The 144,179-nt window shown below is 36.0% G+C and overlaps 2 protein-coding genes across 2 annotated transcripts; both read left to right on the plus strand.

Moving 5' to 3' along the window:
* The first annotated feature begins 60,993 nt into the window (after positions 1 to 60,993).
* LOC145681734 (E3 SUMO-protein ligase ZBED1-like) lies at positions 60,994 to 62,100 on the plus strand. Its single transcript, XM_081753344.1, has one exon. It carries the CDS (start codon positions 60,994 to 60,996, stop codon positions 62,098 to 62,100), a length of 1,107 nt encoding a protein of 368 aa, XP_081609470.1.
* Positions 62,101 to 64,152: 2,052 nt separating this feature from the next.
* On the plus strand, positions 64,153 to 118,956 carry LOC145680263 (uncharacterized). The gene is made up of 2 exons (XM_081750609.1): positions 64,153 to 64,719; positions 117,145 to 118,956. Exons 1-2 carry the CDS (start codon positions 64,358 to 64,360, stop codon positions 118,562 to 118,564), a joined length of 1,782 nt encoding a protein of 593 aa, XP_081606735.1. The 5' UTR covers positions 64,153 to 64,357; the 3' UTR covers positions 118,565 to 118,956.
* The last annotated feature ends 25,223 nt before the right edge of the window (positions 118,957 to 144,179 follow it).

Raw genomic sequence — 144,179 nt, forward strand, 5'->3', positions numbered from 1 at the left:
TAGAAATATAATTTCTAAGATTTTTTAAAATGATACGTATGTTTCTTATTACCATTATTCACCGGATAATAACAGTTTTATTGTGATAGGATTTGTGTTATCTCTTTCTGTCTACTTAGCACTCAGTGCGTATCATTTAAAACTATTATACAGAGTGTTTCAAAATAACACCAAACGCGTTCGGGAGCTGATTCCTAACACCAAGATAAGACAAAAAGTAAAGACCACCCTGTGTGTGTGCTTCCTTTCAGTTATAGGCTGCTGAAAAGGCGAAAAAGTGAACTTTAAAGGTCTAGAGCTCCAAAACTATAGGACTTACGGTAGTCGGGTCAAGAGTTAACTTAGGATCTAATATGTGCACTATCCAAATATCCATGTTTCATAATCCTGCGGTACTTCCGAGACAATTTTTATAGAGGTAGTTTGTGAGTGTTTCAAATTATATGCCCGTAGCAAAATTCCTTGTATGAAATTCGTTGCGGAAGTGCCACAGGATTCTGAAACATGAAATTTTGGATAGAATACACACTAGTTCCTAAGTGAAGCCTTGACCCGATTACTGTAGATCCCATAGGTTTGGGGCTATGGACCTTTAAAGTTCATTTTTTCATGTTTTCGGTAGGCTATAGCTCCAAAGGGAAGCATTTGTGCATCTAAGTTAGTCTATACTTTTTGTCTTATCTTGGTGTTAGGAATCACTTTCCAAATGTTGTCGGTGTTGTTTTGAAACACCATGTGTGTATATATTATTCTGTAAAACGGCTTGTTTTTTAAAATAACTCTAGTGTTGAGCTGGCTAAGTCTGTCCAGCACATTCTGCACCTGCCTGTCTCTACTTTCTGTGACGTAACTCGCTACGACGGAGGGCTTCTCTTGAGACAATCGTGCCTTACCCCGATGAAAAGCAAACAATATTTTCGCAAACACAGCCACAACTAGGGGCAGAGAGGGCGTGACACAGAAGGTATACCGCTCGCTTTATAGCTGCAAATACTTAGAACTATGAGACGTCAGACCCATGGACAACTATAGTTCCTCTCTTGTTACAAGCTTTCAGTCAGGGAGACAACTTTAGTTGTCGCGCACCTATGAAGGTTAGTTCCTGCGACGGAAGAAAACAACAGCAACATAAAACTACTCCCTTGTGTTTACTTCTCATGGATATTTATCACTTTCATGCGTACAGGTCAGTTACTGCTTAGATTTAAATGACATGCTGTGTCAAGTATTATATATCCCCTATAAAGGTATAAGTACTGAGAAGAAAAAAACGTGTTGTTATTTTTGTTCTCCTTTTTCTATTAGCCACTAGAAGTGTGCATGGCGGTTTCAACACCCTTCTTGTAGTTTCCATAGGATTGACATCCTCTTTTTAGTTGAGCTTTTGGCAATGAATAACACCAGGAAAACTCATGGTTCTTATGATAATAGCGTATTTTCACTCGGAGGATTATGGAAATAATAAGTAACTACGATGGTCTTGAAACGGACGATGAAGGTAGTTTGTATGAAGATTATAGCACTAATTTATGTGACACGCATCTACCTCTATCTATTTCAAAATATTGTGTAGTATACAATATAGAGAACTCAAGATGGCTGCCATGATGTACACTAACGCTGTTTCTACACCAATGCCAAATTGTAACATTTTCTTTTCCTACGTCCATGCGTCTCTTTTTTACTGCCCTGTCCGATAATTTTTCTTTCTATTAGTTACATATGTCAAACACAGCACTCCCTGTTCCAAACAGATGATGTATCAGAAATGAGTTACATTCTCATTTGTGGGAATATTCAAGACTGGGTTGAAGTGTAAAATCATAACCTTTTACATTTAAAACAATATTGTGTGATTTGCAATATGGCGGAATTCACGAACTGCGTGGATTTAAATGACACACTATGTCAAGTGTTTGTTCCCTATAACGATATGAGTATTCAGAAGAAAAAAATCCACTCCAAATCAATGCCTCCACGTATGTCGTTAATATTGTTCTGTCTCAATGCTCTGTATACAGATCCACATATGTCTTCTCAGAGCAACATTAAACTAATATTTTCCACAGAATATTTTTCATTCTATACTTTGATCTAGGGGTGGAAATGGATTTTTAGAACTAAGGGGAAAGTCAATAATAGATAAAGTTAGATTCAGAATGTCAGAAGTGCAAGCGAAATTTAATGGAGAACGAATTAAGCGATAGAGATTTTTGCAGAACAATTAACAAAAACAAAACTAATATCATCATTCAAATTTACTATTTGTTAATAATAACTATAGATACTTTTCCTTTTTTGCAGAATCACTTCAACTTACTCAGGGGATATTATCCCCTCGTGCATGCCTAACTTCCACTCTTGCTTTGATCTCAGGCTTTTTACACGTTGAACCGTATTTATCGGGTAATTTTGACGCGGGGCCATTTTGACTCGTGCCTCTTTGTCGCGGATCACTTACGCCCAGACCTTTTTCACACTGGGCCGTTTGACCCGGGCCCTTTTGTGGTGGGGTTCTTTCGACCCAGGATGCTTTGACGCAGGGCTCTTTTAACTCGATCCATTTTGACGCTGGGCCGTTTTGACTCAGGCCTTTTTGTAGCGTGGCTATTTTGACCCGTGCCGTTTAGATGCGGGTCCTTTTGACCCGTTCTCTTTTGACGCAGTGACCTTTAACTCGAGCCATTTTGCCCCGGACCCCTTACACGCGGGGTCATTTTGACTTGGGCACTTTTGTCGCGGAGATCTTTTGACCCAGGTCTTTTTGACGCGGGTCATTTTGACGCAGGCTCTTTTCTGACGGGGCTGGCTTGAACCGTGCCCTTTTGAGTTGCATCATTTTGACAAGGCCTCTTTCAAACTAGAGACAATTTGTCGCGGGGCCTTTTGACTCGGCTCCTTTTCACGCGGGGCCGTTTTTACTCGGGTTCTTTTGTCGCGAGGCCCTTTTGAACTAGAGACTTTTTGACCTGCGCTCTTTTAACGCGGGGCCGTTTCTTCTCGGGCCCGTTAAACGTAGTAACTTTTTCAATCGGGTCTTTTTGTCGCGAGACCATTTTGAACCGGGAAATTAAGACGCGGGGCCGTTTTCACAGGACACTTTTGTTGCGGAGACTTTTTCACCCGGGCCCTTTGGCTAAGGCCTTTTTGTAGCGGAGCCCGTTTTGATACGAGTCCATTTGACTTAGGGCCCTTTTGAGGCAGAATCTTTTGGCCCGGGCTCTTTTGACTCACGCCCCTTTCAACTCAAGCTCATTAAACCCGGGCCCTTTAGAGGTGGGTCTGTTTTACTCGGGTCCTTGTGTCGCGAGACAATTTTGACGCGGGACCCTTTCACACAGATCCTTTTGACTCGGGCCCTTTTGTTGCGAAGATCTTTTGAACCAGGGCGTCTTAGACTCGGGCACTTTTGTCCGGGGGTTCTTTTATCCGAGCCCTAACGACCTAGGATTTTTTCACGTGGAGCCGTTTTTACTTAGGCCCGTTTGACGCAGGTCTATTTTGACTCGGGTCTTTTTGTCGTAGGATTCTTTCGACACGAGCTCTTTTGACGCGGGGCCGATTTGATCCGGGAACGTTTCTTGCGAAGACCTTTAAACCCGAGCCTTTTTGAATCGGGCATTTTTGTAGCAGGGCTTGTTTTTCCACAGTCCGTTTGGCATAGAGCCCTTTTGACTCGAACTCTCTTAACACGAGGTCCTTTTGACTCGGGTCTTTTTGTCGCGGGACCATTTTGACCTGGGCTCTTTTCACGCTGAGCCGATTTCACCCTGGACTTGTTGAGGAGGGATACTTTTAACCGGGGCTTTTTTTTACCGCAAGACCCTTTTAACTCGAGCGTTTTTGACGCGGGGTCGTTTTGGCTCGTTCCCTTTTGTCGCAGAGACCTTTCTACCCAGGCCTTTTTCACGCTGGGCCATTTTGACTCGGGCCCTTTTGAGGCGGTATAACCGCCACCAGGTTATAGAAATATTTTTGTGGACACTCTGTATATTTCGTTAAGACAGTGATTATTTTCGATTTGTACTTTATTCTGCGACGCATATAAGTTCTTTCTTCGGTGGGAATTGTTTCTTTCCCACACAATTGGACAAAGAAGTCTTTCATCGCTTTTTCATATATATATTTAAAACATTGCTTTTGATGAGAACATTTCAGTTAGTGACGAACCATTTCAGTGTGTCTCCCTGACTTATTATATGCACAGTATATATTCTATAGTTATTGGGAACTGAATTAAGTGCTTTCTCTAATCGCTTATGAAACATTGCAATAGATTAAGTTAGATCAGAACAGACCAGAACAGGTATTCAAGTGACCTAAGTGGCACCAATTGCGTTGTCTTGCAGCTCGTTATCTGTACTTTCTCACGCCAGAGTTATCGCCGTGTCTAGTGTATTGTAGGCAGTAAACTAAAATTAACATAAATTATTTTCCGTATTTTGTTTGCATCTGCATACAGGTGAGATAACTGAGTGATTTTTGGAATGAACTGCCAACACTTTTCAGTCGACCATTGCAGCCCGTACCTTGAGCTTTGGTGCTCAGGGAGTTTGACTCCGGTACTGTACGCAGCCACCACCCACGTTGCGTTGGGAATCAAGTATTAATTGGTGTTAAGGGGCACAAGCTATTAGCCGGCGAAGGACGTTTTCTTACGGCTAGCCCCAACCAGTAAAGTCCCAGGTTCACAGACCTAGTGCGCTAAAAAGCTATACACGCACCCTCCAACATCAGCATTCTACTTTGGAGAACTTCTTGTTTAATTTGCTGAAGATTCATCTTTACGCTTCAGGATTGTTTGGCGCAGCAACTGGATTCCTATGTGGAATTATCCCAACAAATTTTCTCCAGTGCTAGTCCCCCAAGTGCGTCAATGGTGTGAGAGAATCATTTGCCGTAAAATCTGAATTATAATCTCATATATATATATATAAAGGGCTACATTGCCTGAAAAGGGTAAAGTGTGATTTCAGTGATGAAAATTATTATGCATATTCTGTGTTCAGTGTTGTGTTCATTCCTCTTCGCTATTTTTTTGATATAATAGTGTTCTAATAAATAAGTATAGAGTTATTTAATCCAGTGTGTTTTCGTTGCTTGTATGAGTGATGTTTCTGTGCGTTATGGTCTGGATAACCGCCCAATCGTCCGTGAGGTTTTCGAGGCGAGACACCCGAACCTCTCGGCGCCTAATGCTCATCTCATCATTGAGACCGACGAGCGATTTGGAAACAATTTGTAACCCTTCTTGGAGAGGTCCTTCATCGTCCTGTCCAGGTAAGTTCAAGTATTTGGGAAATACTAATTGGTAGGACCACGAACCATGAACAGCGACCAGATTACACGAAGTGGTTACAAATAAATGTCCGCCCAAACAGAGACTACGAAAGGAAATGGTTACAAATAAATGGAAGCCCGAATAACAACTTGACACCCGGGCGATTACAAATAAATGACGCCCGAACTACCGACTCGAATCGAGACCGTTGGCGCTCGAATATAATTATAAGATCAATATTTTAAAATATCATTTCTTTTTCAGCTTAGAACCAGCAATCTTAAATAAAACTTTTCTTTCAGGTGATTCTAATAATATCGTGTTGTGATATATTTTATTCTAATTGCATGTTTTAAGCTTTATCTTGTTTAAGATGGCACACCAAGAAGTAGATATGGTTACTGAGATAAGTTTACTTTTAAAAGAGAATATTGAAGATTTAAAAAAGGAAAATAGAGAGAACCTTGCTAAATTAGAACAGGGAAATAAAAAGAATATTGGCAGTTTAGAGAAAGAGCTAAAAAGTAAGTTAGGCCAGAAGTTTGACGCTGTACAAAAAGAATGTCGCGAAAATAACCAAAGATTAGAACAAAGTATTAGGACTGTAGAGGCTGAAAGTAAACGTAGGAACGAAATCCTCCATCAAAAATACGATGGCATAACACTTAAGATTCATGACCAACTTCACGAAGTTAGTCATAGAACGAAACAGGCAATCGAACTCGCCACACAGACCAGCGTCGAAGTTATTCAACAAACTGAAGAAACATGTCAGCGTGTAGAACGAATAGAAACAAAAGTCGGTAAAATTCAGAACCACTTAGGAGGTTTGAATGAATACACACAATCCCTCCAGATTCAGTTGGAATCAGCCCGTGATGTGTGTCAGGCTAATAAGGAGCGCTGCGTTAGTTTACATATAGACAAAGTCGATAAATTAGATGAGATGCAGGACCGTATGGAGGAAATGTCCGAACGCATAGAAAGGCAAGGAAAAGACATTAAGATGGTATATGAAGAAGCGAAACTAATAGATTATAATATGAAGGTAAAAAATGAATCTAACGCAGAATGTCGCGCTGAAATACGGGCAATAGATAAGAACATAAAAGAAATTAGGCGTGATATGGTAGAGCTCGCTCAGAGAGTAGAAAGTACCGAAAATAGAGCGTCAGAATTCGAAATCCGAGTAGAAGCAGATACTCCTATACAAGTTAGAAATAGGCACTACAGTGATTCGGCTTATTCGGAGTGTAAGAACACCAGTAGTAGTGATAGTGCAAGTGATGATTCAGAAACCAAGGTTGTGTGTGACCGAAGGCGCAAGCGCGACAAAAATGTTACTTTCACAAATTGCCAGAGAAAAAATACGAATCTAAAGGACTATTTCATGCTTAAGGAAATTCAGTGTTTTCCTAAATTTCAGGGTGATCCTTCCAATGAATCAATTCACAATTATTTGCAAAAGCTAGAGCTTACAGCTCAATTAGCCAACCTTTCTGATAAAGCTCTGTTTAAACTCATTCCACATAAGTTGCAAGGAGTTTCGTTAAGTTGGTACAAAATCAGGAAAGACGACTTTACTAACTATAATCAAATCAAACAAGCAGTTATTGAAGCTTTCGCGGGAAAAGCTACAGTACAACACAGGCTATCAACCTGTAAGAGTACTAGGTTCGATCCCAAGGTACATAGTTTCGTACATGGTTTCGCGCTAGATCATTTTAATAAACTTCGTGAATTGACACCGCAATTGCCTGCATTTCTCATACTTACAAATTTAATACAGACTTTGCCTAATAGATTTAAAACTGAACTCTCTCTTCATTCATGTAACAATATCAGGGAGTTTTTGGCCGCAATTCAAAAATTAGAAACTTTACATGCTCAGCAAAGTCGTAGAGAGGAAAGATACAAGCAGGGTAATAATTATAATGGTAATCAAAATTCCAGTTTCCAAAGTAACCAACGAAATTTTTCGTATAATAAGAGTAATAATCAAAGGTACCAGGATCAGCGTGTAAATAATACGAGAATTGATAGGAATCAGAACCGAGGTCGTACGCGACATGACAATAGTATAAATAATAGGAACCGACCCTCGAGATTACGTGATCAAAGAAATAGTGAGGAACGAAACAGGGATCGCAACTCGCGCGATAATTCTAACACTAGACCTGAACGAAAGAACAATAATTCTAGGAATCGGCGAAACAATAGTACCAATAATGAAAGGAGGAATAATAATAGTAGAAATAACAATAGGCAAAATCATAACAATAAAAACAACTCAAACCGACGTAATGAATGGAATTCTGGCCACTCGGAAAACAATTAGAAGGCGGTACTCAGGACCGGGTACTGGCCAACACATACTATCCTACTGTAGGTCCAACTAAGCATTTTCTGCTATCGCATACTCACATTTGTAGTGTAAATAATCCTGATTTAGCTAGAAGTGACTATGAATCGGACACGGATTGTCTAGACCATTATATTAATGAGCAAGCCAACCCTATCTCTGCTAAACTTAAAGTTATAGTTTGTAATACTGAAGTTGAATGTCTGGCGGACACAGGCTCCGATACGTACCTCATGTCTTTAGCGCTTTGGAAACGCATTAGTGCAGATGTGACGTCACCCAAACTCACTCGTGCTGATGATGTACTTTTAGTGGATTTCAGTGGGTCAACCAGAAGAAAAGTAAGAGGTTACACATTAGTCACTATTCAAATTGATAACATTTCTGTTTATGTAAAAGTTTGTTACAGAATCCCTTGATCAAGATTTTATTTTCGGACTTGATGCACTTATTGCTTTGAGAAGCCTAATTAATCTTTCGGATAGTACGATTTCCATGGAATATAATAATTTGAAAACCATTATTAATCTTTTACCAGAAAATTTGGACACTCAGGAAATCTTCGAAGATGGGGAGAGAGATACGATAGATAACAATTTTTCTATTTTAGCTGCCACTTTTGTAAAACAATGTGCCACAGACGAACAGAGTAGAGATGCTCTTAACCGTACTTTTAATTTAAACAACCAACAGAAAAAGCAATTGTACTCTCTTTTGTCACAATATAGGGATATTTTTACATATTATCCAGGCCTCTGTAAAGACTTCGTTTACAAGATGGAGGTGAAAACTGACAAGCCACTCGTACGTAAACAATATCCCATCCCTCATAAGTATCTCCAAGATGTACGTGATGAGATTCATAAGTTATTAGAATTAGGATTAATTTGTCATTCGAATTCTGTTCACAGCAATCCTATCCTTGTAGTTCCCAAGAAAAACGGGAAACCAAGGGTATGTGTTGATCTTCGTTTGCCGAACCAGTTTGTGGAACTTCGCCAAACAAAATCTGAGGGCATACAGGACTTATTATTAAAAGTAAAATGTAACCTTTCCTTAGCTTTCTGGATCTTGTAAGTAGTTATAATGAAGCCTTGCTTACTCCTAAGTCCCAGGAATATACAGCATTTAATTTCGAAGGCCATCATTACCAATATCGAGTCACATGTTTTAGTTACAAAAATGGTAGCAGTGTTTTAAACAGTATGCTCCAAAACGTATTGGGACCAGAGTTACATGCTAAAATCTTACAATATATCGATGATTTGGCTTGCTTTACAGATAGATTCGAAGAACATCTTGCATTGCTGAGACAAATCTTCGAAAAGTTTAGAGAACACAACCTTACCCTTAACATTGAAAAATGTTCGTTTTGCACTAATTCAATATCTTTTCTAGGTTTCTTGATTACTCCCGAAGGCATCAAAAAAGATACAAAAACCATAGAAGTGGTTCGTAACTTACACAGACCCACCAATATTAAATCTTTGCAATCTGTGATTGGTCTCTTTAATTGGTCACGAAATTTTATGCCTCATTTCCCAGAAAAAATGCAACCTCTTTTTAAGCTTCTCAAAAAAGGAAAACGGTGGCAATGGCTTGAAGAACACGAACAATCTTTTCAAGAAATTAAAGACGATATTTGTAAAGATGTTCTCTTGTCTCACCCTGATTTGAATTTACCTTATTACTTAGAATCGGATTCATCCCACTTGGGAATCAGTGCAGTCCTATATCAGTACAGTGATGGACAGAAAAGGGTCATCCAGTTCGCTAGTCGGACTTTAACACCTGCTGAGTCCCGCTAGGTGCACAACCCCTAACGTTAGTTCTTCATTAGTGTACATGCTACAAGTAAAAGAAAACCTTCATGGCTCCAACTTCACGCTGGCCTCCACTTCAAGCACTAACTGAATAATTAGTCATCCGTTAGTGCATCGTCAGTGCTTGTGGAAGATACTAATCGTTTCGTTAGTGTTTCAATATTAGTATAGTTATGGGAATCACATTTCAGGAAACTTATGTAAAGAAATATATTAGTGATTTTTCATTGCGTCAAATTCCCGGTAAATTTAAAAGCACTTATGATCTGTTCTAGTGCAATCGTAAGTGCTTTTTAGTGTACCAACCCCTAATGTTAGTTCTTCATTAGTGTAGGTTGTACAAGTAAAGCACCTTTCGAGGGCTAGGGTGAACTTGGCCCCCATTTTAGGAACTAACTAAGAAATTAATGGCATTCGTAGTACATCGTTAGTGCTTCTAGAAAACTGATATTTTCGTTAGTGCTCACTATTAGTGGTGTTATGGCCAATTACATGTCACGAAACTTCCATATGAAATACATGGGTAATTTCTGATTGTGTCAAACTCCTGCCAAATTCGAGAGCACTAATACTCTGTTTTAGTGCGATCATTAGTACATCATTGGTGCGATTGTTGCATCTACACCTTACGTTAGTTGTTCATTAGTATAGGTGCTACAAGTAAAATATATTTGGAGGCTCAGTGTGAATTTAGCCCCCATTTAAGCACTAACGAATAAAGTATTCATTCGTTAGTGTATCGTTTGTGTTTTTGAAATCTGTGATAGTTTTGTTACTACTGCATTATTAGTGTAGTTATGGATAATTTCTGATTGGGACAAATTCCCTCCAAATTCAAGAGTGCTAATGATCTCTTTTTGTGCAATCGTTAGTGCATCGTTAGTGGTTCTTTGTACAGCAACTTCTAACGTTAGTGCTCATTAGTGTATGTAGGTGCTATAAGTAAAATCCCTTTGGGAATCAAGTTGACAGTCCCCCCATTTCAAGCACTAACGAAAAAATACTGCCGTTTTGTAATGCATCGTTAGTGCTTACTAATGCACCAACCACTAACGTAAGCGCTTATGACTGAGCTCTAGAGCCAAAACAATAGTAGGGATTAGTGGGGCCAAAACATTCTGCCCCCACTTCTAGCACTAACAAAAAGGTAGTGCCATTCGTTAGTGGATTGTTCCTGCTTTTTAGTGCACAAACTCCTAACGTTAGTGCTTCATTAGTAGAGGCTCTAAAGCCAAAACATGATATTATGTAATTACACTCTGGTCGCCACTTCAAACACTAACGAAAAAATTAGCGCCATTTGTTATTGCATCGTTGGTGCTTCTAGGAAACACTAATAGTTTCGCTAGTACTTCACTATTAGTGTAGATATGGCCAATTACATCTCACGAAACTCCCATAAGAAATACATTGGGAATTTTTCAGTGGCTCAAATTTTGGTCAAATTCAAAATCGCTGATGATCTCTTTTAGAGCAATTGTTATTGCTTCGTTAGTGCTTCTGAGAGCACCATCTCCCAGCATTAATGCTTCAAATGCAAAACACCTTAGCCCTTAAGAAAGCACTAACGATGAAACCTAGTGAAATCAATACTGCATCGCTAGTATTTCTACAGTGCTTCGCTATTACTGTAGATATGGCAAATTTTATCACACGAAGCTCTCATAAGAAATAAATGGGCAATTTTTCATTGTCTCAAGCTTCCACCAAATTCAAATGCACTAATAATCTCTTCTAGTAAAATCGTTAGTACTTCCTTAGTGCTTCTTGGAGCATTAACTCCCAACATTAATGGTTCAATAGTTTGAATGCCAGAAGGAAAAAAACTTTGGGAGGTCTAAATGCATGTTAGTTTCCCAAGAAAGCAATAACGATGAAACCCAGTGCATCGGTCGTGCTTGTAGAAAACATTAATAGTTTTGTTAGTGCTTCACTAGTAGCTAGTGTAGATATGGCAAATTATATCATGAAACTCCCACAAAAAATACATCGGGAATTTTTCATAGAGTCAAATTATCACCAAATTCAAAAGTAGGAATGATCTAGTGTAATCGTTTGTGTTTGCTAGTGCACCAATTCCGAACACTAGTGGTTCTTGTCCTGAATGCTTTTGTGCGGAGGGGATAGACCTAGCGTGTAGTTAGCTTCCCCCAAGTTTCACCTTTTAGCATCCATACAATTGGAGAACTAATATTAGGTGTTCTGCAATAAAACCTTCTAATGTAATAGTTACCATTACACTATATATGGTCATTAGTGCATTTAAATTTGGCGGGAATTTTTCAAAGTGGAAAATGCCACTTGTCTAAATTTAGATTCGCACGCAACTGAATTACTACCAAAACAGTTCATATGGTTAGTGCTTCGTTCACTAAACACTAACATAAGTGCTATGAGAGTTTAGGAGTTATTAATGAATACCTCTCGTGGGACTAAATTTAAATTTATTGAATTCTATAATAATTGTTCTACAAAGGTGGGATAAACATCAAAAGTTAGTGCATTGTTATTGCTTGCCGAAACATCAAGCACTAACGTTAGTGCTCTCATAGTTTAGTAGTTATAAGTGAATAACTCACACGGGGCCAATTTAGTTTTATCAAATTTTACAATAATCGTCCTATACAGGTGCAGTAAATGTGAAAGGTTAGTTCATCATTAGTACTCTAAAAGACACTAACCATTACCGTTACTGCTGTCGTAGTTTACGAGTTATTAATGAACTACTCGGGCGGCGCTAACTTTAAATCTTTCAATTTTTATACAATTTTACACTAATTGTCAGACAGAAACGAGACAAAACCAGAGGTTAGTGCTCCATAAACTAAGCACTAACGTTAGTGCTATCTCAATTTAGGAGTTATTAATGAATAACTCGCGCGAGGCTAAATTTCAATTTATCGAATTTTACAATAATTGTCAATCAAAAGGTAGTGTAATCGCTAAATATTAGTGTTTTGTTAGTGTTCTAAAACATAGTAAGCACTGACGATAATGATATCATAGTTTAGGAGTTATTAGTGAATAACTCGAACGAAACTAAATTAAAATTTATTGAAGTTTACACTAATTGTGTAAAAGTTGAAAAACCTGATTTTGTCCCCGCCGAGTTATTTATTAATAACTCCTAAACTGCGATGGCACTGATGTTAGTGATTAGTGTATTATGGAGCACCAACAGTGCACTAAGCTTTGGTGGTTATCCACCTTTGTGGAACAATTAGAGTAAAATTCGATAAATTTAAATTCAGTCCTGCCTGAAGTATTCATGAAAATACAACGATAGTGCTTATTGTTTTATAGAGCTCTAGCAATACACTAAGAGCTGGTATTAGTCCTACTTTTGTGGGACAATTAGTGTAAAATTGTGTAAGTGAAAAATCTAATGTGAATCTAAATTAGTGTAAAATGAATAGCCTCGCTTGAGTTCTTCTTTAACAACCACTAAAATGAGATAGTACAACGTTAGTCCCTAGTTTTTTTTCTTTTTTGACTGCTAAGTATGCGCTAAACTTCAGTTTTTGTCCTACCTTTGTGAAACAATTAGAGTAAAATTCGATAATTTTAAATTCTGTTATCCATTGATAACTCCTAAACTATGATAGTACTAACGTTAGTGCTTTGAGTTTTATGTAGTACTAACAATGCACTAATCTTTAGAGTTTGTCCTATCTTTCTGGGAGAAATTAGTGTAAAATTCAGTAAGTTTCAATACTGTACCGTCCGTGTAATTCAATAATAACTCCTAAATTATGACAACACTAACGTTAGTGCTTACTGTTGAATGGAGGTCCAACAATACACTGACTAATGGTGTTTATCTTGTTTCTATCTGACAATAAGTGTAAAATTCTACAAAAACTGAAAAATCTAAAGTTAGCCCCGCACGAATTATTCATCAGTAGCTCCCAAACTATGATAGATCTAAATTTACAGCTTAAATAGCACTACCGTTAGAAATTTTTGGAATACTAATGATGCACAAAAATTCGACCTTTATTCTACCTTTGCGATACAATTATTGTAAAATTCGATAAATTTAAATCTAGTTCTGAGTGAGTTATGTACTTATAGCTCCTAAATTATGCTAGCACTAACCTTAGGGCTTACTGTTTCATAGAGCTCTAACAATACACTAACCGCTGGTGTTAGTTCCACTTTTGTGGTACAATTACTATAAAATTAGGCGAAAGTTGAAAAATCTAAACTTAGAACTGCCTGAGTTATTCATTAATAACTTTTGTATCATGCTACTAAGGTAAGTGTTTAGTGCACTAATATGCACTAAAGAAGCTCCAAATATGTAAAAGATTTAGTAGCATTTGAGAACTGTGCGGGGCTAACTTTACGGACGTACCATTTTTCATTTTGTAAAATTAAGGCCAAATTCAAAAACACTAATGACCACGTAGACCATTCTACTGTAATGGTTACTACTTCTTTAATAGATATTATTGCAGAACTCCCGACATCAGTGCTTTAACACTATGGATGCTATTAAATGAAACTTAGGTGAAGGTAACTACACGCTAGCTCTTCTCTAGAAAAACATTCACGATGAGAAGCTCTAATGTTCGGACTTGGTGCACTAGCAACCACTAACGATGCACTAACGATTGCACTAGAAGAGATCGTTACTGCTTTTGAACTTGGCTAGAATTTGAGCAGTAGAAAAATTAACATGTTTTTCTTTTGGGAGTTTCGTGACATATAAATGGCTATATCTACAACAATAACGAAGTACTATAACGAAACTATTAGCGTTTTTAGAAGCACTAACGATGCACTAAGAAATTCCACTATCTTTTTCGTTAGTGCTTAAAGTGGGGCTTATAGGGTAATTACTCCCTATCATTGGTTTGGTTCTAGAGAATACACTAATGAAGCACTAACGTTATTGGTTGTTCCACTAAGAAGCACTAACGATACACCAAGGATTACAATAAAAGATATAATTAGTGCTTTTGAATTTGGCGGGAATTTGACGCAACGGGAAAATTCTCCGTGCATTTTATATGGGAGTTTTGGAACTTACAATTTGCTATATCTACACTAATAGTGAAGCATTCTCAAAACAATCTGTGTTTTCCAGAAGCACAAACAAATCAATGACGAAAGTAACTAATTTCTTCGTTAGTGCTTAAAGTAGGGATCAAGATCACACTGACCACAAAGGTTTTCCACTTGCTGGATCGACATTGATGAAGAACAAACGTTAGGGGATGGTGCAATAAGAAGCACTAACGATTGCACTAGAAGAAGTCATTAATGCTTATGAATTTGCCGGGAATTTCACGCAATGAAAAAGTCCCCATGTATTTCTTAAGGGAGTTTCGTGACATGTAATTGGCTATATCTACATGAATAGTAAAGCATTTACGGAACTATTAGTATTTTCTAAAAGAACTAACGATGCACAAACGAATGGCACGAATTTTTCATTAATGCATAGTGTGGAGAGATCAGCGAAGACAATGGCTTTGGCTCTAAAACCTACACTAATGAAACACTAACGTTAGTGATTAGTACAGTAAGAAGCACTGAGGATGCACTAACGAATGACACTAATTATCTCGTTACTCCTTAAAGTGGGACCCAGCGCCAATTTGAAACCCTAAAAGTATTTTACTTGTAGCGTGTACACTAATGAAGCACTAACGTTAGAGTTTGCTGCACTAAGTAGCACTAACGATGCAATAATGATTGACACTAATTTTATCGTTAATGCGTTAAGCGGAACTCAAAGTTCATGGACGTGTAATTTCAACACCACTAACAGACAAATTGAAAAACGACCAAGCACCAATAATCAAGCACAAACTGTTAGCATTAAATATAAAATTTAATCTCAATTAGGTAAGAAAAAAGCGGGGCCAACTTGACGCTAATTTATTCCTTATAACGGCGTTATTTGAACAGCACTAACTGTGAAATTTGGGCACTAACCAGCACTAACGTAACTCTAACGTTTGGCATTGGAAAATCCATTCTATCTCAATTAGGGAAAAAGGCCGGGTAAAACTTGACTCTAGTTAATTCGTTATAACGGCGTTATTTGAACAGCACTAACGGTGAAACTTGAGCACTAACCAGCACAAACGTAGCACTAACGTTTGGCATTAGAAAATCTATTTTGTCTCAATTAGCGAAAAAAGCGGGGCCAAATTGATGGCAATTAATTTCGTCATAACAGCGTTATTTGAACAGCACAGACGGTGAAATTTGGGCACTAACCATCACTAACGTAGCACTAACGTTTGACATTGGAAAATCCATTCTATCTCAATTTAGGAAATTAGCGGGGCCAACTTGACGCTAATTAATGCGTTATAACGGCGTTATTTGAACAGCACTAACGGTGAAATTTGGGCACTAACCAGCACTAACGTAGCGCTAACGTTTGGCATTAGAAAATCCATTCTATCTCAATTAGGGAAAAAGGCGGGGACAACTTGAAGCTAATTAATTCGTTATAACGCCGTTATTTGAACAGCACTAACACTCAAATTTGGGCACCGACCAGCACTAATGTAGCACTAACGTCTGACATTAGAAAATCAATTCTATCTGAATTAGGTAAAAAAGGCCGGGCCAACTTGACGCTAATTAATTTCATTATAACGGCGTTATTTGAAGAACACTAACGGCGAAATTTGAGCACTAACTAGCAATAACGTAGTATTACCGTTTGACGTTAGAAAATCCATTGTATCTCAATTACGGACAAAAGCGGGACGTCAAGTTCGCCCCGAACTTTAAATTATTCATAACTTTGTTCTTTTGATTGCACAAACGTTGAAATTTGGGCACTAACCAGCACTAACGTAGCATAAACGAATAGCATTATTTATTTTTGTACGTCCAAAAGTGGTGTGGCCAACTTGATACTAATTCTCTTCGTTGATCTATTGGCTAGCGCATGTGTCTTTGTTGTACGTGGTTCTGTGAGAGCCCAACAATTAATTTTACAATCTTTCACTTTTCATTAATCATCTGTCTCCTCTAGCATAAAGAGCATAATCATGGGACGTTGAACTAAAGAAAATTCATTTCATTTTTTCGATAAATGTGAACCCTTTGGGGGAAAAGGAAGTGAAGAAATTTTCCTTAATTTTTTAAAGGGCTACGGGATTGGATAGCTTGTCTTTCGAATTGCCTTGTAAATAATGATTACAATGCATTTTTCTTTTAGGATTATTATCGTAATCAAGTTTTTTGGTAAATGTGAAATAAAAGTATCGATAAAACAATGGCGTATGGGTAATCTAAGCATAAATATCATTGGTTCAATACACAATAAATTCACAACTTTTATTTATGAGTATAGAAATTTCCTTTGAACTCCCTCTGAATTTCTTTCAGACCCTAGGTCTCTTGTGACAAAGAATTAATTGTACTACCTGTTTTCATACACAATATAATTTTGAAACTTGGGAGCCCAGTGTTGTCTTTGTGTCTGTAATACATAATCGTTTGTCGATTGACTTCAGAAGAATTTTATTTCTTCGCCTTCATTTTTATTTGCGACGTGATACAATTTAATGGCATTAACACGGCCACCATAGAAACTGTCTCTTGGATTTAATGGTGTTTTATTAGTATAAGGATGTGTGCTTAAAGAAGAGGCCAATGCTGGATTGGATTTTAACACTTGACGAAATTCACATTCCCACATTTCATGTACTTTATATCCCATGGATCGTAACAATTTGATTTTACGCTGTGTTCTCTCGTAGCGATAGTTCATCGTTTCTTCGGAGTTCTCATAAATGGGCTGATCACGGCCTGTAGGGACACATAGAGGACAGGCATGAATCTGCACCCTTGAAATTCATACACGTGTTTCTCTTTACTGTCGGGATCTTGGTAGTAGCCGTCCAGATGAAAACCAGCAACATAAACTTCTTTTCCTCTTGCTGCATCTAGAATTGGATGTCCCTCTTTTTCTTCCATGTAGGCAAGCCACTGCAAAGCAATCCGTGGCTGATTATTTCTGCGACGTATCCTCGTGCAGGAAGAATGCTAATAGTATTGGGTTTTAAGAAATTTCGTCGAAATACTAAATTGCACGCACTCGGCAAAGTGATGTCCTCTAGGAAAGGATTGACGTGTGTTTCTTGTCCGAAAGTGGTCATGAAAGATAAACAAGCCATTCGAAGTACTTTGACGTAATGGACACAATAGTTCACCAATTCTTCTTGAAAAATAAACGTATCGTTCTGGTGTTCGTTGTACCATGTAATGAATTTCTCTCGTTCATCCACTTTCATTTCATCTGCACCATAATAATGGATGTCCGGTAATTTTCTCACGTACGCTTGATTTGCAGCAGTATTTAAAAAGTGTGAAAAATATCATTTGGTCGCTGGTAAATGAAATGAATTGGATAATTTACTTAAAGCCATTGACGTGAAATTTAAGGAGTCAATAAACGATAAGTGATTTACTTTCATGCTTAAAATATTTGCTCCGTTCAAGATCAAAGTAGGTTTCAATTCATGTTCTTCCACGAAAGATTTAAGAATAAAATGACCATCATATCCCTTAGAGTTACGTAACAAAAAAAAAAGCTTGATGTTTGGTCGTGGTTGACGTAAATACGCAAGAAAAGCATTGATCGGATCATCTTGAAAAATATGTTCCCGCAGTTCACAAACTTCACACGGATGATGTATATATTCATCTTGAACACAGTTGTAACATACTTGTTGGGCCACTAGTAAATTGGGCTTATGAATAAACGTGTCTTCATCAAACAAAGTATCCTGTGTGGCTTCGATATGATAGAAGACAATTATAGCCTTCTTGGCATGCAACACTAATGGAACTCCAGGCTTTAATTGAGTCGTATTAGGCTTCATGTAGCATTGGTGGGTAGACATAACGTGTTTACGACATACATTAAAAATAATATGTAAAATCATGTTCTCTTTCCCCTGTATGGAAAAACGAAAAATGCGTAAACATTTGGAACACTGTTTTATCATCTTGCATACTGGCTGGCCTTTATAGTATGGTACAGTCAGATGATTTGTATAACATGTTTCATCATAAAATCCATGATTGCATTCTGGACACTGCTTCTCCATATTGGTCTTACTGCATGGCGGTTTCTGCAAACACTTCTCACACATGGCCGAACAGTTCTTGACGTGTCTATTGCTGTTATTATGGTTTTTTGTAGCATGCTACACAATAATACACAGTAGAAAAACGGACGTTAATGACGTGATGATGTCATAATTAGAATTGATGCACATTAAATTGATTGGAATTTTGTCTTCGCCACCAGGTCCTTCATACTGAATATCCTCTCCAGAAAAGCTGGTGTAAACGGTAATTTATAATCGGTGAAGTAGCGTTGCAATTGTCGCAATTCTTTCACGGATCCCCCATGCTCTAAATTCACTGAAGATCGAGACAAAAGTTCATGTACCTCAGGGAAAACAACACACTTGCTCTGGTCCTGATATTGTCTGTACATTTTTTTATTTGTATCCTTATATTTCTTTAGGCCAATAGCAATCACAATCGCATAAGACAAACATTTCTTGTCGGTGTTTTTTACTCGTAGAATGTATTTCTTCCACTTTAATAACTCATCGTTTGATAAAAGATCTCGACGCACTAATCCAAAACCACGGAGCACATCCACATGATCAAAATATACAATGAACGGTTCGTTCATGAGAAAACTATCGTTACTTTGAAGGATGCGATCAAAGGAAGCCTATAAAGTCTCCAATGTCAAATTACTTGCACGCCTAAAAGATATATACAACGGCTTGTTCTTCTCATCATGAGATAAGATAGATAATCCAACCATCGATGATTCGTCGACATTTTCCAATAAATAATCCAACATATGTTGAAAGGAGGTCTCACCCCCTCAACAATATCGATGTCACTGATCGGAGCATTAATTTGAATGTCCAGCATTTGTCCTTCAAGGTTAAAACGCCGATAATATCTATTGATTTCTCGCAAGATAGTAAAGCCAGAAGTAGCCATATTCAAATAGGAAAAGGTAAGGTAAAACAAAAAGAAATAGGCAAACAAACAAATATCTAAAAACGAGAGAGAGAAAAAAGCACGAATTAAAAAATTAAATTCAGAGATCGCTAACATGTTTAACGGTATCAAAATGACTACACGACCAATCCTAAAAGAATTATCATATCTCAAATAGTCCTACTACTGAAACGTTTTATTGTCGTCATACTGGAAATCAAACCCGGGACCAACATCAACATGTAACTGACCTAAGTTTCTGTAGTGATAAAAAAAATGAATGAAATTGTTTTCTAACTGTGCTGAGAGAATCTTAGTAGTAAGCAATTTTTCCCTCACACTGAACTTTAAACGTATGACGAACATGAAACGAAAAGAAAATATTATGAGCTTGCTTTTTCGAACTAAGCGGTTAAACAAGGAAGACTCGAATTCGATTCTCGGCGGGAGATCAGATCCCACATTAAACTAAACGTCCACGTCTCACTGTTAATTTTTTTTTCGGGGAACAAGTTGGTGCGTAGTTTTTTTTTGAAAAACTAAAATTTTGTTTACGTTAATGGTAACTTTGAGAAAGTGAACTTCCTCATAGCTAAGTGGTTAGCGTTACACACCTCTGGACCGGGTTCAACACCCAGTATCCGCTCAGATTCAACATTAAGCTGTATTCCTAGCCCCACTACTGAAGGGACGCTAAACCAAAATCAACAAATCACATCACTTCTCCTGCTTAATTCTAAAGTGTGGGATTCCTTATTCGATCCCCGGTCAAGTAAGTGAGAGTACTCCCACTAATTCTTCCATAAACTAAATATTTCATGCTAAAATAAAACAGTGACAACAATGTTATCCTCATACGTAATATATTTCAAAAGTACTCCTTTGATATTAAGAAACGCGGTTGATAAACTCTTAATAACTTACCTCAAATTCAAGGAACGGAGTAAAGTCACGCTGACACAAGAGGTACACCTGCTCAATTTCAAGATCTTCGTGGAAATAGGACTTGAAAAATGAAATTATGAAGAACGAATGAAGAATAAAAATGAAGAATTTTATTTATGTCAGAAACTTGTTCAACTATAAAGTGACACCACTATCAGCCAATCAGAAACGAGGAAATTAATAAATGAAATCACGGAGAACCAATGAAAACAGAGCTTTCATCATGTATCATGAGCCCAAACATGATGTAGGAAACAATCTGATTCATTGTGACATTATTCACGTCTTCTCCTTACACATCAATAGTTACGACATCTAGTATCGTAATTTTGATCTTGACATCATACCGTTCACTCGTTAGTTTCTTACGACATTCAAATAAACACATCTAAAACGTGATTCATTTTTCTTAAACTTGATTGAAATATGTAACACTCATCGATATGTTACGAAACTGTCTTTGACATAAATGTAAAGTAGAGCCTTAAAAGTCCGTCAGCTGAGAAAAATGCTAATGTAGTAAAAGCACATTCTGCAATTTCACAATAACAAACTTCTATGCGTAACAACGAGCAGAAATGTGTAATGTAACTTAATCTGCTCGTCTTCTTTTCATACGCAACACTGCTCGTACAGAAAATTAAACTTCTCAATGGGGTATCGTGGCTCACCGCTTATTTCTTATGTGTGAGGTTTCTGCTTCAATCCGCAAGCAATTAAGTTTATAAGGTTTTCTCATTTCATCATTTCTCATCATCATCCTTTCGATTACCTTCGAGGGGAGGTTCAACTCAACATTTCCTGAAACTAGCATCAAGAATCAAACTCGGGACCATTACATTGTTTATAACGTAGTAATCAACAAACTAAAACTTCTCAATGGGGCACGGTCGCTTAGCGCTTGTCTCTAATGTGTGAGGTTCCTGCTTCAATCCTCAGTCAAGTAAGTTCATGTTTTCCCCTGTTTCGTCCTGTGATTTCTCATTACCATCGTTTTTCGCGGGGACGTTAAATTCAAAATTTCCTGAAACTAGCACCAAGAATCGAACTCGGGACGATTGCAGTCTATAACGTAGTAATCAACACATGTAAGGTATCCATGTTCACCCCTGAAGCGGAACGAAATAAATCACGAAGTACTTATCAAATTTAAGGGAATAATTTGAAATACGCCTCCATATAATCATATAACGTAATAAGGCTCCAAAATCAATACTCATCAAAGGGAACGATGACTCCCAAATTTAAAAAGTAAACCATTGTACTCTATTGTATAACGAAAATGTCTCGTGAAAGATAATATGATAAGTTTTAAAAAATTCCGAAATAGATATTTTTATACTCATCAAAGGGAACGTGGTCCTATACGCCCCCCAACTCCTGATGTAAATCAAGGCGATCTTATGTGTCCTCAGTGATACTATGCATTCCCTGCCCCCTGAGTAAGCATAAGCAAAATTTCAATAGGTAATGCAAACCCGGGCAAAATAATCTCTAACTCATTCACATTAACGCTATGGAGCATGGATTCCTAATTGGATAATCAAAAGTAAAGTAGGGTCACCCCGACGTCAAGCAAATACATATTAGCTCGAACCAAATATCTCTAATTCATTCGCACCAGTAAGGGACGTGTTGGCGCAGTGGTAGAATATTCACCTCTGCTGTATGGGATCCCTGGTTCAAACCCCGCGAAAGTAGTTTGTGGTGGGCAACATTATACTCGGGATACTCCATTTTTCTCCCATACTTTCATTCTACCAATTCATCCATTTCTCATCGTCACCGTCTCCTTTAGCCTAATCGGCATAATCGTGGGATGTAAAATTAAAGATTTGATTTGCACCAGTGTTAGTCCATCTCAGCAAAGGGATACAATCTCCAAATTTTATGCCATAAAAGGGAACGAAAATAAAAAGCATTCATAAACCTGTACTAATTCATAACGTAATAAACCATCAAGCATATGTTTTTAATAATTTAAATAATCATCATAACCTCTAATCCAAAAATCCCAATTCAATGACGTCATATCGGGCCAAGGTGCCTCTGACTCATTCGCATCAGCGAGCATGGCCCCTGAATAAGCATAAGCAAAATTTCAGTAGGTGACGCAATACTGGGCCAAAGCATCCCTGATTCATTCGCATTAACACTATGGTCCATGGTGGCCCCAAATTGGATAATTTCCACCTGAGTGATGGCCGTGGGGTCAGCACTGCGCAATATTAAACCAAATTATTTAAGAACTAGTTGGCCAATGAAACTAAAGTTTTGGTCTAAAATGACAGTCTTTATTGAGGCAATGAACCTGTTGCAAATATTAAATTAAAATACTCGTTGTTTTTTTCTATTCAACTAACAGATGGGGTGAATAGGAAGAAGCATTACTTTTTTTGTGTTACTTTTCTATTGCATTGCAACTGACATGAATTATCATCATTCCCTTACAGTAAGGCTTTGGCTGCGAGAGTTTCCTTTCTACCTGCCCAAAATGGAAATCGAACACATCTGGAACGTCGGGATAGCCACACACGAAATCGATATCTGAGATTTTTCGTAATGACGTTGAAGGAAACTTACGAGCAAATTATTTTTGAACTTTGGAAATGTTATCCCTTATTTGTTAAGATATCTCTTGATCATCAGTGTTATGTCATACTCTTGTAGGGAATAACCCTACTCTGCACACTCCACAATTTTATCAATAATCATTTCTCTGTATTTTCTTTTTTCTTTTTTCTTTTTTTTTACAGTATTCGATCTTGAGACTTCACGTTATATTGGTTTACATGTCTCTGTAAAACTGTTGTGGGTTTGTCATATTTTTTACTAACACATCTGTTACGTTAGTTTGTTAACGATAATGCCCTTTTAGCTTTTTCAGTTAGGTCATTTGGGTATTTGCGATATTTTTGGCACGGAGTTATGGTTTATAAACTCAAGACATTATGTACCTGTTCACCTGCCACTCTCAAAGATGCTGTTGTTAATTTATAAAAATATCTTAAAATCACATTATGAAATTTCAAAACTAGTGAAATTTCAAAACATGAAACATCGAAGTGCAGTCAAAAACAAATGCTTTGAAGCCCCACACGTGAAATTGCTTGGAGCGCCGCCACCTTTGGAGTGAACAAAGTTAAACTAAGTTAAGTAGTATCAATATTCTTCGAACAGTAGATCTCGCGATAAATTTCTAAAAGTTTTACTTAGGTTCGTCAGTTCTCATTTTTGGATAATTCATTTTCATGTTCTTGCTACATCCTTATCTCATTTCAGCCCCCCCTTCCGCCTTCCTCCGAAACAACAGTAATTCTCGAAGTATATTTGTTCATTTCCTGTCAAAGTATCGTTTCGATTCATCAGTTTCCACTTTTGATTACCCCTGTTTCATTTTCTGGCTACACCCTTAGCTATTTTACTGCCAACCCCTCCGAAAAAATATGCCGTATTCCGCGAAGTATGTTTGCTCGTTTTCTGTGAAATCCACACAGCACATAATGTATAATATACGTATATTAAACTTCTAATACACGTTAGAATGTTTATTATACGTTTAATATATTATATTATACGCCGTAATCCGAGAAGTACGTTTGCTCGTTTTCTGTGAAACCCACACAGCACATAATGTATAATATACGTATATTAAACGTCTAATACACGTTAGAATGTTTATTATACGTTTAATATACGTATATTATACGCCGTAATCCGCGAAGTACGTTTTCTCATTTTCTGTGAAACCTACACAGCACATAATGTATAATATACGTATAATACACGTTAGAATGTTTATTATACGTTTAATATACGTTGTGTGTTGCGTGGAAAGTTTTGTTTCGATTCGTCAGTTTTCATTTTTTGATCACCCCCTTTTCATTTTCTGGCTACACCGTATCCGATTTCATGCATCTTCGGAAACAAAGGTCGTAATCCACGATATATGTCTGTTCATTTGCTGTGACAGTTTCGTTTTGATTCCTCAGTCTTCAATTTTAGCTCACCCCCGTTTTTGTATTCTTGCGATTTTATTTCTTATCCGATTTTACCCTGCTCCCTCCGAAACAATAGGCCGTAATCCCCAAATAGGTTTGCTCATTTCCTGTGAAAGGTTTGTTTTGATTCGCCAGTTTTAAATTTTTTGGATCCCCCTTTTCCATTTTCTGGCTACACCCTTATCCGACCTTCCCCCCTTCACTATACACACCTGCGAAGTAACAAGTTGTAATGTCCGAAATATTTTTAGTAATTTCCTGTGGAAATTTCGTTTTGATTCGTTCGTTTTCATTTTTAAGCAACCCTCTTTTATACTTTCTAATATTGAAGAATCTGATAATATAACTGTATATCCACTTTCGTTAACGAGTGTACAACGCTTACGCCCGACGATTGAATAAAAACACAATGGGGATTTCCTAAGTTCTACCGACCCTCTACCGGACCTCAGAGAAAATCTACCAGCCCCATAGATTAGCATGGAGAGGGGCGGACTGGCAACCATAGGGCCCACCCTGTTAAACTGAAATGTGTGCTCACTGTATAAAAATGTAAAAAATGTACTTGGCATTCTTCATATGTATTACATATAAAAGTCCATCTTTGAACCCATAAATAGTATCCCATATATTCATACAAAAGCAAAACATTAATTACAAAAAATCTGAAGTAGGAACATTTTAATAGTAACTCATACAGTGTGTAATTAGCATTGTCATTTTTTATTGAAAACACATACAATACCGGAATTGGTGCTTTCAGTTATTTATATAGTGCTATTGGTTTTTATGTAATGAATTTAAACCATTTATTTAAACAAATGAGTGTCATGTTTTAGAAAACCCAAAATATACACATGTGCAATAAGTAAAAACTAATCTCAAGTCAACTTTGAAACATTAAATAATTAAAGCACTGACAGAAATAATGTAAGTGAAATAAATATGAGGAAATAAAGAGCGACATTATAGGTACATGGGACTAGAGTACTAGAGTACTAGACGGCAGAATAAGAAAAAGTAATTCAGTTTGTCCTTTATTCAAGCTGAATGCTAACAAGACGCTAACAACGCGAACAATACCTTGTCGCCGAAAGTTAAGAGGTCAGCGTCACGTGGTTTTTGAAAACAACTGAAAGTCGAACGCGCGCTGGCTTTTTACTTCAATCTAAAGAAAAGCGTCTCACAAGTGAAGCGTGGGTTGGCCGTACTACAGCTTGCGCTAAGCAGAAATAAGCTTTTGTGTATAAACCAAAGTGAAATAAAATCAATTAAAAGCGACATGCAAGCTTGCGGCAAGCAAACATGCTGTCTGAGTAATAATAATAATAGTAATAATAATAATAGGAGTTGTTTGTGGCAAGCCAATATCTTTCTCAATTCTTCTTCAAACGTAACGCTATATCTCCATTACAAACAAAATATTAGCAATTTATATCGAGAGAACGGAAAATTGTAGAGTGATGGGAGCAACGTTGGACAGTATGCACGCATAGTACTCAGAAATATAAGCGATTTCAATGCGAAATGAACGAAGAGTCATTGTCATTGGGAGTCATGGGGCCACGGCGGAGCCCTCTTTAGGCAAAATGTCGATAACTTATATAGAGAGAACAGGAGGCGATAGTGGAATGGGACCAACGTTGGACACCGTGGACCCATAAAGCGCATCGAAAAAATTAAGGGGGGTGGCGCCAGCCAGCTTTACTTATTTCCACATAATAATATAAAATTATATTGTCGAAATGCACACACGAGTTAGCTAGTAATATTTCATATTATTATTATTATTATTATTATTATTATTATTATTATTATTATTATTATTATTATTATTATTATTATTATTATCAACAGCGTCTTTTCATTACGTGTGCATGTTTGACATGAAACCAAAGAGAAGATCCATCATTCGTAGAAAGAATAGGAATAGCCAGTTACTGTGAAGGACGGCGAAAAATATGAAAGAAGTGACTACCTATAGTGAAAAGATATAATACTTTCTCTCGAATATATAAAAAATCAAGCCTAAATAGATTCGAACTCGCATGGACGGCGCGAAAAGCCAGTGCTTTTTCCATTTTTTAAACTGATTCACAGAACGTGTTTCAGAGACTTACTTATTGCTAATTTTACTTGCTTCACTCGTTTAACTTGCTTTTTCTAATAACTTACAAGGACAGGGACACGAACATAGAAACATCGAGGACAGATAAAAATCACAAATGCTCTCACGCCGGGAATCGAACCCCGGGACACCATACACCAAAGGCGCACGTGCTAGCCTCTAGACCAGCGGGGAGGGCACCGCTCACCCCCTGTGACGCTAGGGATTACGACCACTGTATTGCCAGCTATCACTTCTGTGGGTTGTATACTATTATCACATGCTCCTTCTTTGCTGGAAGAGTTAAACCTACATTCTATGTAATACATAAGGTATTTAGACCTACATGCTCTTCATATAATGTAATAAAAGGGTAATGCTGGGAATAAGAAAAAGAACATTTCTTTGACAAAACGGAAACTATTGGCATCAGAAATATTTATCTGCGAGGCATGCGCAGTAGTATAATTCAGAATAGTTACTGTTTAGTTCAGTAAACGAAGAAAGGGGTATAAAAAGCAAATATGTCGCGTCAAGGAGATCGACCAGAGTTGAGGGAGGCGGAAGCAGATATGTAGTAATACAACAACTTAGCTAAATTAATAATTCGTTCTGTATCCTGTAGTAAATCGTATCGCAACTTTACGGGAGATCAGAGAAAGACTTACTAACGTTATCATATAATATCATATAGTAAGCATTAGTAACACGATCATATAGACAGAAGTGGATGTAACTTTGAGTACTACAACTTGGATTTAACGAGAGCCGTTTAGATATTCAGCAGTTTGCAAGGTTGTATAAGACACAAAGTGATAATGCACATTACAATTCTTCATGTCTCAGCTTCCGGTAGCTAGATACGTGCAATTTCTGGTTAGATACTGAAACTCCTGTCGGATTTTAATACATGACGTATTGCAGGACACAAAATGCTTTGCATTACTTCTTTCTTTCTAGACAACTACTAGCTTAGTGTTCTGAAAGGTTGTGTATAAACTAGGGATGGCCAATTCCTTAATTTTCACTTTCCGGACTCTCGAAAGTAAAACCGGACAAATTCCGGAATTCGGAAAATTCCGATTTTGGAATAATTCCGGAATTCGGGAAAATCCGGAATTTTTTCGAAATCCAGAGGTTTTCACTATTCCGGAATTTTGTAAATTCCGGATTCTTTCCGAGTTCCGGAATTCTTCTGAATTCTGGAGTTTAACTGAATTCCATAATTTTCCGAAATCCGGAAAGTGAAAGTTCCGCTTTCGAAAAATAAATTTATTTTGTTTAATATGAATCGTGGCGGAAATAAGTCTTTCACCAGGTAATGGCGACTGCTTTGAAAGAAATGGAGAGTATGAGAATTCAATCTGTCATATCTGTAGTTTCATGTGGGGAAAAAAACAAACTTGTGAACCAATGACTTAAAAACAACTCTAATTATTAATGTAAACTTTTCCGACATCATAAGAGAAATACGAAAGACACTTTGAATCGAAGAAATATAACACACAAGTTTGCAAGCGGAGACAAACAAAACCTAACATAACCAGACTAAAGACGAATCGTTTACCGCGTAGCGATCGCGGTTCAGTGGTCAAGGTGCTTGTGCAAATCCACATCGTTTTTTTTACTTTAGGATTTTTGATGGCGATTGATCGGCGATGACAGTTTTATTATCTTCAGATATTTGAATACTCGGATGTTTCAATACTTGAAGCATCAAATCTTCAAGAATAATAATAGTAATAATAATAAAGTAATAATAATTATTTTTATCTCCTAGATGATTAAAAGCTAGCAGCTAAGTATCGCTCCGGTCATACCAATACAAGCAGAAACGTGACATTGGGAAATAATATTTTGGTTTGGTTTAATGTTGCCCACGACAAGAGGAATTTCTCATCTCGTTTCTAAAACAAACAAAATAACATGAAAAATAACATTTTACATTCGAGACGGGACAAGGCTATCTCAAAATTTTCGTCTCGATTTATAGATGAGAATCGAGATGAGACGAAAAGTATCGTAAACATTTCCCGTCTTGTCTGGATTCTCGAAATACTGTATGTCCATGAGATTCATTGCTCTGCAGACTGAATCTCATAGGCTATTTCGTTACATTGTATTTCAGAGCTCATTGAACTATAATCTATGTAGGTATTTTTGTAGCAAAGCTTTTATATTTACTTCTGCATATCCTAAAAATAGTTTATTATATGCCTTACTGTTGCGTGATATTCAGTTATTTTTATTACAGTTATTTTCCTTAAACATGCAGTAAAATACTTTCTATATGAAACTTCAGTGGAATGCTGTAGTTTAAAATGTTTGCAGTTGCAGAGGTGTCTTGAAGGTACGGAACCCTTTCCCCTAAATCTCTACTTTTAAGTAAGTTTTGCCAAATTTTAGGGCAAGTTTAAAACTTTTAATGCCATTCTTATTCTTCTTCTTCTTCTTCTTCTTCTTCTTCTTCTTATTATTATTATTATTATTATTATTATTATTATTATTACTATTATTATTATTATATCAACACCGTGTATAATCCTTAAAAGATATGTGGTTTGCATCTGAATCGTAAAAGCTAATTGACTGTCGATCTTCGTCGTCGAGAAGACTTCAGGAGGCAACGACATCGGTCACGTTCTGGGTCTGAGTCCGAAGGGGCAAGTATTTGGGCTCGAGCCAAAAAATGTTAAAAGTTATAGGCTTCAGTCAAGCATGTTCAAAACAGCTGGGACCGGGTTTAGGCTCGAGCGGCTAGGCTTACAGCTCGTTCACTACCGAATCGAACCGAGAAGTGAGCCGAGCCAACAGCTCACCCAACCGAGCGGATTTGAGCCATCGGCTTAGTTGAGCTGATTCGAGTCGTGCTGATGGACTAGTTTCAACTTAGCTGGCTCGAAGCGGTTCACATGAGAAGGGTAGGTGACAATCCCAACCGTCTCAGGTCATCGGCTCAATTGGGCCGAGCTGATGGCTCATCTCAACCGAACCGACTCGAGCTGTTCGCTCAGTTGATACGAGCCGAGCCGGTTGATATCACTACCCGGGTTGGTCTTCTGCTTGGGGTCAAGAATTCGACCGTGCAGGTCTCAGCCTTGATTATAAGAACTACAGTATATACTTATATTGGTGATCACGACATTTGATTCTGTCTCGTAATAAAAAAACTCTTGTCCTCTCGTTATCCAGACGAGACGAGATACACTAAAATTGCCCCACGAGATGCACTTACGAGACGAGATGCATCCCTGTCGTGAGCAACACTAAAAGTATTTCACATTACTGCTTACATTTCTCATTGCTTTCACTTTCCAGTCTAATCAGGCCATTATTTCAAAACGAGTTAAAACGAGCTGAACGAGCGAGCGAGCCATTATCAAACTCTACTCAACTCTAAACTCGACCTCGAAAACAGCGACTTGGCTCAGAACTCAACTCAAGAAAATTACCTTTGACTCGACTTGAATTGAACTCGAGTCGAGTCGAATTTTGGCTCGAATTGTGCTCATCCCTATTCGTATTTGTATTTTGTGTTTCCACTTCAACAATTTCTACTCTTCTCTCCGTTTACCTGCTGTTTCTATATTTCTCTTTCGGAGTCGTCCTTTATTTACATCATGCACTATTGTTTTTTCCAGCTTGTGACCCGCTTCAATGTCTTATTCAGTTTAGGCTTTTCTCCTTACCTTGACTACACATTTGATTGGTTTAATTTTCGCTTTTCGCGCAGGATCAATGAAAAGTTATTATTATTATTATTATTATTACTATTATTATTATTATTATTATTATTATTATTATTATTATTATTATTATTATTATTATTATACTATTGAACTTGCACGGCGAAGTTACTGTATAATACGATTTCATTTCTGTAATTTTACTAAATTGTATGTTATTTAGTTTATTAATGGACACTAAATTGTTTCCAGATCATCGAATAAATTAACTTAGGCATGCACTTTGGTGGAAATATCATTACAGGAACATAACCGGTTTGTTCCAAACATCAGGGCTGAACTTAGCAATATTTAGCTTAGGATGTTGCATGAGAAGACCAGAATTGAAGTAGGTCTTGTGTCTAGTGAGACATGTGAGTCAAGATGTGTAAGTCGGTTACAGGGTCGTGGGTCAACGGGATGCACTAAGTAGAGTGTGTCGGTGGATCGTAGTGGGTATGTATGTTATGGTAGGTCATGGCGGATGGTGGGTTGCAGTGGACCACGTTCTGTTGAACTACGGCCCACGATCTACTTCACCTCTGGTGAGAGGCTTCCAATTCAGTATGGACAAGACAATATATGCTTTGTTAAATCCGAGACGAGACGAGACAAAGCGTATGCCTCGTCTCGTTTCCCAAGACGAGACGTGACAGGTCCTTGTCTGGACTCGTCGTGTTTTAAATGTTTTGAAATCATTCCATAGCCCTCTCTTGTCCGATTATCAATTCTAACTTGTAAACTTCGTTATACTTCGAAGCCGCATGGCCTCCAATTTTACTTCTATTATTATGAGGTTTACGAAAGAAAATTAGACGAAAGGAGACTAGCTAACAATTTGTATCGTTTCGGAAACACGAGACGACACCGGGATAGCCACGAAACCAGTGGCGGATCTAGATGGTTAAAACTAGGGGCTTCCTGAATTTATACTATGATAAGTATATCATGACCTTACTATAAATTTTCAAAACTATATAAATAGTAGCTTAAATTATTTTCATCAATCTGCAGATAAGGGGCCTAGGCCCCTCAGCCTCCCTAGGCCCCCGCCCCCGAGCTAGATCCGCCACTGCACAAGACGAAACACATGATTTTTGTCGCCTCTCTAAAACAGGACATTTTAACATGACGAGACGAAACAGGCAACCATGTTGTGTCTAGCGCACAATAACCACTCCTTTTATTAACCCTTAACACCGCAAGATATTTCAGTTACACAAAACCGCAAGGTGTGTCCAATGGATACATTGCGATTTGTCACCTCATTTCGTTTTCAATACTTTAATATTTTATTTTTTCTTAACTGCAATTTTGTAGAAATGTGTATTTAAAATCAATAAATTCTATCATAAGCCAAATATGTAATATTCACTGTTTCCAACCCCTTTGCATTACGAAAGATAAGCGACAACAAATTTGTAAAAGTAAAGACAAATGTATTCTTCATAGATATATTTTTGTATTGGTGACATAACATGGATTAAGTTGTACATTGAACATCAAAATACCGTAATATAAGAAATAATATATATAATATTCAGTGTTTCCATCTCTTTGTACCACCAAAGATAAACAACTACTTTGAAAAAACTAAACACTAATGTTTTCTTCATAAACTCGTTTGGTATTGTTGACAAAACATTCAACATTTCACACATTTAACATCACTACATTCTACATCGTAATACAAGACAAAAATATATATTGTTCAGGGTTTCCATCCTCAAGTATCTAAAGTAGGATAAGCGACTCATTTGAAATACTTTGAAAATATTTAATATTTTCTTAGTACGTATGTTTGGATATATCATTGACATTACATTTTTTTTTATATTTCCCCTTAAGAGTTACCCATGGAGCATTTCAGACACTTTCTGATAGCACTTGACTACTCAGAGCAGACCTATTTCTTGCAAATATCACACACTTATCTCTGCATTCTGCACTTTTTGGGGTTACAGATGTAACATCCCTTCGACTTAGATTTGATTGTGCCAACACCTGTGGATGATACACTTGACTGAGCTGCCGAAGCATCACGTGTCACGTCGATTGAAGTAAGAACAGGTCGCTGAAGTCCTACTTTTCTTCTTTGATGGATTTGAGGGAGAATCAAGGATTCCGCCAACTCCGCAAGATACATATGTCGTCTCGAGTTCGCTTTTCTGATGTTCCGCTGAGGATTGATATTCAACCACACAACATAGGCGGCAACAGCAGATACATCCAGAAGATTCATGGAGAATGCTAGAGGCAATCGATTGGTTTTCCCTTTGCAGGAGTAGCAGTGTAATAATTGATCTAAACTATCAATGCCGCCTTTTGTTTCATTATAATACAGTATTATTTCTGGCTTATTTTCTTTATCAACAATTATATCGTCAGTGTTGTGCATGCTTGACAAAAGAATAACAGACATTTTCGGTTTCGAGCAATAGGACACTAATGTGAAATCACTTGTAAACCCGAAGATAGATCATTGTTCAACCCTGTTCTTGCTTGGTTTGAATTCTTCAGGAACAAATGGATTGTTTTTTTCTCACAGTGCCTACTATTGTTAGACAGTGTTTTTTCCGAGTTCCATGTCTGTAAAAAAAAGTCACAAGTTATATTTCTGTTAGTTCGATAATATGGTTCCGCTAAGGATAAAACTACTTCTGTAGCTAACTTATTTGCTCTTTTTCTTCCTTATTTGCCTAACTACGGTATACCTTTCAAAGGATAATGGGTTTTGGAGTCACATATCCACCACACTTTCATACCGTACTTATCCGGCTTTGACGGCATGTATTGCTTGAAAGGACAATGACCTCTAAAGGGAACAAGCTGTTCGTCGACTGTTAGACAACTACCAGGAAGATAATATTTTGTTAAGTTTTTGGAAATCTTTTCCCAAATGTCTCTAATCGGAGCAAGTTTGTCCTTCTTCCTTCTTTCCGATCTAGTAGTTTTATCATCAAACCTGAAGAAAGACAGTAGGTCAATTAATCTATTATAACTCATAGTGGCGTGGAATGATGGTGGACCGTACTTCTTATTCCATAGGGACGTTATGTTTTTCCATTTCAGATGACCAGCAGTAATAAGAAGTCTAATAAATCCTAAAACTTCTTTAGAATCACACATGTTCCACACCTTTTCCCTCTCTTTTCCTTATAGACCCGATTAGCTTTTGCATTTGTGTTTGTAACAATATAACTTATAATATCATCCCCAACGAATAAGTGGAAAACATCTTCAGGTGCCTTTATTTCACAGTTAGCAGGAAAAACTACTTTATTGCAACTGCCTCTAACAATATTTCGAGCTTTTATTTTGGTAGAAGTTGGAACGTCCTTATTCCAACGGGTCCCATTGTTACTTACATATCCACTTTCACTTGAACGAGAAGGTACTTGAATGTCATTATCACTATCCGAAGCACTTTCTTGATCTTCATGTTCACTTGCATTACTGACGTGATCTGCCTCACTCAAATCACTTTCAAGTGTTTCATCGAATAGCAATTCTCCATCTGAGTTTATACTTTAATCTGAACAGATTCATCATCAGGAAATATTTGTTCTATTTATTTATCATTCAATTTTCTTTTTGCTATATTTATACATAAAGTATACTCACAAACACAAAGGAAAATATTTCAAAAGATAAATAATCTGGAACAACATTCAACAACACAAAAGCAAGGGAAAACAAATGAACTACTAAAGGCGCATAACAATATTGCCAGCCACATCTGTCAAGAATGCAACTACATACAAGAGATACTTTACTAAATTTTATGAACATAAATATCGAAAAAGAGATGGAGAAAGAAAGTAAACACGAAAGAAGAACGCAAGTAAGAACGAGGGGATGATAAAACGTCTTAAAATTGATTCAAAAATTTTGAAAATACATTTATTCAATACATTTTAAATACATTAATATTTAATCAATACATCTTGCGGCATTGACGAACTAAAAGTATTAATCCCGCCTTATGCAACAAGAATCAGCACCTAGAACGAACTTACATTGGTAATATAATGCTATTGAGTAGTTAGAGGCACATCTAGAAGGGGAAGAAAATTTTAAAAATAATAGAGATACAGCTTCCAAAAATTCAAAGCAATGTGTCCATTGGACACACCTTGCGGTATTAAGGGTTAAATTCTGTTTTCAACTCATTATCAAGTTATTTCTCGAAATACGACCTCGGATCATCTTTCAATTGGCCGTCATTGTTCCATTCACTAACTTGTGTTCATAATTGTAATTTTTTAAAAAATCATTCTATTTTCTACTGTTTTCATTCCACGGTTAGTCTACGGTTTTCATTCTACCACTTCTGAAGTGGAATTAACATATGATATGTTATAATGGTGTTGTGAATGTTTGCATGTGTCTAATTGTTTGAAACCAGTGTATATTTAGACAATCGTTATTATGTGGTGTTAATTCCATTCATCTATTACTACTTAACTATCTATGATTGGTATATCTAGAAGTGTAGTGTTCTACGTTTCCCTTCGTAGAACAAAGTTGTTTGAAGGCTCTGGATTAAGTGTAATGGAATTGTATAATAGTCTATGCATGTAACTTTGATGGGGAAATGGAAGTTAGAACTACAGCATTATCTTTCTTTTTTCTCTTGAAATCTCTGTAATGCATTGCTTGTTCCGTTCACTGTTACGGTATCTGTCCTCGCTGCTTCCTTCAGGCGTTATTCAGCGTGCCTCGGTGGCTAGCCACTGCATAGCTCACGTGATTAATATGCATGATTCGCTGTGTAACATAGTGTTGCAATAACTTCGCTTTGTCGTTAACAAATATAGTACTTTTGCTGTTTTGAACATCAATAGAACTGGTTGTGGAAAAAAATAACTGAATACGACTCTGCTAAAATTCTACTTATATAGTTTAAGTACGGTCTTATATGTAGTCTCAATATGGTCCCTCATCCCAAAACTTGTGATTGTTTTCATTTGGGGAGAAGGGGAGTTGTGTAAGTCACAATATTTTGGCATACGGGATATTGGTGATATGTTGTTCGGATCTTGGAACCTTAGGTGACAACGCTTGCAATTATTGCTTTGCTGTTTTATGGCTGTTTGTATTCGGCATTCTTATTATGTAAGCGTCTATTTGTCATCTCGTTGACTTGAATGGAAGCATCACACTCTCAGTTCCGGGAGAATCTCTCTCTCTCTCTGCGCATATGCACATTTCTGAAGAAATGTGCCTATCGTAGAGACTCACATGGGCGAAATTCGGGTAGATTTATAGTTTTTCAGATCACCACCCTCTGATACAGCCCCTGATTAAATATACTTGCTTCCTCATTTTTATTGTCTCACTTCTCTAATAAATTTCACCGAAATTTTAAACTCGTTTTCACTTAACTTATTAAACGGGTAATACTCCCTCTTTTACCACCTTACATGTGCTTTATGCATTATTAAATAAATAAAAACATAATACTTGGGGCGGATTCGAGCCACCGTTCTTTGGATTTGTGATCTAGCGCGTTAACCACTACACCATGTTCGCTACTTGGTAATCGCTTAGTTGTTGGCATATTTGTTGTATTTGTATTTTATGTTCCCACTTCAACAATTTTTACTCTTTTTTCTCCGTTTAGCAGCTGTTTCTGGCTTTCTCCTTCAGTGTCGCCCTTTATTTACATTATGCACTATTCGTATTCACAGCTTGTGCCCCTCTTCAATGTCGTATTCAGATTAGACTTTTCTTCTTGTCCCTCAGTAAACATTTGTTTGATTTAATTCTCATACTCTTCTTGGATGGAGCGCACAAATGCCAGACTCAAAAAACAGGTGTACATTTACTTTCCTGACAGATAATACAAAGAAGCTTATTGAATCTTTCGGGAAGTATTTAGAAGTACTAATATTTCACCATTCCATATGCACTCCTTGTGGGTTGGGCTACGAATTTTTCAGCAGGTTTTCGTACATTTCTACTCAAAATGGTAGACGTCACCTCATTGTTTTGAAGCAAAATATTTAAGGAGAGCACTAATTAATAACAATTACTAACAAAAAGATCAACACTCTGACAATACATTTTATTAGGAGTTAATCAATTTAATTTCATACACTTACTATTATTATAATTTGCAATAAGGGAAAGCACATCTCTATATATCTCTTCCCAAAAGTAAATCCTTGTACTCGCAAATTAAGCTATTATAATCCCATCCTGTGAATACTGAATGCTGAGAATAAAGTTTCAGAAAAAAAGTATAAAATCTCTAAATAAAACAAAATGTGCAACCGAAAATTTCAAACCTCGATAAATACACACCAAGCTGTTTAATGTATAAAACGAAGTTGATCCAATACGAAGAAAACAAGTCAACCAACTCTGCAATTGCTATTTGTTAGACACAATGAAAGTTCCGTTACCAGCTAAATCGAATCTACCTTGTTTCCTACTTTCAGTGCTGAAGTTAAAAAAAATCGTAGGAAAGAACTACATCTAAAATTTACCGGGAAAAGCGCTAAATTAGAAAACCAGATATTCAAACAAGAAAGTTTGAGCATTAATCTGCCACATAGTAAACGCATGGATAGATCAATTTGACAATGGGATTGGTTATGATGCTGACGCCAAAAATACCATGTGCGGAATGTAGAAGTCGGGGGAGGGTGGGCAGAAGTAGTCACCTGGAGCGCTCTCCCCTTGTCCCCCGTCTGACATCGTCACTGTGTGCAAGAATTTCTTCATACACTGCATTTCTTCATACAACACTTATTATTAGAGCAACCCACATTATGCTTTATTCTTTTTTTAATTATGCTTTATTTTTCCCAAATTATGCTTTATTACGCTTTATTGTTAGTTTCAATAATTGTTTTACATTACTCGTGTATGATGTAAAATATTTACTATACATTAAATATTCTATATATCTTGATCTATTTTTAAATATTTTATGCAAGCAGCTTCTTTCATATTTAATGAACTTTCTACTTCATGCACTGTAACAAGATATACATTACTCGATTCGATACACTTGTGTGCGCCCTAGAGGTACATATATAGAAAAAGGAAAATTAAAAGATAGAAAGAAAAAGTGCAGAAAGTGCTCAATTTCAAGAAGTACACATAACAATATAGTGTGGGGTTCTTGTATACTATTCATTGTTGGCGGAAAGTTTCTTCTTTTGCTTTCTTCTTCTCTCTACATTAAAGGATTACACCGAAAAGTTCACAGAAATAAGAAGAAGCTTTTCATTCTTGCATTGTTATTGTCTCAATGATTTTGCATTATAAATATTGGTCTTATAAATATTAATACAGTATGGTAAACTTTCAGTTAAACAGAACTTTCCAAGAATTGTGCTATATACTTTAAATTATGCTTTATTTTCTAAAACTATGCTTTTAAAATTGGTTTCTTCTGTATCCTTAGACAACCACAATCACGTTAAAGGTAAAAACCATTATTGTAAGTTGCTTTTAGGCCGCGCATCCATTGCCTTCGAATGTGAATGTGAAGGCGAATGCGAATTTCCCTGTACGTGTAAATAAATATTTTTGCCTCTACTAGTTCCGACCTGCGAAAACCGACAAAAAGTTGTGAATGCGAACTATCCCAACGTGCTGGGATTGTTCGTCTAAATTCGTGCGAATGGAGAGTCGTCTGCAGAGGAATTTAGATCTACGTGAGAGAAAAAGTTTGATTTGCGTGAAATTAGACGGCGTTACGAGTTGCGGATATTAAAATAAAATAAAAATAATGTTGGAAATAAATGTTTATGCTTTAATACATTGTTTTATTTTTGATAAAGTTCCATTTTGGATCCAAGCTCGTGCAGATTAGAACAAACGACGCTTCGCGAACAGAACATTGGCTGATGTAAGTAAGAAAGTTGGAGTGGAATATATGTATATTTTTGTTTATTTTGTCTTTAAAATGTAAAGATTTAATTAATACAGAAACCACAACATTCTATTCAATGTACATGTCCTTTTTGTTCTTTAAAGAATGGTTTTACAAATACATGTAATAATGTAATTATTGACAAATATACTTGAAATAGCAATAACGGGTTTCTTTACACATGGAGAAAATATAGTATTTTGATTCTGTAATCTCTAATTTTATTTAGTTAATTTATTTTAAAGTTAAAATAGTAGCGTTTACCAGTGAAGCATAATAATAACGGGAGCGAAATTCACTCTATTTTGCACACAAAAGGAATTAATAGATGTTATTATTAATTAGGCTCTGAAGACTTTAAGGTACGAACTTTCACGCAAAAATATTTCACATTGAAGGTTTGAAAAAGACATTGAACTTGATTCGCACTCACAAAGCTTTGGAAGTAGTAGAGGCACATGAATTCGCAGTTCACGTTCTCATTCGAATTCAGCATCTCATTCAGAAACATTGGAGGCTCGACCTTTTGCTTTTTATGCTTTTGGATTGCTCTACTTATTATAATTTTATTGTTAATAATTATAACATGGAAAATGTAAGGTATGACAATGAATTAGTGTTTGCAATTTTTATTATTATTGTCTGTTTACTTGTGTAAATACAAAAGTAAATATATAAATAACGTGTCCACTTAAAATGCATTGTAATACAGTGCAGAATGTAAGAAAAATGGACGAAAATAAAGACAATAGAATACAAAACAGTATCATAATTTGCATCCAGTGTTGTGGGTAATGTACTTTGTAAAAACAAGATTGAAGGGAAAAGTAAAAAATATAAGCATAGAAGGAATCAATGAAACAACTTTAGTTGGTAGTTCAAGTAAAAAAAAAAACTTATCACCCTATTTCTAAAAGCTAGGGAAAATTTTGTGAAGCCGAGGGAAGTTTTCTAACGGGCATCTACTAGCACTGAATAAGGCTCGTTGAAGCAAACAACGAAGGGGAGTTCGACAGTGGCTGTAGTAGTGAGTGCTTTGTGGCTGGAGGTTCTCCGTGAGGAAGGAGATTTAGTGGGTCCTGTGATACACAAACACTACACTTACACTTTCTGTTCCATTTACACTTACATACATCCCCTTTTTCTTACACTCTTTCTATTTTCATTTTATACTTCCCACTTTCCTCTACCTTTTTGCCTTTTCATCTTGCCTTTTTGCCCTCCTTCCCTGTGTGAACTTCCTTCCCGATTTTGACTTTTTCCTGATTTTGACTCTTTTCCTGACTTGTGTCCTTTTCCCAAATTGTGTCCTGTATTTTATTCTATTTTGCTTTTGAATCCTAAATCCTCTGTTTTGGGGCGTTTACACTTGGTCGATTTAGTCGCACGACTAAATCGACTCGTTGCCTTTGCGACTAAATCGAAGCAACTAGGCCGAATCAGATCGATGGATGTGTTCAATTGTTTCAACCGAAATTGAATGCTGCTTGTCGACTCGCTCTCCTCTGGTCGATTCGAAATCGACTGGCAATTTAAAGATGTCCAAGCAAAAAGTAATTGGTACAATTTGCGGTGTTATAGCAGAAGGAGTAAGGGACGAAATTAAATAGCAGTGACAAGAAAAAAGAAAAGAAAATTGTGTTGGATAAGGGAATTTATATTAAGAACAGTATTTAGAAGCATAGTATACGTGTACTTTGATAAAAGAATTTTCAGTAGAGAATCTTTGTGTAGGTTTAAGCACTTGTCATGGTTCCACAGTAATAACTCTAAACTTGTAAACATAAATATACTTTCCTATATTATAGAGAAAGACTCCGCTGGTGAAATTAATATATTACACAGTCGTCTTTCATATGGAGTCACTTATCATAACCGCAGTATACCACTTGTTAACATAAAATACTGCTTACCTTCATTTTGCAAAAATGTTCCACCAGTGGAAATCAATATCATATTAAACTACTTTTATCTATAGCCAACTCTTTTTTCACCATAAAATTTCCATTTTTATGACGGTCTATTATAAACTTGCACTATACAATGTATTAGAAAATCATTAAATAATGAAAAATATGATTTTTTAATTAATATTATCTCGTAAAATTGACAAGTTCTTTACTAGGATAGTCATTAGTAAGTGGAAACCGTGCAGTCCTAGTTTAGGTACACATACTTAGAATCATAATGTAACCATTATCTATATTATCTAAGTATCCATTATAATGAGGAAGGTTATGTTACATAGCCGAAACTATAACACAAATATATAATTTTAAAATATATATATACTGTTTCGGTCAGTTGGAGTCTTATTAGTAATGTATCCATGTCTTTCAACGGCAGTTTTACTCTTGCAGAAGGGCGGACTTGCATTACTGGATGCAGATTTACTTTAAAAAGGCTTAGCTGTTATCGGTACAAGTATAGAGAAGTGCTATAAAAGCTAACAGTAAATAGCTACAAAAAGCACTAACCAACTTGAGTTAGGTAGCTACTAAAAGCGAGAATTTAGATTTAGGATTAAGATTTCTGGGCTTTCGCATCAAAGGGAATGTTAGCCCGTCACGTTTTTGAGGGATGACGTCCGTCGGCGAGCACACTGAAAGGGTAGAAAGAAAGAATTGAGGAAGGAAGGAAATGGTCTAGAATCTATGTTAGGTACAACCCCGGCGTTTGCCTAGTGTGAATAAGGAAACATCTTTCAGGATGGTTCGCATTAAAAAGCTTTTTATAGTTTTTCGATCGAGTGCCCCCACCGGGATTCGAACCCGGGGCCGCTCAGACTGAAGGTAAAGCAAGAATGGTATTTAAAGCGCACAGACTAGGAGCAGCAAAACCTTTGCTTAGCACAAAATACTAGATTACTTTTAACAGGTCGAAACATAACACTTACCACTTTGCTAACGGCTGCAGGTTTTGTTTTGGTGCATTCCATTTTCGAAGATTTACAGACAGAATTCAATACTTTGCATGAAAAAAAAAAAAAAAACAAACATGTTTATAAGGAGCAAATTTCTGCAGGCATCAGAATTAAATACAAAGTAATACATCTATATTTTAGGTTTACAGGTGTAAGGTTTCTAGTGTAAAATAATTACAAGTGCTTTACGATGGATAAAATAAATGAGTGCGTATGAAAGATGGCTCTATTGGATGCTATTTTCCACCTGTGGCATATTTCTGCACAGTGTACAGGACCTTTATTTTATGTTTACAAGTGCAGCGTTACTAGTATGAAACCATAACAAGTGCTATTGAAACTCGTATCATTGCCAAAATCAACTTTTTTCTACTACCTTCGGTTGCGCGCACACCTACCATCGCTGGCGCTCCTGGTCTCTTCGGACTTTCCCCCTCTCGCGCTACTACGCGGACCCATTAGCTTCGTCCTGTCTGACTCCGTTAAATAGTATTTTTCTTTCATTGGCCACCTAGGAAAGATTGGTTTGCATTTTAACTGTAGGTTTTATTCTATGCACCCGGAGGCCGTATTTATACGCAAATCGTAAAAGAATTGTAATTTTTCAGCAATTACTTCTTGTGACTCTTTTGGATTTTATCTATGCCAAGTGAGGTATTTTCATGGTGCCCACTGGTAACTTTTTATGTAAGAATAAGAAGCATATCAGTGAAACATTTATAATTTTTCAACAATTCTTTCTAGTGGTGCAGCAAAAGTAGAACTGTACGTTCTAATGAAGCTTATATAATCTAGCGTAAAAACGATCAGCTTCATGAACCAAGCTATCTTTTGTTTGGGTATATCTTCCACACCTGCACATGACCTTTTCGAAGCATTTTAATATTTTTAATTTTATTACTAGATCAGCAGTTGTGATTTTTTAAAAATTGATTTGATGAATAAATCTAGTGCTGTTCCTCTAGTAGCAATATTTTTTTAAAGAGTATTTTTTGTATTTCATAAACATTCATTTTTCTCATATAATTATAGAAGTAATTGAATTTAAAAAAGCATTACCGCATGCCGGACACTTTTACTATCCCTTGAAAATGTTTTGGAATCAGGTGTTTACACTCGGCAATCTAGTCGCATTCGCTAGGCAATCTGATCGAATCGACCACGTCTTTCAATTCAGTTGCCAGTCGATTAGTCGCTTTCGATCAACAAGCAATTAAGTTGAATTCCCGTTTACACGGTCGATTAAGTTGAAAGTGGCGTTAATTCAAGTGAATCGAACGCAAATCGACTAAGTGTAAACGCCTCATTTGAGGTACACATTTGACCATTTCTGTATTAGTAGCACATGTAACTAGTGAGCCGGTGCACCTACCTATTTGACCGATAATGGTCTACGACAAGACAAACAACGAAGTAGTGATGCGCAATTGCGAGAGGTTCTAACAATCGAAAGGTTCCTTATCGAGAGGTTCCGCTTGTAGATTGTTTCGATTGCTTAGCGAGAGGTTTGTACAATCGAAAGGTTCCTCTCGATTGTTGCATTCGTTAAGGGAAATCGTCTGCAATTGTCTGTATTAGCGAACAGGAGCAGGTGTAAATCTGAATATTCGTACTTCGCTTTTATTGGCTCGCGCCAATTCCATACAGTTTAAGATCAATTTTGTTATAATTTCTTGCACAAAAACAGGTTTTCGCGATTATCAACATTTCCTTCATGGCACACCAATAAAGATTATAGCAAGTGTTGTGGAACAGATGTCCTTGTTTAATATATGGTATGTATAATCAGATTGGAAAGAAAAGAAAAGAAAGATGGACTGTGCAGTACATAAACACTGCTTAAAGCTATTTGCTTCTTTCTTTCAATAAACATTTTGTAAAAAAAGAAAAAAAAGCAACTACACACGACAAAGAGAATTGAAAGCAGCAGCTCGTGTTGAATTACATAACATAACATCATTTAAAGTTTCGTTTCTTATTGGATTTTGTTCTTCATTCTTATATATAGAGACACTATATATATTCTCAACATAGAGAACGACACGAATAATTGATTTCGCTTTCGGTGCGAGCGGTGGGGTCACTTGGTCGAAAAAATGTAACAGCTTTCTCAGGTCAGCCATCCTGCGTGAGGTTTTTCCTGGGTTTTCCTCACTCACACCAGGCAAATGCCAGGATAGTACTTAACAAATAGGTCCCAGCATGCCACTTCCTTCCCTGCTCATTCCTTTCTTCCTTCCGTTTCTCCCGGTGATGTGCTTGCCGAGGGACGTCATCCCTTAGACCAGCGTTTCCCAACCTTTTTCAACTTGCGGCACACTTCAGGGTAACTTGAATTCTCGCGGTACACATATTATTATTATTATTATTATTATTATTATTATTATTATTATTATTATTATTATTATTATTATTATTTGAAAATATAAAATACTGTAGTAATTTTTTCTAATTACTAACATCCTCCTCACAGAGAAGAAAGCTCTATCACTGGTTTTTCCCCGTGGTAAATCATTATGCTTATTTTTCATTTTAATTTAAAAATAAAAAGTAAAACAATTGCAATCAGATATAGGACTCAAGTTGTTAAAAATAGACTTTCTTTTTCGAAAACTGTATCCCATCTTTCATTAAGGAGAAGGATCACTAAATAACGAACGAACAAACAAATCTCTTTTATTTTTAAAACACAAATATAGGTAATTCTTATGCATGTTTACTTTGCAGGAACGATTGAATAATATTTTAAAATTTCAAGTTATGAAATAGTCTGCAACAATAAAGAAGTAATAATGCTTATAACAATGATAACAAATGCTTTTTTCAAAATTAGACATGTACAGAAGAATGTTCTACAGAAAATTAAAAAATATTCTACAGAAAAGTAACACAGTATGAAACTTTAAATTTTAGATTCATACCCAGACAGCAATTTAAACTTACTGCAAGTTGCCACAAACTTGCTATTGCAAGGTCAATTAGCTTGCCGCAAGCTATACTATGCAAGCCAATTAGCTTGCTGCAAGCTTGTGGCAAGCTAGTTAGTTACATCTGGGCAAGGCTTGCGGCAAGCTTGTCTTCGCAAGTTAAACACAAGTCAAATTATCTCGAACGCAAGCTGAGTATAAGCGTATTCTCATCAATGGCAAGCTTTATTAAGCTTATTGCAAGAGAAAACACGCCAAACAACTTATATGGAATTTTGCAGTAAGCGAATTTAGATAAAACAGTATGCAATCAGTATAATTTAACCGTCTGACTAAATCTATGCTACAATATATTGTCCCCTCATTTTCCCAATTATTGAAGCAAATGCAGAACCGTGAAAACACCCAAGTCTCCGATCCGCTTGTACAAAACATCAAAATAAGCATAATTGTTACGGTTTATTTGTAACAAGCAACGGCTCAGCTCAGCTCAGCTTGAAAGTGTAGTTTTGTGTCGAGTATCGGACAAAAGTCCCTGACTCGATGACAGCTGTAGAAAACAAAATGATGAGACCTTTGGGGGGTGAGTTAGAACATGAGATACGACGACGTCATGTGGCCTTCCGCTGCAACTGTCGCAGTGAAGGGGAGAGTGTGGGTAAAGAGTTATGCTACAAACGTGGCGTCCTGTAAGTTCGTCGGTGTGTATGCGCTGTGCCAATGGCTGCTATAGCGTGGTTGACGTGGCGGGGGAGGTTGGCCCAAAAACGAGTATGGTGTTGATGTAACACGTCCCGGATAGGATATATGTTTAAATCCTCTAGAAGTTGACGATTACGCGTATATCGGTCATGGCCTGTTATGATACGAGCTGCCCTGGTTTGCACACTCTCGACCATGCGCAAGTGACTGAGTGCCGCATGTTGCCATGCTGGACATGCGTAGGTGATTGTGGACAAAATTACCATTTTAAAGTCGTGGAGTCTTGTTTCATGACTTAAGGCACTGCAACGCAGAATAGTATAGAGGACAGATAATTTTCGAAGGGCTCGGTGTTTAATGTCCCTGATATGAAGACCAAAAGTAAGGCCTCGATCTAAGATAACTCCCAAGTATTTAGCATACAGACGGTGTGGAACTTCAATGTTGCCATAGTATAAACGATGGATGGCTCTGCTGCGTCTTTTGCTATAACAGATTGCAACGCTCTTATCCGCGTTGATTTTTAGGCGCCAGGTGGTAGCCCAACGTTGAAAGACGTTGAGTTGCCGCTGCATGTAGTGGTAGGAAAGACGAAGATTGCTGCTGTTCGTGAAGAAAGCAGTGTCATCGGCGTATGTTGCAGGAAAACAGTGTGGCACAATGGGTAAGTCTGCGGTGAATAAGGTGTAAAGCAGAGGCGAAAGAACCGCGCCTTGAGGTACGTCAGCTTGAATTGGTTTGGGAGCAGACTTGGCCTGTCCCACAGAGACATGGAAAAAGCGATGAAAGAGGTATGAAGTGAGGAGTTTGAGATAAGGTAAAGAGAAGCCTTGTAAGCGAAGTTTATAAATGAGGCCTGGGAACCACACTTTATCAAACGCCTTCGAGATATCAAGGTATACACCCACAACATATTGTCGTCGATTAAAAGAGGTAGTCAGGTGGTCGGCTACCCTCACTAATTGGCTTGTTGTGCTGTGGTTAGCACGAAAACCAAATTGATGGCGAGGGAGTATATCAAAAGTGGTGACGTGCTCATGAAGGCGGGCAAGAAGCACTCGTTCGAAGAGTTTGCTCACATGAGATAACAGGCTAATTGGTCTATAGTTTTCTGGGAGAGTCGGATTTTTACCTGGTTTAGGGAGAAGAATGACTTTCGCTTCTTTCCAAGCACGGGGAAGGTAGCAAACCTGAAAGATGCCTGTAAATAAAGCAGCAAGATACAGAAGTAGCTTCCGTGTCCCATGTTTCAGTAGTTCCTGGCGGATTTGATCAACTCCAGGCGCTTTGTTGTTGGGCAAGTGACAGATCTGACGCTCAACTTCCCTTGGTGTTACGACCTCTGGTAGGGGAAGTATTGGTTGAAAATGGAGCATGCGCATAGTGGCCCGAACGTCCTGCTGAATGTGAGGAACGACAGGAGTCGCATTAGGTGTAAACTGGCGCTTTAGAGATGCAGCAAATAAGTCTGCTTGCCCTTGGTCGTCATGTATGACTCCATGCGGACCTTGCAGTATTTGAGAGTGACGAGAAGTCTCTCGGCGCTGGAAAAGGCGGGAATACTGCCAAATTTTATTGTCATTAAGTGTGACCCCACGAAAAAGTGTCTCCCAGTACTGCTCGGTTTGTCGTCGATTGATGGTCTTTATTTTGCGGCTTAAGGTGTTCCATAGCGTTTTGTAGACTGGATGTCTGGTGCGCTGCCAAGTACTTCGAGCCCAGCGTTTGAGATGGATATAAAGACGAAGTAGTGGAGAGTCACAGTGTGGATCGGACTGCGAGTCAGGAATTATTGATGTGCTGAGGGAGTAAGCCGTACGTAGAGCAAGTGTGAGATGGGCGACAGCTTGATCAATTTCCGCAGGAGAATTTGGACGAGCGGCAATGTCGAGCAAAGAATTTAATTCCTGCTTATAGACATCCCAGTTCGTAGTTCGGGAGATATGAGCAGGTGCAGGACGGGAGATATGACGATGCGAAATTTTGAAAAGGACCGGATCATGATCTGAGTCCAGTGCTGAGATCACGTAAGGACGTGTAGCTAAGATGGTATCTTTGCTTAGAACTATGTCCAGCACATCCGGTTCTCCGCCTGCTTTAGGATGGTGAGTTGGATCAGGTGGCCCATAGGCGATGAATGGAGATGTGTGCAGATACCGGTGTAATATTCGTCCATTTTCGTTGGAACGTCTGGAGTGCCATTCCCCATGTTTTGCATTGAAGTCCCCTGCCAATATGATTTTGGGGCCCAAACTCGAGATAACGTCGAAGTCATTGGGGTCTAAGTCATGTGCTGGAGAACGGTAGCCCGTGACCAATATGAGAGGAATCCCGGGGAGGAAGACTTCTATAGCAAGAGCTTCTAGTGTGTGTAACGGGGGTAAAAGGAGTTGTCTAGCCTTGAAACTTCGTTTCAGGGCAACCAGTAATCCTCCTTTCCGTCGTTGAAATCGATCGAGGCGAAATAATTGGTAGTTGGGCAGTCTCCAGTGTGTAACCTGGGCAGTGAAGTAAGTTTCCTGTATAAGCATGATATCTACCTGATGTTCAGCTAGAAAACGAATTAGGAGACGTTTCTGGTCGGTAAGACCATCTGCATTCCAGGTGACAACAGTTATAGTGTGATGAATGAGTGGTTGGTTAGAAGCAGCCATCAGCAATCATGTCAGCGAATGTCTCTATGACGACAGCAGCCTTAGACGCAGGATCCGTGGCTTCCCGAAGTCTAGTAAATCCCTTCTTGAGATGAGAGATAATGCGGCCAAAGTTGAAGATTTTGATGTAAGTGAGGAGTGAGTGGAGATTAAAGTCATTAACGGATGGTGTAGACGCACTATCTAGTGTGCTGGATATAGAGGGAGCATCCTGATTTGGTGGTGGAGGACAGTCGCTGCGAGGTGCCTTATCGTCCAGTGAAGTTGATACAGTAGGACCGGAGCTGCGGCTAGAAGGAGTGGATTTCTTGAGAGCATCTGAGTAGCAGCGAAAGACGGGACAACCGCGATAATTGGCTGGATGGTCCCCTCCGCAGTTTGCACAGGTTGCTGGCGTGGATGCATCTGGTTTGGCACAGGCCTTTGTAAAATGACTTTGCCCACACTTGACACACTTAGGTTGAGCTTCGCAAGTGTCCTGGGAATGACCAAGGCGTTGGCACCGGTAACACTGCAGAACACTCGGCGGTCGATACGGCTCAAGTGTAACTTTATAATGAAGCAATGCTGATATATTGTAGATCTCTTGTATATTTGGAGTTTTCTCAAGAGAGATGAGAAAAAGGGGCATGAGAACCCTATCTCCACCAGTGGGGCCCCGACGAGACATTTGATGAATCGTGAGTGGCTTAAAGCCTAAGGTGAATAGTTCAGACTGAAGGTAAACGACATCCGTATCAATGGGCAATATACGAACCACAACCTTTAGGGGTCGGTCACTTTTGGCGATGCCAGTAGCGTATTCAGTTTTCGTCTGTTCGCAGTAGTTTTTTATAGTTGTGAAGTCGTCCCTAGAAGATACCTGAATCACGATACGTTCTTTGTTGTTCCGAACCTGAGGCGATTCTCTGAGGGCCTTGGAAAGGCTTTTGGTAAAGTTGTAAGTGTTTTTGATGCCATAAATGTAAATAGGAGGTTGTTTAATCTCTTTGCTGCTTTTGGGCCGTGGCTCTATCACAGGAGACTCGTCAGCTGTGAGAGTAGAGAGAGGCTCAAATCGGTTGCTCATCGGTAAAACAGGGAAGTCTGATGACTGTTGTCGGCTCAGTGTGGACTCAAAGGACGAGCGACGTCGCTTGGGTGTAGTAACCAGGGTAAAGTCCATGGCATTGTCGTCCTGCGGTGGAGCAAGGGATGGAACGTCAGTCGTCGACCGGTTAGTCGAGGATAATCGTGACTTGGCAGTAGCGCCGGAGGTGGAGGGCCGTCCCAGCGGAACAAGGAAGTCCTCAGGCCGGTATTGAGATTGGCTGATTATCTTCGTTGGGATTTTGGTCTTCTTTTTCGAGATGACTGGCTTGGACGTAGCCATCATAGGAGCTCAGATGATGAGTGTAGATGATATGCTAAAAATATAAGCTACCCTCCGTAAAGGAGAGTAACTTAGTAAATCGATTAGCCAAGAGAAATAGCTAGAGTCGTCAACGGATAATATCAATGTGGTGTGTTAACCTCCGTAGAGGTGTAAAAATAATTCGACGGTTGTTTCCTTCACCTCGATGAGGTAAGTAATCCAACCGTATAAGATGTTCGCGACTAAATTCAACCAATGGGGATGGAACGCCTAAGTGACTAGTTTATTTTTCTCCGCTAGCTACGGATACCCTATTTTTTTTACCTGGTTAGAGATTCCAGGTGGCCAGTTCCACACGAGCAACGCGCCGTTGCTTCTTATAAAGAGCTAATATGTTGATATATTAGCCGCGAGTATTTGAAATTTCTACCTTTTTATATAAAAACGCAGAAAAGTGTTTATACTTTAAGCACAGCGTTCAGATATAGTTTATACTGTAAGTTAAACTTGAAGTTTATATTAAAATATCTGCAACAGTTCTGTACTCTTTCGCGAAATAAGTAGGCTCAAATCTGCTGCCATCTATGTTCACATTTATGCTTTATACATAAATACTACAATTCGTTATGCCTCATGGTTATCGAAATATGAGGAAATAAACAGCGACGAGCGACATTATAGGTACGTGGGACTAGAGTACTAGAGTATTAGACGGCACAATTAAAAAAATAATTAAGTTTGTCCTTCATTCAAGCTGAATGCTAACAAGACGCTAACAACGCGAACACTACCTTGTCGCCGAGATCAGCGTCATGTGGTTTTTTGAGAACAACTGAAAATCGAACGCGCGCTGGCTTTTCACTTCAATCTAAAAAAAAGCGTCTCGCAAGTGTATTGTGGGTTGCCCACACTACAGCTTGCGCTAAGCAGAAATAAGCTTTTGTGTATAAGCCAAATCGAAATAAAATCAAATAAAAGCGACACGCAAGCTTGCGGCAAGCAAACATGCTGTCTGGGTAGTAGTAATGTGAAATACAAATATACCTTTTTCTCTATGTTTTGCAGTTTGATTGCTATAGAATTAATAATTTTGTTTCCATTTCCTTGCGGCACACCAGCGACCCATTCGTTGCACACCACTGCGCCGCGGCACACCGGTTGGGAAACGCTGCCTTAGACGTTACGGGCTTAAGGCCGTTGCTGTCGGTAATGTCCATAAAAATGTATCAATCAATAACGAATAATTGAACTTTCGAATGTTTAGTTTTAAGGGCCTTTCGAGCAGCAGGCGTAGATCTACAGCTTCACAGTGTGTAGTCGCTACCGCTCTTGATTTTGGTGCGAACAATCCCTGGTTCGATTCCAGGTGGGGCCACTTGGTCGTAAAGGTGTACTAGCTTTTTCAGGGCAGCCATTTTGAGAGATTTTTCTTGAGTTTTTCTCACTCACATCAGGCAAATGCTGAGATGATACCTAACCCACAGGTCCCAGGTCGCTTTCTTCCCGGACACATCCTTTATTTCTTCCTGCTTCCCCAGATTGTGTGCTTGCCGTGGGACGTCATCCGCCATACGTGACGGGCTTATGATCACAGCTGCCGCTAATGCCACGGGGTAGCCAGGACTTAATTTCGAGGGGTCCATTAGCCAGAACTTACTTTCGGGGTTAGGAGGGATCTGGCATTGACTGAAAATGAAATTTTAGCTTTTACTTTAACAATTTGTATGAATTTCGGATATCCAGACCCCGAAATCACCCTGGTTACTCCACTGGGTAATGCCCATAAATCTGTTTAAATAGATCTTATTCAACGCTAAATGCAGAGCTTTTGGGAAGTTAGGTTTCTGAACATGTCATTACAATACTTGCTTTAAAATAAATGTAAAAGAAACATCGGAACGTCGGGATCGTAGAAATGAAATATATACAGTGTATGTATACAAAATTATATTCGATGATACTAATGGGAAGGCTTGAGCCAGGCCAGTCCTTCCCGGCTACGCCGCTAACAGTAGGCCTACAGCTACTATAGCCTCGGTCAGGGACGCCCGCTAATTCTTTTCAAGAGGGGGGGACGACAGACCACAAACAAAGTTACGATGTAAAAGACTGACACAGAAGCGAAGTCGCTAACACACCTTGAATCACATAATACATTATGTAAAACATCAAATATTTACGCGCATTGCATACCTACAGTGAATATATTAAATGCATAGTATTGAGTAAATAAATCTTACGACTCTTGATATTTATTTAGAAGCACTGAACCCGTTTTGAAAATCCTGGTTGGGGCAACTGCACCTTTGCTCCCCGCTGAGAGCGGTCATGGCGTCGGTATTAACTGACAAGCATAAACTATGAGAAATTTGATATATTGCTAGCCAGTAGTTCACCCGTTACTAATGTATAAATCGATGTAATTATACAACACAAATAACAATAAAAAAGAACTTTTAACTTAAATATAATTACTTTCTTTGTAGAATCATATTCTTCGGGCGCAGGATACATAGCACTACACACAGTGCCGTGACAAAACTCTTTCGGGCCCCGGTGCAAGAAGATGTTTGGGGCCCCCCAAAACATAAAAATGTCGCGAAAGTTACCAGTAATCTAGATTTTCACAATGATTATTTCTCACATATAAGAAATGTCGCTATAGGCTTGAGTTGCTGCCCCCCCTTCCCCCCAAAAGTTACTAAGGTTGCTGGTTATTTTAACATTGACAATGATTTCTTTCCGTACATAAGGAGTGAATAAGAACATAAATATTCACAAGTGAGTGTTTTTCATATAGTTAGATGATGTTTACTCGTTCTCTATGTCATAAATGATCTCTTGGACACAGCTGCAGGTTTTCCAAATCGCACGACGTTATCTGTCTGGGCGATAAGGATTTTTTTTAAAAAAGTGACAGTGACAGTGTTTCAAATCACGCACCTGTTGCTGCGCGACAATGACGTATAAAAGAGGGCTAAATCATTCAGCAGTATAAACTACATTGTGACGGTAAAGTGCCATTTACTTTAATGAGCACAAATTATAATTTCAATATATTTTATTATATAGTGCTTGTTGGTATATATAGCAGTGGATTTTGTTTAGTTTTAAAAACATGTATTTTTTTCGTGTGTGTTGTAACCAAGAAAGCCAACAGTTCCCAAGAACTATGGTCCCCTTCACCCCCATCCATTGACTTTCGCCCTCATAGCAGGGCTAGTGGACAAAGGAAGAAGCAAGGGACATTTTTATTGGGGGGGGGGCTGGTAGTAGTAGGGGTCCCCGTATGGCTAGCCGAGTCAGCAAAAATTTTTGTGACGTCATAGGTCAAAGGTCAATGACCTTGGCCCGGGGTCAATGACCTAGGGGTAAGTAGGACCACCCCCTCTAAATTTTGACAGGGGTACCATGTCCCACCCCCTAAATTTTGGCAGGGTACATAGGACCACCCCCCTTAAATTTTGGAAATTGCCAAATCTAAAAATTTGGTGTGGTAGCCTAGGACCATAGTATGTACCTCTATCAGTATTGGGGGTCTATGTCGTTTCCTTTCATGGGTAAAAAATTGCCAAAAAGTCAAATTTCGGGGGTTTTGAGCTAATTTATCCTCTTTGATGAGGTGTTATTACCCTATATGGTTATATGGACGTATACAGGGGTCCATTACCTTTCATAAGACATGGGTATATTAATGCACCCCTTGAAAAATTTGGGAGGGGTAAAATGGCCCACCCCTTAAATTATGGAAATTGATCAATTTAAACATTGGGTATTATAGTACAGGACCCTAATATCTATTATGATAAATTTGGGTGGTCCACCTCATTTCCTTCTAGGGGTACAAAATTGCCAAAAATATAAACGTAAGCAATACGTTATAACACGTGTTTGGTTTTTGACTCAATTTATCCCCTTTGATGAGGTGTTATTACCTTATATGGTTATATGGTCATGTATAGGGGTCCATTCCCTTTCATAAGATATGGGTATATTTGTGCACCCCTTGAAAAATTTGGGAGGGGCACCTTGGCCCACTCCTTAAATTTTGGAAATTGACCAATTTAAACATTTGGTATTATAGTACTGCACCCTAACATGTATTATGATAAATTTGGGTGGTCCACCTTGTTCCCTTCTAGGGGTACAAATTTGCCAAAATTTTAGTACAACCACGTGTTTGGTATTTTGGCCCAATTTATTTCCTTGGATGAAGTCCTATTACCTTATATGGTTATGTATAGGGGTCTATTCCCTATCATAAGACATAGGTACATTTGTGCACCCCTTTAAAAATTTGGGAGGGGTACCTTGGCCCACCCCTTAAATTTTGGAAATTGATCATTTTATATATTTGGTATTATAGTACTGGACTCTAACATGTATTATGATAAATTTGGGTGGTCCACCTCGTTTCCTTCTAGGGGTACAAAATTGCCAAAATATAAACGTAAGCAATACGTTATACCGTGTGTTTGGTTTTTGGTCGATTTTATCCCCTTTGATGAGGTGTTATTATCCTATTTAGTTATATGGTCATGTATAGGGGTCCATTACCTTTCATAAGATATGAGTATATTTGTGCACTCCTTTAAAAATTTGGGAGGGGTATTTTGGCTCATCCACTCGGTTTTAGAAATTGTTTAATATAAGCATTTGGTATCATAGTACAGGTCTCCAATATGTACCACTATAAATTTGGATGGTCCACATCGTTCCCTTTTCATAGGTAAAGAACTACCAAAAATCAAATTTCGGAGGTTATTGACCCCTATTTAGCATGTTATATGGGTATGTACAGAGGTTTATTACCTTTATATGTTTATGTTCCCTTTTAAATTTGGGAATTATCAAATAACAAAATTCGGTAAACGTTTTCTAGGACCCATTGGTGTTCCTCTTATGGCCAAATATTCAAAATTTAAATGTTATTGACCGGCTTTATTATTGAATAAGTACAGGATTTATTACTTTTTTCATAAGACACAGGTGTATTTGTGTACCAATCTTAAATTTTGGAAGGGGTACATTTCTTATTGTCGTATCAATAATTGGTAATTGTTCTTAAAATTGGATAGTATCTCATTCATTGGGTAGATCATTATGATCACGTGATCGGTTATTGACCTATGATGGGATTAGGAGTCCAGGACATTGGTACATTGAAACTTTGTAGGAGAATTTGATAATGCGTCATTGGTTTTGATTATTCCCGCCAAATATAAACGTAAGCAAGACGTTGTACCACGTGATTGTCCTTGATGAGGATTCATTTCCTTTGTTGTGGTACTTCTTAAGTTTGAGTACACACACACTTCTAGAAAACAGTTGGTTCTACTCAGGTAAACAATTGACGGACATTATTGACCTTATTGAACATATAATGATATGATTAACTCTAAGACTTAGGTATATCAAGAGAAGTATTCTTTAAATTTGGGAATGGTGATAAACAGAATTTTAACATAACGTGCGAAATTTGAAACAATACATTGAACTTTAGTCACAGCTCATAGTCTAAGATCATTGGTGGTGATTGATTTGACCTTGAGCTTTAGAAATCTGATAGCTAACCTTATTGAATCTTATAACTCATAGACGAAAGGCAATACATGCTACAACAGTTTAAAATTTAATCATAAGGTGATGTAATCTGACACTAGCAAAGTTATTGTTAATGCAATTTGATTGGATGATCACTATCTTTCCTGCAATCTGATTGGTTGATCACTATCTTTCGTGCAATCTGATTGGTTGATGATTTTCAAATCTTTGCTGTATTCAGTTTTAAGTTTTGTTTAACATTTAAAAATCTTGGTTTAGTTCAACATTTTGCACTCACTGATAAATATGATCAAAACCGTTTATTTGTTAATCGAATAGTTAAGAACCGGATAAAGTTTGACGGTTAACCGTGAAACGTAAAATTTTTAGTTTGAAATTTTTTTGTTTGAAACTTTTTGTTTGAAAATTCTTGCTTTCAAATTTTTGTTTGAATTTTTTGTTTCAAAATTTTGATATTTTTTTGACAACTTTTGTTTCAAAAATTTTTTGTTTAAAAATTTTTCGTTTAAAATTTTTTAAAATTTTTTCGTTTCAAAATTTTGTTTAAAATTTTTGTTTGAAATTTTTCGTTTCCAAATTTTTTTTGAAATTTTTTGTTTCAAAATTTTGTTTAAAATTTTTTTCGCTTCAAAATTTTGTTTGATTTTTTTTCGTTTGAAATTTTTTGTTTGAATTTTTTCGTTTCAAAATTTTGTTTCAAAGATTTTTTGTTCTAAATTTTTGTTTCAAAGTTTGGTTTGACATTTCTAAAAGTTTGTGCACTCATTAGTAAAGAACCGGAACTGTTTAGAGCAAAAACCTCTGGCAAAATTGTGGTGCAATAGTACACGTCAGAACATGATAATGCAACGTCATCAGTTTTTCATCATATATAAGTATCGTTCGAGTTAGTATTCATGATAACATCATCATGGCTACTTGTCTGCAGTTTCTAAACACGCGTGATGTGATGAAATCATTTACCAAGATTACTGATTTACAACAGAATGTACCTTATAGAATCTTAGCTAGCCAAATGATCCCTACAAAGTTTGGATTAAGAATCGTAGTGAAGCTTGAAAATGATAAGAATATAATTTTACCAGCAAGATATTTACCCATGGAAGCATCAAAACAAGAAGAACTGTTACGTTTCTTAAATACTGGATCTGTATCTTTATGTTACAAAGGATTCTTGGGTCGAAGTCATCAACTTGAATTTAGTACACAGCCAGATTCGTCAACAATTGTGATGAAATCATGAATTCAAACGTCAGCACATCAGACATAGTTGTATGAATTTGGTTGGTCGGCATGACGTCAGCAACTGTGATGAAATCATGAATTCAAACGTCAGCACATTCCTTACCAATGACGTCAGCAATAGCTATAAACCAGCAAATACAGTGTCATCCCACGAAATCATTTGAGCAAGTGCTTTTCAGGAGGAAAGATGTGTACTTCTAACGATAAAGAGTTCATCTTCGCAAGCTATTATCCAATAAATATATTTCAAACAAAACATGTGATGATTGGTATCAGTGCTAGAACATTTGAACCTGTGATTCGATTGGGCAAAGCAGAACAATTTGGTGTACAACTGACCTGTGAAGAATGGCAAATATTATGTTCACGAATCGACCAAATGAACGATTATTTTCATGATGAGCTAAATGTGACCATAGTCAAATCATTAGGCTCAAATCATGAAGTGGTGCTTCGTACAGTCCTCGAAGAGAAGATGGTGCTGTTACGTAAAAAGAGTACATTCCATGTCCCTCGCAACATGGTGTATCTAACACAAACTGAATGGAACAAATTCATCAGCGTATTCCAGTGTGTGAAACATGCAGTGGAAGTGTGCAACAAAACTAGTATATTCCTGAAAAAGTACTATTTTGAAAAATGTGTTATGCATATTGTACAACATGTATCTAGATATTGTGATGGTTGTCAACATCGTTCGTGGGTGCATACCTGTATTGATAAACAGTTTATTTGTGATCAAATGGACATTGAGTTTCCACCAATTGATATTGCAATAGACCTTAAAAGACTTCAATTGGAATTAAAATTATATGCTAAAGACAAACTAGTGCACGAAGTCAAAATACATTGTATCGACAATATCCAGAACCACTCTCTGGTATGGATGTATGTGGAGTGTAATAAAATGATCCATTTCAATGAATTGTGCTTTTTCATTTCAAGTACAACCCCAGGTTCTGACGTGTACTATTGCACCACAATGTTGTCAAAGGTTTTTGTTCTAAACAGTTCCAGTTCTTTACTAATAAGTGCACAAACTTTTAAAAATGTCAACTCAAACTTTGAAACAAAAATTTCAAACAAAAATCTTTGAAACAAAATTTTGAAACGAGAAAAAATTCAAACAAAAAATTTCAAACGAAAAAAATTCTAACAAAATTTTGAAGCGAAAAAAATTTCAAACAAAATTTTGAAACAAAAAATTTCAAACAAAAAATTTGCAAACGAAAAATTTCAAACAAAAAATTTTAAACAAAATTTTCGAACAAAAATTTTCAAACAAAAAATTTCAAACAAAAAGTTTGGAAACGAAAAATTTCAAACAAAAATTTTAAACAAAATTTTGAAACGAAAAAATTTTAAAAAATTTCAAACGAAAAATTTTTAAACAAAAAATTTTTGGACAAAAGTTGTCAAAAAAATGTACAACAAAATTTTGAAACAAAAAATTCAAACAAAAATTTGAAAGCAAGAATTTTCAAACAAAAAGTTTCAAACAAAAAAATTTCAAACTAAAAATTTTACGTTTCACGGTTAACCGTCAAACTTTATCCGGTTTTTAACTATTCGATTAACAAATAAACGGTTTTGATCATATTTATCAGTGAGTGCAAAATGTTGAACTAAACCAAGATTTTTAAATGTTAAACAAAACTTAAAACTGAATACAGCAAAGATTTGAAAATCATCAACCAATCAGATTGCACGAAAGATAGTGATCAACCAATCAGATTGCAGGAAAGATAGTGATCATCCAATCAAATTGCATTAACAATAACTTTGCTAGTGTCAGATTACATCACCTTATGATTAAATTTTAAACTGTTGTAGCATGTATTGCCTTTCGTCTATGAGTCATAAGATTCAATAAGGTTAGCTATCAGATTTCTAAAGCTCAAGGTCAAATCAATCACCACCAATGATCTTAGACTATGAGCTGTGACTAAAGTTCAATGTATTGTTTCAAATTTCGCACGTTATGTTAAAATTCTGTTTATCACCATTCCCAAATTTAAAGAATACTTCTCTTGATATACCTAAGTCTTAGAGTTAATCATATCATTATATGTTCAATAAGGTCAATAATGTCCGTCAATTGTTTACCTGAGTAGAACCAACTGTTTTCTAGAAGTGTGTGTGTACTCAAACTTAAGAAGTACCACAACAAAGGAAATGAATCCTCATCAAGGACAATCACGTGGTACAACGTCTTGCTTACGTTTATATTTGGCGGGAATAATCAAAACCAATGACGCATTATCAAATTCTCCTACAAAGTTTCAATGTACCAATGTCCTGGACTCCTAATCCCATCATAGGTCAATAACCGATCACGTGATCATAATGATTTACCCAATGAATGAGATACTATCCAATTTTAAGAACAATTACCAATTATTGATACGACAATAAGAAATGTACCCCTTCCAAAATTTAAGATTGATACACAAATACACCTGTGTCTTATGAAAAAAGTAATAAATTCTGTACTGATTCAATAATAAAGCCGGTCAATAACATTTAAATTTTGAATATTTGGCCATAAGAGGAACACCAATGGGTCCTAGAAAACGTTTACCGAATTTTGTTATTTGATAATTCCCAAATTTAAAAGGGAACATAAACATATAAAGGTAATAAACCTCTGTACATACCCATATAACATGCTAAATAGGGGTCAATAACCTCCGAAATTTGATTTTTGGTAGTTCTTTACCTATGAAAAGGGAACGATGTGGACCATCCAAATTTATAGTGGTACATATTGGAGACCTGTACTATGATACCAAATGCTTATATTAAACAATTTCTAAAACCGAGTGGATGAGCCAAAATACCCCTCCCAAATTTTTAAAGGAGTGCACAAATATACTCATATCTTATGAAAGGTAATGGACCCCTATACATGACCATATAACTAAATAGGATAATAACACCTCATCAAAGGGGATAAAATCGACCAAAAACCAAACACACGGTATAACGTATTGCTTACGTTTATATTTTGGCAATTTTGTACCCCTAGAAGGAAACGAGGTGGACCACCCAAATTTATCATAATACATGTTAGAGTCCAGTACTATAATACCAAATATATAAAATGATCAATTTCCAAAATTTAAGGGGTGGGCCAAGGTACCCCTCCCAAATTTTTAAAGGGGTGCACAAATGTACCTATGTCTTATGATAGGGAATAGACCCCTATACATAACCATATAAGGTAATAGGACTTCATCCAAGGAAATAAATTGGGCCAAAATACCAAACACGTGGTTGTACTAAAATTTTGGCAAATTTGTACCCCTAGAAGGGAACAAGGTGGACCACCCAAATTTATCATAATACATGTTAGGGTGCAGTACTATAATACCAAATGTTTAAATTGGTCAATTTCCAAAATTTAAGGGGTGGGCCAAGGTGCCCCTCCCAAATTTTTCAAGGGGTGCACAAATATACCCATATCTTATGAAAGGGAATGGACCCCTATACATGACCATATAACCATATAAGGTAATAACACCTCATCAAAGGGGATAAATTGAGCCAAAAACCAAACACGTGTTATAACGTATTGCTTACGTTTATATTTTTGGCAATTTTGTACCCCTAGAAGGAAATGAGGTGGACCACCCAAATTTATCATAATAGATATTAGGGTCCTGTACTATAATACCCAATGTTTAAATTGATCAATTTCCATAATTTAAGGGGTGGGCCATTTTACCCCTCCCAAATTTTTCAAGGGGTGCATTAATATACCCATGTCTTATGAAAGGTAATGGAGCCTGTATACGTCCATATAACCATATAAGGTAATAACACCTCATCAAAGAGGATAAATTAGGTCAAAAACCCCCGAAATTTGACTTTTTGGCAATTTTTTACCCATGAAAGGGAACGACATAGACCCCCAATACTGATAGAGGTACATACTATGGTCCTAGGCTACCACACCAAATTTTTAGATTTGGCAATTTTCAAAATTTAAGGGGGGTGGTCCTATGTACCCTGCCAAAATTTAGGGGGTGGGACATGGTACCCCTGTCAAAATTTAGAGGGGGTGGTCCTACTTACCCCTAGGTCATTGACCCCGGGCCAAGGTCATTGACCTTTGACCTATGACGTCACAAAAATTTTTGCTGACTCGGCTAGCCATACGGGGACCCCTACTACTCTGGTTCTTTTTTAAATCTAACAGAAAGAGAGAAGGGCAGTGGACAGTTAGCAAGTGGACATTGAAAACATAGGCTGCTAGCAAACAGCTCAGCCGTGATTAAACCTTGCATTTCATTTAGCATTTAAAATCATATTCTTTTCGCAATAGCGCAATACATAGACGTTATCTACGAACATCAAGTGTAATTGAATTATATCAAGCCGTCACACAAATATCATTATAATTCAACAATGCTTGTAATGTAAATAGTTAAATTGTAGATTTGCTTAATGTTAAATGTTATATCAAACCGAACGTCCCGTCGTGTATCTGTGGATTGCTCTTGGCCCTATGAACATAGTCCATTACAAAATCAGGTCCTCCGATCATACGACAGTGCTATTGATCTGAGTTATAGACATAAGTGTTGTGCCTGAGTGTAGAGATTATAGTGTTCTGAGTTATAAGCATAAAGTTTTTGCCTAAAAATGGTGCGTCCGCGTAAGAAGAAATCTATAGTGTGGGAGTTTTTTGAGAAAATAGAAAATGAGAAGGTGAAGTGCAAAAGGTGTAGTGTAACTTTAAAGTTTTTTTAAAATACTACAAACCTACATGACCACATCAAAAGGAGGCACGATATTGAACTAAAGGCTTTACAAGACGATCGTGTCATCGATGCTGAAACGTCTTCATCCGACCCTGCTACAGCTACAGCAGTATCAAGCTCTTCAACTTTAACTCCTTGTGCGTTGACAACACCATCACCACAAGGTAACTCTTCTGAATCAACTTTATTTCCCCCTAAAAAAGAATGAAGCAATTGTGCCTGACATCTACTAGCAAAAACACAATATCTGAGCAGCAGATAAAAACCTTTGATCAAAATTTAATTCATATGATAGCTCTAGACTATCAGCCTTTATCTATTGTTGAGGACGAAGGTTTCAGACTGTATTCAAAATCTCTCAGGCCAGAGTACACGTTGCCCTCAAAAAAAAAAGAAAAAAAAAACTCTGACAGAAACGTTAATTCCGGAATACTACGACAGCATAAAACAAAAGCTCGTGAGTGTGCTCGAAACCATTGATCACTTGTCAATTACAAGAGACTTATGGTCATCTGATAGTAACAAATCGTTTATCACAGTTACAGGTCATTTTATTCATGAATTTAAGACTTATTCAGTTGTATTGGCAACAGAGGAAATAAAAAAAAATCTCACACCGGGGAAAACATATCAGGGGCAATTTTACATGTTCTCGAACAGTTTAAAGTGACTAATAAAGTTGTAACGGTGGTTACAGATAATGCCGAAAACATGCGAAAAGCCATCAAGGATTTGAATAAACACAATCATCTCTGTGTAGCGCACACTCTCAACCTCTGTGTCCAAGATGCAATAAACAGTAATGAAGAGTTTTCAGTAATTTTAGTTAAATGCAAGAAATTAGTAAGTTACTTTAAAAGGAGTAACAATGCAGCATATAAACTTAAAGAAATTCAAGAACAAATGTATTTACCAGTTTTGAGTGTAGTGCAAGATGTAGCCACGCGATGGAACAGCTCACTTATGATGTTGGAGAGGTTACTTAAACTTAAGTTACCATTGACTGTTGCTCTCGCTTCCTTGACTGATGCCAAGGAGATGAATTTGGATGCTGAGGAGTGGATTAGTATTGAAGAGGTAATACCTGTGCTCAAGCCTGCTCTGTCAATGACCGAAAATTTGTCGGCGGAACACTACCCAACAATGTCTTTCGTTGTACCGCTTATTAGAGGTTTGCAGAAGTCACTTCAGAAAAAAGTCACTATTACGAAAGTGGCTACACAGCTGAAGCTGTCGTTAATGGACAATGTTTCCAGGCGGCTTGCCCATTTAGAGCTAAATAAGTTAGTAGGTAAAGCAACTTTCTTAGACCCGCGATTTAAGAAATCTGCATTTGGCACTGAAGAGTCTGCAAAAAATATCCAACTGCAACTAGTTGATGAGCTTTCTACACTTATCAGTAAATTAGACAACCCGAAGCATTCAGAGAAAAATGTTGAACCGAGCCGTCAAGAAGAAAAAATGGAGGCTAATTATGATGATGATGACATTTGGGCTGATTTTGATTCTAAGGTTGCATCTCGAACATCTGCAATCACTCCATCTTCAACTGCAACAGTGATTATTAAACAATATATTGAAATGCCTTACGTTGAACGGAAGAAAGACCCATTAGAGTTTTGGAAGATTCATCATGCTACATTCAAAGACTTGTACAGGCTCGTGACTAAATATTTGTGTATTCCAGCTACTTCCGTCCCCTCTGAACGAATATTTTCAATGGCAGGCCTTGTCACTAATGACAGGAGAAATAGACTTAGTTCAGAGAAACTCGATCAAATAATTTTTTTGAATAGAAACATAAAGGTCGTGCAATAAATTAAACAAAAATGCTATTGACTTTTTTTTTATACTTTACAACAGAAGAGACAGTGTGAGTATTTAATTTTAATTTTCTTCTTTACTCTAATATACTCTTACAATTATCAGTACTTTATGTTTAAGACTGTTTTAAAAATGTGCACAGTGTAAAGTGTTGGAAAGTGACTGATTTATTGCTGACTACAATATACGAGACTTCACTGGATACTTCACTGGTATTTTATGTTATCTTATATTTTACAATAAACAGATTTTTATACTCTTTAATCGTTAATATTACACTACATTATATTACATCACTAGATGAAATGTCCGCCCTTCGTACGGACGATCGGATGAATGTTTATAGATAAGGACCTCCAAACAAACATTCTGGCTACGCCACTGAGAATAGATGTACTATATCTTGCCAAAAATCTTTGCGAGAGTGTACTCAATAACTTTCGAAAGTTCCATGGCGATTAGGTGATTATAGATAATCCCCCCAAAAAGTCCTGGCTACGCCACTGAGGATAGGTGTACTATGTCCTGCCGAAAAACTTCGCGGGAGTATATTCAACAACCTCCTAAAGTTTCATGGCGATCGGATGGTTATATGTAAGGTCCCTCAAACAAAAATCCAAACTACGCCACTGAGGATAGATGTACTATGCCCTACCAAGAACCTTTGCGGAAGTGTACTCAACAACCTACCAAAGTTTCATGGTGATCGGATGGTTATAAATGAGGTCCCCCCCAAAAATTCTGGCTACTTCACTGAGGACAGATTTCATATGCTAAAAACCTTCATGGGAGCGTAATGAACAACTTCCCAAAGTTTAATGTCGATCGAATTAATGGTTTAGGTGTCCATGAAGGACAGACAGACAAATAGATAAGCTCCCCCCAAAAAGTTCTCGCTACGCCACTGAGGAGAGATGCACTATGCCCCATCAGAAACCTTCGTGGGAGTGTTCTGAACAACTTACTAAAGTTTCATAGCGATCGGGTGGTTATAAGAGAGCCCCCCCAAATAATCCTGTCTACGCCACTGAGGATACATTTAGTATGCCAAAAAAAACCTTCCCGGGAACGTACTCAACATCTTCCCAAAGTTTCATGGCGATTGGATGAATGGTTTAGGAGTCCATAAAGAACAGATAGACACACACACACACACATACTTTCATTTTTATATATATATAGACTAGCAGAAATACCCGCCTTCCTTCACTGCACAGTGACACCTCTTGTTTCTAACAGGGCTCCCTCCGTCTTCATCAGCCTAGAGATGCCCCTAGGCAGAAGATAACACACATTTGTCTTACTAACGTACCCTGTGTTGTCCTGTGTATCGCACATCGCTCCATCTCTCATTCTTAATTCCATCAATTTGGTAGTCTAACTTTCCAGGATCATTTCACTTAATCAATAATCATATACCTGTATAGTAACGTTTTACTCTTTGTCTACTTATATACTTTATCTCATCCTAATTTTTGTGCTTAAATTTTCTCATGATTTGCTCTATTATCTCATTTATGTATATTTCTATCATTTCCTTATTTATGTTCAGTCCAATAATATGCTATGTTCTTTATGTTATGTTCTTTACGTTATGTTCATATATTAATGTAGAACTCCTCCTACCATTTACATATGATTATGATCGCAAAGGTCATAATGTCCTAGTTCTGGAACCAAAATAAATAAAATTAATAAATTCCTCTTAGCCCAGCCATGCCTTCTTCCTCTACCACAATTCCTCAAATTCTCTCACCTCAGAGAGGGTGTAGCCCTCTAAAAGGACGCTAGCCTATGGCAAGCACTAAAAAAAAAAAAAAAAAAAAAACGCCCTTCGTACATGTACTTTAGAACCTCTCCCTTAAGATTCGATTGTCCAGTACGAGAATAGATGCCCCACATCTAAACGAAACATTTCGTTAGAAACAGCTCGGTCAGAACCTCTCGGTAAGAACATCTCGCTAAGAACCTTTCGTTAAGGAAATCCCAATCGAAATGTCTCGAGAGATTCAAACAATCGAAACGTTTCGATTGTAACATCTCGCAATCGCGCATCTCTGCAACGAAGGCGTTCAAACATTTTCTTTTCAAAGAGCAATTATTATGTATTTTATTAAAATCTGACTGTATGTTTGATTGCAAGTATAAAGCTGCTTCTGTGAACTTGTTGTAAGTCATTTCATTAACATTGGCAGCATATGAAAATATCAAGTACAGTTGCAAATTGGTACGTATTAAATGTTAAGTCATAATGGATAGTGAGGCGTCTGTTAAGTTGGAATTTTTGTGCAAAGAAGAAATTGATTATGGATTTCCTCAGGAAGATCCACTCGAAGGGAAGGGGTGGACATACGAACTGATGACTGATAGCAAAGAATTAATATTATCTACCTCGGAAGGAGAGCAAACAATGGAGAAGTATGTAGCTGTGTATTCTTCGGATGTGAAATTAAACATTGATGCGCTGAAATCAGAATTTGCAGTAAAAGATCATGCATTTGAAAATAATATGGAAACACGAAGAAAAGTAGAGGTTGGAGTGACCTCTACGTCGTACTCTGGTGACTATAAACAATTAACGGCAAGTGGTTCAAATTCAGTTGGGCAAGAAAGGTAATGTTAAATTTTATATATATTAATTGGTTCAGATTGATAATCCAGTTACATGGGTTGGGATATTTTATAGTGAATAGCAATGGTTCGCGAGAAATAGGAATGGAAGATAGGTCTACGTCAAACCTAAGTTAATAATCTACGGTTTGGAAGTGGAACAACAGACGTAGTCTAGTTGTACGCAAAGACACGTGAGTACAGCCATACCGGTACAAATATCATGTAGCTCGTATCTCAATGAAGTAATGATTACTATTGATTACACATTTTTCACGAACTCTTGTAAATATTTGAACTGTGGGTGACTTGTGATAATGTTTCATATCTAAAGACTTGTGATAAAGAAAAGGTATGATTAAAGGGGATCCGAAAATTTCAGAAATGCAAACGTAATATTTGTTATAGTGGATTTTTTTTTTAAATAAATAAATATCCGACTCTTGTGAGTTTGCACGGAATTCGTGTCAAATTTGTCCAGCCACACTTTTCCGAAGGACTTCGAAAAACAGGAAACCGTAACACAAGAGAGAATTCTTAAATCTGCAAACTGTAGATTTGCCAAAAATTGGTGCCGATTTATTGTAAGAAGCCATACATAAATACTTACTATATGTAATTCTTTCTCAGAAACTCGACCTTTTGTGTTCTCAACAATCCTTTCTAGAGAACGGACTTGTACTTATCCATACAGCTTCAGTTTATGGAATGCTCCAGTGTACATACACGAGAGGGATTGATATACACAAAGCACTAACAAACTTTTGCGTGGTGATCACTAGAGACTTAAGTGCTATTTAAATCAGCAGGAGCGCAACATAGAGCAGGCGATTGATGCGTCGGTTGGGAACAGGTGTGTCAGAAAACTTCAATATAAATATAAACGAATATAGCACAAAATATTTGGCTTAAAGTTACTTATCTTTCGTGTTAAGTTATGTATTGTATACTCGTAAATACGTTATAGGTAACATTCAAATACGTTTTCTTCGCTTATATATGTGTGTATCGAAATAACACGGTTACTAAAGTATATTTCGCAATTATGATGATCCCTTAAGTCTGGACACTTCTGTAGTAGCGGTACATTTACTTTAGATACTTCACTTCTTTCACTTACAATGGTTACTAGGTACTTTGTCAGGAAATCCGTGTATGACAGGTTTGATCTTCATTAATTAGTTTTTGCGTTGGTAAGAATCTGACTGGCAAGAACACAAATATTTGAAATATCTAGTAGTAGTCTGTTAAATATTATTTCAGATTTGTTATGTATATTATACAGTAAATCTGCACCAGTTAGTGCTAGCGTCTTTGTTTCCTGTGGTATAAAAATTTACGCCGTAGAGTTTGAATACTTCGAAGTACTTTATCGAAGAGAACATAGTTTAGATGAAATCGTGGGATATATCGACGGGTTACTGTCAAAGAAATGTATCTACGAAAATTGGTTGTTTGAGGTACGAATATATCTGACATAAATGCTCGAATGTTTTTCCGTGTAAAAGATTATAAGTCAAACCTTGCTTGTAAAAAATAGTTGATCACACAAAAACCATTGTGGATTATCGAACTTTAAAATCAAATAGGAAAAAAACAATTTCTTTTCGCAAATATGAAAACTAATCTTTTGTCGATACATGCCTATGACACTAAGGCGTCGATATATAAATTTTTTGTTTATTTTAAATGGAGGGAAGAAAGCATCAAAATAGAAAACATGGGTGAAAATTTACTCCCTTTCTCTTATGTATATAAATATATATATATAAAGTCAATCACATTAGAGAGATAAAAAACAGTTCGTAAACTGATTTCCAAAAACAAGTTGACATACACATTTAACTTAGAATGTAAAGAAAGGCATTATTAAGGTGTGAGACTCCTAGGGTTTCGAAAGAGGGGAGATGTGAAAATTATCTATGGAGCGTCCCACTCTTAGATTGCAGTACAGAGTAAATGGATCGCGCTGTTGCCACATTTTTTCCGCCGTATGTTTTCTTTCGAAGAAAGAACAAGAAAGACAGAAAGAGTGATGAGTCTGTAAATAAATCCTTAAATTCATATATTTTCAACTCTTTTGTCATTCCAGTCGCGCAAATTCAGTTAGAACGGCGAATTGGAGGGTACGAAATAACAGTCTAAGAATTGTGTGTTAGAAGTTTTTTTTTTTTCAAATGATGGTTTATAAATAGAAAACGAGAGAGCAATACGAAATCGAGAGAACATATGAAACGAATAGAAAACATATGATTGAAATAAACGGCAGGCTAAACAGTTCCACACACAAATTTCCTGTATCGATTGTGCGGCAAACTAAGGAATAGCAATGGGAAAGATACTGCTACTGAATTTGGATAAAAGTGAAAACTGTAGTAGGGTGATAGTAATAAGTGACGAGAAAATGTGACGTACGAGAACGCTCATTCGTCTGTGTAAGCAAAATATCCGCTAATCCAATTCCGTTTGTCAAACAAGTTACATCATAAAGTATATTGTGAAGGCGGCTTCTCCCCACTTCCGATGTTTCAAGACTGTATCATGAAGGACGTGCTAGAGGGTATGGTGGCAGGAAAAAGAGGGAGGGGACGAAAAGAGACTATTATTACTGAACGATATCGAAATAGAAAAATCATACGTGAAGACGAAGAAGTTAACCGAAGACCGTGGATCGTGGAATTTTCTGAGTGTCAGCAAGTGGCCTGCTAATAAAATATGATGATGATAATTATGATAAATGCAATGGTGAATAGGAACTGAACCTCCCTAATTTCTGTACTCACTTCTGACACCTTTATCAGTCTAGAAACAGAAGAAGAATGAAAAGAAACCCCATTATGTGCGTTCTAAACAAACTCGCAAGTTGTGACTTTAAATCACGTATAGTGACAGCCAACAAGATACAGAGCGTTGGGCGAGGAAACAGAACCAAACAGAATTATCAAACCCTGCTTCCTAAAGAAGCATGAGGGGGAGGGGAAGAATAAAGAGGCCTTTCATTCTGCTTTGTGAGCTCATAGTTATTTGTTATGAACGCTTTTGTCATTTTCATATGTGTATTCAAAGTAAATAAGAGAAGTGGAATTGCAAACGAAACCAACTTTTATTGTCAAAATTGTCAGCATCTGAAACAGCATTAAGGACTACTATAAATGAATCAATTACAAAACTAATAACTTTTATCACCAGGAATGAGGAGACTTATTATTAATAGATATTGGTCATATGATATATATATATATATATATATATATATATATATATATATATATATATATATATATATATGTGTGTGTGTGTGTGTGTGTTTGCGTGCAACTCAAGGAAAACGAGCGAAGTAAGTAGTGGAACGTAAGATTGAGTGGAGTTGACGCAATGTTTATCGTAGGTGAGGTCCAGGATTCGATTTTGCTAATATGCTTCCGTTAAGCAGTAGATTCGTGCTCGCATACCGTCAACAGTAAACACTCATCGTTATAGCACAATACTCTACATCAGTAACTTTAAAACAAACATTATAAGGAAAATATCATCTGCAAAATTTATCACTGCTTTTCTTCTGATCAGATGCACGCGCTTTGGAAAGTTGATGCTTAACACTAAAAGTCAAAAAACCTAAATAAAGAAAGATATTGACCTGCGAATTGTTTTAAAAATAATTTCAATATTTTTCTCGCTTTGCACCCCCATCTAACCTAAAAAGTAAAAAAGTTTCTCACTAGTCAACTTTTTAGATATTGCATTGGAATAGTATATGCACTTTCTCTTACATTTTATTATTTTAAAATTCAAAAAGTTTTTTTGAATGCAAACTTTTCCAACATTGGCATCAAATATGGTATTAATAGCTATATAAGTTTCATCGTTGTATCTCTTAGAGTTCCGAACTTATGATGTGATATATTTAACGCGACGTTAGAATTTGCCATTAGCAAGATTTCACTCTTTCAATTTATTTCAATACTTGAAAATTCTTCTTGATGTGAGATAAACAAATTATTTAATAGAGAATACAATGTTCTACAATAATTTGTTCATACCTAGTAAAAGAAACAATTTCTAAACTTCAGGCTAAGTTTGGCAACAATGGACATAAGGAAAAGCATTGCCATTTACTCCTGTACTGCAATCTAAGGGTGGGACGCTCTTTAGAAGATCCACTATTAGTGTCGAATCCGTAGTCTTTAAGGTGACTTAGTTGATGGCAGACTGAATAACACTAAGCCCAAACTAAGTCAAGAACAATTCTCATTTTGCCTAGGAGTTGCCCATTCATATTTATTTTGATCAGTTATAATAATAGTAATAACAATAATAATGATTAATATAAATCAATCGTAATTGTACTGGAGTAGGTACAGAGAACGCAGAAACATTGCTCTTATTTGTTCTCAATATTTTATTTCAAAATAATTTGCATAACCATATTATTTTCCATACAAGTACTGGTGTTTGAACTGTTACATGATGAAATGCAAGTTTGTGCGGCATTACAATAATAATTTCTTTAAAAATATCGGGTTTCCACGCTACAAAGCGGAATTTTCGAAATTTAAGTTGAAATTATGAAGTTAGAAGCACGAGACTTTCCAAATTTGCTGTTTGGTTTTCTCGGCAACCCAATGTAAAATTTCAAAATGGCTGTTATTTGTTTTCAAACCATCAGTGAATAGAAAATTGTTGCAAGTTTTGACAAGAATAATCTTGAAATAAAAATTACTTTTTAACACTTTTCCCCAAAGACATTGAAATATCTCGAAAAAAAAACTAAAAACACCGAATGAAGGCCAAAAATTCCAGAGAAAACCCTTATATGCCCGTTCTGTTTAAACAAAACTATTTTTTTCAAACCCTGGTATTTTTACGCTATTCCAGGTTCCAGAAAATAATAACTCAATTTATTTCATTCATCAAGTGCCGACAACATAATTTCAAACGAAACATTTCCACGTTAGTTTCCCAGAGCGGTATATATAAGAGGTCAAATTTTAGAATAAGTGAAAAATAAAAGGTATTAATAATTTTTCGTTTGTGGTATCTGCGGACATTTTTACATGTTTTATATTCCATAAAATAGTAAAAATTTATTTCACTCACCTAACCGTGATAACATAATTTCAAATTGTGTTCTTTGCGTGGAGAAGAAGAATACTACAATAGCCAATTCTAAGTTCCACAACATTTCAAATAGAATTACTGGTAACTTATTCGTAACATGATCCGGACTTGTACTTTTTAATTGCACCCATTCTACTTCAAATTTCGGAATGTGCAATTTGAGATCTGAGAATTGAGAATTGAGAGAATATCCCTACCTATAAGCCAAGAAAATTATATTTGTTCTATTACAAACTTATTCCGAATTTGGATCTCTTGGTTGCGGCTCACTGGAACCTATCATGGAAGTATGAATTTTGCGTCGTGCTAACTCTACTGACAATCAATGAGAAAATTCTCGATTGTTGTACTTAAACTTGTTGGAAACTTGGTAATCTGCTCCTAAGTGGTTTCTGCTGCTAAGTGCGGATTTTACAATATGAGATCGTGTCATTTCTGCGACAAGTGATATAAATTGAGATCGTATTTTGAAAATTAGGAACAACAAAAAAATATCCCTAAGTACAAGCCGTGAGAATATATTTCCAACTTGAACCAGCTGCTTTATTGCGATTATTTTTGCTTCTAACTGCAGAGAATGTAACCTCAGGTCAGGTGGGTGAAGAAATCAAACTTTGCATTTTGTAGAAATGTTTCTTCTGTGCTTTATTGGAAAGCAGCTTGTAAAATTAAGGATTTTTTATTTCATTTCTGTCCTTTAGATTATAATAATATTCAAATATTGTATATATATGTATTTTATTATACTCGACTGATACTTGTTTACATTTCATGTAGTAGTGTATTATAATGCTATTTTTGTTAAAAACTTTCCGTTTGTTGTGAACTAATCTGAACCGATACCCTTAAGAATTGCGGCCTGCTAGGTTTTATACATATCGTCAGTAACATCACCAACGCAAGGTTTTGCATAGGTATGTATTCTTCCACCCTTATACAACAAAGGTAGCGAGTTTTTCAAGCTACTAATTAACTATATGATGTAATTTGTATATCTTTAACTAATGAAATGTTGCATATATTTATCTACAAATATATATTAAATGTTATGTACAGGAGATTAAAAGTATAATTTCTAATACATAAAAAGTGTTTAGAGCAGTGTTTTCCAACCGGTGTGCCTCGAGGAATCGAAAGAAAATTATTAATTTTATAGCAATCAAATTGTAAAACGTAGGGAAAAATATATATTTGTATTTCACACTACTATGAATCTCTACTATGGATCTACAATTTTAGGTTTCATACCGTGTTACTGTTTCGTATATTTCTAATGTTGAAAAAAGTATTTGTTGTCATTGTGATGACCATTATTGCTTTTTTATTGTTGCAAACAATTCGCAACTTGAAATATCATTCAATCCTTTCGAAAAAAATACCTACATGTGTGTTTTAAAAGTGAAAGAAATTTGTTCATTCGTTATGTAGTGATCTTCCTTCTAAGTAAAAGGTTGAATAGAGTTTTTTTTTTTAAAAAAAAGCGTATTTTTAAAAATTGAGTCCAATATTTCATTGCAATTGTTTTCTATTTTTAAATTAGAATGAAAAATAAGCATAATGATTTACCACGGAAAAAAACAATGTACGAGCTTTCTTCGCTGTGAGAAGGAGATCGATAATGACACACACACAAAAAAAAAAAAAACACTGTGTTTAAAAGTAATATCTGTAAATGTGCCGGGAGAATCCAAGTAACACCCGTAGTGTATCGCAAGTTGGGGAACGCTGGTATAGAGCATATTTTCGAAAACAATAGACTGTTAATATCTTTTATTTTAAATGTGTCTTATTCAGGACGTTGGCTTCTTCTGGGGAGGATTTCTTTAACGAAAGATGATCATTATAACTATAAATCAATTGGTAAGCTACGTTAGTGTCAGTCTTTATTAAGGGCAATAACATTTTCTTAGAAAATATGTTTCTAGTACATTTCAAAATTGTATCTTATGAGCAATGTAGCATTACTCTGTGCAGAATTCTTTAGGGCGACTTGTTCGTTATCATTATTATTATAAATTGATTTCAGAGCGAAGTTAGTTTGAATTTTCATTGTCGGCCACTAACATTTTATCATAAAATAACAGCATGAAAAATTGCACCTTCTAACTGTCTTCGCAATTTTGAGTGCAGGTTTACATTAGGAAAGCACAATGATTGCTATAAATAGAAGGTTTTATGAAAGTAGTTAGATGTAAAATACTTTCTAGAAAGGTAGTATCCTCGTTTATTATGTCTCTTGCACGGAGGAACTTATTGCATGGTATAGTGGAAATCGTATGAAGATGAGAGTAAAAGCAACTCAGACAGACAATTACGTTATGGTTCAAAGGTACTATTTTTAGTTTACTTATATATCAGTTTTCCAACTTATATGTCAATTTTATATATCAGACCTCTGCTTTGTGCACGTGAAGTTAAATGCAGTGAGCTATTCCATGACAATTAAAAAAAGTTGGGAGATGAACCCTTACAAATTAGATTTCACATTCGAAATAATATGGTCAGTATGTAAAATTGGAAATCTCAGGTTGATTTCTAAACCACTTTTGTAATTACAACAATTCTAAATATACCCATAATTTAACAATAAATTGCATGCATGACTTTTCTCCGATTGTCATTTGCAGCTAGATTTCAGGACATAATGTACAGGTTTTGGTGCCACTTTAAAGCGTATGAGTCACCGGTGGCAAAGATTCCATTATCAGGTGTATAATTTTTTAATTATATTTTCGTTTTTTGTTTGTAGTTTGTATTTTTACCTCTCTTGTCTTGGTCGATTTCTTTCGGTAACTTGTCTCATGCCGTTTTTCTTTTCCTTTGTGCTTCTTTATTTCCTTTGTCTTCCTTTTTCACACGATTAGTTATAACTCAGCATGTTGAGGCATTCTAGAGTTTTATTGTTATCTGAAACTTTAACTCATGTCCTTTCTCCCTATTTTTTTACGTTATTTTTAATTTAAAAAAGTGCAATATGTATTTATTACAAACATGAAAAACATAATAGTTTGGAGCTAACATATATCTATCTATCTATCTATCTATCTATCTATCTATCTATATATATATATATATATATGACAGTTTCTCTTCTATATCTTCGGTGAAAATAATATTTGCATGAATTCTTCGTGATTAATTCCCAGTTAATATCGTCTTAAAATAAATATTAAAAATGTGACCTAAATCGTAATTAAAACAAGAAGATAATGCTTTCAATCAACAAGGATATTTTCAAAAAGTTTGTTGTTGGTTTTGTATTCTTTGTTTCAAACACCATTTAGTTATGTTCTTTTTTTCCATTTCACTTGTTGCCACACTAAAGACAAACATCTTTCAATCACACATAAATATTATAACCAACATTAATACAAAAAACTGAGGTTTAACTGTTCCAGTCTATTTCCAGGAAAGTTTATTTTGTTTGTAACATACTTCCTTCTTCATCTCTAAGCTTTGTCCTAGTCCGTGTTAAAGTAATATATAACTTTCTTCTCGACTTTCTGTATTCTTCCTCTCGACATATTCTGCAGTATCTGTTTAGGTAAGATTCGAAATTTATTAGATCTTATTTTTTTCTTATTATGTTTGCTTTTTCTTACGTTTTAGCTTGTTTCTAATATCCTTACTCTTTTCATTTCTTCCTTCCTGTAATCTAGACTGCAGTAACATATTTTATTATATTCCACACTTAATCTTTTAATATTTGGTTTAAAGGGACCATGACCTGTAACAAATTGCATTGTTTATTTGTTTAATTCTCTTGTATCCTTATTTTAATTGACCGAATATATTATATGGTGGCTCTTCTTTCGTTGAATTTTCGCAACTTATTTTTCACTTTCCTGTGATGACTGCGTCCAGCTTCCGTTTGCTAATCGAAATTTTTGCAATTATTTCTTTATGTTTTGTAAATTCTTTATTTTAATCGAAGTTTTAATTACTGGTTCTAGTACAACTAACGAATGAAATTTCTGGGGGTTGGAGTTCCAAGAAAAAGTAGCTTTGTCCATCAGTTCAATTACTTCAGTGTACGCCTCATAGCTGGAGATCCAACATCACGGTACAGACATGCTCTAAACCATGACATGCCTGGATATTCGTCCATTTGAAGCAAAAAAGAATGAATTGATCAGTATTATTTAGAGAACCATTGGATAGATATTCCGTTAATAGTTTATGTTAAATTAGTGACAATGGGGTATTGGAGGTTAGGTGTCGCGATGTTTCGTTACACTTTTCTTTCTTTCGACAGTGTAGATTATTCTCCTTAGCGGGGGGCGGGGGGGTGGCTCAGTGGTAGAGCGTTCACCTCTGGTGCTTGGGGTCCCGGGTTCGATCCCAGCCTCCGCCAAGTGAACTTTGTGGTGGACAAACACCGTGTGCGTGGGTTTTCTCGGGGTTCTCCCGTTTGCTCCTACTTCCTTCATTCCACCATTTCATTCATTAATCATCATCACCGTCTCCTTTAGCCTAACCGGCATAACCGTGGGACGTAAAACTCAAAGATTTCATTTCATTTTTTATTCTTCTTACAGAGATGTGATTTTTAATGTTATGATGTGTATAACACTCAGGATCTTTTACTAACTAATTGACTGGCTTTGACACCATCTTTCTCCAATTTCGCCTCTTTTTTCTCTAAGTACAATGGACAGACCAATATTTGTAAGGTCGTGTCACTGGCGTGATGATTGTAGCGTTGGTATCTGGAATGAAGAGACGGTCGAGTCACGGCAGTTGTTACTTTTCCACTTGCAAAATATATTTCTATATGTTCATATATATTATCATTATTCGCTTTCTTGCATTTTTTGTACATTGTATTAGATTATGCTACGATGGGTTAGAGCAGATTACGTAAAGTCACGTTTGTCGTTTCTTTCTTTCAAAATACATCCTGTCTGTTTATATTTATTTATAATAATTTGCGTCTTTCATCTTTACTGGGCATGGGTTAACGCTAGGTAAGGTTACGTTCGCAGAAATAGAAAACCACCGGACATTTTCTTTACACAGCAGTTGGTTGTATTTTCTTTCGCACTGGAAGTTACTATTTTCAGCCACTCGTAGTGTGTCAGTAACTGTGTTACACTGCATTATAATCCCGATAAAAAATGGAAAGTATGTGTGTTAAAATTTGTACTGGTTTTATCTGAATACCTAACAAATTGTTTAGGGTACATATAATAATAAAGCGGATATATCACTACTGGTTTCGAATCTGGGAGAATATCACGATAATGTTTTTAACTGTATACAGAAGTCTTTTTTGGTAAATTTTTGTTCATAATGTGCAATTAACCAAATACAGCGTTTTAGACTTAACCTATTGTGCGCATAAGTGACAGAAGTCTTGTAGAATGGTTTGTCTGTTCGTCCGTCTGCAAACAGCTATCAACAAAATTCTAAAAAAAAAAAAAAAAAAAAAATAATCGAGAAACGGATTTTTGCAAGCGGTTAGGCGTCCGAAGAATAGGTTTCATCTCCTCTGTTTATTCTATTCAAATCTGAAGTGGTTCAAATTTTTCATTTCTAATTGCAACGTTTTTTTGCCACAGCTCGAAAATTTTAATGTAGCGAGAAGCGGACATTTGTTAACGATTCAGCAATTTAGCACAATATTCAAGGCTATCCAGAGTATTCTACCGAAGCCGAAGGTAGTTCAAATTTACTATTACGTCCTGTTTCAAAATTGATTTCGGTACAAGATAAACAGTCAACGCTTTCAAGATGAAGTTCCTTATAAGTATTTCAGTATCTCATGAATAGGTTCCATTTCGTCCCATAACCCTGTTTTTAAACCAAATATTATTCAACTTGGTTATTTTAATTTCAACATTTATTGCCTTAAAAGGAAAGTGTAACACACAATGGGAAGCGATTGTTTGCAAACGATCCAGTATCTATAGATAACATACGAATCATGACTATGTATAACTGCCAAAACCGGCTGTTGTTAAAAATCACTGTTACCTCCGGTTTAACATTTTCTGTCTACTTCTATTGAAACTGGAGCAATTGAAACAGTGCACTAGGTATTAAGGTTTAAATATTTGTCACCATAGAATGGAAACCGTAACAGATAGCTACAAATGTTTTTTATATTCAGTTCAGGTTCCAAAGAGAACATACGAGAACCCACAGCACGCTAGCAAGTGCTTGAAATATAATAGTATCTAGTTCCTGAAAAATAAACACACTGCTGAACAAGACTGCACTTATTTAATATAAGAACACATTTACACGTGACCTTTCCATCTTCTAGCCAAGGTCCTCATCAGACTTACTCTGAGTGATACAAAAGCTACTCAAGAATATATACGCAATTCATCTCCCTATCTGCTCTCATATTGGCCCGTTAGAACAACCAATCAGAAGCGTGGAAATCTATTTGAACTGACCAATGGGACAACATAACATTCTACCTTAAAGAAACAACAAGGAGCAAGCAACAATTGAATACATTAATTCATATATACATTTTTCTGTATTATCAATGATGTTTCTCCATTCTTTATTAATGCTGATACCTTTGGTCCAATTCATTGAGTTTACATCCCCTTCCTTTTCTATCCACCGGGCCTCTTTCCACTTTCTCGTCCACAATCTTTCTTCCCGTTCCAGCACAATAACCTCTTCCCAGTCCACATCATGTCCTTTTTCTTTTACGTGATTAAAGATTGCGTTAGTTTCTCTGCCATATTTCACATCACTTTTATGTTGTTTAATTTTTTCTTTCAATAATTTCCCCGTTTCCCCAATATATTTTATATCACAATCCTTACAATTTATACAATAAATGACACCTTGCTGATCACTTTTTTCTTTTTTTTTCCCTTTGCTGCTTTTGACCATGTCCAACAACGTTCTGCTACGTTTGCTAGACACCTTGACTCCGTGCTTTCTTAACATATTTTTAAAATCTCGGTATCTTCTCCTAGCCCTTCAATGCCTTTTCATACCCCCTCATTGTCTTCCCCATTTTTACCTTTCCCAGAGACTACAAATGCTTTAACGATATCCGTTTTACTATAACCATTCTCATACAGCTGTCCTTTAAATGTTTTCACATTCTCTTCTAAATTTTTGTTACAAAATTTTGTTAATTCTTTCTAACATATTTCTTATGAAATTAACTTTTGTGCTTCTACCTACATTACTTTTCTTATTACAATAAATACCAGCACTACAATGTTTTTGATACCATTGAGTCTTAACGCTCTTCCCTTCCTTACTCCTTAAAATGACAAGATAACATAAGACACCTTCCTACTCTGTCTCTAGTTCCAATTCTATTCCCTTCTCCTTATCTTCTACACTACCAACGAACTCTATCAACTCTTCTTTTTATCTTTCCCATATCCCAAAACAATCATCTACGTATCTACATGAAAATCTAATGTTTTCTTTCTCCTTTTCCATCACATCCTTCTCCCATACATTCATAATGATATCAGACAACATCGGACTTATCTTAGATCCTATACTTAAACCATCTTTAATCTTATATATGTCATTCTAAACTGTACAGAACCAAACTCCCATATTAATTTGAGGGTTTTTTCTAACTTTCTCCCATTTCCAGCCTTTAACACATTCTCCCCCCATAACTCTCTTAATCATATCAAGTATAGCACTTCTCTTTAGACTAGAGCACATGGCTTTAACATCTAAACTAAACAAAATACAATTACTTCTCTATAGTCTTTAACTGCCAAAGTCTTTTATCTGTCTCTTACCCACTCTAACACTGGTTTCAATTCACTTTCTAGCGGCTCCAAATAATTATTCCTACAGTTTCTATACTGACTTCTATACACAAAGACAGAAAGAGATATTGTTATATGTTTTCCTCTGATCGATTCAGCTTGCAATAAATAGGTTCAATCTCCTCCGGTAAACCACTATTCAATCCGCAAATTGTTCAAATGACGTTTTCTAATTTCAACATTTATCATTTCTGATCGAAAAAAAACTATGTGCTTTAGTTTTTTCGTCGTTTTCGCTATTTTTTTTAATTTCACCATTTCATTCTTTCTCATCATGTCTTTGTCCTTATGCCTAGCCGGCATATTCCTCGGACGTAAAAGAAAAGATTTTATTTCATTTTATTTTGAATGAAAAGGGTTCAGTGTTTAAACGTTACCTCTGTTACATGGGGTCCGTGGTACGATCCCAGCTGGAACCAATTGAGCTTTGTGGTGGACAAACATCGTGTGCGTGGGTATCCTCGGAGTTTTCCGATTTTCTTAATTTCACCATTTTATTCATTTATCATCACTGTCTCGTTTGGTCTAGTCGGTATAACTGTGGGATATAAAAATTCTATTTCCTTTCGTTTCTTACTTCTAAACGAAAATTTTAACTGGCGAAACGTGGCTTTCTGTAAAATATTCATAATTTATTGCAACATATCATGACTACCCACATCATTCTATCGAACCGGACATGGTTAAAATTTACTATTACTTCTAGTTTCTTCATATTTTAGTACTCTTATTGTCATAGAACAAAAACGGTTGAGCATAAAGAAAAGCAGTTTCCTGCTAAGGATTTAGCATCTCAATACAATATATATTGATTATCCTCAGCAATCTCAAAATAGGAAGTGGGACCGCGCTGCCTCTGTTGTAGAGCTTCCCCGTCTGGTGAACGGGGTCCTTGGTTCAGCCAAGTGAGCTTTGTGGTAGACAAACACCATATGTGTGGGTTTTCTAGGGTTTCTTCCTTTTTTCCACGTTCTTCATTCCACCAGTTCTTTCATTTCTCATCATAGTCTCTTTTAGGATAGCCGGCATATGCATGGTACGGAAAAATTAATGAATTTCAAAATTGGAAATCGTTCACATTTACGATTACGTCCAATTGCAGAAGTGATATTCCTAGTGCAAAAACGCTAAAAGATGATAATTTGCGGTTTGTTGCAATCGATTCGACATTGAAAGTATATGTTCATTTTCTCCGTTGAAAGTCAATTCAAACTGGAAGTGATTAAAATTAACTGTATGTAGTTTCAACATTTATTGCCACAGAGCAAACACGTTAATAGATAGCGAGAAGTGTTGTTTTTTAAATTATTCAACATTTGGGAATATGACTACAGCACTACATGATGACCGGAAGTCTTAGATTTACCATTAAGATTTGAACTTTATTTCCGTAGAGTGAAAATGTTAATAGATATGGATGTTTTTAGTCGAATTATCTTGCCAAGAAAACGTTCCGTCTTCCTCGTTGAAGCTCTATTCAAATAAGAGGAGGTTAAAATTATCAGTTTCCTGTTTCAACTTTTATTGACTTAAACAAAAATTTTTACAAATAGCGTAGAATTATTTTATTTACAAATACTTCAGGCATTTTCAGCGTCTCAACACAAGTTGGCATAACTACCGACAAGAATCTACCAAAACAGAAAGTGGTACAAGCTTACTAATATTACTAGTTTTAATGCTTATTTCTATAGAACAACAACGATAAAAAAAATATATCTACGAGTTTTCTCAATTCTTATAGCTTGCCAAGAATGGGTTCTATATTTTACGTTAATCCTAAGTTCAAACCGAAAGATGTCCAAATTGTTCATTTCTGGCTTCAAAAGCTATCACTATAGAACACAAATGGTAATAGATATCGACAAATAATATTTGAAATGGATACACCTTCTCTTTCGTATATATATCGCCACAACCTGCAGTACCGTATCGAAGATGAAAGTCGTTGAATTTATTAATATTTCTGGCATTAGATTTTCATGGAGAAAAACTGTAAAACATTTAGAGAAATGTTTTATTCTGACCTATTCAGCGTCCCAAGTGTAGCTTCTATTTCATCCCTTAAACCTCTATTCGAATTGGAAATGCTTGAATTTTACGATTGTTTTCAACATTTATCTGCATTGAATTAAAAGTGTAAAGTGTAGCTAGTAACGGCTTATTGAAATGGACCCAGAGTCCAAGGAAGAACTTGTATCTAGGACCTTATTCTCTAATTCAGCTAGTATTAACAGATGTATTATCCCCAATTCGAATATTGAATTCGCTTCGTTTGGAAGTCTTAGTTTCCCACTTCGTAACGATTTTCATTTGTTTAACTTAAGCCGTGTCCAAAAGATACAAGATTGCATTCGAAGTACGCTTATTTCCGGAATTGACGTCACCTAGTGTGCGTCAAAGGATCCAAGTTCACAAGTTTGCGAGTGCATAGTACGTAGTGTGCGAGGATGTACAATACGTTAGCACACTTGTGTACTTAAGATGGGAGCTCTTCGTAGTAGAAACAACAATAATGTCTAAGTAACTTAAAAAAATTTTAAAAGAAATATTTTTAATGTTTTTTTGAGGTGAATATCGTGTGGGCTGATCTAATAATAATTTTCTTGATATATATACAAATTAGTGATTTTACAAGTGGAATATAAAAATGTTACGCAAATAAGAAACGTGTTTACGTTGTGTTCTTTGAGTATGCAATGGAATTTAAAATAGTATAGAGAATGCAACGAAGTAGTTTCTTTAATAATGCTATAAAGGCATTTGTGTTTAAATATTACATGGTTTATGTGGCTTAATTGAAACAATTACACTATAGGTTATGGAGCTATTTGCACGTAAATGACAAATTTTAATGGTGTATGAATTAAAATGTTAAGCTCTAGGATAGAATAATGAATACCTAGATTATTCATTTCTCTATAGCTACAGCTACAGGTGCAGCTGCAAATGTTAATTCGTAGGTAGATAGGCTTAATTTTCTATTTTGGATTCTAAACTAATTCCTTTCAAAGCTACCATATTTTCTTGCACTTGAGAGACTAGTTTACTAATTACCATACATTTTGCATTTTTGACAACTGCCCAAAAGTGAAATACAGTTGAAAAATGTCTTTCCACACGTTTATCAAAGATTTCACAAATTTTTGGTAAGTCTTTGCTTTGGCCATTTCATTTTTTTTTTTCGTTTTTTTAATTCTTCGATTCAGCGATTTGATCTTTCGGTTTCGGTTTTGAGAACTTGCCTGTTAGCTCATATATATATATAAGTTAGTAACTAGATTGGTTCCTTTCTATAACGAAGTTTAATATTAACTTCGGCATATAGTATTGCCGAGCGAGCGTCAGCTAGTGAAGGCAAATTGGAGGCTCGCGGGGCACATTCTTTTCAGTCTCAGTTACGAATCGATTCATTGAATGATATGACCAAAGTAAATATTTGCCTTCCTTTTAATTCATATAATCTCATTACGCTACCGTTTTTGAATTGATTACGAACAAATAATTCCTTCCGTATAGTTGAGCAATGAGAGCCACTACATTGCATACTGTATTTTTCATAAAACCTCTCTCTTAATTTTCATAAAATTATTATTAGACTAATAGCTTTCTATGGTTATATTTGGACGAGGGGATTTGTTTCGTTAATGAGTAGTCAAACCATTTCCGTAGTGGGAAGTATGTAGGAGAGACAGCGGGTATATTTCAAGAAAGATGTAGGGCGCCGAAAGCATAGTGAAATGCACGCAAAGTTGAAGATAGTAATCTTATATATATATATATATATATATATATATATATATATATATATATATATATATATATATATATATATATTAGGGTGGCCCAAAAACATATGAAAAAACTAAAGTTTTGAATTCACTAATGGGTCACTTGTTATTTTATTTCTACCAGTCACATGCATTCACGAGAAAAAACTCACCAATGTAGGACTATTTAGAGGTCGCTTAATCTTGCACAATATTTAACCGCTTAATTTAAACCACGAATATATTCGTGCAAGGGAAAAAGATCTGAATGTGGTTATAAATTGAGACGAGGATTCCTTACTTTGCTCTCTATGCCTCTGAATACATGGGTGTCCGCTAGGTGTGGGTAACGTTCATTTAGCTAGTTTTGGCTAGTATTTTTTGTTGGACACCATTACTTACTAACAATGATGCTTTTTTCTCTGTGAAATAATGGCATTTTTGCAAAAATAATACAATAAATCGCAATTGATTGAATGGAATATTTACTTATAATGTAAATTTCTGGTCTCGAAGGGGTAGGTCCAACCCCCCCCCCTTCCGCCCTTAGCTATGCGCCTGATCATAACGAAAAATTTATGAATGCAGCATTTGCGGCGATGAAAGGGCAGTTATGGTATCTGTCTGATTACCTAATTCCTCTTTCACTTTTTGATCCCCGCGTGTCAGATTCAACAAAGAAAGCGATAGCCAACAATATGGTAGTCAAACCTGAAAAGAAGAAAGATATGAGAAAAGCAGATGGGAACAATTTCACGACGGCAGCTCAGCTGGAGTCCTATGCTACAAGGCGCTCCACCATATTCTTCAATGTACTTCTGAACGATGGTGAAGAACAGGCAAAATCTTCTCTTCAAAAATATCCTTCGTCTTATATAACAAGTGAAGTATACCAAAAAATGAATACAAGTGTTGGAAAACTGGCTGTCGTAAATGATTGTGCTGAAAGAGCTGTTGCCCTTATTCTAGCTTACAACAGTTCTATAACGAAAGATAAGGCCCAGAAACAATATTTGTTTCGTGTTATTGCTCTACACCGTAAGAAAATCAAAGACTTTAAGAAGGCTACACACACACACAAAAAAAAAAAAAAAATATTAAATTATGAACAAAAACATTTTTAGATGTGATTTAATAACGAACAGATGCAGTATGGAATATGATATGATTTTATTACGTTGTGCGTTATTTAAAGTGAATATGGAATATGATATAATTTTATTACGTTGTAACGAATATTAGCTAGGTACATTAAAAACTGCCAACAATGAGCGAGTACTTAAACATATGGGAGAGCCTTTATATTTCGGAGTTATTTGTTGATGTCATAGGGATAAAGGAAGGAATGACCCAGATTAAAATTCGTAAATTGATTATTTTGGACCACCCTAATATATATATTACTTTAATTAGGGTTATCCACCTTGAGTACACGAGATCCTTATAAATTGGTATTTCATAGTGACATAATAGCTTTTTCCTGTAAATTTTGGGCCTCATGATGTTCAACTCCATCCTTGTAAGTATTAACCTTTGGTGTAGATTAAGAATATGGAGGTGCTATTTTGAAGATTTAAGGGTAAAATCTATAGATTTCACAAAGAGTATCATATAAGGAACTCCAACATTAGCAAAATATAGTAGAAATAGTCTAATCAGTATGCCTGTAACTGAAGCAATACAGTAGAACGATGACAATCATAGTGTCATTGTTGTGTATCTACCGTACATAAAAAAGTTATACGCAATATGAACTCTCTCCTAAAGTAGTTTTTAGCCACATTATTGCGAATAGCGCTCCCCTCGGTACTTTCGGTGTCCTAACACTCTTTCATATTGCCTACTTTCACCTGCAATAAAATTTTTAAGCTACTTCGCAACAGTGCCATCTGCGCCCTAAACAATAGTGCTATTTTTCTTCCGGGGTATTAATAAATATTCCCTCGTGCAAGTATGCCTAATAAAATAGAACATCGCCAATAGTTTAGTTGTTTTTATGCTGATAAATATATGCAAATACGGCAAAGCTGAAGCTGTTGGCATACATGAAAGAAACTCTTAAGTCACTTTATGGTTACTCCATATTGTCAATCTGTACGATATATTTATCTTTGATATAACTGGAAAGTCATTCATCTAAAAAAAATAGCACGTTAATTTTTTCTAGTACGCGAAATTCTCCCTTCTTTTGTTATCAATGTTCCATTTTCCACCACGATGAGGCGCTGTAAACAAGTGTGGATCAAAAGCTAATTTGACGAAGTGTACACTATATAGAGTGCACTCCATTTGTAGACTTCGAGTGTGCATCCTCGAAGTGTGCACTATGCACTTTTGGACACGGCCTTAGGTAATTGTACTAATGTAACAGATTTCACCGGGTTGACTCTTAGTCATAGAATTAAAAATTGTAGCAATGTATCAGATATTTGGCAGACGTTTTGTGTATTTTTTTTTTTTAGATAGATGTCTCCTTCACCCCTTTTCCTCCAGTACCACCAACTTAATCCTTTCTTGTTATTGTAACTATTATCCTAGAACTAAAGCAATGCTATTATTTGGTTTGCCTTTGAAACAATCATATATGTGTGTGTCACATCGGATTTTTACCAGTTCAACATGTATCTTGTGTATCACACACATTCCGCTAACATCCTATACTTATTAAATCAAATATAATACGTTTTTAAACTCGTTCAATTTTACCATGGCAGTTCTTTTACTGTAAAAAAAAATGGTTCGGTGAGATTTTTAAGCACTTCTTTTATTTCCTCATTTTCATATGTACGAAATACATTGTCCGCTTCTATCCCTCTGCTAACTATCTTCTAAATAAGAGCTAAAAATATTGGGCGCTATGCGTTCTGAGGCGTCATTAGTGCCATGCTAAAGTCTTCGACGAACATATGTTTCCTTCTCTAGTCAGGTCTGTAGTAAGACGCTGATCATATGTCAAAACGATTCTGCGTACGGTCCATTAGCTTGCCGTTAAGTGCCGGACTTACATGCGTAAGGTCGTGAGTTCGATTGTAATTTGGATCACACATTTTTGGTATTTAATGATATATTCGTTAGTGCATGAATAATTATATAAATGAAGTTTGGTCCCCTATTATATTCATATTTGTGCTACCTAAGTTTACTATCTTCTAAAATTCCAAAGCTTAATACCAGTGCTGTGTTGTAAGAGAAATTTACTTCTGATGTTTCATAATTTATGTGAGTTATAGTTGTTGTAATCATGGACATAAATGCAATTATTTATATAGGCCAGTCACACAGCTACAGTTTATTTTTTTATTATTATTATTTTTTTTTTTGACATAAGACGTATAAACATTACTTGCAACCGAGTGGATAGGAGAAACTTTCTGTTGACCACACGATATCTCAACTGTAAACAATGCACATGCAATACTACGTTGAGAAAAAGATCGTTTTCCAAACTATTTCGCTATAAATTGTATTATATAGTTGGTTAATAAGACGCAGGAAAGAAGACTTATGAATTTTCAAAGCAAAGTTTTGAGTAAGTTATATAAAACTTCATGTGAAATAAATGAAAATTTACATCACTAAAGATATAGCTGATGTTTACAACAGGAAGAGATAACATTTATATACAAAAGTATAGAGTTCGAAATGACAAAGCTATTGGTTCACTTTGCTCGCGTCAGTAATACGCATGGGAATGGTAATATATAGGCGGGTTTGTAGGTGAGAAACGATAAGAGAGTATTATGAAACATAATCCTATTAAAAATAGGTGAATACAATCTTGGTTGCTTGGTTTAATCTTGGATATATCCGGTAAAGAATTTTTTCTGAGGCCATGAGCCTTCGGGTTCAGTTAATCGCAAGATGAATGTATTTTGTATATTACCGAATGTATATGAAAGTCTAACGTTGAAGAGTATATTGAATTTTTATCAGTGTTTCACATATCCTGCTATAATTGTACAGTGGAAATTACTAACAGAACTTCAAATGGAAGTCAGGTCTGTTGCAAATATTTAACTTGTTTAGGTCTTCATTCATAGTTTCGTGAACGTATGCACAATAAGTTCTTCGTCTGCTTGTAGCCAGCGAAACATGCATCTGCTCGCGAGGGTGACACCTCTACAACAGTATGCCCAGAAAGCCAATGCTTAACTTCATCTTCTTAATTTGACAGGTAAATACAGCCGGGGTGGGTTTATGTCTAAATTTATTGTACCTTGATTAAGGATCTTTGCATGTTCTCGATCTTACTTTTTGGTGGAATGAAATATTGACCATTTAAGCACGCATTTCTACTAAGAAAATGGACTTTAACTAATATATATATATATATATATATATATATAAATGACATGTGTACTTTCTTCAGAATGCATTGGTGAAGGCAGGGCAAAGGATATTTTCTAAATTTTTATTTTAAATGTGTACTTCTTTTTCGGAGTTGCAATGATTTATAAACGTAGAGTGTTCATCACAATATTAAGAATATTGTATCATAATTTTTACTTCCTCAATCAAATTAAGTAGATATACAGTGAAACCTCTCTAAAGCGGACAGCCGTGGGGAATCAAAAATGTCCGCTATAGAGAGGTGCCCGTCTTAGAGAGGTTTCGTTATTCTCTTACGTAAATTAGTAAATAAGGTGATATGTAATTACAACCTATTGAAGGTAATTTATCAAACCTTTCTATGACTGTGGGCATGTCGACATCTGCGGATTCTCCACAAATCGCCTTGAAAGAAATTTTGTGTCTAATCCGAAACTTCTCTAACCACTCGTTCGAGACCTTAAAATCTGAAACATTCATTTCTGTTGCTACCTCCAAATTCTTAGCTTTTAGCATCAACCCTATCACAGGATTTTTTTCATTCCGCAATCTATAAAAATATTCACTTGCACACCGACTTTGTTCAAAGCACTGAGACACTATTTTCATTGTCATTTTCACACCACAACTTTATTAACTTGTCTTGGTTTTATATTATCTCAGGTGCTTGTGTTTTACCGATACAAAAATTTTCAGCTATCCTTCGCACACCTCAGTATTCTTCGAAAATTCAATCAATCCGATTTTAACATTGGCGCTTCTCGTGGCATTTCGAAAGCTCACAACAACTTACACCTTATTGCTTATTCGATGCAGAACGACTTAAAAAGATTTCCGTCTACAAATAGAGGCACTAAGACAATATGCGAATACGCGGACCAAAAATACAAAACATGTCTTCTGCTTGATTCCAGCGGAACAGTAGAATGACGTGTCATCCCAAATGGCAGGCAACTGTCAATCACTTTTGATTCTAAAACAGGTTGGGTGGGAGTGGAATGCAAGCAAAGGATATGAGGGTATTGTTACACAAAGACGCTTCATCTGGGTTTCTGAACAGCCAGTTGACGAGGAAAAATGTTATTACAATGCTTCCTTGGTGATACATGTATGCATTTCTGAAAATGTACTTTTTTTTTCAATTTTCAACTTGTTTCTAGAGAAAGTGTCGGTAATATGGAGGTAAATAATACCTATAGGAGACAGAAAAGATTGCTCTTGTCCGTACTAGAGAGTGTCCGCTTTAGAGAGGTTTGTCAACATGGTTTTTTCCTATTACAGTGTTTGGGGATTACAAAATATGTCCGTTATGTGAGGTGTCCGCTTTACAGAGGTGTCCGTTAGTAAAGGTTTCACTGTACTTTAAAAAAATTCTTCAGAAAGTGTTCTCACGTGAACACTGTTGTGTAATAGCTCGGAAACGAAACAGGTAATATGAACGGGAATCACACACGAAGAAATTGTCATTTACATATTTTTGGCAGGAGGTTGAATACTTCACATAAGTAAACGGGAATTGCACTATTTGGAAGAAAAATGATGACAATACTTTGTTTGTCCGAAAAAGATTATTAAGCCTTATGCCAGATGACCTTTTGCAGTTTCTGACGTTACACAAGTTAGAAAAGTTAGAATATCGAAACTAGTCCATAAGATGCATGGGATCACAGTTGAGTAGGATTTCATGACATTCGCATGAAAACGTAGATTTCCTAAAATTTCTTGTATTGTAGCAAAGCTGCGGTCACTGAACTGCATCAGATGATGCGTGGTGGAGGTTTGTACAATCGATATTATTACGAGGACAGGTCGGATAGTAATGCACAATATTATTTTATTTTCAAAAAAGTTAATAAGTACCAAAACCAGACAATGCGCAAACGAACTTACATTATTGTTCTACTTACATTATTGTTCTACTTTTCTACATTGTCACCAAGTTTCTTCACATTTTTCTACCAGCCTATTACCAATTTCAAGATGCTCTGTTCATAGCAGTCCGTTTCAGTTCCTCATCCGTCGCAAAGTTTTGACCGGCCTGGAATTTCTTCCTGGGACCAAAGAGATAAAAGTCCGACAATGCCAGGTCCGGACTGTACGAAACACCTCCCACCCAAATTTGTTGAGTTTTTCACGGATAGGAGCATCAACGTGTGGACGGGCAATCATGAAAATATTTTATCTGTACGGCATTAATGTTACGGCGTTTGTTGCGAAGGGCGCGACACAATTTAACCAAAGTTTTCATGTTTCACGCTGGAACATTTACACTGGTCCCGTGTTCAGGAAAATTCACCAATAACACACCAAGCATGTCCCAGAACACTGTCACAAACAGTTCCCCCTGAGATTGATTCAGCTTAAATTGTTTTCATAGTGGGGAATCAGCGTGTTTCGACTCCATAGAGACCTGCTTGGTTTCGGGCGTGTAGTAATACGCTCACGACTCACCGCTAGTGACGATTCCTTACAGAAAGTCATGCCTTTCTGTGGCGTAACGCGTTAGGTGTTCCAAATTTGTCATCGTTCGCTCTCTCTTTTAACTATCATGTACTTACGAGGAAACGGTCTTAAGTGTAAACAACCGATTTGGCTGAGTTCCGGATATGTGTTACGGGAGACCAGAGTAGGAGACACGTATTTCGGCGTTTGGGCCCATACGCAGAAATTTCCGAAATACGGGACCCAAAGTGGCCCTACATGCTATAACTATTAAGAGAATGATGTTACTTGTACACAACCGATTTGGCTGAGGTCCGGACATGTGTTACGGGAGACCAAATTAGGAGACACGTGTTTTGGCGTTTGGGCCCATACGCAGAAATTTCAGAAATACGGGACCCCAAAGTGGCCCTACATATAACTAAGGAGCGAATGACGTTACTTGTACAAACCGATATTGCTGGGGTCCGCATATGTGTTATGGGAGACCAAAGTAGGAGAAACGTATTTTGGCGTTTGGGCCCATACGCAGTAATTTCCGAAATACGGGACCCCAAAGTGGCCCTACTTGCTATAACTAGGAAGCAAATGACGTTACTTGTACACAACCGATTTGGCTGGGGTCCGGATATGTGTTATGGAAGACTAAAGTAGAAGGTACGGGGTAATTTGGCGTTTGGCCCCATACGCAGAAATTTCCGAAATACGGGACACCAAAGTAGCCCTACATGCTGTAACTAGGAAGCGAATGAAGTTACTTGTACACAACCCATTTGGCTGCGGTCCGGATGTGTTACGGAAGACAAAAGTTGGAGACACGTAATTTGGCGTTTGGGCCCATACGCAGAAATTTCCGAAATACGGGGCCCCAAAGTGGCCCAACTTGCTATAACTATGAAGCGAATGACGTTACTTGTACACAACCGATTTGGCTGGGGTCCGGATATGTGTTACGGAAGACCAAAGTAGGAGACACGTATTTTGGCGTTTTGGCCCATACGCCGAAATTTCAGACCTACGGGGCCGCAAAGTGGCCCTGCATGCCATAGCTAGGAAGCGAATGACGTTACTGGTACAGAAGGTTGGCTTGGGTTGGAATATGTTATAATATATCCAAAAGTATGAGACTTGTGTTTGTTGTTAGGTCCCACAAAAATAATGTCGAATGTACAGGGTCCGATATTGCTAGATTTTCAATAAGGCCATGAAGTTGGCGTATGTGGTACCCATGCAATTCTGAACAGATGTTCAGCTGGCACGAGCCGTCGAGAAGGATCTGCTGACCACGAGGGTGTCAACGGAGCGAAAGTGTGCTTGCATTTCTCGCTTGTATTTGTATGGCTAGGATGTGTCGAAACTGGGCGGTACACTTTTGTGCAAGAGCGTGAACATTAATATTTAATCGATACGGCGTGTGTTGTCTGAAAACCGGGCACTGTGGCGGAAGTAGATTTGCCGCCCTATCAGGTTTGGTCGGAAGAAAAACTACATATCTTCGACTTGGGCTTATAATAGCCATATCCGGACCCCAGGCAAATCGATTGTCTACAAGTAACGTCATTCGCTTCATAGTTATAGCATGTAGGGCCACTTTGGGGCCCCGTGTTTCGGAAATTTCTGCGTATGGGCCCAGACGCCAAAATACGTGTCTCCTACTTTCGTCTTCCGTAACACATATCTGGACCCCAGCCAAATCGGTTATGTACAAGTAACGTCATTCGCTTCATAGTTATAGCATGTAAGGCCACTTTGGGGTCCCGTATTTCTGAAATTTATGCGTATGGGCTCAAACGCCAAAATACGCCGTATCTCCTACTTTGGTCTCCCGTAACACATATCCGGATCCCAGCCAAATCGGTTGTGTACAAGTAACGTCATTCGCTTCCTAATTATAGCATGTAGGGCCACTTTGTGGCCCCGTATTTCGGAAGTTGCTGCGTATAGGCCCAAACGCCAAAATACGTGTCTCCCACTTTGGTCTTCCGTAACACATATCTGGACCCCAGCCAAATCAGTTGTGTACAGCGGTGGACACTTCTAAATGGTACACCTTAGCCGTAAATCTCCATATGGCTGTACCATTTAGAAGTGTCCACCGCTGTACAAATAACGTCATTCGCTTCATAGTTATACATGTAAGGCCACTTTGGGGTCTCGTATTTCGGAAATTTCTGCGTATGGGCCCAAACGCCAAAATACGTTTCTGCTACTTTGGTCTTCCATAACACATATCCGGACCCCCGCGAAATCTGTTGTGTACAAGTAACGTCACTCGCTTCCTAGTTATAGCATGTAGGGCTACTTTGGGGTCCCGTATTTTGGAAATTTCTGCGTATGGGCCCAAATGGCAAAATACGTGTCTCCTACTTTAATCTTCCGTAACACATATCCTAACCCCAGCCAAATCGGTTGTTTGCAAGTAACGTCATTCGCTTTCTAGTTATAGCATGTAGGGCCACTTTGGGGCCCCGTATTTCGGAAATTTCTGCGTATGGGCCCAAACGCCAAAATACGTGTCATCTACTTTGGTCTCTCGTAACACATATCCAGACCTCAGCCAGGTCGGTTGTTTACACTTAAGACCGTTTCCTCGTTAGTAACCCAGCAAGCACTAACTTTAAGGAATTGCAACGTTTCCTGAACAATTTCGCACACCACATAATAGGAAATGTTGAACTTCTGCGATAACGTTCGCAGGCACACACGCCTGTCGTTCAAAATTGATGCCTTAATGACGCAGATACTTACTCTTAGAATTAAGTTTACACTATATGTGTATTTGCTGCTTATTAGTTCCTGCTATGTGAGCTGGATTAAATTTAAATAAAATATATACATATTTTTGTGTGTTTGTGAAACCTAATATGAAATGCTGCTTTTTGTCTTTGTATGTCAAATTTTGGCGTTATATCAAATATACACTATTACAGTGTTGATCATTTTATTATTTGAAAATTCCAGATAATATATAAGAAATGTGTCCAAAAGTATGAGTATCGGTAACGGTAGAGTCGACCTCTTCAGTATCGGATCGGATATCGGTAAAAAAGTGATATCGGTTCATCCCTACAATGCATACAAATACAAGGCGAGCGAGTAATATTATGGGAACAATTTTCCCATATGTACGAAATGTAGCAAAGAACTGGCAAAGTTGTTCAGAATGTTTCCAGTTATTTCTTGCTGTCGAGACACTTGGGAAAATCGTACACAAGACGAACAAATTCATAGACAGTGCGTCTCAAAACTATAAGAATAAGAATAAAATAAAAGATATATTATTATTATTAGAATTGAAAGATTGATTAGTCCTTTGTATATAGCTGACGCTTACAAAGCAAACAAAGTAAATGTAAATGAGAAATTTTATAAAAAAGGGTATATTTTGGGTTACAGTGGCTGCAACGCTCCCGATTGTCACACACTTGTCTTTATTTCGACGACAAATCTACAGCAGCTGTGGGATAAACTTGCATAAGTAAGGATCTTTTAAATTTTTGTTTAGTAGTGTAAAGTACTTAACCCTCTCGAAGATAATGCACCAATAGACAAGAAACTCATAGATTGGTGTCCCTTTCTGCAATATTTACCCAACAAAGCAGACAATTTTTTGCAATTAGGATTTTTGCTTGTGTAAGTTAAAGAATCTTCCCTTCGCTAAACCTTGCAACATATGGTGATAAAGAACCTGATCGACCGCTCAAAACCAGCAATTCTCCGGAATCTGTGCCAAAGCGAAGGCGTCACCAATAACATGTTCTGGATGAATCGCCATGATAGTTAATGGTACACCAACATGCCACTGGTCAACAAACTATTGATAGATCATAACCTAACCTTACTTAATACAGTAACTAAAAACAAGAGAGAGATATCAACTGCGCTAACTGAAAATACACAACAAAAAGTGAACAGAAGTGCCTTTCGTTTCGCCAAATATATGACGTTTGTTTCATACTATCCGCCAAAAATAAGATTGCACCTGTTTTCTATTATGCATCATAACAACAGGATTGACGAAACAATAAGTGACCTTTGAAAATCACAAAAGATCACCATGTATGTGTGGTGCTGATACTGTGGATTAAATTTGTGGCACTTCTATGTTTCTAGAAACTAGTTATTGACATTTTACTGTATGTTACATTGTATATATCAAATCTCGTCTAGGGAAATCGTTTAGTCAAGTGATAAATTTGGCAACATAGTGTTAACACATATAGCTCCGAAACTTCGAAGTGTGAGAGAAAGTATTTAGTCTAAAGTTAAATTTGGCAATGCATATGTTAACAGTTACAAGTGATACGCATAGCTTGTGTCAAGACGATACGAAGAAAATTAATGAAAGATGAAAATTTTTCACGCAAGTAGCACATAAAAGTAACATGCTTTGATGTGAGGAATGTTTGAAGAAACTTATTGTAAAGTCAGTTTCGAAAGATCCATTTTAAAATAAAGGAGCTGGTAACTGGAAAGCAATATAAGTATAAACCACATATTTATATGTGTTCCGTAAAATTTCCTATGTATGCAACAGTTTGTTCATGTTGTTTCTATTCTGGCTTTCCTTGTCAAAGGCTTTCGTCAAAGGCTAGAATGTGAGCATGCGAATTACTTCTGGGCAAGCTAATAGCAAACGGACTAGCGTCTCTGGGTTTTCAGTGGTGCCACTTGTATCTCCATTTACTTTGAGATAGCATTCAGCTGTTCGTGAGCGTGCTCGAGAGCGATGGCCGAAAAGGGTTTTTGGGTCTTCCTTGACACAATTTTGACTTCCCGAAATGGAACCGGACGTCTAGGTTTCTCTTCTCCAATAAAAGCATAATTATGGGGAATTGTACCAAAACTGAAACTGAACTTTTCTTATAGATTCAAATGGCTGAATGATAATCTGAAATTTACTTTTCAGTCTAACACACTCTGGTGAACGACCCACTGTTATCCACTCTGACACACCAGGCCCTACTATAAACGATTCGCCAAAGAAAAGAGTGGTACTTTTTCATAGCAGATATATTTGAGTTGAATTATATATCGTGAAAGGAAGTTTTAACACAAATTATACAGGATAACTGTAGTGCGCTGCTGTACGTGGAAACATTTCAACTCAGAAGTCATAATACGTAGAGAAGTGAAATTAGGACAAAGATAATCCAGTCAACTAAAGCAATTTGAATGCATTTTAAATTGCTCCGTCTCTGAGATGCTTTCGTTGTTTTCCATACGAAATACATGAATTTTTAACATTTATCCAAATAAGCTGAATTCAACTGAGATAAGGCAAATAAATTCTTTTCTGGAATTCTCGATACTTCCAGTCGCTATCTTATAAAAACGAATATTTTCCAATATCTCGAGTATTTCTTGGAATGTTTTAAGTAAACTAAATAAAGTTCGGCTCATATTTAACTTGTAATATCGATTTTTCATGTTTTTCGAGGGGAGGCCTACTTAAGAGTCTTCATCCCGGCGAAATTAAAATACCGCTAATTTTACAGTAATTATGTGATATCTTCAAATAGATAAAAGATAATTGAAATATGGAACAAGAGCGCCCTAGACAATATTATTTTGCGTGACGTACCGTTATCACAAGTCACCTAGCGGTTTTCCGTTTTCAGCTGTTTAGAAACGCGAAAATAAATGCCGATTTTCAAAATGGCTCGAAATCGAAAGCAGATAAGTGAGTCGTGATAACGGTTTCTCATGTAAAATAATATTGTCTAGGGCGCTCTTGTTCCACATTTCGATTATCTTTTATCTATTTGAAGATATCACATAATTTCTGTAAAATTAGCGGTATTTTAATTTCGCCGGGATGAAGACTCTTAACAGCTCCATCTTTCAAAATAGATACTCTACTATATATCGGATATTCCTTAGAGTATTTTAGTACAATGAAGCAGTAGTAGTATTGGAAATAATAATAATAATAATAGTAAAAGCAAATTGGTCTTTTTTTTCTCGTTGTACCGGCATTATCTCCGAAATAACACAGGATTGCTTATGTCCAAGTTAGTTCGCAATTTCTCCCTCAAGAAACGCGGACAAGACATTTGCCATCATGTTATTTCTACCTTCATATTCATTTGAAATATAAAAGGCGGAGTGGGCAATCAATGCATTCTCACATGTTGATAAGAGTGAACGCAGTACTGTATAATGCATTCTACTAATTTGTTCTGCCTGTGCAGATGATGTAATCTCAATCTAACACGTGAATATTCCTATTTTGTTTACTCTCCTTTCATAATGAAAATAATTTTAAGTGGGTCGCTTTATTTTAAGATAATTAGTTCTCAAATTTACACTACCTGATTCCGCTTTGTTGTCCAAAGATTTACGTCATTGGAACTGTCACTAATAAGATTAGCCTACTTGAAAACTTTGGTATTAACTCGGTCATTTTGGACATTTTACTTGTATTTGTACCAACTTGTCGATGTCAAACAAACTTGAAGTTAAATTCATTGAGAACTAAATATTCATCTCAGTGAGACTGAAAACTATGGATTTGACAGTAATATCAGTCTTTTTCGATCATTTTTTTTCGTTACTATTGTTTTTACTCTTATTTCCAATGCTGAGACGACGTACATCACAGCATTAGAAATATCGGTCTTTTTCGATCATTTTTGTTCGTTACTGTTTTCTTACTCTTATTTCCAATGCTGAGACCACGTAAATCACAGCATCAGAAATGCCAATATTTATCTTCGCGACCTTTGACGGTAATATTCGCCGTTTTGAATGTTACATGCCATCCACTTTCATCCCCGTCTCTTAACCCCTAAGCCCAGGAGGCTAACTTTGGATTTAAATGACATCGGAAACGTGACTATTGATCTCAACGCTCCCGTTAACTATAAATTCGTCAACAATATCGGGTCTAGATTATTTTACATTTTCCTCCCCCGAAACTAGTGGTAAGGATGAACACCAAAATAGGCTTTTTTCCATGTTGTAATTTATATGCGTACTAAATTTGGTTGAAATTGCTCGAAGACTTCAAATGTTATGACGGCACATCCGCAGGTTTTGTATAGATAGATAAAATGAAATTCAAAAGTGTAAATGCTTTTTTACGTAAACTGTCAGTATCAACCCTTTATCGTGTGATATAGGAGTAACTAAGGAATGTAAATATTTTCGGCGTTATCATTCTTGTTATTGTTGTCGTGTTCAAACAATACACATTTATGTATCATTTTTAATCTGAGGCTCTGAGGTTGATCCTCCAAGAGACACTATAGGTCTCGACAGTATTTTGATGCTTTACAAACCATTTGCTCATTCAATATTTGTTTGAATTGCCCATTTCCACTACGGGCCAAAATAAGGGCGAAAGACGGGTAATCAGATATAACATATTCTATAAGTAATTATAATCTTTTATTTGAGTGTATGTTTTAAATAAAAATACCCAACGTCATATATTACCCAGAACCCAGAACATCTGTTCTCTCTCTCTCTCTCTCTCTCTGTCGCAATGAACGACAAATTTTCCTGCTATGTTTCTTTTTCCTCTTATGTGGAGTTGTTCTAAAAACATTCCTTTTAGTTCTCACAATTCTCCAACAGAAGAAAGGTGTTGGAAAACACTACCAAACGATAGGCGTATAAATACGATATTGTCAAGAGATCTTAATAGTTTATTGTCATTAATTTAAAATATTTTTCATTTTTATTTTCTGTTGTAAAAATCTCAAAAATTTTTTTTCTTGGGTGTGGTATGTGTAACGTCAGAAAACAGTCTACAAATGTGAATTGTGTAAATTGCCTGAAATGATGTTATATCAATATGGGCTTTTTGTAATTTTTGTGCCGTTATGTATTTAGCGTTGTAACCCCAACACATTGCAATGGACAGTTTTATTGAAGTTATATGGAATGCAGAGTGCTGATATAAGGCTCCAATTTAAGAGGAATTGATTAACGAAGATTTCTTCAGCGAAATCTTATACGCAAGTGTTCTAATGATTTTGACCCGAATTTTGGAAGCCACTTGCTTGGTTGCATAAATACTTGAGTCTATTTGGTCAGGAAAGGAGATAGCAGGAAGAATAGAGCAAATAGGATCCAGTAGTTAATTCACGAAACTTAGAAAACAAGTTGAAAGTAGTGTCTTTGACAAGTGATAGTTATGAACAAATGAGCCTAGTCTTAAATAGATTATAATCTTCGTTACTTGATTCAAGTATACATGAAGTTATTACAAATAGACTGGTGTTAATTGTGAATATTCCAAAGATTGCGGCATTTTGCATAATGGAACTTTTAAGATTTGGTGGTCATCACTGGCGCAAATCCCTGGGGGAGGGAACATATCCCCTCAAATATTGATACTGGGGTATTACCCCTCTGAATAATATGATTTCAAATGTGTTTATTACGAGAAATGTCATGATTTGTGTTGGATTACCACAAAGATGAAATTGATATTTCCCAGTGAGCCTCAAAACTGCCCGTCTCCCAATGACAAAATTAACTCTGCTCCGTGATTCTCGACAGCTTTTTGTTTCAAGTTCATACATATTTTGAACATCGCTTAAAGATAAGATTATGGAAGAGGTCTTACCCGTCCCCCCCAATGTTGAAGGCAGATTTGCGCCGCTGGTGGTCATCTTCATCAGTGTTGCAAGTATGAACCCGTTCACCTTTTTCATCTTTTACATTGAGAACCATTCATACACTTGGAGTCGCTCGAAAGCACACTAATAACTTAAATATGATACAAAATACATGACATCTTATGTTATAGAAGTTTCTGTTATTTGCGTCTACGGTTCTATTTTGCCGACTCAAAACAGTGGTGGAGAATCCTTAAATGTACCTCATAAGCATCTCATAGGTGCAATGTTTAAAACTTAGTAAAAAGGTACCTTGAGCTAATGCCAACAATCTGGGTTGACTCTAAGTGCTCTATCAGCTATAATGCTACATTCCAGACACAATTTTAAAGGAGTACCAACCCAGGTTGACATAGCGGGGATCAGATCACATTTTTAAAATTACTACACCTCCTAGAGCAAGGAAACATAAGAAACAAGAAAGGCCGAATAATCAAATAGAATAAATTAGTAAATGTTTAGAACAGAATATAGAGGAATTAGAAAAATCACAGTTTAAATTAGGTAGTTCTGAAGAACTACCACCGGTAATGGTAGATTTTCCTAAAATTAGTAATAATCAGTTAGATAATACAAACAAAACAAAATATGTAAACATGGCGGAATCTAAAAGGAAAGTTGCTGTAAGTGTGTTTACAGATATTGGTAGGCCTCCGTGTTTTGAGATAAAAAATAACAATGCCATGGTTTAATTTTTGCTGAGTTTAATGTTGCATGCGGAATTTCAGGCTATGATCTGGGAAAACGAAAAGCATTATTAACATCTGTGTTCAAAGGCACAAGTAGACGATGGGTTAAATTGTTATTAAAAGGAAAGATTTAGACAACATTAGTCATAAGGATTTACAGAAGGAAATAATTGACTAATTCCCAAGTTCCAATTTTAATTTAGATTCAGAAGATAGAATATTACAGAAAGAGGATGTAACGTGCCCGTTACAAGTCACAGGAAAAAAAAAAGAAGAAATTATAAAAATAAAAAATGTAAAATCTTCGATAAGGAAAATGGTAAAATTACTATTATTGTATTTAATATTATGTGTTACAGCAAGAGACATAAGCTTATACAAAATATCATCTGCGAATTTTTTTTAATTAAGAGAGAAAGAATTAAATGTAAAAATAACGTTTGTGAGAAGATTTCCTTTGCCTTTCGTAACCGAGAAATATCAAGGTCTTGGCTTATGCGCTGGTCGTTGACTGCGCATGGTCACGGTTTTGCGGCCGCAAGTAGCTGGCCACGGCTAGCTCACTTGGGCTGTGTTGTATGAACGGGTAACATCTGGAGGGATTAAGCTGTTCGAATGGATTATGAATCTAAATGGACGTTTCGTGTTGGTTCACGTTTCTTGTATTGAAATCTTCGTTTGTAGAAGAGTGTGTTATAGAAGGAAATAAGAATATCCATTACAAGTGAGGATTATGATTATTGTGATATTTCATTTTCTGCAATATTTAGTGTATTTGCGTATTTTCGAAAAATTAGTGAAAATAGTGTTGCTTGGAAATTCGATAAAAGTGTTGGAAGGGAGGCTTGGTTTAGTTCTCTCTGCTTCTATTAGCAAGCAAATTGCAGAAAGGTGCATGAGTAATACTCAGAATCACGTAATTATAATTGTGTATATATTTTTTCTCGATTTCGTGAATGTGGGAAATTGTGGATCTACGTCCCATTTTCTCAATTTAGTTTTTAATTGAATTGAGATCATTTAAATTGAGTCCTGAGCATAACCTCACCTTACAGTGGAATATTCTTGTTTTGATAAGAGAGTCCGAGACGATTGAGGGCAGAGAAACTACAGAAAGTTGAGGTAAAAACGTGGATTTTCAGAGGTGAGTTAATTTTCAATTTTTCTATTAGATTGTCTGTCTACGTCTTTATGTGTATTCTGTGGGTTGTCTTGTTGGCTCCATTTGGTTAGGTTTTCAGTGGAATAATTATCGCGAATAAGCTCGGCAAATCCAGGGGAACAAAGGTGGAGGGATTTGTACCCGAAACCTTTGAAATGTGCTATTCATCCTATGTTCATTACAGGTCTGAAATTCATGTTTTTGATTCAAAGAGTAAAGTCCGAAAGGCTTATTAATGCTGTTTTTGAATTCTGAAGAATTGATAGTAAAATTTGATTCTTTTTTCTTTAAAAAAGAAAACTTCGTTTGACTTGTTCGTACTGTTTGGAGTATGTTTGACCGGTTTGTGTTTCAGATGTTTCGATGTTGGAACGCATTCAATTGAGTATAGCAAAGTTGTTTGCGGTTGTTTTTCGTCGGGAATTTTCTATTTTCAAACTAAATTGCGACAAATTAATAAGAATAATTTCTTTTTATGATAAGAATTTAAGAAACTTTTTCTTCGGTTTGAGAGAAAGGGAAATCTTCACTCGATTAAAGGTACAAATTTATTTCTTATTTTTAAAGAAAGGAATATATTAGTACTAGACAAGAGGTCCTGGACTGGCCTTGAGTATTCATATTGGAGTTAAGTGTGAGAGGTCCTTGACTGGCCTCGAATATTTGCGTCAAACTTTAGAGGTTCCTGACTTGACTGGAGAATTTGCTTTATTATTCAATTTGAAGATTTACGATTCAGCGAACAATTCTTTGAATTATATTAAATATTTTTTTTCTTTTCTCAAACTGAGAAATAAAATAATTATTATTGAATCCAGATTTTGACTTGGCAGCGAGAAGACAAATTAATTATTGTAATTTATTTGTAATAAACATTTATTCTTGAATTGGTTGTGTTGTTATTTGTTTATATATATATATATTTACTGTTAATTTAAGAACTATCACTCCTCTGGATTTCCGAATTGAAACAACAGCCTGAGCTATCCGGATACTTGCTCGTGTAAAGCCCCTTCTGAGGCCAGGCTGGATTGGTTTTTCCCACCTTGTCCGCTAGGCTACGGATGGGGGCGTTACAAATTTGAACACAGCCCAAGTCCTTTTCTAAAATTTTTGGGTTTGTATTGCAAGTCTTTTTCAAAACTTTTTGGGTTTGTATTGTAAGTCCGTCCTTTTCTAAATTTTTTTTGGGTTTGTATTGTAAGTATTTCATGTCCGTTATTAATTTTGTTGTTGTAAGTATTTCAAGTCCGTTGGTTATTACTTTTGATATACTTATTAAACTCATAATTATTTTTGGAATTTCGCATTTGCTTTTGCATTTCAGAATTAAATTCGATTGCTAATTGAAACTTATTGTTCATTTATAAATTACTAGTAAGTTTGATAAATTGAATTAAGGTGAAGCAAGGTATTATTAGGATTATTTCCATTTGGTAAAAAAAAAAAAAAAAAGTGGGTCGCAGTAGTGTTCGTAGTTAGTATTGTATTTTGTATGTATTATAATTATATTATTTATGTTCTATTTATACTTGTATTGTTCTATAATAATACATATGTGTAATCCGATGGAGTATGTCAGTATTGATATTCCGGAGCAATATTCCGAATTGATAACGGTAGATAGAACCGGCAATCTTGAAACTGATACTAGATCTGATTTTGGACGGTTGAATATGTTACTGACTCCGCCTACTCAAGGGAGTTTTCATATTAGACAACCATCTATGAGAGCTAATAATTTTGAATGTGGTGGTAGTTCGCAGTCACCTGCGGATGAATACAATTTCAGTAGATTTGTTAATATTGGGAGTTTGAACGAATCGTTTCGAGATCAGAGGCAAGTCACTTTTAATGAGCCTTTAATGAGTTCTGGTTCAAATAATGATAGGAATTCGATAAATTTTGGAAATTCAGGTCCTGATAAGAATGAGGTTCCTTCTAGGTACTTGAATCTTAGAGATTATTACCGAAGGGTTTCTCAAATTAGAAATTCCACTCCCAAGACTTCGTTACATCCGCGGTATGGTGCTCCACCTAGGAGAACTCAGATGGGTGAAAATGTATTAACAGGGTTGCCAACTTTGCATAGTACTAATGAATCTTCAAATGTTGAGCATAATCTCCTGATGAAGTATACATTTAAAAGAACTAGTGAATTTCTAGAGTCAAAATTTAAGGAATTTAAAACAACTGATGGCAGTAATAGTTTGCTAGTTTTTGAAATATTAGCCAAAATTGAGGAAACTCTAATGGATACAAGCTACTCTTTGAGTATGATTCTTTCTGTTCTTGTCGGGAAATGTGAAGGTTCATTATTAAAAGAAATTTTGTTAGCATTAAATCATCAAATAGCTTGGAATGAGTTAAAATCTAGGCTTGTTAAGAATTTTATTACGCCTGTTGCATTACATTCACTTATTTCTGAGAGAATTTATAGACGTCAACGCCTCACTGAATCAGTTACTCAGTATGTAAGATCTATAGTAATTGCCATGAATGTATTAAATTTTATGGATAATGAGTCAGACATGGTAAATATCATTGTATGTGGCATGAATCCAAACAATAGATATAAAATGCTGAATTATTACATTCCAGCTACTCGATCCGAGTTAATGGATATTGCTGATAAGCATGAATTAAACTTTCGAAATCAATTGGAATATAATAAGGAAATGGGTTTTTCTCGGAAAAAGACTAATTTAGTAATGTTAAATCCTGATCAAAGTTTTAAAAATAGAGAATTTCCAGTGGGTGATAAAAATTTTTCTTTGAATAAAGGATTAAATAATTCTTACCCTACTAATGTAAAGGATCGTTGGAAAGTAGAATCTCAGGTTCATAGAAAAAACAAGATTCCGAATGAACGGTCTGATCAATTCAAAGCACCTAATGCTTCAGTTAACACAATTCCTAGTGAATTGGACAATACCGTCGCTTCATTTGTGGTTGGTAAAATACATAATTATTTAACAGACATTTGTGTGGATGGAGGTTCAAGCTTTAACATCGTTCGACTGGACTTAGTGCGGTTTTGTGGATTGGAGAAATTTATTAGATTGACTCCTGAAAAGGTGGTGAATGCTCCGTCCGGGTTAAATTTTTCAACAAACCGGGAGATAGTATTGACTTTGAATCTCTCAGGTCATTTTGAGAGAATATCATTTAAGATAGTGGAACAGTTACCTTGCATGTGTCTTCTGGGAACGCCTTTCTTACGATCGACAAACTCAGTTATAGATTATGCTAGAAACTGTTTGATTCTACGCGGTGGAAAGAAACGGGTTAGGTTAAATTATAAGAAGGTGATTCAACATAACAAACATCTTAGCGGATTTAAATCTGGTGATGAGTCTGGCCAAAGGGATGTAATGATAACTGATCATCACTCTACTAAACATGATGTTTCTTCTGTTTCGAACTTTGTGGTATCGATTTTTATTTGTGAAGATGGATTTAATTTTCGGAAGAAAGATGCGAGTATTCAGTGTGATTTGGATTATTTAGATTTTGAATCCAAATTATTAGAAATTCCAGCGCCTAGTGCTATCCAGCTGAATCATCTGAGATCTATGATTGATTCAGAAGTTGGAGACGTTCGAAAAATTGAAGATTCCATTGAATCCATGTGGAAGGATGGAAGTCGTATGAATTTTGGGAAAACACTGGGTGGTGCGATTGAAAGGTCCGAAGTTACAAATCCAGTTGGGACTCAGTATAATAATTCATCTTCAGAGGGCAGTTGTGTCTCAGTTATTGATAATTTTCATGGAAATCAGAGTGGTGCAAATGAAATATCCGAAATTAACTTGGAGAATTCGGGACAGTGCATTGCGAATTCTCGGTTAATGGACAAATTAGGAAGTAATAGTAGTCCAATAGAAAATTCGGGTCAACCTTTAGTTGTCGATTTGACATCTGCAGTTCTTAATGTTGAACTTGGTCATAGTGAACATTCGGCGAGCAATGCTAGGTTGCCAGATAAGGATCAAGATAGTGTTGTGAAACCCGATGCGAAGGCTAGTGGAAAGAAAATAAAGCGTAGGAATCGTAGGAAGAAATTATTAAAGAATAATACCTTAGTGGGAACTCCGGATACTAACTTAGCTGAAAAGAAAGTGGAGGTTAGTCATAGCAGTGGTCCAGTGAATAAAGTGGATAAACTGAATTCTTTAGATGGTAGCAGCGGCTCTGAAGTTTCAGATATTGATATAGATCAAGCTGAAAACTTTCACAAGTTGATTCAGAGAAATAAAAAGTTTATTTCGGACGAGCCTCGTACATCCGATAGTTTACATGATCAGACTACCATGCAGGTGAAAAATCCGGAATGCATACAGTTGAAAAACCAAAATGATAATCGGGATTCTTGGAGATTCAATGAACCAGAGGTGATCTCTTTCATTGATTCTATAAAGGCTAAATATAAAGACATGATATCAGATAGAGTAGGGTGTATAAAAAAACTTATTGGTAGATTGTTATATATGTTGTTTATATATGTTTTTTTAAAATTTGTGTCTTATAATCTTTTTGTATTCCGTAGCTTGCCAAGAAGAAGACGTCGAAAAATTCTTGGTTTGAGAATTTTTCTTTTCCAGGGTGGCGAGTTTGTAACGTGCCCGTTACAAGTCACAGGAAAAAAAAAAGAAGAAATTATAAAAATAAAAAATGTAAAATCTTCGATAAGGAAAATGGTAAAATTACTATTATTGTATTTAATATTATGTGTTACAGCAAGAGACATAAGCTTATACAAAATATCATCTGCGAATTTTTTTTAATTAAGAGAGAAAGAATTAAATGTAAAAATAACGTTTGTGAGAAGATTTCCTTTGCCTTTCGTAACCGAGAAATATCAAGGTCTTGGCTTATGCGCTGGTCGTTGACTGCGCATGGTCACGGTTTTGCGGCCGCAAGTAGCTGGCCACGGCTAGCTCACTTGGGCTGTGTTGTATGAACGGGTAACATCTGGAGGGATTAAGCTGTTCGAATGGATTATGAATCTAAATGGACGTTTCGTGTTGGTTCACGTTTCTTGTATTGAAATCTTCGTTTGTAGAAGAGTGTGTTATAGAAGGAAATAAGAATATCCATTACAAGTGAGGATTATGATTATTGTGATATTTCATTTTCTGCAATATTTAGTGTATTTGCGTATTTTCGAAAAATTAGTGAAAATAGTGTTGCTTGGAAATTCGATAAAAGTGTTGGAAGGGAGGCTTGGTTTAGTTCTCTCTGCTTCTATTAGCAAGCAAATTGCAGAAAGGTGCATGAGTAATACTCAGAATCACGTAATTATAATTGTGTATATATTTTTTCTCGATTTCGTGAATGTGGGAAATTGTGGATCTACGTCCCATTTTCTCAATTTAGTTTTTAATTGAATTGAGATCATTTAAATTGAGTCCTGAGCATAACCTCACCTTACAGTGGAATATTCTTGTTTTGATAAGAGAGTCCGAGACGATTGAGGGCAGAGAAACTACAGAAAGTTGAGGTAAAAACGTGGATTTTCAGAGGTGAGTTAATTTTCAATTTTTCTATTAGATTGTCTGTCTACGTCTTTATGTGTATTCTGTGGGTTGTCTTGTTGGCTCCATTTGGTTAGGTTTTCAGTGGAATAATTATCGCGAATAAGCTCGGCAAATCCAGGGGAACAAAGGTGGAGGGATTTGTACCCGAAACCTTTGAAATGTGCTATTCATCCTATGTTCATTACAGGTCTGAAATTCATGTTTTTGATTCAAAGAGTAAAGTCCGAAAGGCTTATTAATGCTGTTTTTGAATTCTGAAGAATTGATAGTAAAATTTGATTCTTTTTTCTTTAAAAAAGAAAACTTCGTTTGACTTGTTCGTACTGTTTGGAGTATGTTTGACCGGTTTGTGTTTCAGATGTTTCGATGTTGGAACGCATTCAATTGAGTATAGCAAAGTTGTTTGCGGTTGTTTTTCGTCGGGAATTTTCTATTTTCAAACTAAATTGCGACAAATTAATAAGAATAATTTCTTTTTATGATAAGAATTTAAGAAACTTTTTCTTCGGTTTGAGAGAAAGGGAAATCTTCACTCGATTAAAGGTACAAATTTATTTCTTATTTTTAAAGAAAGGAATATATTAGTACTAGACAAGAGGTCCTGGACTGGCCTTGAGTATTCATATTGGAGTTAAGTGTGAGAGGTCCTTGACTGGCCTCGAATATTTGCGTCAAACTTTAGAGGTTCCTGACTTGACTGGAGAATTTGCTTTATTATTCAATTTGAAGATTTACGATTCAGCGAACAATTCTTTGAATTATATTAAATATTTTTTTTCTTTTCTCAAACTGAGAAATAAAATAATTATTATTGAATCCAGATTTTGACTTGGCAGCGAGAAGACAAATTAATTATTGTAATTTATTTGTAATAAACATTTATTCTTGAATTGGTTGTGTTGTTATTTGTTTATATATATATATATTTACTGTTAATTTAAGAACTATCACTCCTCTGGATTTCCGAATTGAAACAACAGCCTGAGCTATCCGGATACTTGCTCGTGTAAAGCCCCTTCTGAGGCCAGGCTGGATTGGTTTTTCCCACCTTGTCCGCTAGGCTACGGATGGGGGCGTTACAAGGACGAACCGATAATTAACTTTGCATATGATATTTTAACCCTAGCTTAACGGTTAGATGACAAGATGTCAGATAAGAAGAAAATCGGTTTAATTGCATGAGGCTTGTTACCAAAAAAAAAAGTAGGAACAAATACGTATGCGAGGGTAGATGAATTTCTAGAAGATTTGCAGAAGATAGAGGAAAACAAGTTCAAAATTGAAAAAGACAGAAAAGAGGAGGCGAAAAGAAAGTTAAACTTAGAGATTTAATGAAGAAATTGACGCATCAAGACAGTGAAGGTAATGAATTAGAATTAGGGAAATTGTTGTGTAAAAAAGATAGTAAGTACAAAGAAGAGAAAGAAATTAAAGAAGAACTCGTAAGCATGTCCCAGACAGCTAAGTTAGAAAAGAAGTTAGATGGTTTGCGAGTTTCGGTAGCTAGTAAAAATGAAAGTCAAAACAAAGCTAATGAGGAGTCACAACAACATCAGAATGGAAATTATAGGAACGATAGACAGAAACAATTTCGAGGAAGGAATTATACGAATCAAGTTAATAGAGGGAACTATAATGATAGTAATTACAGAGAAAAGTATGGAATTAGAGGTAATTTTGGAAGAAGAGGGAATTAAAATCTAAACAAATGTTCAGGTCGTGGTAGATTTCAGACAAGTCTTAGAAGGAATTGGCAGTATAACAATTCTGGTAATACATTCCAAATGGTAGATAAATGCTTTAGCATTGCATTAGATAAAGAAAATAACTTTAAATTATACTAATTAAACAATTCATTACGAGCAACTACATAATTTATACGGTTTACGTAACATTTGCCTACCATCTACGAGGGTCGGGTGGAAAGGTTATGCAATCAGAACGGAAGAACATAGGAACGCTTTCAAAATTTTAACTAGAAATTCAATCACGAGTGATTTGAAGTGGGGCAGGAGCAGTTGTTCCTACCTGAATTTGAGTGATACAAATATTTTAGTTAGTTATATACTAATGTACTAATAAAAAATTTGAAACTCCTACATCGATGGGAAATCTTGAACTCCCACCCCCAAACAAAATTTCAAAGTACGCTGATGTCGGAAAAGACCGTTAGGGAATCTTATACGGAGATGGAAGGTCCATATGGAGAGGAATCTCGCAGAAATATGAATACTATGTAGAAATTGGATCCAATTGTCTAAAGGAAGGGGTTATTTTCGTATCGGAACAAGATGATTATTAGTGATATGGAATTACACACTGAAAGTGAAGTAACTTGTGAAACATGTTATTTGAAAGAATAATATAATAAATGTGCTTTCTCGAACACAGAGAACTGTAAATCACGTATTTTGAGTTCGGGAGCGTGAATGGCGAGGAGTGTTATTTGATTTGCTTTTTAGTAACACATTGCATTGCAAATAAAGGTAGGCAACATTAGTGGTAAGTAAAACAATAATAATAATAATAATAATAGAAATAATAGGTGTTGTTTGTGGCAAGGCAATATCTTCCTCAATTCTTCTTCAAACGTAATAATTGTAACGCAATATCTAGCTTATAAACAAAATATTAGCAATTTATATCGAGAGAACGGGAAATTGTAGAGTGATGGGAGCAACGTCGGACAGTATGCACTCATAGTACTCAGAAAAAGAAGCTATTTCAATGCAAAATGAACGAAGAGTCATTGTCATGGGTAGTCATGGGGCCACGACAGAGCCCTCTTTAGGCAAAATGTCGATAATTTATATCGAGAGAACAGTTGGTGATAGTGGGATGGGACCAACGTTGGACACCGTGGACCTACAAGGCGCATCGAAAAAAATAGTGCGGGGGGGGGGCGCCAGCCAGCCTAACTTATTTCCACATAATAATATAAAATTATATTTTCGAAACACACACGCGAGTTAGCGACTAATATTTCATATTATTATTATTATTATTATTATTATTATTATTATTATTATTATTATTATTATCGACAGCGTCTTTTCATTACGTGTGCATGTTTCACATGAAACCAAAGAGAAGATCCATCACTCGTAGAATGAGTAAGAATAGCCAGTTACTTTAACTGTGAACGACGGCGAAAAATACGAAAAGAGTGTCTATCTGTAGCGAAAAGAAACATTACTTTTTCTCAAATGAAAAAAAAAATGAAGCCGAGATAGATTTGAACTCGCATGGACGGCGCGAAAAGCCAGTGCTTTGTCCACTCATTTTTTTTAACTGAACCACCGGACGTGTTTCAGGAATTTACTTATTGCTAATTTTACTTGCTTCACTCGTTTAACTTGCTTTTTCTAATAACCTACAACGACAGAGACACGAACACAGAAACATCGAGAGTAGTTTAAAATCATAGATGCTCTCCCGCCGGGAATCGAACCCGGGACACCGTACACTAAAGGCGCACGCGCTAGCCACTAGACCAGCGGGGAAGGCACCTCTCACGCTCTGTGTCGTTAGGGATTACGACCACTGTATTGCCAGCTATCACTTCTGTGGGTTGTATACTATGATCACATGTTTCTTCCTTAGTGGAAGAGTTAAACCTACATTCTATGTAATACATGAGGTATTTAGACCTACATGATCTTCATATAATGTAATAAAAGGGTCATGCTGGGAATAAGAAAAAGAACATTCCTTGGACAAAACGGAAACTATTGGCATCAGAAATATTTATCTACGATGCATGCGCAGTAGTATATATCAGAATAGTTACTGTTTAGTTCAGTAAACGAAGAAAGGGGTATAAAAAAACAAATATATCGCGTCAACGAAATCGACCAGAGTTGACAGAGGCGGAAGCAGATGCGTAGTAATACAACAACTTGGTTAAATTGATAATGGGTTCTTTTTTCTGTAGTAGATCGTATCACAACTTTACGGAAGAGCAGAGAAAGACTTAGTAACGTTATCATATAATATCATATAGTAAGCTTTAGTAACACGATCATATAGACACAAATGGATGTAACTGTGAGTACTACAACTTGGATTTAACGAAAGCCGTTCAGATATTCAGTGGTTTGTAGTTTTGTATAAAACACAAAAAGATAAGAGACAATACAATTCTTCATACCGCAGCTTCCAATAGCTAGATACATGCAATTTCTGGTTAGATAATGAAACTGCTGTCGGAATTTAATACGTGACGTATTGCAGGATACAAAATGCTTTGCGTTACTTGTTTGTTTGTAGACAGCTATTAGCTTAGTGTTCTGAAAAGTTTTGTAAAAACTAGGGATAGTCAATTCCGGAATTATTACTTTTCGGACTCCCGAAAGTAAAACCGGACAAATCCCGGAATTCGAAAAATTCCAATTTTGGAATAATTCCGCAATTCGGAAAGATCCGGATTTTTTCGAAATCCGGAGTTTATCTCAATTCCGGAATTTTCTAAATCCCGCATTCTTTCTGAGTTCCGAAACTCTTCTGAATTCCGGAGTATAACTGAATTCCATAATTTTCCGAAATTCGAAAAGTGAAAGTTCCATTTCCGAAAAATGAATTTATTTTTGTTAATATCAATCGTGGCGGAAATAAGTCTTTGACCAGGTAATGGCGACTGCTTTGAAAGAAATAGAGAGTATGAGAATTCAATCTGTTATATTTGTAGCTTCGTGTGGAGATAAAGCAAACTTGTGAACCAGCGGTTTAAGAAAAACTCAAGTTGTTAATGTAAACTTTGCAGACTTCATAAAAGAAATACGAAATACATTTCGAATAGAAGAAATATAACTTACACGTTTGCAAGCGGAGACAAAAAAGCTGACGTAACCAGACTAAACACGAATCATTTACCGCGTAGCGTTCGCGGTTCAGTGGTCGAAGTGCTTGTGCGAATGCACGTTGTAATTTATTTTTTTTTTAGGTTTTTTGATGGCGATTGATCGGCGATAACATACGTTTTATTATATTCAGATATTTGAATAGTCGGATGTTTCAATACTTAAACTATCAAATCTTTAGGAATAATAATAGTAATAATAATAAACTAATAATAATTATTATTATCTCGTAGAAGATTAAAAGCTAGGAGCTAATTATCGCTCAGGTCATACCATTACAAGCAGAGACGTGACATTTGGAAAGAATATTTCGGTTTGGTTTAATGTTGCTCACGAGAAGAGGAGTTTCTCATCTCGTTTCTAAAACAAATAAAATAACATGAGAATTAACATTTTACATTCGAGACAGGTCAAGGCTAACTCAAAATTTTCGTCTCTCTTTGGAGATGAGAATCGAGACGAGTCGAAAAGTATCGTAAACATTTCCCGTCTTGTCTCGATTCTCGAAATAGTGTATGCCCATTCTTTAACTAACAATTGCTCTGTAGACTGAATCTCATAGGCTATTTCGTTACATTATATTTCAGAACTCATTGAATTATGCTCTGTGTAGGTATTTTGTAGCAAAGCTTTTATATTTACCTCTGCATATCCTAAAAATTAGTTTATTACCTAGGTATATGCCTTACTGTTGCGTGATATTCAGTTATATTTATTAGTTATTTTCCTTAAAACATACAGTAGAATACTATCTCCATGAAACTTCAATGGAACGTTCTAGTTTAAAATGTTGGTAGTTGCAGAGGGGTGTCTTGAATGTACGGAACCCTTTTCCCGAAATCTCTACTTTTAAGTAAGTTTTGCCAAATTTCAGGGAGAGTTTAAAACTTTTATTATTATTATTATTATTATTATTATTATTATTATTATTTTTATATCAACAACGTTTATAATCTTTAAAAGATATGCGGTTTGTATCTGAATAGTAAAAGCTAATTGACTGTCGATCTCGGTCGTCGAGAAGTTTTCAGGAGGCAAGGACATCGGTCACGTTCTGGGTTTGAGTTCCGAAGAAGCGAGTATTCGGGCTGGAGCCAAAAATTGTTAAAAGTTATAGGCTTCAGTCAAACATGTTCAAAACAGCTGGGACCGGGTTTAGGCTTCTCAACGGCTCGAGCGGCTTGGCTTACAGCTCATTCACTATCGAACCGAACCGAGAAGTGAGCCGAGCCAACAGCTCACCCAACAGAGCTGATTTGAGCCGTCGGTTTAGTTGAGCTGAGTTAAAACATGCCGATGAACTAGTTTCAACTTAGCTGACTCGAACCGGTTCACATGATCCGAGTAGATGACCCGTCCCAACCGAGAAAACTCGAGCCATCGGCCCAATTGAGCTGAGTCGATGGCTCGTTCCAACTGAGCCGTCTCGGGTCGTCGGCTCATCCCAACCGAGCTGAATCGAGCTGCTCGCTCAGTTGAGACGAGCCGAGCCGGTTGATATCACTACCCGAGTTGGTCTTCTGCTTGGGCTCTAGAATTCGACCGTGCAGGTCTCAGCCTTGATTTTAAGAACTACAGTATATACTTACGTTGGTGATTACGACATTTAAAGCTGTCTCGTAATAATAAAAAAACTCGTCTTTTCGTTATCTAGACGAGACGAGATACACTAAAATTGCCCCACGAGATTCACTAAAATTACGAAACGAGACGCACCCCCTGTCGTGAGCAACGCTAAAAGTATTCCACATTACTGCTTACATTTCTCATGGCTTTCGCTTTCCAGTCTAATCAGGCCATTATTTCAAAACGAGTTAAAACAAGCTGAACGAGCGAGCAAGCCGTTATCAAACTCAACTCAACTCGAAACTTGACCTCGAAAACAGCGACTAGGCTCGGAACTCAATTCAAGAAAATTACCTTTGACTCGATTGGAATTGAACTCGAGTCGAGTCGGATTTTGGCTCGACTCGTGCTCATCCCTATTCGTATTTGTATTTTATGATTCCACTTCAATAATTTCTACTATTTTTTCTCCGTTTACCTGCTGTTTCTGGATTTCTCTTTCGGTGTCGCCCTTTATTTACACCATGCACTATTCATATTCCCAGCTTGTGACCCGCTTCAATGTCTTATTCAATTTAGGCTTTTCTCCTTACCTAGACTATACATGTGATTGATTTAATTCTTACTTTCCGCGTAGAACCGATGAAAATTATTATTATTATTATTATTATTATTATTATTATTATTATTATTATTGAACTTGCACGGTGAAATTACAGTATAATACGATGTCATTTCAGTAATTTTACTCCATTGTATGTTATTTATTTTATTAATGGGCACTAAATTGTCTCCATATCAACGAATAAATTAACTATGGCATGCACTTTGGTGGAAATATCATTACATGAACATGTTTGGAACGAACCAATAATAACTGGGGTAGTGATATTAACCGGGTCGGCTCGTATCAACTGAGCGAACAGCTCGAGTCAGCTCGGTTGGGATGAGCAGTCGGCTCGGCCCTATTGAGCAGATGACCCGAGCCGGCTCAGTTGGAACGAGCCATCGACTCGGCTCATGTGAACCGGTTTGAGCCAGCTAAGTTGAAACTAGTCCATCGGCACGTTTCGACTCAGCTCAACTAAACCGATAGCTCAAATCGGCTCTGTTGGGTGAGCTGTTGGCTCGGCTCACTTCTCGGTTCGGTTCGATAGTGAATGAGCTGTAAGCCAAGCCGCTCGAGCCGTTGAGAAGCCTAAACCCGGTCCCAGCTGTTTTGAACATGTTTGGCTGAAGCCTATAACTTTTAACGATTTTTGGCTCGAGCCCGAATACTTGACCCTTCGGATCTCAAACCCAGAACGTGACCGATGTCCTTCCCTCCTGAAAACTTCTCGACGACCGAGATCGACAGTCAATTAGCTTTCACTGTTCAGATACAAACCGCATATCTTTTAAAGATTGTACACGTTGTTGATATAATAATAATAATAATGATAATAATAATATTAATATTAAAAGTTTTAAACTCTCCCTGAAATTTGGCAAAACTTACTTAAAAGTAGATTTCGGGGAAAGGGTTCCGTACCTTCAAGACACACCCCTGCAACTACCAACATTTTAAACTAGAACGTTCCATTGAAGTTTCGTGTAGATAGTATTCTACTGTATGTTTTAAGGAAAATAACTAATAAATATAACTGAATATCACGCAACAGTAAGGCATATACCTAGGTAATAAACTAATTTTTAGGATATGCAGAGGTAAATATAAAAGCTTTGCTACAAAATACCTACACAGAGCATAATTCAATGAGTTCTGAAATATAATGTAACGAAATAGCCTATGAGATTCAGTCTACAGAGCAATTGTTAGTTAAAGAATGGGCATACACTATTTCGAGAATCGAGACAAGACGGGAAATGTTTACGATACTTTTCGACTCGTCTCGATTCTCATCTCCAAAGAGAGACGAAAAATTTGAGTTAGCCTTGACCTGTCTCGAATGTAAAATGTTAATTCTCATGTTATTTTATTTGTTTTAGAAACGAGATGAGAAACTCCTCTTCTCGTGAGCAACATTAAACCAAACCGAAATATTCTTTCCAAATGTCACGTTTCTGATTGTAATAGTATGACCTGAGCGATAATTAGCTCCTAGCTTTTAATCTTCTACGAGATAATAATAAGTATTATTAGTTTATTATTATTACTATTATTATTCCTAAAGATTTGATGCTTCAAGTATTGAATGAAACATCCGAGTATTCAAATATCTGAATATAATAAAACGTATGTTATCGCTGATCAACTGCCGTCAAAAATTCTAAAGTAAAAAAAAATACAACGTGCATTCGCACAAGCACCTTGACCAGTGAACCGCGATCGGTACGCGGTAAACGATTCGTGTTTACTCTGGTTACCTTAACTTTTTTGTCTGCGCATGCAAACTTGTATGTTATATTTCTTCTATTCCAAATGTATTTCGTATTTCTTTTATGAAGTCTGCAAAGTTTACATTAAGAACTTGAGTTTTTCTTAAACCGCTGGTTCACAAGTTTGTTTTTTCTCCACACGAAGCTACAAATATGACAGATTGAATTCTCATACTCTCTATTTCTTTCAAAGCAGTCGCCATTACCTGGTCAAAGACTTATTTCCGCCACGATTCATATTAACGAAAATAAATTCATTTTTCGGAAGTGGAATTTCACTTTCCGGATTTCGGAAAAGTATGGAATTCAGTTACAGTAACTAATTCAGAGGAATTCCGATACTCGGGAAGAATCCTGAATTTAGAAGATTCCGGAATTGAGAAAAATTCCGGATTTCGAAACAAATTCGGATTTTTCCGAATTCCGGAATGTTAGGAAATCAGAAACTTCTAAATACCGGATTTTTCCGAATCCGGAATTATTCCAAAATTGGAATTTTCCGAATTCCGAAATTAGTCCGGTTTTACTTTCGGGTTTACTTTCTTCTTTTACTTCCGGAATTGGCTATCCCTAGTTCATACACAACCTTTCGGAACCTAAGCTAATAGCTGTCTACAAAAAAAAAGTGATGCAAAGCATTTTGTATCCTGCAATACGCCATGTATTAAAATTGCATGTATCTAGCTATTGGAAGCTGAGGTATGAAGAATGGTATTGTCTCTTATCTTTTTGTGTCTTATACAACCCTGCAAATCACTGAATATCTGAACGGCTTTCGTTAAATCCAAGTTGTAGTACTCACAGTTACATCCATTTGTGTCTATATGATCGTGTTACTAAAGCTTACTATATGATATTATATAATAACGTTAGTAAGTCTTTCTTTGCTCTTCCGTAAAGTTGTGATACGATCTACTACAGAATAAAGAACCCATTATCAATTTAACCAAGTTGTTGTATTACTATGCATCTGCTTCCGCTTCTGTCAACTCTGGTCGATCCCGTTGACGCGACATATTTGTTTTTTATACCCCTTTCTTCGTTTACTGAACTAAACAGTAACTATTCTGAAATATACTACTGCGCATGCCTCGTAGATAAATATTTCTGATGCCAATAGTTTCCGTTTTGTCCAAGGAATGTTCTTTTTCTTATTCCCAGCATGACCCTTTTATTACATTATATGAAGATCATGTAGGTCTAAATACCTCATGTATTACATAGAATGTAGGTTTAACTCTTCCACTAAGGAAGAAACATGTGATCATAGTATACAACCCACAGAAGTGATAGCTGGCAATACAGTGGTCGTAATCCCTAATGACACAGAGCGTGATCGGTGCCTTCCCCGCTGGTCTAGTGGCTAGCGCGTGCGCCTTTGGTGTATGGTGTCCCGGGTTCGATTCCCGGCGGGAGAGCATCATGATTTTTAACTATTCTCGATGTTTCTGTTCGTGTCCCTGTCGTTGTAGGTTATTAGAAAAAGCAAGTTAAACGAGTGAAGCAAGTAAAATTAGCAATAAGTGAATTCCTGAAACACGCCCGGTGAGTCAGTTAAAAAAAAAAGTGGACAAAGCACTGGCTTTTCGCGCCGTCCATGCGAGTTCAAATCTATCTCGGCTTCATTTTTATCCATTTGAGAAAAGGTAATGTTTCTTTTTGCTACAGATAAACACTCTTTTCGTATTTTTCGCCGTCGTTCACAGTTAAAGTAACTGGCTATTCTTATTCATTCTACGAGTGATGGATCTTCTCTTTGGTTTCATGTGAAACATGCACACGTAATGAAAAGACGCTGTCAATAATAATAATAATAATAATAATATGAAATATTAGTAGCTAACTCGCGTGTGTATTTCGAAAATATAATTTTATATTATGTGGAAGTATGTTAGGCTGGCTGGCGCCCCCCCCCGCACTATTTTTTTTCGATGCGCCTTGTAGGTCCACGGTGTCCAACGTTGGTCCAATCCCACTATCACCTTCTGTTCTCTCGATAGAAGTTATCGACATTTTGCCAAGGAGGGCTCTGCCGTGGCCCCATGACTACCCATGACAATGACTCTTCGTTCATTTTGCATTGAAATCGCTTAATTTTCTGAGTACTATGAGTGCATACTGTCCGACCTTGCTCCCATCACTCTACAGTTTCCCTTTCTCTCAATATAAATTGCTAATATTTTGTTCCTAAGCGAGATATGGCGTTACAATTATTACGTTTGAAGAAGAATTGAGGAAGATATTGCCTTGCCACAAACAATACCTATTATTATTATTATTATTATTATTATTATTATTATTATTATTATTATTATTATTATTATTATTAATATTATTATTATTGTTGTTGTCTTACTTACCCCTAATGTTGCCTACCTTTATTTGCATTGCAATGTGTTACTAAAAAGCAAATCAAATAACAGTCCTCGCCATTCACGCTCGCGAACTCGAAATACATGACTTACAGTTCTTTGTATTAGGGGAAAGCACATTTATTATATTATTCTTTTAAATAACACATTTCACAAGTTACTTCACTTTCAATGTGTAATTCCATATCATAACTAATAATCATCTTGTTCCGATACGAAAATAAAAAAAATAAATAAAGAAATAAATCCTGACCGTAGCGAAAGGGCGTAAACCTTCTTTAGGCGATTAATCGGGTACAATATTTCAATAAGTCCCTGCACACAAATATTTCAGTAAAAGAGGAAAAGTTATTCAAACTTTCTGAATACCTAGTTATGGGCGAAATTTGGATCGCTTGGAACTTTTTAGGAGTTTGAAGGTCCGCCATTTTGAACATTTTCATCTGATTATTCTGGTTAACGAACCTATGAAGATATTTCAACAATTAATGTTTGTGCCAAGTTTTTTCTCAATCCGCTGAAAATTAGAGTGGTTATGGCATTCACAAATACCGTTATATATATACAGATAGATAGATAAATAGATACACAGAAAGAGAGACAAAAAGTGTTTTGCTTCCTTCTCGCACCTGTGGTGCGTCAGAGCTAAACCGGGACCCTTTGCAAAACGTATTGACCAGCCTAACCTAAACACAAGCCTCTTACTTACTAACGTAGAAATGTGGTCGGGAGGTGTAAGGCATGTAGAAATTGTATTTTTAGTAACCATGAGTATGGTCCACTTCCATGTTTTTCTTTTTACTTTTTGCAGCTACATCGGAACGTTCAATTTTTATTCTTAACTAATTGCAAATTATGTTTACATTCAAAATAAGAGGAATTTCGTTGGCTTTTGTTCGGATATTCTTTTCTTTCGAAATGAAGACAAGAATAAAAGCAATACGCAAGGGTATTATCAGTACTAAACATTACCAATAATAATTGCTACGAAAAACTAAATACGACCTTTTTTACCATCTCTCATGAGCTGTATGTATTATTAACAAAAAAATTTTTAAATGTCCTTGCCGAGGATTCGAACTGACGACCTGTGCATTTATAAGCCAGCACCTTAACCGCTACACCAAGATCATGGCATGGTGAACGATTAGTTGTCGGTGTATTTGTTGTATTTGTGTTTTATGTTTCCACTTGACAATTTGTGCTCTTTTTTTCTAAGTTTAACAGCTGTGTCTGGCCTTCTCTTTCGGTGTCGTCCTTTATTTACACTATGCACTATTCGTATTCAAAGCTTTTGCCCCTCTGCAATGTCTTATTCAGATTAAACTTTTCTTTTTCCCCCCTCAGTAAACATTTGATTGATTTAATTCTCATACTCTCCACGGATGGTGCGCAGGAATACCAGACTCGAAAAATAGGAGTACATTTACTTTCTTGACAGATAATACGTTGGTATGTGTTTGAATTAAATCTGGTAACTGATATATAAATGTAGATAGAATTTGAGATAGTAAAGGAAAGGACATCCTCGTCTGTGGAGAATAGAAATGATACTAAAACATCTCAATAGTACATATTTCCTTATTTTTACTAGATCTCATGTAATAGAACACAAATATGAAACATGAGTTTATTTTTTTATTTTATTTTTATTTATTTATTTATTTTTTTGTATTTTTCAAGCAAGCTTCTGTATTTCTTTGGTGTTTGGTATATGTAGCTGGATTCTCACTTTCTTCTTTTGTCATTTTTTTTTCATGGTTCATGAACATATTCTCTGCACTGAACCGTGTATATTAGACAAAAGGAAACAATTTCTCATTCAGATGAGGAATCTCAGTCTTTCAAGAAGTTTAGCAAAGAATTTACTCAATCCCATTTAGGAAGACATGAAAGTACTCAATATTATACTTCCCTAAATAGTAAAAACGTAGTTTGCGGATATTCAACTTCGACTAGTCACATGCTAAACCATACTGGTGAGGAATCTCACACATGCCAAGAGTGTGCTAAGGGATTCAATAAATGTACAAATTTGGCGAAACATATGATCATACATTCAGATAAAACAAACCAGACATGCCAAGTCTGTGGGAAGATACTTAGTGGACGTTCGGAACTATCTAGACACATGTTAATACATACGGGAGAAAAGCGTCACAAATGGCAAGAGTGTGGAAAGGGATTCACTCAAAGTTCAAGTTTAGCTACACATATGTTAATACATAGAGGTGAAGAGCCTTACAAATGCAAGGAGTGTGGAAAGGGATTCAGTCAACGTACCAGTTTAAGTAAACATATGTTTATACATACAGGTGTAAATTATTATACATGCGAAATTTGCGGCAAGAAATTTACTCGACGTTTCAGTTTAGCTACACATATGTTAATACATAGTGGTGAACAGCCTTACAAATGCCAAGAGTGTGAAAAGTTATTTACTGGACGTTCCAATTTAGCGAATCACATGTTAGTACATACAGGTGAAAAGCCTCACAAATGCAAGGAGTGTGGAAAGGGATTCAGTCAGCGTGGCAATTTAGGTACACATATGTTAATTCATACAAGTGAAAAGCCTCATAAATGCAAAGAGTGTGAAAAGGGATTTAGCCAGCGTTCAAGTTTAGCTAGACACATGTTAATGCATACAGGTGAAAAAGCTCATAAATGCCAAGAGTGTGGAAAGGAATTTACTGGGTGTTCCAATTTAGCGAAACACATGGTATTACATACAGGGGAAAAGCCTCACATTTGTGAAGAGTGTGGAAAGGGATTTAGTCAACGTTCCGATTTAGCTACACACATGTTAATACATAAAGGTGATAGACCTCACAAATGTCAACAGTGTAGAAAGCGATTTAGTCACCGATCCAATTTAGCTAAACACATGTTAATACATACAGGTGAAAAGCCTCACAAATGCAAGGAGTGTGGAAAAAGATTCAGTCAACGTGGCAATTTAGGTACACATATGTTAATTCATACAAGTGAAAAGCCTCATAAATGCAAAGAGTGTGAAAAGGGATTTAGACGACGTTCAAGTTTAGCTAGACACATGTTAATACATAAATGTGAAAAACCTCAGAAATGCCAAGAGTGTGGAATAGGATTTACTGGATGTTCCAATTTAGCGAAACACATGGTAATACATACAGGGGAAAAGCCTCACAAATGGCAAAAATGTGAAAAGAGATTTAGCCAATATTCCGACTTACCTTAACACATGTATTTCCTAAACTGCTGCAGAGAAATCGGTTGCAGCGTCTGAGTGAAAGTAAAAGCTTGCCCGAATTTCTTTATATTGCTTATATTTTTGTGACTTTACACTAAATCTGTAAAAATGAATACTTGCGTGTCGATTCTTCTGGTATAGAAATTCTCAGAGTAGAGTTTGAATACTTTAAAGTAGTTGTATCGAAAACATCATAGTTTGGAAGAAATCGTAGCCTTTATATAAATGTTTGGTTGGAAACGTTAAGTGGAGAGAATGAAGCATCAAAGAAGTAAGGTTAATTCAAAATTTTCACATACTCCCACGTATATATATAAAAACATCATTCAATGATTATGAAACCCAACACAATTCGACACTTTCTTGCATCCACTTGAAAACGTGAAGTATATTAATAATTATTTGCATATATTGTTATTGTAGACGGTTCCCATAATGCCCAACGACTTCGATTTTACAAACTTTGAGAAATAAACTTCACTTTTTATTTTGTGCTCTATTTGAAGGATTTTCTTTATACTACCATTAAGAAACCCATATACATCATATTGCGAATCAGTCATTATGGAAGAACAATTTCATGTGTTACACGCAGCAGTGGTCACAATATTTGAAAGTTTCATTTACATTTTTTTTTTAAATGATTTTGTGAGTAATTGTGCATTCAGTATAAAGGTACAATCAGATTCTCTCTCCCTCTCTTTCTTGCGTGTGTGTGTTTCTAGTTTCCGGCGTAAGCTTGTCGATATTAGCAGGTGTGCTTCAGTGTGTACATCTGCAAGTGTGCGTTTGTGGCGTGGGTATATGAACTATTAACTGGTGTCGCGTAGTGGAAGTTATCAATATTAATACGCACATAAGTGCTGCCGTTACTTCACACGATAACATTGGAAGAATACAGATTTTTTAATTCTGCTTTTTCCAGTAAATAAGCAGAGTGATTCCTCTCAACGGAGTGTTACAAGATAGACATGCAAGAAGATATATGTCTCACCAATTTATCAACATTTGCGCATACACATTTATGTTCACAAAATTTGCAAGATACTTATCTTTATATTTTAGCACGTGTCATTGCCATACGCGACCTTTCATTCTACGTACTTCTCGAAATTCCATACGATAATTCACATGTAAAAGAAGCAGAGCCGGCGCGAGGGGCGGTTGAACCGTGCCACCGCCCAGGGCGGCTAGTCTAATGGGCGGCATAATTTGAAAAAGAATACTATCAAGATATATTGCTTCGTAACGGGCCCACATGGAAAAATAAAATTGTGTTCATCTGAGCATATAATTGAAGCTACTTCACACACATTTAGGAAAATACTCCCTCAGGAAATTCAGAGCATTTTTCCTCAATTTTAATTATCAAACAGGTATCGTTCAAGATTTCCCTTGCAGCGAAGTAGATAAGATTTTCAGCTAGGGTGAATAGGATTATCAAGGTATATTTTATATATTTTTCAATTTAGCAATGTTCTAACTCTCCACTCTAGAACGACAGCACATATTATTCGACAGCATAGCATGTATTATTCTTTACCTGCACCATTTAGATATTGTAATCAAAGGTGTTATAAACTAGCCAACTATTTAATTATTTTATATAGGTTAGAAGAAGAAGTTAAAATTATATAAATGTTTTGTATCATAGAATGTTGATTGTGTAACGATAGCAACGAGAGAATACATTGTGGTATGATGGCTTTAAACAGCCTAGATATAACTATACAATAAATACATTCGAATAAGCAACATTTGCAGTTTTTGTACTAATCTAATACGTGTGCAACTCACTTATTTGAACTAGGGCTCAACGAATACGTTGTATAATGGTGCCTTCACACCGGGAGTAGCTAAAAAAACTGGTAAGAAGTTTAGTAAACCAAGTTTAGCAGAGAACACAAGTGAGTGCAACGAAGTTGTTTTATTCATTGTGTACTGTTTGAAAGTATAGTTAAATACATACGTCATTGAGTCGATTAAAAAATATACCATCTTGAGGAGTGGAAAATTAATATATAGAAATACTAAGATGGATTTATCTGATAGTGAAGTTAACGACATTAGGACTAATCAAAGTGAAACAGGTACATCTGAAAATTTGGTAGATGTACTCAAACAAATATCCCGTCAAATGAACGACTTGCAACATAAAATGGAGTTGTCGCAACAGCAATTACAACAAAAAATTGATGTGTCTCAACAGGAGTTGGATGACAAAATGGATGCTTTGCAGCATAAAATTGAAGAGCAATTCGAGGACAAAATGAACAATTTACAACATAAAATGGATACATCTCAACAGCAATTTAATGACAAGCTGAATGATTTGCAATATAAAATGGAAGAAAAATTTGAGGACAAAATGAACCGATTCCAACGCAAACTAGAAGATAATATATATCAGCGGCTGGAACAGTTACAGCAGAGAAACGACCATAAATGGGAACAGTTACATCAGCAGCAGAACAAAAGGAATGTACAAATTAATGCCAGATTCGAGAAATGCGAACAGAAAATGGAACAGGTAGCTGAAACCTATACCGGAGTACAAAATGCCGTCGAAGTTATAGAATCGGTAGTAAACGAACATTCTAATAGGATTAAAGGACTTCAAGAGGAGTTTCATACTTTCCAGGAAAAGTATATTTTTGCTAAGGAGAGGGAGCGCGATGATGGACCTAGGAATATCAATCGACCTCCTGATAATGGGTCAGAACCAACACCTCATTCCCAAGCAATTTTTGAAGATAGCGGATCATCGGATGATAGTGAAGAGAGCACCGAATCAGGAAGAAGAACGAAGCATCCTACACGGAAGAGTAAGAACACTCGCGGTAACTGTAAGTGTTCGAAATCTTATAGTACTGATACGCCTTTGCGATTTAGTGAAATAAAATTCTTAACAAAACTCAGTGGTGTGCTTGAGGATATCCCAGCTAGGGTATTTTTAGAAAAATTCAAGGACGAGTGTGAATTAATGGCAATTAAAGAGTCAAATTCATGAAACTTCTTCCTCATGTCTTATTACCCCCATGTTTGACTTAGTTCAAGGAATCCGAGATAACATTAATGGGTATTCTGATTTTAAAGAGACGCTATTGGCAAACTATGAGAACGATTTCATGTTAGCAAATAGGGATGCATTACTAAGAACGAAATCATTTGACCCTAAGATACATAAAAATGTTACCGAATTTGTAGTGGCCACATATAATGAATTAAATGCACTTAACCCAAACCAACCAGAATCACGTATAATAGCTTCTGTCCGTATTTTATTACCACTTAGATTACAACAAATGTTGATGACCGCTCAATGTGTCAATTTCAACAATTTAATCATGTTAGTTCAGAGTTACGATAGCCAATTTCTAGCAGAAAGAAATAGCAGAAATAAAAAAAAATGAGGGTACTTCTAGATGTAATAATATTAATTATGCGCATATTCGAAATTTAAGTATTCAAAATAAAGATAGTGTTAATTCTGCAGGAAATAGCATCCATTATTTTGGTACTAGGACAAATAATCAGAATAGTACAGACAATTCAACTCAACCTAATTATAGATATGATAACGGTAACAGAAGTTACCGGAATTATAATAGGAATCCTAGTAGAAATCGCAATACGAATCAGGGTACTTGGTCACAAAATAGATTCCTAGATGGACAAGTTTGCAATAACAGGAACTCAAATTCAGGATCTTTATGTAATCGATCGGAACATACTCAAGAATGCGGAATACAATGTGATATAATAGAACCATTTAGTCATCAAGTAATTGGATGGACTTAGTCAAAGCTTTAATTCCCCCTGAGATTATAACAAAAGTCAATATAAGAAACACATAACAGAGGAATTTTATTCTTGGCGCTCGACCTATTATGTTGGAAGCTATCGATTTGATATTCTAGATTGTACTTAGAATTTTGTTAATGTTTATGTTATCCTTATATGTTAATTTAATATCTGTATGTTAACTGATATTTCATTTTAATCAGTTGTGATCCAATATTAAACCACGTTATCTTATAATTTAATTAACATCAGTTTTATTGATTTTTCCTATCATAATGTCATCTCATTTTTCTTCTTCTGAATTCTATATTATCTATGTCGTATTTTACGTATGTAATGAATATATGTGACACCTAATTATCAAGTGCAGGAAATATATTTTGTAACATCCTTATTTATAATGAGTTTAAACATTAAAAGAGCCTCGACCATGTTACTTAAAAAAAAAACTATGCTTGGACCAAAAACAAATTTTTAATTGTTCATAATTTTTGGAATAGACCCTCATCTACGGGGTTGTAAAGAATTTGAAGTATAATTAGTTATAAAAGAATATTATTGATATAAAGAATAAATAAAAAGGAATATAAAGATATGTATTTATATGTATTGTGAATTTTGTATATACGAGGGCTATGCAATAATTAATGTATACTTATCTTTGTAAAGTTGTCATACGGTCCAGAATTCTTTCTAGAAGTGCTAAATCACTTCAATAAGTCCTGTCGGGAGCCATTAAAGATAGAACGACAGCATAGCATGCATTATTCGACAGCATGTATTATTCTTTACCTGCACCATTTAGATATTGTAATCAAAGGTGTTATAAACTAGCCAACTATTTAATTATTTTATATAGGTTAGAAGAAGAAGTTATATATATTTTAAGAAGTTATAATTATATAAATGTTTTGTATCATAGAATGTTGATTGTGTAACGATAGCAACGAGAGAATACATTGTGGTATGATGGCTGTAAACAGCCTAGATATAACTATACAATAAATACATTCGAATAAGCAACATTTGCAGTTTTGGTGTTAATCTAATACGTGTGCAACTCGCTTATTTGAACTAGGGCTCAACGATTACGTTCTAACTCCAAGTATGCAAAAGGTACACTCCCATTTGAGACCCATGGGAGGACCAAATAAATACCACCATTACTTAGGAAAAGATGTCCAAACTGGAATCGTTCTGATTCTTAGTAAACAAATAAAAATTAAAATGCTCTCTTTGTTGAGAGTTCCAAAATATTGTAGTGTAATACTAGACTGTACACCAGATATTTCTGGTACCGAACAAATGACAATAATCGGCCATGTACAAATTACATACAGTAATAGAGAATGCCCTGTAAAAATTTGAGAACACTCTTTTTTCGTAGCGGTAACAGATATCACTAGTCTAGGACTAAGGGAAGTAATAATTAAATATATAAAGGAAATTAACATTCCTATCAAAGACATAAAAGCTAAGGATATGACAATGTTTCCAATATGAAAATCAAACATTCAGGTATTCAGAATAGAATTTTAGAAATAAATTCCCGAGTCTTCTATGTTCTTTGCAATAGTCATTCAATAAACCTTGTCGTTAATGATGCAGCCACAACATTTCAATACGCAGTGCCATTTTTTGTATAGCTAAAAACAATTAGATTTTTTTCTGCATCGCTTCAACATTGGGCCATACTAAAGGAACATATAAGCAGTCTCACTTTAAAACCATTGAGCACCACAAGATGCGAGAGCCGAATTGATGCTCTGACTCCATTCAGATGCGAGTCCCTCGTGTCAAACAGGGAAAGTTTATGATGCCTTACTTCTAATAAGTAGGCAATAGACCAGATAGAATGGTCACCGTCGATGCTCAGTGTATAGCAAACCAGCCGCATAACTTTCTTTTCCTTTATTCACTAGTTATTTGATATGATTTTTTACTCCACTTAAGCATAGTGTGAAGTATCTCTATTGGAAATGAAGTGACTGTATATTTGATATAAAGAGACATGAACTTTTGAAAACTAATTGAAGAAAACTTTGACTAGAAGTGTACATTCTCAGACACTTGTTGTAAATGCACATTTGTTAAATAAACTCTACTAGCTTCCTTCTTTCCTTTCCGCATACCTTCGAGCACAGCCTGATATTTCCCGATTAGGTCATCACTCTTGAATTGATCAAAACCACAAAGAACAGAACAACAAGGGGTATTCGACACGCGATCAAGAGAGGTGCAGGATCATCGGAGAGAAGCGGATCCCACCATTGGAGGACTACCGACTCCACAAGACAAAGAGTACCATTCTGACGGTTCATCGCCGCAGACACCTTTAAGTTTGTTATCAGAGTAGTAGAATGAAGGTGTAGAAGGACAACATCGCAAAGACGCATTATCGACGCCCCTTGCAGTTCAACAGGATTAAGATCCAGATGTTGACTGTCACCAGCTAATCCAGACTTCTCCAGATATTCATTCCAGATGACCAGGATGACGCCAGTCTCGATGGATCTATCAGGCTAGTGCTCATTCCTATTCTTTAATTACAACCTTTCTCTTTCTCTCACTTTTCCCCAACTAGTCATTTTCTAAATTAAAAACATTTGAATCTTATTTAAATTCAACCACAATTTTACAGTTAAGTACCGTGTTGTGCATCAGTTCCATCCCCATTTGATTGCATTTATTTATTTCATATTCTGAGCTATAACTGACGACACAGCATCGGCACATGATGGAGATGCTGTGAGGCTTACGCCTTTGTTACGATCCTAAAATTTCGATAAATTAAGATTCTAAATTTTCGGTAGATGCTTTAAGATCCCAAATTTTGAGTAATTTGTACTGTGTAATTTTAGTTTGTCGTCAGAAATTAAGTAGTTATTTTTAACCCACCCGCCCACCCTCGCTACTTTATTCATTTGCTCTGTTAGAGTAATTTTTTGTTTTGTTGTATTTTAATCGAATAATAAGTGGGTGAGAAGAGAAAATTTTCCCAAGTTATTATATTTTGTTTTTCTTTGTGGTGTTGGATATATATACATAGTAGTGTAAGATATTTATTATAAGTGTGATTTTGAAATAGATATAATGGAGAATACTAGTGTTATGTCTTCTGCTATAGATCGTTTAGTAGAACCCCCCAAATTTTCCGGCAAATTGAACGAGTCAGTTCAATCATTTTTTAGTCATTTTGAGGATTTTTCTGTCCTTCATAACCTACGTGATGTACAGAAACGTCATTTGTTGCCGTATTGTTTAGAAAATGGGGCTCGTGCTTATCTGCTAGCTTTACAATCAACCGCAGAATATGATAATTTCATGTATGTACAGATTAAGAAGAAATTAATAGAGGCTTATGAAGATAACATAGTTTCGCAAGTTTTAGAGCAAGAAATAAGAAATAGGGAGCAGTTAGATTCTGAATCTGTTTTAGATTACATTTTTCATAAGTGGAAATTAATACTCGAGTACAATCCGAAGATGCCAGTGACCGAACAAATTAACTTGATAATCGATGGGTTATTGCCTTCGTTTTATTCTGTAGTTGTAAGAAAATCATATAAGACTGTTATTGACTTAGCAAAGTCCTTAGGTTTAGAGGAAAGAGTTAATTTTCTTGTCAGCATGCGTAGTCAGCAATCGAAGTCCTTGGAAATAACAAACGAATACAATATACATCCTGTTAGTAAGAATGCTATACAGCAAAAAGAAAATACTTTAGATGTTAATATTCAGAACGAAAATGAAATTGTAAGTCAGCCTGAAGAAAAAAATATATTGATAGCTCAGTTGGACGGTATCAAAGTCCAGTTACAAGATCTTCTGCAACGAACTGCGCTCGCAAAAGTTTCTCACGCACACAAAGGAAAATCTGTGTGTATACAATCTTATGAGCATTCGCGTTTGGAGCGAAGAAATCCCATTCATGCATCCAACGTATTCTTTTATTCGTTGCCTCCTGCTTCTGTCAATGTAAATGAGAATGTTAAGTCGAATAATAGGAATAATGTAGACAATAATATGTGTAATAATGTTAGAAATAGTAAGCGATATTATGTTCCTATTCAATATGAAGCTAATTTGCCTCATGTTAAAGCATATATTGATAATAAGCTGCATTTATTTCTATTGGATTCAGGCAGCACTGTTAGCTTAATTTCTGGTAATAGTTTAAGCAATAAGCATAAAATACTCAAAGGAACGACTTTTAAATTAGGAGGACAGTATTTTACGCATCCTTTTCGAGTGTATAATAATTTTCCGTATAATAGCATAATTGGCCAAGATTTTTTGAAAAATCATCTTGCAATGGTTGATCACAATAAGAATCCTTTTAGTTTTGTTAAATTTGGTATTCCTCCAAGAGTTGAATTGCCGCCATACGTATCTTTTGAAGAAATTTCTAACCATATAGCAAAATTATATAAACCTCAATTTTTAGTGGCTCGCTCTGTTGTTTTGCCTCCAAATTCAAGTGTTCAAGTTACATTGAAAAAAGTAAATGATCTTGCAGGAACTCGCAATTTATTAGTTCCTAATGAGTTAATAGATACGCAGGCAGAAATTTTTGTGCGTAAATCAGTCGTAGACGAAATTCATCCGGTAATATCTGTGATTAATCCTACCAAAAGTAAACTCTACTTAAAAAAAGATGTTGTTTTGGGTTCTGCCGAAAATGTTATCAGTGATACCAACTTCAAGAAACAAAATAGCACTAACAATAAGGTTCATCAAGTTAATGCAGTAGATACGAAATCTTTTCCTGAAGGTTATGATAAATATCGTGTAAATGTTAACCCTGAATTGTTGCCACATCAACAACAGCAATTATATGATTTAGTAGAGTTATTTTATTCTAGTTTTTCTTGGAATGAATTTGATTATGGTGTTGCTAAGGGATATAAGCATAAAATTGAATTAGTAATCAATATTCCAGTAAATCGGCCCCAATTTTCGATACCATTTCATCTACGGGATGAGATCAAAAAACAAGTAGAAATTTTATTGAAAAGTAAGATCATTGAACCTAGTATTAGTCCGTATAATTCTCCGGTAATGCTTGTTAAAAAGAAGAATGGACAGTATAGATTTATACAGGATGCGAGATTTTTGAACAAAAAAATGGTTCCTGACAGTTTTCCGGTTCCTCCTATCCAGGATACTTTGACTAATTTGGCAGGACGCAAATATCTATGTTCTAGCGACGTTTTTGGAGCTTTCTTTAATATTCCGCTCACTGAAGAATCTAAACCTATTACAGCTTTTTCGATTCCGGGCGTGGGATCGTACCATTTTAATTTTTTGCCTCAGGATGTCAAGACATCTACTAGTGGTATGAACAGATTAGTGAAACTCACCTTAGAAGGTCTTCCACAAGATAAAATATTTGCCTATGTTGACGATTATTTTTGGTCTAGTGATAGTTTTGATGAAATTGTGCAGTTAACTCGTATGTTGCTTCAAAGAATAAAAGAAATTGGTTTAAAGCTTTCCCCAGAAAAAACAAAATTGGGATATTTTTCATTAGATGTTTTAGGTCACACTGTTAGTAAAGATGGTTTGTCTATTTCGAAACGAATAATTAACTCAATTTCCAACTATCAACGTCCCACAACAAAGAAACAAGTCGAAAGTTTTTTAGGATTGGCTTCTTTTGTTCGTTCGTATTTACCTAATTTTAGTCAATTAGCAGAAGCGTTACTTTCCTTGTTGAAAAAAGACGCTCCTTTTCGTTGGAAGGACGCACAGGAGACAGCATTCAATAATATCAAACAAGCCATCATTTCAGCACCTTGTCTCATGAGGTACAAGCCTGATTATCCTCTGTATCTCTACTTTGATGCTAGCGAACTCGCTCTTTCTGGACTAATCAAACAACTTCAAAATTCACCTGACGATACAAATCTAGTTCCCATTAGTTATTGTAGTCGTGCAACGTTTCCTAGCGAGAGAAAATTACACCCATATCAGCTTGAATTATTAGCATTATTGTACTCATTACGTTCATTTAGGTATTTTCTTTTGGGACGTCATTTTTATTTGAAGACAGATTGTCATAGTTTAATTTATTTGAAGCAAACAAAGAATGTAAGTAAAATATCTAGATGGTTGAGTGAAATCGAATCGTATAATTTCACTATTTCACATATCAGTGGCTCCAGTAACGTAGAGGCAGACGCCATTTCACGTTTTTCTAACCCCCCTAGAGATTTGGAACACGAGAAAAAGAATCAAGAAGATCCGAAAATTTTGTTTACTCAGACCACAAATTCATTTTCAATTTTAAATGAGTCAAATCTGGCAACAGAACAGCGTAAAGATCCGTTTTTTAAAGTTATTTTTTCTTGGTTGGAACAGAAAGAAAATAGAAATCCTAAAATAGAACGCCAAGCATTATATTTTACTATTAAGGATGGAATTTTGTGTAGAAAACAGAAAACTTCTCAAGGTATAAAATTTTTAGTTGCAGTTCCTACTTCTTTGCGTTATAAAGTTTTTAATGCTTGTCACGTCTGCATTGGGATCATCTCATTCTGGCTATTCCAAAACCTATGATATGTTAGTAAAAAACAGTGTATTTTCCCAACATGAAGAAATATATATATCAGAAATGTAAAGAATGTACGATATGTCAAGTATCGAAATCGAAAATTGGTTCTCCGTATGGTACATTGCTTACTTATCCCTCCGTTCCCCCCTTCTATCGCATCCACATAGATGTAGCTGGGAATTATTCTCCCAATAATATGTTAAATCACAAATATATGATAGTTGTAGTAGACAGTTGTACTAGATACATAATTGCAGATTCCCTTCCTGATGTTACAGCAAGTACTTTGGCTTCATTTCTTTATCACAAAGTAATTTTCAAGTTTGGAATTTTCTATGAAATTGTCTTAGACAAAGGCAGTGCATTCACTAGTGGACTTTTTAAAGAATTATGTGCTATGATTGGTGCTAACATGCGTTTTGTAAATGTACATGGGCATTACAGTAATGGTGTTTGCGAAATTACTATTAGGAACATAGAACAACGATTGAAATCAGCTTTATGTGACAAAGATTTAGGAGAATGGATTGACTTATTACAACCCATAGTTTCTTCCCTTAACGTCACCAAGAACTTATCGTCTCAAATTTCAACATTTGAATGTCTTTTTGGCTTCAAACCTAGGTTACTTCATCAGGCAATATTAAATACCCCGTGTCAATACGAAGAAAATGCCATTCGTTTACAGCAATTACAAGAGATTAGAGATAAAGCGCAAGAAAATCTTTCCAAACGTCATAAAACGGCGACAAAATTTTTTGACAAGAGACATACGAAACCTGCTTTTAAAAAAGGAGAAAAAGTTTGGATTTTAGACACCACAAGAAAGAAAGGTCACGCCAAAGCATTTAGCGGAAAGTTTATTGGTCCAGGCATAATGGAACGTGTGGAAAATCCAAATTCATATTTTGTTAAGTATAAGACCGCCCGAGGATCTTACAAGATAGACAGCATAGCAGTCCAGAGATTGAAGAAGTTTTATGAGAAGGAAAACCCGGAAGAGGAAGACCACCTTGAAGACTCTGACGAAGAGATGCCTATCAACGTCTGCACGGAAGACCATACGATGAAAAAGAAGAAGACGAGATGCGAAGACCATCAAAAACCACCAACTGAAGAGATTTTCAACCCCAAGAAACAGTGTTTGGAAGAAGAAGTTTTCATCCCTTCTCTTCATATTAAGGATGTTGTGATTGCCGAAAATCTACCAACGTGGGCAACTATAGGGAAGAATTCTACAGAAGAAAAACCAAAATTTGCTTGTAATACTGCCATCAATCAGAAGATTAGTATTTATAAAGGTAACATAGTGGACATAAAAGCAGATGCCTTAGTAAATCCAACGAATGAAACTTTAACTCCTTTAGGTGGTGCAGACAAAGCCATTCAAGACGCAGCTGGATCTGAATTTTTAGAAGAATGTTTGACCATATCATCATTGAAGCCAGGAGAAGCGCAAAATTGCCAATGGTTATCGTTTACCTGCTAATTATGTGATTATGACATGTGGACCACGGAATTCAGACAAGAAGATTTTACGAGAGACGTACAAAAATTGTTTTAAACTAATGTTGGAGAATGATCTATCTACAATTGTATTACCTAACATTTCAGCTGGAGCATTTAAGTTTCCGAAGTTAGAAGCTGCCAAAATTGCCTTAGCTACAACAAGAATATTTTTAGAAGAACATCTTGATGACGTAAACCGTGTCGTATTTTGTATTTATGATAGAGAAAATTGGGACATTTATCAGCGATTACTCCCCATATATTTTCCCATTGATGAAGAATCTGTTAGTCCGTCTGTCCGCACGTAACTTGTATGTAGACTACTTTTCTTGAAGATTAGATTGTAGATAGGAACACCTTGTAGATGGATGATGAACTCTCTTTTTGCACTGGCCACGCTTAGAAGTTAGTTTATCTTGGTTTTGAATTGTGCATCCAAATCCACCGGTGGAAAACTTCGGAAACTTAGAACACTTTGAAACTTGAAGTACTTCAAACAGTTAAACAAGAAATCTTCGAATTACCAGGTTATTTACGATCAGCTAAGCTTATTAACAAATTTGGAACACGTTGGTATTTTCAAGAATTGTTTCATTTCGTTTGATTGGACAGCGTATGACTACAGAAGTTTCTTACTTTTATTTTTTTTGAAATGTGAGTATGTGAAGAATGAAGAAAATCAACGACACGCGTATGTATAGATATTTCAATGGATATATTAAGAAGATTGAAGACAAAATTGCAAGAACCATGCTCCATCCATTCAGATGTCTAGGATTCGATGCCATGATTGATGTCCAGCATTCGATGCCCGAAGAGGACAAGATTCAAGAAGAAAGAAGATGAAGATAACAAGAACTTATATGTTAGTTAGGCTTGTAGGTTATATGTGGTGAATAGTTCTGTCGTGCTGATTTCATATAGTTTGATTACAGCCAGTATATGGGGCTATAACCATATTTTGGAATTCCTTTCCAGTCTACGGACGCTTTAAGCCTAAATAACTTAAAGCTCATTTTTCTCAAACTGAAATCAGTACCCTTCTTGTGCAGTCTAACTTTCCTATCTTTGGTTAGCTAGATAGTATTACACCGCTTTTTTTCTTTTCGCGTATTAGTCACGTTAGATATTGAAGTTATTTTCTGCATTAGAGGAACATACATATATATATATATAGAGGTCTACATTGGATTATGAAATATTTATTTATTTATTTGATTATGATTTTTTTATTATACGTATCTAAGTTTTGATAATCTGTGTTAGTGATAATTAAATTTAGTATTATTCCTACCTTTCATTTCCCTTCCCTGAGCACTAACGGAACTCCAAACTAACACATGTCACTCACAATGATATTATGCAAGCACTAATGTTTATTTTTCTTTTTCTTATTTTCCATCTTCCCAGAGACGCTGTCGCCATATCTTCAGGTTACCTAGTAAACTATATGAACTGTCTCAGGAACGCACACTCAGCATTTTGCAGTTTCTAGTCAAGGATTAATTCAAAACAAACAATATGTTACACAAAGAACTCTGTTACCTTTAACGAACAATTTTTTTGACTTTCTTCAATATTTTTATTCTTTCTTTTTCTACTACGGAAAATTAAAATTTTCGTGTATTTTGATTTCGAGGAGGGGGTGTGAAGTATCTGTCTATTGGAAATGAAGTGACTGTATATTTGATATAAAGAGACATGAACTTTTGAAAACTAATTGAAGAAAACTTTGACTAGAAGTGTACATTCTCAGACACTTGTTGTAAATGCACATTTGTTAAATAAACTCTACTAGCTTCCTTCTTTCCTTTCCGCATACCTTCACAGGCACAGCCTGATATTTCCCGATTAGGTCATCACTCTTGAATTGATCAAAACCACAAAGAACAGAACAACAAGGGGTATTCGACACGCGATCAAGAGAGGTGCAGGATCATCGGAGAGAAGGGGATCCCACCATTGGAGGACTACCGACTCCACAAGACAAAGAGTACCATTCTGACGGTTCATCGCCGCAGACACCTTTAAGTTTGTTATCAGAGTAGTAGAATGAAGGTGTAGAAGGACAACATCGCAAAGACGCATTATCGACGCCCCTTGCAGTTCAACAGGATTAAGATCCAGATGTTGACTGTCACCAGCTAATCCAGACTTCTCCAGATATTCATTCCGGATGACCAGGATGACGCCAGTCTCGATGGATCTATCAGGCTAGTGCTCATTCCTATTCTTTAATTACAACCTTTCTCTTTTTCTCACTTTTCCCCAACTAGTCATTTTCTAAATTAAAAACATTTGAATCTTATTTAAATTCAACCACAATTTTACAGTTAAGTACCGTGTTGTGCATCAGTTCCATCCCCATTTGATTGCATTTATTTATTTCATATTCTGAGCTATAACTGATGACACAGCACCGGCACAATAGTAATTAAAAGACCCCAAAGCATTGATTCTAGTGATAGGTAAATTCCCGGGAAGATATTTTTCGGGAAGATTCCCAAAATGGGAATTTATGTTTAATCAGAAAGAAAATTGCATTCTATTACTATATTATAATTTCAAAGTTGAATTAATTTTTATATCACAGCATATTATTACTGTTGTCCACAGAGGACTCTTTAAAAAGTATATTCTGAACGGTACTATGTTACTTTATTAAGACTTTACTATATTTAGAGAATACGCATAAATATATATTTATTTACAATGTTCTTTTAATTAAATATGTGAAAAATTATATAGTAAGACCTAGTACTTTTAAACCACTAAACAGTTTAAATTTATATGTATGTGGATTTTCTCAACTTGTCTCTATTACTGCTATTACAAACACATTAAATTTATAAATTTTATAAACCAATTAAATTGGTTAAATCCTAGAAGATACATGTCTCGCCAATTTCCGCATACAGACGTTAATTCATATGTAAAAGTAGTCTGAGTACCTCTTCAGAAATTCGAGTCACAGAGAGGAGACAGACCGACGTCCATTACTAATGGTGGTTCAGGTTTTATTAATAGTACTTCATCTCTATTTCTACATAATTCTAAATTACTTTACAAAATGGTTCTTTTTCATCATTTGTAAATTAGTACTTTGCTAATTTTGGCTGTTTTTTAGCATTCGAGGCCAGCTTTTGCACCTACTTTTTTTGCGATATTCTCTTCCTATGCGGTTCTTTTATGGTTTCATACGTTAAATTACGTTACCAAAATTAAATTCAGACAGCATTGCAGAGCGAGCGTTAGCGAATGAAGGCGGGTTAGAGCCCCGCATGGCACGTTGTCTTTTATCTTCGTTACGAGCAATTCACTTTCTTTTCTCACAGAAATCATTTTCACTTACCTTTCCGTTTTGTACAAATCCCCTACTGCCCTAAAAAAATGTGTTCGATGCATTCTTGACTTCTTGAACATCACTATCAACTCATTTCTTCCGTAAATCATCCTACTTTTCGCTAGTTTTGGCTCTTCAATACTAAACAATTTCCTTGCTTTTTAGTTCAAATGGAAATGGAACTTAAAAACTCATATTATTTGTTATATAAAGTACCGGCAAACAATATTAATTTTTTTAACCTCCAAATTCTTTAAAACCCAGAAGTAAATCATAATATATTAAAATAAAGTAATTAGTCATATGGTTCTTATAATTTGGAAAATAAAGTAGAGAAATAGAAATAAATTCCTTCCCGGGAATTTATAGGCCAGGGAATATTCCCATTTTTAAATTCCTTCCCACTGGGAATATTCCCACTGCCGATCATTAATTAGTGATGGGTAAATTCCCGGGAAGATATTTTTCGGGAATATTCCCGGGAAGATTCCCAAAATGGGAATTTATCCGGGAATTTATGTACAATCAGAAAGAAAAATGCATTCTATTACGCTTTCAGAGTTGAATTAATTTTTATATTACAGCATATTATTACTGTTGTCCACAGAGGATTCTTTAAAATGTATATTCTGAACGGTAATATGTTACTTTATTAACACTTTATTATATTTAGAGAGTAAGCATAAATATATATTTATTTACAATATGTTCTATCAATTAAATATGTGCGAAAAATATATATAGTACGAGTTTAAATTTATATGTAAGTGGATTTGCTCAACTTGACTCTATTACTGATATTATTAACACATTAAATTTATAAATGTTATAAACCCGTTAGATTGGATGAATGCTAGAAGATACATGTCTGACCAATTTATCAACATTTGTGCATACATACTTATGTTCACAAAATTTGCAAGATACTTATCTTTATATTTTAGCACGCAACATTGCCATACACGACCTTTCATTCTACCTGTTTCTTGAAATTCCATGCGTTAATTCACATTAAAAAGAAGTCCGACTACCTCTTCAGAAATTCGAGTCAGAGAGAGGAGACAGACCGACGTATATTACTAATGGTGGTTCAGGGTTTATTAATAGCACTTCATCTCTATTTCTACATAATTCTAAATTGCTTTACAAAATGGTTCCCTTTCATCATTTGTAAATTAGTACTTTGCTAATTTTGGTTGTTCTTTAGCATTGGGGGCCAGCTTTTGCACCTACTTTTTTGCGATATTCTATTCCGATGCGGTTGTTTCATGGTTTCATACGTTAAATTACGTTACCAACATTAAATTCAGACAGCATTGCGGAGCGAGCGTTAGCGAATGAAGGCGGGTTAGAGCCCCGCATGGCACGTTGTTTTCTATATTCGTTGCCATCAATTGACTTTCTTTTCTCAAATAAATCACTTCCACTTACCTTTTCGTTTTGTATAAATCTCTTACTGCCTTAAAAATATATGGTTGATACTTTCTTGACTACTTGAACATTACTATCAACTCATTTCTTCCGTAATTCATCCTACTTTTTGCTAGTTTTGGACTCCAATACCAAACAATTTCCCTACTTTTTAGTGCAAATGGAAATGGAACTTAAAAAATCATATTTTAGTTATATAAAGTACCGTCAAATAATTTTAAATTTTTAACCTCCATATTCTTTTAAACCTAGAAGTAAATCATGATATATTAAAATAAAATAATTAGTCATATGGTTCTTATAATTTGGAGGATAAAGTAAAGAAATGAAAATAAATTCCTTCCCGGGAATTTATAGGCCAGGGAAAAACCCGGGAATATTCCCATTTTTTAAATTCCTTCCCACCGGGAATATTCCCACTGCCCATCACTAGTAACATTGCCATACACGACTTTTCATTCTACCTATTCCTCAAAATTCCATAGGGTAATTAGCATGTAAAAGAAATCCGAGTACTACTTCAGAAATTCGAGTCAGAGAGAGGAGACAGACGGACATCCATTACTAATGGTGGTTCAGGGTTTATTAATAGTACTTCATCTCTATTTCTATAACTCTAAATTACTTTACAAAATCGTTCCTTTTCATCATTTGTAAATTACTAGGCCTACTTTGCTAATTTTAGCTGTTCTTTAGCATTGGGGCCCAGCTTTTGCACCTACTTTTTTGCGATATTCTATTCCGATGCGGTTGTTTTATGGTTTTATACGTTAAATTACGTTACCAACATTAAATTCAGACAGCATTTAGAGCGAGCGTTAGCGAATGAAAGCGGCTTAGAGCCCTGCATGGCACGTTGTTTTTTATCTTCGTTACCAAGAATTCATTTTCTTTTCTCACATAAATCACTTCCATTTACCTTTCCATTTTGTATAAATCCTTTACTGCCCTAAAAAAAAATTGAGCTCGATACTTTCTTGACTACTTGAACATCACTATCAACTCATTTCTTCCGCAAATCATCCTACTATTTGCTAGTTTTGGCCTCCCAACACTAAACATTTAACTTACTTTTTAGTGCAAATGGAAATGAAACTTAAAAACTGATATTATTAGTTATATAAAGTACCGTCAAATAATTTTAAATTTTATAAATTACAAATTCTTTAAAACCTAGAAGTAAATCATAATATATTAAAATAAAGTAATTAGTCATATGGTTCTCGTAATTTGGAAGATAAAGTAGAGAAATGAAAATAAATTCCTTCCCAGGAATTTATAGGCCAGGGAAAAAAAACCAGGAATATTCCCATTTTTAAAAAAATCCTTCCCACCGGGAATATTCCCGCCTGTAAAAATGAAAATATATGAAACACGAATTCCGAACCGAAATGTTAGAATAGAATAAAATAGAATATTTTATTGTCATTGAGCTTTACAAGCAATACACAACGTCCGAATGAGATATACATATAGATACAGATATATATAAAACATTAATTGCATACATACAATCAGTTATTGGTTAATTTTATAATGAACAACCTAATAATATTTGAAATAAAGTGCCACTGCAAATTAGGACACAATGTCTTGGCATTCACTAAACTCTTGAATCGAGTAAAATGGATTCGTTACTAACCAATCATATAACCTTTTCTTATAGACCTTAAATGGCAGCTGTTGTATGGAGGATGTTAGTTTATTAAACAGCTTTGGTCCTATAACTAAATAACTATTTTTGATCTTCGATAATCTAGTGAACAGTATATCAATTTTCTTACACAATCTTGTATTGTATGTATGTACTTCATCCCTGAGTGTCATATTTGCGAGGTTTTGCTTAGTGTAAAGTAGCACTTGATAAATATATACATTAACTACTGTCATTATCTTAAGCCTGATAAATAGTGGTTTACAGTGTTCTTTATCATGTGTTCCAACAATAATCCTGATAGCTTTCTTTTGCAAAACTAGAACAGCATGTGCTTGGCTACTGTTACCCCAAAGCAAAATCCCATACCAAATTACACTGTGAAAAAATGCAAAATATGAATTCCTCAGATACTCATAGGGAACTGTATTTTTCAATTTTCTTAACAGAAAGAGCACGAGGGAGAGCTTTGTACATACATATTTGACATGTTGTTACCAGGTTAGTTGGCTGTCTATAGGTATACCAAGAAATTTAACCTCAGATACATCATAGTTTCCTCTATCATTGCAGTGATTGAGACTAAAGGTTACTTTTTTTGTTTTATCTTGATTTAGCACAAAACCATTTCTTTTAAACCAGGTCGCTGCATCTCTTAATGCAGATTAAGCTTCTATATGCACTTCTTCAAAGCTTGTATTTGTGTTAAGTAGGTTAGTGTCATTCGCGTATAGAATTGATTTCGTATTAGTATTTAGAGGCAAGTCATTTATCATTATTAAAAATAGTACCGGACCCAGAAGAGAACTCTACGGTACCCCATATTTCACTTCTAAGACGTCTCAATGCATTTTGTTAACACTATCTATTTACGTTCATTTTACAAACTATTTTACAAAGTTTAAACTGCTACTGTGGAATCCGTAATACGCTAAATTATCACATACAATTTTATGATCTACAAAATCAAATGCTTTACTTAAATCGCAGAATGTAGCTAGAGCAAAACCATTATTTTCAAAAATTTCATATTTTTTTTTTCGTTAGTGATTCTACTGCATCAATTGTGGATTTCCCAGATCTGAATCCAAATTGAGCTTCTAGAATTATGTTTTGCTCAGTCATATATTTATATAGCTGATTTTTAACAATAGTTTCCATAATTTCAGAGAAAACTTGAATAAGAGATATTGGACGGTAATTAGACGAAAACGATCGATCTCCCGTTTTGTATATAGGAATAAATTTAAATTTTGCTATTTTAAGGGATTTAGGAAAAATACCTTGATACATTTATTGAAGCATATTGCAAGGGGTTGCGCGACGTGATTAATCAGAGTTTTTATAAGGTTGTTCGATATGTCAAATATACTCTTACTGTCAGAAATTTTCATTTTTTTACTACTATTATGACATCATTTAGTGCTAACATATTACGGTCCAGCATTACGCTGCTCGGTACCCACCCTCCTTAACCGGTCACCGCGGAGAACTCTCTATTCTTGCCCCAAATAATATAGCTTTGCACTATTTTATTTAACGGTTCAGAAAGTTCGTTCCCGCGTCAGTCGTTCAAGGAAAGCCCGATGCAGTATACCGTAATGGTCCAGATCCGGACGGAATCACCTGGAAGGAGCCCTAAGGTGCTTTGTAGAAAATAGATGAGAGCATCACCTACTTTCATGGATTGAACATAAGTAATTCAACAACCACGTTCTCGTCTCGTCATGCAATCTGTGAAAGAAAGAACTGACAAAATTACATATTATAGTGCCATTTATTGGAAATGAATAAACGTACCTGAGATAAATAAGTTTTTCTTTACATTTATTGCCCCAATTACGTAATGAATTCGTAAGTATACTTTTAATTACTCACTTCAATAGTTTTAGTCCGCCATGGCTCGTCAATAGTTGTGATCACATTTTAAGTAGAAACACTGTATATCCGACGAATCCACTCGCAGAAACCGTCCTTTCTTCCGATTCGAAGAATTTAATAGACAGTCATTCCATGCAAACGTAACAACAGCATTATGTTGTGATTTCTGTTGAAGAATTGACTTATTTCGACATTTTTTTGTGTTAGTCGCTGATCATGAGTCCATTGCCCTCGAGTGCACCTTGCCAAGTCCTTTGTTTCACTCTTAATCTCGATCACGCCCCCTTGTCATTATAAAGTATTACTTGGGGCTGATTTACCTTAACAACGATTTATGTAGAAACCACTAGAATATTCATATCATCAATACTATTTTTACTGATCGTTTATGCGCGTTCGAGGATAATAATCGATTTTCCAAACCACAAGACAACTTATACTCTTTTTTAAACAATATCTGGGGCCGAGACCGAAACATGATCAGTAAAAAACCGTTTAATCATGCTTCACACACACACTAACACACTAAAATCTAACTATTACACTTCAAAAACTCCATTCTTTCCTTTTCCTTTTCTTCTACCCTCTTTTTGCACCACCTAGCGGCAGCACAATCAATGAGAAGCACATACCACACAAAACGCACAAATTCAGATGAACGTCACATAATGTACTAACGCAGAATTTGCGTTTATACGAAAGATATTTTATGTAAAAATTTGGTACAGTTACAAACATGGATAATAACAAAAGAGCTATTAAATGGACTATGTTGACTTAAACACTGATACATATTTACATTAGTATCTGCATTGTTTTTCTTGATTTCCTCTACGGAAGTAACAAAATACGTGTTAAGAGTATCAGGCGACAGCGTAACATTATTGTTATTATTATTACTATTGCTTACCTTGTTGATTATCTTCCATGCAGTTTTGCATTTATTTGATGATAATTCCATGCAATTTTCATTGTATGTTGCCTTCGCTACCTTTATTGCAGATTTATATTTACTCCTTTGAGACTTATACATATCACTGGATTCACTAGTCATTTTATTCTTATATATATTATAATACTGTATTACTTTACCTTTCATAGCAGAGAGTTCTGGGGTATACCACGTTCTTTTACCTAACTTGGTTTTCTTTGATGAATTATATCACACAATTATTTTAGGCACACACATTACTACTATTTCTGAGATAGGAATGAGAAAGGAAATTGACATACATTACTGGTTAAATATTCCGTTTTTACATTGGTAAATGCATTATCTAAGCACAATGTGCCTCTAGTCGGTTTACGGTTGTTTGTAAATATTTGGGAGATGGATAGAATTATGGAGGGAATATGTAGAAATGAATGTTAGGGGCAATATTTGCTATTGGAAAGGAGTCGGTTTAGTAGTTAAAGCATAGTTAAATTTATCAGATAAGGTGGAAGGAATGAAAGAAAGTAAGACTGTAATTAATTGTTTACTGGTTTATTTCTGGCGCACCAGTAGGAAGAATTGTTCTAAGATTTGCGTATAAATTGGCTTCCGAATGTGTAGCATAAGAATTCAGTGCAAAGAAAGACAAACTAATATGTGCTACGTTTCCCATAAAACACGTTTTTTTGCTAAGTGAGGCAGAGCAGGGGTGGATCTCGTGCACTCGCGCAGAGGTGCGTCCGAAGGGAACAGGTGCGTTGATGCGTATGAGCCTAACGAGTATATTCAAAATTAGAGGTTTTTCACAGTGATACGAGTTTCAATAGCACTTGTCATGGTTTCATCTAGTAACGCTCCACTTGTAAAGATAATATACAGAGATGTTTTCGGACCTCTGGGGTCGAAATTTTCTCGAGGATAGTACTTGCTCTATCTGTTTTCTGCATTACTTTTTTTCTGTGGTTTTCTTGGTGAGTGTTACGGAGGTGTGTGCAGAACTCCGAACTAGCAGATCGTACAGAAGGTGGTTTCTTGCAATTTTCTACAGAATATTGGACGTTGCATGATAATATTCTTGTTTTTTACCATCTTTCCAAAGAACCAAGAAGGCTTCAGAGGCGAAACTTCATGAGGAGTATTCGGATGACTCTCATTCAAGATCACCTAAAATTAAGGGGCGAATGCGAGACACTTTCTCGTAGGCTTCGGCAGTCATTGTTACGACTAACTGGTGGGAACATCAATGAAGACCGTCCGCAGACAGATTCTCCAGCTCAAAGGAGGAGATGTGCTATTTGTCCTCGAATTGATGACCAAAAAAAAAAAAAAAAAAGAAAACGTCCTTGGATTTGTTCTGTGTGCAACCGAAATGTGCACAAGGGTCATTCAAGAAAAAACACTATATGTACTGACTGTCAGTAGAACAACTAAAGTGTCTTTATTTGTTCTGTATCTAACGGATATGTGATTAAGACACATTTAGGGGTCGTCCACATATTACGTAACGCGGCAAAGGGGGAGAGGGTTCGGCCTTGCGTTACGAAGCCTGACAAGGGGGAGGGGGGATTTAGGTCTTTGTTACGTTACACTTTTTTCTACTGTAATTTTTATTTTTATTCTCAGATTTATATGCAATATTTTAAACAAATAATTTTATTCAGTCTTTTTTTTTATAAATTAGCTAGAATACTCGTCTTCATACGGGGAGAATACGTTTCATTTTGGATATAAATAGAACCAAACTGTCACCTTCAACTTGCGGACTCCACAAACTATGGATTCGACACAAATATAAGTCATTTTCGATCATTTTTATATACATCTCCCCTTCCCCAAGTTGCATGGCTAAATTTTAATTTAAACGGCATCGAAAGTGTTACTGTTCATCTCAGCGACCCCAAACACCATGGAATCATACAGAAGAGATTCGAAGACGCACTAGACACCAGCATAAATGGTGGCGAAACCTGCATGTATTACAATATAATAAAACTCCGTTTTATGGCTATCGCAGCATTGGATTTAGGGAACATGCTTTTTCGGAGTTAGTTGTTAGTGATCGTAACCACCGCCTGAAAATGCCCTCATGTTCCCACTCGTATTGCTATTTTTAAGAATGTTATCTGAAACCTTTGATTCGAATAATTACTTACTCTATTCTTCTAAGGGGTTTTGCATGGGAAACAGAAGCAATTCTTTTTCGTGAAATTATATTTTCCGCGATGGAATGATCCAGGATTTGTAGATCAAAATAAGATATTAAAAACCTAATTCGTACTATTTTTTATTTTTGAATTTGAATATTTCTGAAGAAATTGAGTTTATTCGCATTCTCGCACTGATTTAGGACAAGAAGAATATGAAAAGAGGTAAACTTAAGTCCGAAGTCCAAAAAAGATGCTCGAAAGCTTGTTCACAAACGAGATGTCCCTCCTCCTCCACATTCACAGCCACTTCGAATCTGTGGTCGACGAGGAAGAGAACTTTGCATCGTCGACACTGGCGAACTTCAAATGCACGAAGCATCCTGGATCCCTGAAAAAGAGGTCAATGTTAGTTCTTTAAATCCTCTTCCACCTTCATCTTCCTTGTCAGTATTTCCTCATTGTCATCATCTGACCGAAAAGGATAGGTGTGATCTCCTTGGAAAAACGACAGTATGCAGTTTTAGGATCGTTAATTAAGCAATCTTATGGGGTTAAAATATGATTACCATCCTACCATTTTCTAATACGTACCGGTATTTGATTTCTTGGTGAAAAACACTACAAATATATTCGGAATAAAAGCATTTTGTAATAAAAGTTCTCCCATTAAAAATAGTGTTTTATTATAATAGCTCCCAAAATAAGCAAGATTGGTGAAAAACAAAAATTCAAAGGTGTTATGTAACAAACGGGGGAGGGGTTCATCCTTGCGTTACGAAGTGTGACAAGGGGAAGGGAGGGGATAAAAATTGGTCAAAAATAGCGTTATGTAATATGTGGACGGTCCCTTAAGACTAAACATTGTGTGTATTGATAGGTAGCCAAGCAGGCCCGTAGCCAGCCCAAAAATATGAGGGTTCGGTAGAAGTTAGGGGGTTATCCAACCATATGATAGTTCATCACTATATTATAGTAGTTCATTTGCAAGCCTACCGTGAATATTTTAGGGGGACAGTAAAACTTTAGAGGAGCCCGGCCCCCTAGTCCCCATGTGGGTACGGGCCTATAGCCAAGCAACTGATGAAACAAAAAAGAATCAATTGTCATTTTTTTTTAAATGACAAGTTACATTTTCTCAGCACTAATAATTGAATGCTTTCCTTATATGAAAATAAGTTTATTTTCATACTTTGTTATTTTCGGATAACAAAAAACTTTATTTCTTTTAAGTATGTTGTTTCGCTTTGTAATAATCTATTACTAAAAGACAATTAGTCAAAAAATATTTTGAAAATATTTTTTGTGCCCAAAACTAGTTAAATCCATTAAAGTATAGGACTAGTAAAAGGTCCACAATCAACTGCTAATGGTAATACGTTTTAACATAATTTCATTTCAAAACAAATAATGGGGTTAAATCTGACCCCACCATAGTACTTATGCCGTATAAAAATAACGATATTAGTGAAGAGTTAATATGAATTATGTTAATAGGAAATTAAATTAAAAATAGTTTACTCTATATAATCTAATTTAAGAAAAATAATGATAATAATAAAATAAAATAATGCAATAATAAATAGATAATAATAAAAAAGTTTTATTTTATTTTTACGGTAATCCTGGATTCTCTCGTGTTGAACAACATGGCTTTCCTCAATGCTGCCTCCAGAAGGGCGATAAATACGTATTAGAAAGCACTCCAGCTCACATTTTTGGTTAGCGAACCACATATAGAAAAATGTCTCAAATTTATTTTTCAGACCAGCGCCCCTCCCCATCAAAAATTCCTGGATCTGTCCCCGATATCGGTTGTTGACAATTAACTGATAATAGTCATAGCATACCTTTTGAAATGTCTTCAAAAGCTCTTTGCATAAGGAACAGTTCTCCGTATTCTTTGTTTCTTTTTTCTTTTCTTTTCATTTTTTTTCGTCCTTGCGCTCTTTTACTGTGCTGAAAAGGGACTCCAACTATGAGCAGTGTTTCACCAGGGCGCTTTAAATTAATAAGTTAAAGCGCCTTGGTTTTTCACACACTATGTAGAACAGCGAGCAGCTCTGAAGTTGAATGTTTTCAAGACCAAGGCCACCGTCGCATTTTGATAAGTTCACTGTCGCGTGACACCCTTAGGGAGTGAGTATGCCACAGCAATTGCACTGTGTGTTTCCGTATGATACTGAGATATTTCGTTGGCAAGGAAAATAGTTTTGGAAGGAACCAAAGACGACTGTATATAAAAACATTAAAAAGGTATACTCGGCCTGCAAGACTTACATGCCGGGCTTTATTTTGATGAATAAGGACAACCACAGTACATGTTGTGGCACGAAAGTTGTAGTCT

Source organism: Thermobia domestica, chromosome 3 (assembly GCF_964235325.1).
Source record: "Thermobia domestica chromosome 3, izTheDome1.hap1.1, whole genome shotgun sequence".
NCBI lineage: Eukaryota > Metazoa > Arthropoda > Insecta > Zygentoma > Lepismatidae > Thermobia > Thermobia domestica.

What these genes read in the sequence shown, in the direction of transcription:
- LOC145681734 (XM_081753344.1), top strand. Translation starts at nt 60,994, where the DNA reads ATGCGAAAAGCCATCAAGGATTTGAATAAACACAATCATCTCTGTGTA.
- LOC145680263 (XM_081750609.1), top strand. Translation starts at nt 64,358, where the DNA reads ATGGATAGTGAGGCGTCTGTTAAGTTGGAATTTTTGTGCAAAGAAGAA. An exon ending in AATTCAGTTGGGCAAGAAAG is followed by an intron (nt 64,720 to 117,144) that starts GTAATGTTAAAT and finishes CGTGTATATTAG; the next exon opens with ACAAAAGGAAACAATTTCTC.